Source organism: Rhinolophus sinicus, chromosome 16, assembly GCF_057876585.1.
Source record: "Rhinolophus sinicus isolate RSI-liver-muscle chromosome 16, RSI-T2T, whole genome shotgun sequence".
In the NCBI taxonomy this organism is placed as follows: domain Eukaryota; kingdom Metazoa; phylum Chordata; class Mammalia; order Chiroptera; family Rhinolophidae; genus Rhinolophus; species Rhinolophus sinicus.
Genome location: NC_142516.1, coordinates 18,470,621 through 18,599,670, shown reverse-complemented (window position 1 = coordinate 18,599,670; position 129,050 = coordinate 18,470,621). Strand labels below are relative to the sequence as shown.

Genomic DNA, 129,050 nt, shown 5'->3' with positions numbered 1-129,050 from the left:
TGATTTGGTTACCCTAAGTACAGTTCATACAAAGAAGGGAGACTAAATGTTCAACTCCTTTGTAACATTGTCTGAAAACAGACCAAATTAGAAAGCTCCAACTGCTGCCTACCCTTGCCTCCTCTTTCCCAAGCCAAATCAAAATTATATGACATCATTTGTGTTACTAGACTGAACTATACTTAGCTGAACCTTCATGGAGAGAAGAATCCAAAAGGCATTATGTGGACTTTTTCCCTGAAAATAATATTTCTCAAATGTATACTACATCGCAGAAGGACTTCTGTGGGATACTTTAAAAATTTACAGCTTTTTTCACTTCTCTTTCACCTATTCTCAGACCTGTCCACCCAAGCAAACCCGATTTGCAGTGGTCGGTAGTGGGGCTCAGGATGGGGCAGGGTTTGGCTTTCATTTGCTCATTTTGTTGAAGACTCAGAGAAGAGAAGATCTATTTTATAACCAATTCAACAACTTTACTTCATAAAGCAATTCCCAGAAACTGGCACAATCTTTTAAGTCCTGAGTACAAAGCTACCTTTTGAAACATGACATATTTTGAGTGAGAAGATATTTGCCATATGAACACTGGCCTTTGCTGCTATTTTCAAAGGGAGGTAAAACATTTGTAGGCTGAAATTTATTTCATCTTCATCATACCAATCCCTCAAATTTGGATAATCACTAACAGAATTTAGGGAAATATAATCTACATACCACATTACAGTTTTCAAGGTGCTTTATACCCACTATTTTGGTTGGTTCTCTAACCAAATGTACAGATAAATGTGGATTGTCTCCATTTTATAGATTAGGAAACTGAGGCTCACAATGCAGGGCTGATGATAGTTCATTTGAGGCCTTTGAGTGAGAAGAAAGGCACTATTTCTATCAACTGCTGAAAAATATTTCAGTGAATGTACAAATTTGTGGTGATTAAAATATGAGCAGTATCCCGAGAGGTGGTCCACTGTCCTCAGTCAGTGAAGGGTGTGGGTTTAGAACCTGGGTCCTTACTCTTCTCTCCCCTGTATTCTGATGCTTCTCTGAGTCCCTCTCTTTAATGCACAGTTGACATTCTTAATCAGAAAGGAAGGATGAGGCCTTGCAGAAAAGAATTGACTGAGGGGGAGGAGCCCTCAGGAACCCTTTGCTTCAGCCTCCCAATCTTCTGAGAGAGCAGGAGACAGGTAAATGTTGCTAACTGGTGATTTTCCCACCCTCTGGACCAAAGGAATCAGGAGAATTAAGGCCTAATAGCCAGGACGCCCCAGACAGAATCACATGGAAATCCGTCGGTTTTACACACTTAAGCAGACAATAGGACAAGACTTAGCCTGTTGGAATATTGTCCTAGGAGCCTTATATTCCTGAGAAACTTGTCTCTGATTTCTTTTGTTTTTTTTTCTACTTTCTTTGTGAACCTTACTAGGGATAGGCCACTTCGTTTGGGTCACATGGTTTTCTGAGCACGCTTCACGATGACACTGGGCCCAGTTTGACCTGTGTCTAGAAGTGAGTCAATGAAAACATTCAGATCCCATGTCCACACCCTTCTTGCAGAGCCAGCCATCTTTTGTTTTGGTATTGGTCCTGATATCTGGGGTAACAGACTTTGTTCTTCATTGTTTTTTGGATTACACAAATCTCCCTGAGGTGGGAGGGAGTCAGGCTTTCATTCATGGTAGCAGTGACCCTTAAAAATCAGTTTATTCAAATGTGCCTAAAGGAATTGTTTGCTAAATTAAAGACAGAAATACCTCTGGCCTTTAGATAGAAACGATTAGAGGCCCTTTGGAGTCCAGAGGAATCTGGAAAAGAAGTTCTAAATTTTCTCTTTTCATTTACCAGAAGGTACCAGGGTGTGGAATTAATTTGCTCTCCTGTTTATACATTTATTTAACAAATATAGGGTACCTATTATATGTTAGAGAATCAACCCCTAGATTATCTTGTTAGAGAAAAGAGAAGTTCTGGAGAGACAGTGAGAGTTATTTCCAGGAATATATGTACCGTGTTTCCCCGAAAATAAGACCTAGCCGGACAATCAAGCTCTAATGCGTCTTTTGGAGCAAAAATTAATATAAGACCCAGTCTTATTTTAATATAAGTCTGGGTCTTATATAAGACCGGGTATAATATAGTATAATATAATATAACATGATATATAATATAATAATATAATATAATACCATGTCTTATATTAATTTTTGCTCCAAAAACGCATTAGAGCTGATTGTCCGGCTAGGTCTTATTTTCGGGAAAACATGGTAGCTAGAAATTTTCCTGGATCAATCGGTAAAGTTATTTGGGACCAGTAGATGGCGATATTACATTATGAAAATGGCATCCTTCAAAGACTGGAGGTCTGGTTATTTCTGAAGCCAATGTCTACACAGCCAGAGACTTTTTCTGTGAGTAAATGGAGAAAAATCCACACTTCACCATTTACATATGTGACCCAATTTAAATGCTCAAGGGGACTAGTAGCTCCTGGAAGGATGGGGCTGTGTCTATTGTTGTCATGGTTACAGCCCCGGATTATAGCCCTAGCATGTAGTAAGCACTCCATCCATTCTTGACGAATGAATTAGTCTTTCAACAGTTTAGACTGTCATTAGAGGAACCATTCAAGAGTGTGGAAAATTCTGGAACATGCTCAGAGGCCTAGGATTTAGGGAAGTTGGGAGCTACTGATGACCCTGAAGATCGTCAGTTGGGCAAAGACTTAGGAAAGCCGCAGTTGGGAAGGCAGAAACACCAAAAGCAATCTGAGGCTCTGGTACTGCTTTGTGTCCTAAATTTATCTCGATTAGATTTCACCTGTTTAAAAATACAGGGAGTGTGTAAACCAACAAATTCAGGTGTGTTTTTTCTTTCTCTTGAGTCTATATTACTTCTAAGGATGGCTCTGTCTTGGAAGAGATCTCCAAAAATAATTTCCTCTACTTTTCTCTGCCTCTCATTCATTGGTACATTTGTTCATTCAATCACTTATTTGTTAATAATTCATTCCTTACACAAATGTTAATTGAGCGCCTATTATGTGCAAAGCACGGACTAGGCTGGGTGATTATCTCTGACCTTTTTCTCTCATGGCCCCTTTAAGTTGAATTAATCACAAAATCATATTAGTTGTCATATCCAAATCCGTGCTCCTCTCTGTTCCTCCTGCCCCTACCCAGGTCCAGGCCTCCATCTTCTTTCCTCAGGGTTACGGCACCAACCCTGTTCTTTACAGCCACCATCCATTCTCCCAGCTTTCATATGCAAATATGATCCTGACACTCCTTTCCTCTAAAAACTCTCCCTTGCCCTCAGGGTCAAACCCAACCTCTTTTGCTTGTTTTACAAGGCTTGCAAGGAAGGGCTGTGACTTGGCTGGGCCATGCTTGTCTCTGCAGCCCGGATTCCCCCATTCCCACCTTGTTCTATGTGATCCAGCAATGATTTTTTTCTTTTGTTTCTTCTAATGAGCCCTGACCTCTCTTACCTTCAGATCTTCTTCCCTGTACTTTTCCTTCAACCTGTAAAATTATTTTCTTCTCCCCTCTGCCTAGTTATTATATTTTCTACTTATTTTTCAGGTGTCAGCTTACATGTTTCCTATTTGGGGAAGCTTTTTCTGACCACTGTCAGGGTGAGGCTCCCCTCTTTCAATTCTCCTCTTGTAGTCTCTGTGGGGTTCACAGCTTTTTCATTGCCACCCTCTCCTGCCAGACTATAGTTCTGTGAGTGGCATCTGTCTTCACTGCATATCTTTCGCATCTAGTTGTATGCCTGGCACTTTGTAAATGCTGAATGAGCAAATGAATAAAAAGCATATGACATATTTCCTTTCTTTAGGGTACATGTAATGTAGCAGCGTGAGCTGAGTGGAGCAAAGAAGGAAGTATAGTAATGAGAAGAAGGAGGGGGCAATTCGAGTGCTACCATTTGAAACTGAGTTATGTTTTGGCAAGAGGAGACGTTTGTGGAGGTGACCTTTAGGTGGAGAGAAGTGACAGGTCGGAAAAGTTTGGGGGATCCAGGAGTGTATTGTTCCTGCCTGGGAAGAGTGGATGGGAAGCTTGTGACTAGATGTTCAGGGCCTTGAATGCCAGGCTAGAAAGAGTGGACTCTGTTTGCTAGCCATTGACGGCTGTTGAATAGGGGAGTGATAGGACTAAATGAGTGCTCTAGGAAATGTTCATCTAATGGCCGTGAAACTTGAATTAGAGAGAGACCAGCAAGATCAGTTAGGAGGCGATCATAAAAGTCAAGATGAGAGGTGATCAAGGCCTGGATTATATAGGTGGCAATAAGAATGGAGACAAAGGGACATTGTACAGAGGAAAGATTAACAACTTGGAAACTGGAAAGAGGGAGAGGGAGGAGTCAAAGAATTTTCAGCTTGATTCAGTGAGGTTCTGTCATTATCAGAAATTGTGAAGTCAAAAGGAAGAACCAATTTAAAGAAAGATCAATGTTTGATGTAGTTGGAATCCCTCAACATGAAACCTTTACAACGGAGTTATTGCTATATATGCTTTTCACTTACGGAAACTCAATCAACGTGCAGGGCCAAAAAATGAGGCACAAGTGGGAGGAGTGACAGAGAGACTATAATGCAACTGGTGGGGGCTGTTCTACTTCTGCCACTCAGTGAAATTATGTCCTAGAGGGAGTGTGAGATGGGGAAGGCAAATTTACTGTTCCCCTTTCGATTTACAATACCATGTGCATTTTATGGGTGACTAATGGCTATTTGAGGGTAATTTTTGGCTATTCACAATCTATGTCTTAGATGCTGATTTTAGATCTGCATTCCCTAGCAAGATTTTGCCTTTTTATGTGTGCCAAACACTAGGCTGGGTGGTAGGCAGCTACAAAGAAGACATATCTCAGTCACTGCACTAGAGTTGCCCACAGTCTAGATGGGGAGAAAGATAGGGAAGCAGACAATTAGAGCTACAGACTATGTGAGCAGTCAGAGGAGGGTGCTGAACGGAAGGAGCTTGTTGGTTAGTGAATCAAAGCAGAGGTAGTCCTGGGCCCTGCGATTGGAGAGAGATCTAGAAGTTATCATCAGAACAGGTAAGAGTAGCAATAAGAGTGGATGAGATCTCAGAGGGGGAAAATATTTAGGAAGGAAGGGATGAAAGGGCACAACTAAGTAACATTTTCTAGGCGTAAGAGTCGTAAAATAGAGGAATTATTAGGGAAGTGGGAGGAAAATGAAAGCAAGGTGGGTGAGTACTGAGGAGAGGCACATATTTTCATAATTAGGAAGTCAATGGTGACCTCTGAATGAACAGTTTCAGTAGAGTGATGGGCAAAAAAAGGAGTCCAAGAGTGATTGGTATGAACCTGGAAGCAAAGGGAGCACATGCCACTTCTCTCAGTTGCAGCTCCAGTAAAACCAACCTAGATATATCCCCTAGTTTCTGATGAAACGTCCCTGGAGAGTGTTTGGGATCTCTGGATGCCATGACCTCTGTTTTTGTATGGTCTGTCCACTGGAAGGGCACGTTGTCATCACATTATACTAATCCAGAAATTGGCTTTGCTCTACATAAGCCTTATATTCAAGCTTGAGTGCAATCCAGCTGAGCCACAGATCTCAGCTGTGGTTGTTGCATTTTATACTAAACACATCTATATTATTTTCTTCCATAAGTAGAATCCATATTCCCACATGACTGCAAAAGCTAACTTGCTAATAGCTTCCCTGGAGTTTGCTTCTTGCAATTATCTCATCAGAATTTAGACAAAGCAATATATAGCAATTTATTCCAGGATGCAGGGAGTTCTAGGTGTTTTGTAGTCAAATGTTCCTTGTCTAGTTATATTGTTCTTTTAAAGAGATTTAAATAATAAGAAAAAACTCTTTTATATGTACCTACATAGTTACCATTTTTGGTGTTCTCCTCATTCCTTTGTATAGATCAAGACTTGCATATGGTATCATTTTCTTTCTGCCTGAAAGACTTAAACACTTCGTGTAGTGCTGGTTTGTTGAGGACGAATTCATCAACAACAAATGAATGATGAATTTACTCAGCTTTTGTAAGTCTAAGAAAGTATCTTTGGCTTTATTTTTGAAAGCTATTTTTGCTGGGTAAAGAATTCTAGGTTGGCAGTTTTTTCTCTCAGTATTTTAAAGATGTTGCTTTACTGTCTTTGGGTACATATTTCTGATGAGAAGTCCAATGTCTTTCTTATCTTTGTTCCCATGGCTGCTTTTAAGACTTCTTTTTTCTGGCCACTTTTAAGATTTTCTCTTTATCACTGATTTTAAGCAATTTGATTGTGATGTGCTTTGATACAGGTTTCTTCATGTTTCTTCCGCTTGGGGTTCATTGAGCTTCTCGGATTTATGGGTTTATAATTTCCATCAAATTTGAGAAATTTTCACCCATTATGTCTTCAAATACATTTTCTGTCCTCTATTTCCTTTAGGGATTCCAATTATATATCTGTTAGGCTGCTGAAAGTTGTCCTGCAGCTCGGTTGTCTTTCTTTCTTTCTTGGGGGATGGGGGTGGGTCCTTTTTCTCTTTGTGTTTCATTTTGGATAGTTTCTATTGCTGTGTCTTCAAGTTCACTAATCTTTTTCTCTTTCCTGTAGTGTATAATCTGCTGTTAACCCCTATCTGTCTGTCTGTCTGTCTATCTATCTATCTATCTATCTATCTATCTATCTATCTATCTATCTATCTATCTATCTCAGACGTTATATTTTTCACCTTTAGATGTTCAATTTGTCCTTTTTATATATCTTCCATGTCTCTACTTAACATCCTCTTAAAATGCTTCTTGAACATACAGAATACAATTGTAATAACTATTTTAATGTGTTGTCTACTAATTCTGTTGTCTGTGTCATTTCTGGATTGGTTTCTATTGATTTTTCTCCTCATTATAGCTCACATTTTCCTGCTTCTTTACATGCCTGGTAACTTTTTATTGGATACCAAACATTGTGAATTTTACCTTGTGGGTGTTGGATATTTTTGTATGCCTATAAATATTTTTGAGCTTGTTCTAGGATGCAGTTAATTTACTTATAAATGTTTTGGTCCTTTTGGGTCTTGCTTTTAAGCTTTTATGGATGGAACCAGAGCATGATTTAGCCTAGGGCTAATTATTCCCCACAACTGAGGCAAAACCCTTCTGAGTCCCTACCCAATGCCCCATGAGTTAGGTCTTTCTACTCTGGCTTAAGAGAATAAGAATTATTCCTCATCATGTGGGAGCTTCAAAGATTGTTCCCTCTAATCCTTTTGGGTGGTTCTTTCCCCAGCCTCAGGGTTCTTTCCTTACACCCTTGAGCTTACCAGCACTCATCTGAAGATTTGAGGGAAACCCCTCTGCAGTTCCCTGAGCTCTCTCTTTATGCAGCTTTTCCCTCTCTGATACTCTGTCCTGTGAACTCTAGCTGCCTTGGCTTCCTGAACTTTTCAACTGAGGGAGTTGACCTGGGTACCCTCTCCTGTCCAGACAGCTCTCCAGGCAATAAGCTGGGGGCAGTCGTAGTGCTCTCCTTGCTGATTTTCTGTTTCTCAGGAATCATTGTCCTTTGTTGCTTGGTGTCCCACATCTTTTCATATATTGTCCAGTCTTTTCATTATTTCAGGTGAGAGGGAAAATCCAGTTTCTGGAGGGAATTCAGTCCTAAGACGTTACTTCATCTTGGCAGGAGGCAGAAGTTTCTGTTATTCTTTAAGTTTGGAAAATGTTTTGTGGGCCTCTGGAGCCTTTGGCCAAGCCAATCCAAGTTGCTTGTTATCAGGTGCTTACTGAAGAGGCTAAAAGGGTTTCCAACATAAGTACAAGGACACTGAACCATTCTAGGAGGGACAGGGGACTCTGCTTTTCTATTTTGGCTCTTGTCAAGTCTTTGGCTTTTATCTTTGAACTCAACTTACTCTTTCATATTCCTTTGGCAGTGAAGGTTTTCATCTCTTCTACTTTGAAATAATACCTCTCAGCTCACTTGAAATCTTAAAATTTTTACTTGGTTCTCTTAGGTCACCAAAGGCTTCTACATCTGAGGCAAATGAAAGTTTCTCAGTGGTATTTACAGCAACCAGCATCTGCTTCTGTGGAGAACCACTACCCCAAGACACTGTGTTCTAACTTGAACATGAATTGCAGACGTACTTTTAAAAGGCAAATCCTGCATTTCAAGGGTGAATAAAATACCGCTTAACAAAGCATTCCAGCTGGTTAAATTTAGGACAAAAAAGAAAAAAAAAAACTGACCCAAGAATCCCAATATTCTCTGGCTTTGAGCCCAGGGTATTTTTCCTTTTAGAGTGAATTTGGTACATTTTCATTCATGTGGAGCTGTTGCCTCCCAGCATTTTATTCTGGGATGGAAGGTCAACAGTGATTGCCTTGTTGCTAAATCCAATGGACACTTCTCAGTTGTTAACTTACTTGACCTCTCCAATGGTATTTGACATCGTTGACTATAATCTCCCTCTTAGTACACTCTGACTTTCCTTCTCCCTTTCTAGCCTTTTTTCCTCTGCCTGTCTTTTCTGTTAGTATTCTTGGCTCTCTTGTGAGTCTTCTTCTCACATTAAACATTCTCCTTGGGCTCTCTTATTAATGGCCATGGCTTGACTGGGAATTCCTAAATCTGAATTTGTAGCCTAAGTATTTTTCCTGAACCGCTGTCCAGCATATTCAACAGTTCACTTGACATTTTCACGTGGACAGCACATAGGTAACTCAACCTTAGCAGGCTCATAGTTGAACTCATCAAGTCTCCCCTCAGTTCAGCCCTTCCATTTCTGTAAAGGGCACTTCTAGACATTCAATTTCTCAATCCAGGATTCCTTGCATTTTATCTTCCAATCAATCATCAAGTCCTGTTGATTGTACCTCTTTCCATCCCTACTGCTACTACATTAGTTTGGCCACTATCATCTTTTATCTGAATTACAAGAAAAGCCTTCACCTAACAACACTTTCTGATTCCAACCTTCATGCAACCCTTCCTCCATCCCAATCCATGTTTTCAGACTTTAGCCAGAGTGATCTTTCTAAAACGTAAATTAAAACCTTTTGGCATCTTGCTTAAAATCTTCCGATGACTGCCCTATGCTCTTAGGATTAAGCCTGAGCTCCTTTCAATAATATATGAAGCCCTGTATGATGTTTACCTTCTTGCATATTACTTCCTCCTTCATGCTCTAAGTTCCCTGCCACGTTTCCCATTGTTCAGTTCCTCAAGCGTACAATGCTTTTCTCATATTCTGACCTTTGCATGTTTTGTTCTTTATGCCTCTGTAACCCTTCCTTTACCTCCTTTGCTTGGCTAAATCATCCTTCAGGTCACTTTCTCTGAGAAGTCTTCTCTGACTTCTTTATCATCTCAGTCTGCCCATCTCCCCAGTCTAAGTGAGATGTTAATCTGTTTGTGCAGGTTGCCATGTTTCCTTTGTTGTAACACTCATCCAGTGTCTCACTAGATTGAAAGCTCCATCTTGCTCACTTCTATATCCCCAGTGCTCAGTGGAAGGTTCAGCACAGCACAGGGGCTTAGCTTAGCAGAAATTTGTGGAATTGAGTTTTAATGTGTCAGTAACCACGGAGGGCTCAGTCCTATTAGTTTGCCCCCAGCTATTCTGAGCAGGAGGGTTGATGTGAAAGATGACATTCTATAGTGGTTTTTTGGCTAGATTCTTATTTCTCCACAGTTTATTTATTACTTTAGCAACTTGATTTATTTAACAACTTTGAACCTTAGTCACCTCATCTATAAATACAAATGCTTGAATTTCCTGAAGGCAAATGGTGGGACCAGATTTTTTCTTTCTTTGGTTACTAGTCTTTTATGCATTAGTCATTTATTTTCCTCTCTTGTGCAATGATTATTCATGTTTTTTGGTACATTCATATTTTTCTTACTTGATTTGTAAGATTTCTTTGTATATATTGGCCATATATTTAAAAAGTACTTTAAATTCATTTTTTAAATTTAAAAAAACCTTAACTTTTTATGGCCATAGAAAAGCTTTTAATTTTTTTGACTTTTTTCAATCATTTAAAAATATGAAATCCATTCTTAGCTCACTTGCAGCACAAAAATAGATAGTAGGCCAGATTTGGCTTGTAGGCATATTTTGCCAACCCTTGCACTAATAGGTTCATTAAATTTGAACCACCTTTGCAATCCTGGAATGAATACTACTTGATTGTAAATATACTGCTGGTTTTAATATGCTAATGTTTAGGATTTTAGTGTTTATATTCATAAGTCAGATTGTTCTAGCAGAGATTTCAATCTCGTTATAGCGCAGAAATTTATTTTATTTGGCCTACATAATATTTTAAAATTTCTTACTGAATAGCCAATATTAAAAATTTGGGAGATATTATATTAAAAATTATATGTTTCTAGCTTTTCCTTAAAAACAGGAATGTGTCAAAACTGGGAGAATGTGAGCCCAGTTTGGTCATAATTTTAATAGATCTTCTCAATGTATATTTTCTATTTCATTAATTTCTACTCTTATTTTTATCTTTGACCTTTGGTCTGTAGTTTTCTGTTGCTAACCTTGTCTGATTGTTGTCTTTGCCTAGGCTTGTACCTAGCACTGAAAAGTCTTTCAGTTTTTTTTCTAGTGCTGAAACAGTTTAAATGACATTGGCATTCTGTGTTTCTTGAAGGTCTTATAGAATTGGCCTCTAAAACTATCTGGGTCTTCTATAATTTTGTCAGGGGGAATTTTGATTTCCTTGTCTATTTTATCTATGGTTAGTGAGCTTTTAAAAATTTCAAACTCTTGTATCAATTTTAGTAATTAATGCTTTCTAGAAAATCATCCATTTTCTCCTCAGATTTTCAAATTTATAAATAAGATTGCAATGGTTTCCTCTTATAATAGAAAGAATTACCTTTGTATTGTGGGTATCTTTCTCTTTCCTAAACCTGTTTACTTATAGTTTTCTTTGTTTTGCCAGAGTTCTGTTTTATTTATTTATTTATTTATTTATTTATTTATTTATTTATTTAAAGAACAAGGCTTTGGTTTTATTGTTGAAGCCTATTGTAAAACAAAATAAATTTAAACGTTAACTATATTATTTCCTTTTTTTAAAAAAAAAACAACACTTTTATTTATTTAAGTGTGTTTTTCCAGGACCCATTAACTCCAAGTCAAGTAGTTGTTTCAATCTAATAGTGGAGGGTGCAGCTCACAGTGGCCCATGTGGGGATCGAAACGGCAACCTTGTTGTTAAGAGCACGGCGCTCTAACCAACTGCACTAACTGGCCGCCCCTGTATTATTTCCTTTTAAGATTTTCATCTTAATTAGCTTTTTCCTCCTCTGTTTGAAATGAATCTTTAAAAACTTTTGAAAATCTTTCTTATATTCTAAATAAAATCGTTTTTCTCCTTGAACTTTCTATTCTAGTCCAGTGATCTGTTTGTCTTCTTTCTGGTACTACATTATTATAATATTATTTACAGTTGGTAGTCCTCGTCCCCTTTATTATTATTTTTCAATAATTATTTGGCTATTGGGCCAGATGATATCTAAAGGAACTACGATTCTTTAATAGCTAGGTGAAAATGCATCCAAATAAATCCATTTAGTCCCTTCCCTCCAAACCCAGGTAGTCCTTATTCTTCTAGATACAGTCAGTCATAAAAAATGCCTACAATCGATCTTTGTATCTGAATGTGGTATATGTATGTAGTGTATTTAAGTGGGTTTTTTTGTGTGTGTCTGTGTGGTGTGTGTTTATGTGCTTGTATCTAGGATGCATGTATAGTGTGTGGGGTTTGTATATATATATGATGTATGTAATATGTTTATGTGTGTGTATGTACTAGTATATGGTATATTTGTGTATGTGGAGCGTTAGTGTTTATACATGGGAAGTGTTATGGTATGTATGTGTGTGTAGTGTGTGCGGTGTGTGTGAGGTGTAAGAGAGCAACTGAGGCCAATGGCCAGGGGATGCTGGAGTGCTCAGGGCATGTCAGAAAGCTGGGCTTGGTCCTCAAACTCCCCTGCCTTCTTGGGGAAAGCAGGGCCATAACCACAACACCTTCTGGATGTCCCCTGTGGACAGTAGAATGGATTAGTAGGACCAGTCTCTCCTATAATGGTACTGCCCAGGCTCCCACTCACTCTGTCCTCCTTCACTTGAGAAAAGAGTGACCTGCTCCTTTAAGAGAAGGAAGTTTCCAGTGCTCTACTAAGTCAGGGGCCTTATGGTTGGTGGTAAAGGTGGTGGAAGTGGTGCCACTACAGGAGTCGGATCAGGATCAGAGTGGCATTGGGGTCTCCCAACTAAATATGTTAGCTGCTGAATAGGGCAGGAGCTGGGAGGGAACTTACAAGGCAGTGGCACTTTTGTCCTGAGTGGGGTGAAGTGGGACTTTTTGTCCTGAGTGAGCTGAAGTGTGGTCCTCAGTCTTTTTACCCCAGACCACATCCAGATAGCTCAACTCTGCCCAGCTCTCCTGCTGGGCCCCACCCTCGTGAGGGTGCATTTGGCAGGTTGCTCTCAGCTTCCTGAGTCCAAGGTGATTTTCCTTAGTATGGGAAATTTTCTCTAGTATCCCCTAGAGAGCAGAGCAAGGCCTCTGGCAGAGCTGTGAAGGGGCCACTATCCTCTTGGGCACATCACTCTCCCCTTCCCTGTGGACCTCCTAATTCCTCCTGGGAGAGAACATCCCTCTCAGGGGGCATCCTCAGGCCGTGCCTACCCATGCTCCCATCTTGCTCCTGCAGGTCTTACAGCACCCCCAGCCTCAGTGTCCTGTCTGTACCCTGTGGCTGGAGGCTGAGATGACCCATTTTCCCTGGATAGATGGAATGGCAGGGCCAGGATACCTCCCTCGCCAGAAAGGATGCCTGGACTCAAACTTCCCCGGCTAGGAAGATGATCAGGCACACTCAAGTCCAGGATGCAGGTAAGTCCATCTGCCGCCAGGTTGGGGCCAGGGAGGTAAGCTTGTTCCCTGCTAAGGGCAGTGCTCATGGTGTGGGGGCTGGGGGAAAACAGAGCAGGGCCTCCCAAAGTGTCAGGATTCAAACAATCCACCTACCTTTTATGTGACTCATTTGCACTTGACCAGTAGTTTGCTGACTTCAGGGCACCTTCTCTAGTTTCAGCTCCCTGCTGGTGGCCCGCTGGCCCTGTGGGATCTAGTTTTCTTACCTGCCTCAAGAAGGCAGGTCTGCTACTTCCACTTGCTGTTGGCAATGGGGCAGGTCTGGACGCCAAGGAGGAACAGAAGGAGGATAGCCTTTGGGACAGACAGGCCTGTGTTCAGATTTCAGCTCTCCCAACCTTAGCTAAGTTACCTACTCTGCCTGCCTGAGGTTCAGATTTATCCCTGGTAAATTGGGGCTAATGCTTTCTAGGGTTACTGTGAATATTTAATGAGATGATGTGTGTAAATTTCCCAGCTCAGCCCCTTTCACTTGGTACTCAATACATATAACTTTTCTCCCCACTGTCTCTAGTGCATCCCCCAACTCTGTCTTGAGTGGATCACTGAGTCACAAATATCCATTTGGCAACTTCAGACATTTCCCATTTTTAGACTTACATAAGACCAGCAACTTTCCCTCCCACAGCGGCACCAGTCAGAGATTTGCAGAGCAGATGTCTTGGTGTGAATCTGCTCCCAGGAGGCGTCCCATGAAGGTTTGCCGACAAAGCAGCTCAGGGGCTGACCTTCCTTCCACTCCTCCTCGCACCAGACTCTGGAGACTGAAAGCATCTGCCTCCTCTGCATAGTGTACTTTTCAGTCCCCTCATATGCTGGGGGCCTGTCCTGCCCCATGGCACCAGGCTGCAAATGGGGGTCTGTGAGGCTGGCTGGAGCACACTGCTGTGGTCTGGACTTATGCCAGCTTCTCTCATCCAAGAGGGGGCCCACGAGGGAGATAGAGAGGGCAGGGTTTGGGAAGGGGCTGCAGCCTGGTGGGTGGGTGCGTCCGTGTGGAGAACACTTTTCCAAAGCCCCTGGGCCAGGAGGGTGCTCCTTTGCTTTTGCTCCGGTCCGGTGATTACAGGTCTGAGCTTCAAAGCATGTTACAAACCGGGCTAATTGCTAGCCTGGGAGAACTGGAGGAGCAGGCCAAGCGCGCCTGAATGGGCAGCCCAGGGACTGCGGGCCTGTCGTTGGGATGGCACTTCCAGCCTGGAGCGGTCCTGGAGCCAGGAGACCTGGTGTGGCCGCCGGGTCCTGCGCGCTCTTGGGGAGGACTGCGGTCCTAGCCGCGGTGGCTGCCCTCGCAGTTGGGGCGCCAGCGCCATTCCGCCTCTGGCCGGCGTCTGCTCTGTCAGGTGGAAACCTTCCCATTCAAACCAGCGCGGGCCAATCAGGGCCCGGCGCGCCCGCCTGTTCAAACGCGCGATTCAGCCGGGCCTCCGGCTCCCGCCTGGGAGACCGGTGCGGGGCGGGTGAACCTGCTGCCTCGGTTACTGTGGAGCAACACAGACGCTTCGGGTTACAGGCTCACCCTCCCGGCCCGGAGCGGGCGGCCATGGAGCACTCCCTGCACCGCGTCTCCCTCGGGAGCCGGCGTGCCCACCCGGGCTTGTCCTTCTACCTCACCACCTTTGGTAAGTGCCCTCTGCGGCCCGCTGCCAGGACTGCTGCACCCTGCTCTCAGCGCCCAGAAAGGGCGCCCCCATGGTGATAGATGAGGCTGGGAGCAGATGAGCCTTCTGTTTGGGGGCACCTTCTCTGGCCCCTTCCTCCTGTGGTTGCCCAGGTGGGGCTCAGGACACAGGCTCAGACCGTGCAAGCTGCTGGGCACCACCTGCTCCCTGGCCACTGGTGCCAAGTGCAGTTGGTTCTGCCTCACTGGGCTGGAATAATCACGCCCCAGTTAATCTTTCAGACCCGGTTTGTCACCGCTGAGTTTTCCATTAGCAAGCAGCTCAGGGTTAAATCAAGGTCTTGTTGCTATGTCTCAACCTCTCCTCAGTTCTCTTTCCTTTGGTGCAGGGACAGGGCAGGTGCCAGGTTAGCCCAAGTGGCCTTGTTTCCTTGTGGGCTAACCTTGGAAGCAGTGTGACTGCTCCAGTGGACATCTGACCTATAAGAGAGATGGGAGAATTCTCTTCTCCAGGAGTGACCAGGCTCTCAGGAGGGTCACAGGGCTGCTCTGGGGACTTGAAAGGAATGGGCAGTGGGTTCCTGCTCGCAAGCCCCTAGGTAGCAGGACTGAGTTCCCTGAAATAACAGCTGGGTAGCAGCTACCCCAAGGCTCTAGGCAAACCCAGCCTTCCAAGTAGCCATAGTAAAGCTAATAGCCAGGTCCTAGAATACAGCCCTTTACAGTCTCCATTCCTTTTCTCACTGGTTCTGCAAAACCTTGTGGAGAGGGGGTTATGTTTCCTCTGTGAAGACTTGAGATCCAGAGAGACGAAGGCCTCCCAGTGAGCCAGTGACAGGAGTTGGTACCTGAGCTCAAGCCTCTGAGACGACCTGTCTGGCACATTTGTTTTGAACTTGTATACAATTTTCTTTATAAAGGTTGGGGAAGTTACTGCAACATAACTGGACTTTGCCCAGATTTCAAAGACAGAGCACGTGGGGAGTTAGGCCCTTGCTAGGGTCCGGGTCCCTATTCTCAGGCTACCTCTGTTGACACACTTGGCTCTTCACAACCTGCCTTTTCCTCTAGTGGCACAGGAAGTGATGGGAAAGCAGTGGCTTGGCTCCCAGAAGTGGCTGTGGTCTGGCATCCTGGAATTTACTGGTCCAGTTGGTGGAGGATAATAATGAGAGTAATTGACTAGCCACCACTATTGAGATCTTACCGTGTGTCGTGCCTTGTGCCACGTGCTTACCTACATTATCTCATTTAATCCTTCCAACCCTCAGAGGCAATTCCTGTGAACCCCCCCAGGATTTGGGACTGTACTAGACAAAGGAGGTGTCTGGGATGAGTTGGTGGGGCTGGAGGGGTCAGAATGAGTGTCGGGAGCTGGAGACCCTGCTACCTTAGCTGTTTCCTGATTCAAATGTAAAACTGTTTCACTGTTTTCTCCTCTTTATTCTCATGGTGAGATGTATTCATTGTTGAAAACTTAGTGACAAGAAGAAAGTAAGAATCACCTGTAATCTGAAATCTGATTCCCCAGAAAAGACCATTGTTAACATTTTTTGGTTTATATCCTCAGACTTCTCTCTCTGTCTCTCTCTGTCTCTCTCTCTCTCTCTCTCTCTCTCTCTCTCTCTCTCTCTCTCTCTCCTAATTTAAACAAAATTCAGATCATATTGTACGTACAGTTTTGTAACCTGCTTCTTTTCCTTACTGGTACGAGGTGACTATTTCCTTGCACCAGTCCACATTTCTTCTGTTGAATGAATCTCCCTGCCAGATCTGGGAAATTGAGGCGTGTCCAGTGCAGCAGGGAATGGATGCCCTGCCCAGCCATGGCCTCAAGGCTGGGTCGGATGGGTAGCAGGGAAGGTGCCTGCTTGAACCAGTCAGTGCCTGACCTGAGTGTGCAGCGGGCGGCAGGAACCTGGTGGGGTAGAGAGACTCCTGCTCTAACGTCTCCTCCTGCTCTAATGTGTGCAGTCTCCTCTCAGTGTCCCCGAGGACACTGGTGGGCACTGGAAAAGTTCTCGCCTGTTTCCTTCATTAACTGTTTTTTTGACAAATGCCACCCCTCTTCCAGTCTGGTGACTTTTCTTCATACAGGGAGGGATCTTTGCCTGTCTGCTCATGAGTGAAGATTCATATCAGTGGTTACCAGCCTGGCCGATTATCAAAAGCACCTGGGGAGCCTGTTAAAAACAGATTTCTAGGATCTTCTCCCAGAGATCATGTTTTAATAGGTCTGGGGCGGAGCCTGAGAATCTAATTTTAAGAAGCCACGGAAGTATTTCAGCGATTCAGGCAGGTTTGGAAGCTATAGAGTCAGTTTTGGAAGCTATAGATTCAGAGTCAGTTTTGTTAGCCATGGACTTCTCACCAGGAAGGTCTTTGCTAAGTTTTCCTCCATTCCCTGGCCTTTCCCCAGCATGGCAGGTGCCTGGCCTTCAGCATGGGGCTTTGCCCTGGTAGAACCAGATGAAGGTGCTGCCTAGCTGGTAGTTTCCTGAGCACAAACATTTAAAACGTTTTTTTATTTAATTAATATTATTTTTACTTTGTTTCAATTACAGTTGACAATATTATATTAGTTTCAGGTGTACAGTAGAGTGGTTAGACATTTATACAGCTTACGAAGTGATCCCTGATAAGTCTAGTACCCACCTGGCACCACACTTATGTACTGGAATCTTCTTGACTGTATTCCCTATGCTGCAGTTTATTTACATCCTCATGACTGTTTTGTAAGTGCCAATTTGTACTTCTTAATCTGTTCATCTTTTTTACCCAGCCCCGTCTGGCAACCATCAGTTTGTTCTCTGTATCTATGAGTTTGTTCCTGTTTTGATTGTTCATTTATTTTGTGTTTTAGATTCCACATATAAGTGAAATCATATGGTATTTGTCTTTCTCTGTCTGACTCATTTCACTTACCATGATACTTTCTAGGTCCATCTGTGTTTCTGCAAATGGTAAGATTTCATTCTTTTTTATGGCTGAGTAATATTCCATTGTAGATATGTACCACCTCTTCTTTGTCCAATCGTCTATTGATGGACACTTAGCTTGCTTCTGTATCTTGGCTATTGTATATGAAATGTCCTTCTTTGTCTCGTTATAGCTTTTGTTTTAAAGTCTATTTTGTCTGATACAAGTATTGCTGAATACAAACATTTAAAGGGGGGCTAAATTTCCAGGATCTCTGAAACTATAGAGACAAAATTATTTTGACCAGAATCCCTTTCAGGGAGAGTACTACACAGTATGAGTTGTGTTTTATGTGTTATGTGTGTGTGCACACATGAGCACAACCCCTTGCTCCCCAATAAGGGGCATGTTCAAGTAACAGATAGCTGTGGACATTGGATGATACAACCCCACTCTTTTTAGAATTGTTATTCCCAAATGAACCTGCAAGGTGAAAGCCGTGGGGAGCATCTCTGTGTGTAGGCTCTAGAGGAGTGTCTGGGATCTTTGGTTTGCCAGAGGGAAGTCAGGAAGATGAAGGCAGAGTAGACTAAAGAATGACATCCATTTGCTGGGCACTTTCTGTTTTTCTGTGGCAGTACACTGGGATCCTGTCCCACTCTTTTCTGTGCCTCTCATTAGAGGCCACAGAGAGTTTTTAAAAAATCCATTTTGTGTAGTGAGAATGTGGCTTGGGAACAGATGCCAGCCACCTGCTTGGTGTATGGGGCAGTGGGAAGGCAGATCCTGAACTGGATGCCCCTGCCCACTGCCCCTGGCTCACTTGCTGCTGAGTCTGAGACACCCCCTAGGCTTGGCTGGGACACTCATCCAACTGTCTTTCAGGAGCTCATTTACTGGTCAGAGCACTGAGCAATTACTGGCTTTTCTGTACTTTGGAGTCCATCTGCTTGGGAGCGTTCAGAAATTCTCAGTTTCTGGCCTAGTGATAGCCCTTTGTTCACTTTTCTAATTCTGCTGTATATAGTCTTTTTGAAATCCTTTTTATTATGAAATATAACATGTATACAGAAAAGCATCCCCCCAAATAATGTGCAGTTCAGTTATTTATCACAAAGTGTAACTTTCGCTTGGGTCAAAAGTAGAGCATTGCCAGTATTCAGAAGCCTCATATTTGAAGATACATAGCTTTTTTTTTTTCTTTTTATCATTCAGTTCAAAATATTTTCCAGTTTTTTAGTCATTTCTTCTTGTATCCATGGGATATTTAGACGTATATTTCTTAATTTCCAAATATTGGGCATTTCCAGGTACTAGTTTTATTCTTTATCTTACGTTTTGCTCAGAATACATGCTCTGCATCCTGTTGGTCCTTTGATGGCTCAGCACACAGTTTTTATAAATGTTCTGTGTGTACTTGGAAAGATCTGCAGTGGTTGGGTGTAGTGTTCTTTGTATGTATCAGGTTTAGGTCAAGTTTGCTAATTATGCTGTTCAGAAGCACCCCACTTCTGAGTCTATATTCTTGCTGATTTTCCCCCCCCATTTGTTCTGTTATCCAGAGAGGTATGTTAAAATTCTTATTATGATTGTAAATTTGTCTATTTCTCATTATAATTCTGTCAGTTCTTTATATATTTTGAAGCAATATTAAAAGCACACAAATTTAGAATTATTACTTTTTTGGTGAATTGAGACTTTTATTATAATGAAGTCTTCTTTTATTATTATGAAGTCTTTTTTTATTGTTATGAAGTCTTCTATTTTATTTTAGTGGAGATTAATTCTACGTATACTGACGTTAACATAGCTACGTAGCCTTCTTTCGGTTAATAATTGCCTGGCATAACTTTTTCCAACCTATTTCTTTCAATCTTTCTGTTTCTTTCCGTTTTCAGTGTGCTGTGCCTATTACAATTGGTAGGCACAGAGTTGTTCTTTTTGTTTTTAATTCAGGCCTAGGATGATATCTTCCTTCACAAAGATCTTTATTGGCTTCTGCTAGGTGCTTGAGGTCACTAGCAAGCTGGGATAATATTAATTAAATGTTAGAGATTGAGATTGTTTGAAGTTGAGCTACAGTCCCCGAGGAACTGTGTCTGATCACGGTTCACTCTGTTTTTAAGGATCAACCCTTTAGGGTTCTACCCCAAAAGGTAGGGGCTCAGAAGGACCCCACTTCTGGGTAGCCCTAATCTCCATCTCCTGTTCCTCTAGCCCTGAGAGGCAGAGAGAAACTGCTCAGCCTCTCAGCCTTTCAGTCATCTCTCTGGAACTTGAAAACACCCCCAGGAGAAAATTAGCCCAGGAAAACATTAAACTTAATTCCGCAGACCTGCATTCCCCCAGATCCTGCTTTATAATTCCTCTCTATCTTGTTACATCTCCAAGAAGCTGCTTTTAAATATTTTGTCTAGCATTGCTAGATTTCCTCAGTGAGTCTGTCATTCCAGAAATAAAAGTTCCCTACATATGTTTCCTAATTCTTCTGAGTTTTTTTCTTCCTTCCCTCCCTCCCTCATTCAGTGGGGGTGCCTTCTCTTTGCCAGGTGCTACACTGGGAACTAAAACTTAGTTTTGAGAGCTGAAACTTTGCAACCGCCCTCTGAGAACTGTGTTGTTATTATTCTTTCCATGGTGCTGATGAAGAAACTGAAGATGTGGTGATAAAGGATCGTCAGTGGGAGAACCAGGATCCAAAGCAAGTCTGACTGAGTCCCCAAGCCACTCTTTGCTCAGAGTTCTATGCTTCCTCTCTTGTGTTTCCAATAGTAATCTTGTCCTTCTGGAAAACTTTATTTGACAGTGAAAAAAATAACATAGATATAAAACATATTGAAAATACATTATTGATTCCATTGTGTGTGTGTGTGTGTGTGTGTCTTAAAGCTACACACAAGCGCTTAACAGACCTTCATCATTATAAAATAACCTATTTAACTATGGAGAAAAAGTCTATGATATGAAATAGATAAGGATGCTGAGTAACTTAAAATATGGGGGAAAACTCATAATTTGGAGTTAAAATTATATGACTTTATATATGACTTAAAAATCATTACAATAAAATCTGAAGGAAATCATGAAAGGCAGAGTAATAGGAATTTTTATATATTATAGTATTGTACACAAATGTATGTAAAAGAAAACTGCTCTGCAGGTGAAGCATTTTCATGAATGTGCTGGGCTGCCCTTGGGTTAATGAGGGACAATTCCAGATTTTGCAGTTTAGCAGTAAATAGTATGGTTTGCATCTATCAAAAGTCTGTTAAAAAAAAAAAAGAGTCTGTATTAAGAAACCCGAGGTTCTCAAAAACAGGAGGTCTTCTGTTTCCTTAGTCATAAAACTGATTTATCTTAAAATTGCATTTTCTTAACAATTTTAAAATTGCTTCAGAATTGATCAGTTTGATGTCATCCAACTGTGGAGGCAGTATGGCTTTGTATTAGTTACATATTGCTTCATAACAAATTATCCCAAGCTCTGTTGGCTTAAGAAAACACACATTTATCATCTCACTGTTTCTGTGAGCCAGGAATTTGAGAATGACTTAGCTGGGCAGTTTTTGCTCAGGGGCTCTCACAGGGGTTCAGTCAGGATGTTAGCTGCGGTACAGATCTCTGGCTAGAACAATCTATTCCTGGAAGGAAAAGCAGCTTGGGAAACCACAGTAATATCAGGTTTCACAGGAAGGAGAGAGTCAAATGAAAGGGGTTGAATTGTCCCATCATAATTTTTATCCTGCCACGGCAGCCCCCTCCCTGCTCCCTTTTGCTCTTCAGCTCTCTTTCTGCCAGTAGGCGTCATCAAAAGCCAGGGCTGCTTCTCTGCACGCACCTCAAGATTTTCCTTCTTCAAAACAACAGACACTTGAAATTCTCTAGGGCTATAACCCAACAGCCATGTGGCTCCCAGTTCCCCAGCACCCTGCAGCCTACCTACCATTTCTGCCTTTGAGGGCGGAGAGTGAAATCGACAAGCATGCATAACCCTCTCTGAGCCCTAATCAGGCTGCTGTGTTGGTGAGGCGGCTGGGGACCACAGAGGGGGTGGGTGCCTGGCAGCTGGCTAGGCTCCTTCCTTCCCTTCTGCACATGCTGCTTGAAGGACAGCTCGTCCCCACAAATGGAGGGAAAAATCTGTGTTAGTGGCTGGCTGGCTAGACCCCAAACTCCTTTGTACATGTGTCCTGATGTTATCCCCCTTCCTGTGGCTTTCAACACATGACAGTTCTTAAACGGGGATTACTTTTGGGTTTTGAGATGAATTGGGTTTTGAGATGACTTTTGCTTTATGCTAGTCAGGCAAGCCCCCTCGTAGATATATTCTCTGCATACCCCGGGTTGGCAAAGGCTCCCTCTAGGATACATCTTGCTGCCTCCTGAGTTCAGTAATGTGTGTAGCCCCCACCTTCTTGCTTCTTTTTCTGAGGATGTCTCTTCCTTACTGTGTCCTAAGAGGCAGAGTTCATCTTCCTACGGTCCTCTAGTGAGGAAGGCCTGCCAGGTTGAATTTTTTCAGGTGGCTTCTGTACCCTTTTCTCCTCAGTGCCTAGTGAGTCTGCACTCCTCAAGTCCTGTGCCCAGCAGAAATTGGGTTCGTTGTCTTCTTTGCGCTTCCGGAAGCTCACTCTCATCCAGTATTTTTCCTGCCATCTGGGGCCCCATCTGTTTTCCCTTTGCCTCCGGGCTCTGGCTCCCTGGTGCACTCCTGCAGTCTCTGGCCACCCATTACCATCACCCTTTGCAGACAGAGTTGGTGCCCAGTTGCAGTCCCCAAGTGTGCATTGGGGATGTGCCCCCCACCCCCGGGCCCCTGAATACCCTGATGAGGGTGACTTCAGGCCCTTTAGCCTGAACATTCCTGGGTTCTCTCACAGGACACACCCTCAGCCTGGGGAGAAACAGGGGATATTGACAGGGCCAGAAATTTGGGGGGCTTGTGACGAGCTAGATTAGCTGGTACCTAGACCAGCTGAAGGCCCCAGGGATTCAGCTGACTTCCCTTCCGGCGGTTTCTTTCTCTCTACTTGGGGACATATTTTGGAGCCTGCCCTCTCTTTGGCTACCTCTTGGCTTCTCAAGCAAAGCTGTGGTTCCTTGTCCTGTGCCTGATGGCGCTCTCTGCTCCTGAACCGTGGGGCTGCATGGGCAGATGCAATGGTGCACACTAGAAGGCCGTGAGTGTTCTAGAAGACGGGCTTGGTGCACAGGAGACAGTGCTGGACTTGAGGCCGAGCTCTGGTCTTCAGTTCTGGTTCAGCCTATGCTAGTCATTCTGGGCCCCAGGCAAGTCACCTTCCATCACTGGGCATGACTGTTTCAGCCACCAAATGAGGAGGTAGGGCAAGATGGCTTCAGGGGCCTCAGACATCTGCTGGAATGGGCTAAGTGGGGGGGACGGGACAGGCATGGTCGTGGTGGGTATGCTGCTTGGAGGCCGGGAACCTGGGGCCGGGAACCTGGTCTGCTGGGTCCGGTTCCTCTGCTGTAACAGTGTATAGGGCACCCTGGCCCTCCCTAAGGACATGTGCTTGGCAGGGCTGGAGGGGAACTGCATGGAGCTGTGCAGACTAACCTGACTTCTGAGCCAGTCTTCACTTCCACCCTTCGCCTTGCCTGTGTCCCTGTCCTGGCCCCTGGGTTGTGAGCTCCCGGAGGGCAGGCACCAGGCTGTTCAGATCTCGCCTTCCTCACTCAGGGGCCCAGCAGATGTTTGTCAAACGGAATTAGGGACATTTGTGTTGGGAGGTTTCTCCATCCTGATTTCTGGGAAAGGGCCATTGGTAGGTGATAAGTGATGTGTAGCACCGTGGTTCCCACGGCTTTGGAAACCACATGTGTTCCAAGTGGGGCTGGCTTTCTGGTTGATGTGCGGGGTTGCTGCACTGGTAAGTTTCAGAAGAAATGTTTCATGTTAAGCATAGACGTCTTTGTGTTGATGAGATCCAATCATGGCTGCTTGGCCCTGTTTGTCTGTTTCTGTCGTCCCTCTCCTATCTCACACTGGATCAAGCACAGTTTTTGTAGGAGGTTCTCAGCTCTAGGGAGCCCCAAAGTGGTAATTGCTCGGGCCTTGAGCTAATAATACCATGGATTTTCCTGGTATCTTTCATCCAAGGACCTCCTCACCCTCCAGCGTTATCTGATTCCCACACAGCTCAGAGAGTGCGATAACCCCTATTATTAGCTCCACCTCACAGCCTTGGACATTGTGGCTGTGAAAGGGGAGATCAGTCAGATGTGGAACCAGAACAGGTCTCCTGGGCTTCTGAAGTCAGTGTCCTGGGCAGGAGAGCAGCAGGGATTTCTGATGGGTGGAGAACTGGACCAGGGTTTGCTGGAGCCTGGAATGCCTGGGCTTGTAGATTAAACACCTGGAAGTGCGAGGAGCAAGTGCTTGCCAGGTCACATGGTTGGTGGACTGCTGCGAAGCTTCCCTCCTTTCTGTTCTCCAAATCCTGCCTAGCCTTCCTCCAACCAGCAACAAAGCACAAGTCCCAGTTCCATGGGACATGTCCAGAGGTGAACAATTGGGATGATGAGGCGTGTCATACTGTGCCATGAGGGGCAGTGGGAAGGGCTGTAGACTTTGGTCTAGAGGAGAGATCCCAGACTGCAGAATGAGGTCCACTCAACAAAAGTTACTGAGAGGCCACTTTTGACTCAATAAAGATGGAGCGTTGAACAATCAGAGCTATCTCAAAAATGAAAGGGTTCCCACTTCAGGGAGTGAGTTCCCCATCGTTGGAGGTGTTCAAGAAGCAGCAGATGACTGCTCGACATGGTTGTCATGGACGGAGCAGATGCAAGGGCTTTCCAATTGATGTGCAGGGTCGCTGCAGGCTGGGAGGCCCTGCCCTGTCCTCCTTGCCTCCTCAGTGTGTGTGTTTAAGTTCAAGTTCAAGATCAAGTTCAGTGGCTTCTTGAGGTTCCAGGAAGAGTCTGTTGGATTGACAAGATTTTTCAACATCTCATTGAGGAAGAGGAGTCCTCTCTCTCCTCTGTCCTTGCTGGAGGTCCACTGGGTTTCTGTGAGGATGAGCTGATGTTTTGTTTTAGGTTGCCTTGCAAAGTAATGAGCTCCTCATCCCCAGAGGAGTGTAAGCCTAGGCTGGAGCACCACTGCTGGCGGTATAGCAGAAGGGACTTCTGATGTGTTGAGGAGGCAGAACTAGATGGCTTCTGAGCTCCCTTCCAACCCAGAGACCGAATGAACCTTTGAATCCCTTCACATGAACAAAAGAGCATTCCTGTGACTGTTACTCCACGTTTCATCCAGCAAGGGGTCGAGGTGCAGTTGTTTCTGTGGTTGTTTCCTCAGGTCAGCTGAAGCTGTCGATTGATGCCCAGGACCGGGTTCTGCTGCTGCACAGTGAGTATGGCTGTGTGCCAGGCCCAGCAGGGGCAGGGGGGGCCACTCAGCCTCCCACCTGGCGGTGGAGGGGATGTTACATGGGCCAAGGCTTCTTTTCTCATCTTGGTATAGTGTCCTGCCACGTGTCCATTGAGAAAAAAAAGAGTGTATTCACTTGGGACTCTTACTAGGGACCTTTCCCTGGTCCTGTTCTTGATGCGATGGAGTCCACCTATCCATTTATCCATTTGTTCACCCTCCCATTCAGCACACAAATAGTTATTGAGCCTTTGTTATGGTTCCTGCTGCCTGAACTCTTCAATTCAGCCTAGAAGGCCTATCTCTCTAGGCTCCTTGGCTATTGCTGCTAAAGGCACCCTTCACCCCCATTCTGTCCAGTTACGTGCACCTCCCGCCCCTTGCAGGTGTCATGCTTGCTCATGCCTCTGTGCCTTTGCATCCTCTGTTCCTTGTATCTGGAATAGCCTGCCTTCTTTTTGAACTCCTTCTGAAAAATAGCCCTCCCTCCCTCTGATTTGCAAGAACTACGCCTGCCTTCATCATCATTAAGACTCAGGAAGGAAGGCTCCTTCTGCCTCATGTTTTCCCTCCAGGAATCACTCCCTGATCTACCTGCATGTGCTGTTTGTTTCTTCCCCCATGTCCTCACACAGCCCTGACTACATTGTGTTCCCCTGGTTTATCCCGGGTCTTTCTCCTCACCAGAATGGGGGTGCACCTCCTGAGAGCCAGGGAGACCCCCGGGCTCACCAGGACCGGATCCTGCCCTCCGGGCCCACGCCCTCGAGGGGAAGCAGGCACACAGGAACAGTAACTAGGATACCAGGCAGCGTAGACCAGCAGGCGCCTGGGGTCCTCCGGTCCTGGCCTTGGGGGGCCCAAGGTGAAGTTCCCAAGGACCAACAGAACGGGGTTCTTTGCCCGCCAGAGCCCGACTCCAGCTGTGCAAACAGTTTTTGCAGCGCTCATGTTGGCCTCAGTGCTCCATTTGTCCTGCACAGTTTGGTTTGGCTTCAGCCCAGTCTCAGGGCTTCATCCCGTCCAGCCTGTTCCCCTCTCTCCTTTGGCTCCCCAGGCCTTATGCCTCAGACTACAGAGCTCCGTCCAAGCCAAACCCCAGGGCTCTATCAAACTGGACATGAAAGAAAATAGAGAAGAGGCTCAGCTTCTGTCAGGTCTGCTGTCTGATTTCTGCAGCTCTCAGGCAAATGGGCCACGCTTGCTTTCATGGCCAGACCTGCAGCCCACCGCCACCGATCCCTTGCCTTTGTTTATTATTCTTTTCTTTAACAAACTTTGGTTGAGCAGTGACATATTTACCAGGCTCCGTACTAACCACGTTACACACAGTACCTCATTTGATCAGCACAACCACCCTGTGAAGTGGGTATTATTTTCATAAACTCACTTACAAAAATGGCAGATTCAGTCTCAGGGAGGTGAGGCGCTTGCCCTGGCTCACCTGGCCAGTCAGTGGCTGGGATTCATGCTGTGTCTGTCTGCCTCTGGGCCCCAGCTTTGCCTGCTGTGCTCTACTGCCTGTCAGCTGCAGCACAGGTCACTGTGCAGGGCACGTTCTCCGGCCTGGCCCCTCCATTCCCGGGAGGAAGTCTTGTGTGGAGGAAAGAACACTGGCCTGGGAGACAAGAGACGTGGATATAAACCTAGCTCTGTCATCCCCTTGCTTTGTGACTTTGGATAAGTTTCTTCCTGTCTTTGCCCCAGTCCCGCCCCCCCCCCCCCATCATAGCCCCATCTTCCCCATTAGATGAGGGGTTGGACTCAATAAATGTTATGTTTCCTTCCAGCTGTAAGATTCGGGGGATTGAACACACCTTCTAATGCCTCAGTGAGGGTGCTGCTGGGAGATGGTGGGAGTGGAGTAGACCAGAGCGCGTTACTATCCAATGGTGGTTATGCAGATTAAGGGCCTGGTAATAATCTTTCCCACCCACCCACCCCAACATTTTAATTCTCTGTTTAGTCATTGAAGGCAAAGGCCTGATGAGCAAAGAGCCTGGCATCTGTGACTCCTATGTGAAGGTACGAGATGAGCTGGAGGTGGGGGTGGGTATGGGTGGGGTGGGGGGTGGTGAGGGGCCATGTCACCGAACCCCTTCTTGGTGCCACCCACTATGGGGCCCTGTCCTGGCATCTGACTCCAGTGGCCTGGGGCTCCTCATGCTTTCCCAGCATCTGACTGTGGATGCCACCCTGTCCTCTGCAGAAGCTGGTGTGAAGGATACCTGGGAAGCCTTCACTTTGGAGATGTGCTCCGGGCTTGGGTAGCTACATAGCCACGAGCGGTTAGCTAATGCTTACTTTTCTCCACTTCAAGATATCTTTGAGCCCTGAAGATAATCGACTACGCCATCAGAAGACGCAGACCATTCCAGACTGCAGAGACCCAGTCTTCCATGAGCACTTCTTCTTGTAAGAGTCTGGTGCAGCCGGGCCCTGGAGAGGAGAGGGAAGGAGTGTTTATCTGGAAACAGCTCTGTTTGCCAAATCTAGAACTAGATCTAAGCAGAAAAACAGTGACTTCTAAAGGGTGTCTTTGTTTTCTCATTCACTTGTGTCCTTGCATCCCTGGCACCCGGCCCAGCAGTGAGGTCCACAGTGATAAGGCCTCACTTGGCTTGTTCTCATAACTAAAATGCCCAGCCTGAGGCTGGCAGTCCCTGAAGAGTAGGCAATTTCCCACTGTGCCTTGGGCCAAGCAATCTCCTTTAGCAGAAGGAATTTTCCAAGCCGAGAGATGTTTTGCCTCCCCACCCGGTTCCCCCTCCCCCTTTTAAAACTTGCTAACCTCTCTGAGCCCTGGCTTCCTTATTTGTAAATAGGGCTAATAATAGTGCCAACCTGAGAGAGCTGAGATGTAAGGAGACAGAGTAACACCAAATGTCAGCTGCTGTGGTTGTTACTGTTGTTATTATTTCTTTCCTCCCTCCTTGGACTCTGGGGCCAATGGGAAGGCAATGGACATTTTGTATTTTCCTATTAGTGGAAAATTAATACTATTTTGTTGTTTTTCAAACTCTACAAGATAATTTTGCTTATTGTAGAGGAATGGAAAATATAGATATGTAGAAGAAGAAAAGAGAAAACACCCTTAGCTCTATTGCTCACTGATATGCCTTGGTTTATTTCTTTTCAGATCTTTGAATGTGTGTGTGTGTGTGTGTGTGTGTGTGTGTGTGTGTGTGTATAAAAAACGGAATTGTTCTGTAATATTGTATGGTAACCTCCCTTTTGTCCTCAGCAATGTAATGTATACTCTTTCATGTATGTCAATACTTACTACCTCCCACATTATTTGTGCTTGAGTTTTGTGATCAGCTCCTAAAGGTTGGATGTTTAGGTTCTTTCCACCTTTTGCAATTATGTGGCATTCTGTAGGTCTGGCCTGGAGCTCTGCCCTATGAGTGCTCTGACTGTCCGGTTTGCTTTGCAGTCCTGTCCAAGAGGAAGATGAACACAAGCGCCTCCTGGTCTCTGTGTGGAATAGGGCAGGTGATTCCAGGTGAGCGGACGTGCTGAGCTGGCAGAGGGATCTTGCTCTGGGCCTGTGGGTGGCAGCCAGGAAGCCAGCAGGGGCTCAGTTAGTGCTTGTTGGACAAATTAGCAGTAGTGGCAACGCTAAATTTGCCACCTCCTGAGTCCCCACCACTCCCACTGATGCCAAGCATTGTGTTATCAAGGAGTGTTCGCTGTGCCCTTGGTATCAGTAAGACACGTGTTGGGCAGCGTCCATGTGGATTCTGCTTTCAAGGGACTCGAGATACTGAATGGAGACAAATGTTAGTCATAACGCACAGGCGCAATCCCATAGGAGTAGAAGCTTCGTGGAAAGTGGGCCCTTTTCTCTCGTAGTCACCACTGTACCCAGTGCCTAGCGCACAGATGTTTAGTGAATATTGGTTCAATGAATACGGAATGAAATTAGTAATAGGACAGTAAGTGTGGGAGAAGGGAGAGTTCATTGTGGGCTGAGGTGATCAAGGAATCCTTCGTGTAGAAAGGGGATTTTCAACATGGGGCAGAGATTGAGAATAAGACAAGGACAGAGATTGGAAAGGGCATTCCAGGCAGGGGCGTAGCATGAGCTGGGGGCAGGAATATGCCTGGTGGGCTCAGGCTGACATGAGGAGGCCAGTTTAAGAGGCGCAGAAGTTTTGTGTGGGAAAATCCAAACAGGCTGATCTTGCAGGCAGCCCGGAACACTTGGAGGTCAGCTGTGGTCATTAGTCATGGCGTTTTGTACAGAGCAGAGGAGGAGAGCTAGGTAGGTGAGGGTGAGGATTCACTGCTACCCCGCGGGGGTGAGAGCACATGGCTGATGGCCATGCCACCTGTGAGCAGCAGGGGCTCCTTTACCTGGTGCAGCCCAAGAAATCTGGGGAGACCCTGTGGCCAGTAACATGCGTCAAGCCATCATAGACGAAATGGTGACTGAAAAAGGGTCGAGGTGAATGCAAATCAGCTCAACTCACCTTCTTAGGCCCAGAAAATATTTTTGCGTTGAAAGCTTTTTAGTACCCTAATTTTATAGCTAGCATGCTTTTAAAGTTGAGCCTTATTCAACCTTCATAATGAAGCAGAGCATCTACTTTTTAATCATGGAATGGTGCTTATGGTTCTGTATACCTCATTCATTGGGCTGCCATTTCCAGGGTATCAATTTGGCAACATTATTGTAAGTGCTGGGGACACATGGGATCAATCAGAGACCATCCTGCTCTCGAGAGGATCACTGATAGAGACTTGGGGGTGTGGGTGAGGGGGAGGCCATCACACTGATAACAGGAGCAGCCATTTAGCTGGTGTTGACCACAAGCCAGGGGTTAACAGTACAGCCTCTCATTCAATTCTTAAAACAACTCGAAGAGGAGCATGTTTTTGTCTTAAGTTTTCAGAGGAGGAGACTGAAGCTAAGAAGAATAACTTGCCCAAGGTCACACAGCCAGTGAACGGTAGAGCCAGGCAGTTAGACCCCAGGGTCCACTGTGTTGCCTCTTGGATGTGCAGGTAAAAGGACAGAAGAAAGAGCCAGTATCGTGAAGAAAGCTGGGCAGGGCAGGGCAGGGCAGGAATGGGGTGGGAACTGCAAACTTACTGGTGTTGCTGGAGGGTCAAGTGCAAAGTAGGGACTGGCTAGAGAGAAGAGGAAGAAGTTGGCATAAACTCAGTCTGATGATTCTGTAGGTTTTCTTTGGACTGTGGGTTTTCTCCTAAGGGCCAGTGGTTCTCAATCCTGGATGTACCTCAGAATCACCTGGGATGCTGTGAGCAACACAAGTTCCCAGGTGCCACATCTGAATTTTCATGGGCAAGGCCTAGGAATCTGCATTCACACACATTCTCAGGGTGAATATCATGCAGCCAACTTGGTGTTGGGCAATCTGGCAGTAGGGAGATGCTGAAGGGTGTTGAGCAAGGCAATGACAGATGTGTTTTCTAGACCTATCATCCTGGTAGGTGTTTGGAAGGTTGGGGAGGAGCTGGGAGACTTGGTGATCTGTGGAGAGGTGATTTAGGGATAGAGAGGAGGGAAAGAGATCCAGGACACAGTTAGGAGGTTAAATCAGAAGTACTTAGCAGTGATTTGGCTGTGAGAGTAGCGGGAGAAGTCAAAGATGACTCCTGGGTATCGGGTGGTGTCCCCCACAAAGCCAGAGTGTCGGGGAGGGGAAGGGGAACCCGCTTTGGGTACTGTGAGATGGAGGTACCCGGAGCGCAGCCAGGGGAGAGCTGTGAGGAGGGCGACCTGGAGCTCAGGGGAGAGAGAGGCCTGTGCCCACGGTAGGGGTGTGGGAGCCATGACCAGCAAGGTGGTAGGTGAAATCTGGTCAGGTGAGTGCCAAGGACCAAGGCTCAGAATACTGTCTTGAAGGGAAAGCCCTGAAAGAGCCAGAGTGTCAGAGAAACATCTGGCCAGCCCACTGGGTGGAGGCAGGGAGTGCAGCAGGTGCTGGAGGCAGACACCAAACTGGGAGCTGCCGCTCCCTCCACTTCCAGACCAGAGCGAGCTGGAGAGAGCTGCTGCAGAAGAAGCCAGTGGTGCAGTTCAGGGTTTTTCAAAAAGAAAGTGAGGCCAGGGAGAGTGAGTCAGCGCCCCGGGAGGCAGTGTGACAGAGGCAGTGAGTGTCTCCACTTGTTGCCTATTTTGGGAAAGTGAGATTCCTTATTAAACAAAACACAGCCGAACTCGTGGTCACAGTCCCAACCCAAAGCTCAAGAGGGACAGAGCAGGCTCTGACAGGCCTGCTTTCGGAACAGAGGGCCCTGCATAAGTGGCCAGCACCGCGGACACTAGCTCAGCCAGTAGGGGGCGCAGCGTCGATCCATTATCTCTGACAAGCCTCTGAGCTGGCGGAGGCCGACGGAGCAGTTGCAGGAAACTTCTGCCCTGATCAACGCTCTCAAATCAAATTGTGCTTCTCTGAAAGACGGACATTCAACTTATCAACATGAAAGACAATTACGGAAGGAAGGAAACAAACATTTATTGAACTCTTCTCCGTGCCAAGCACTTTACATACATTATCTCAGTTAATTCTCATAACTACCCTGAGAGGTAGGAATTATTATTGTCCCTCTCTTCAGAGAAGAGGGAATGGAGGCTTTATGAAGGCTCGGGTACTTGCCTGGGGTCATATAACAGCTCACATTTATTAAGCACTTAATGTCCACTATGCATGGACATTAAGCATATTCCATGCATTATCTAATTTAATCCTCACAACACCATATAAGGTTGGTATTACTATTGCTGCTCTTTTACAGGTGAGGAAACAGGCACAGAGAGGTTAAGTAACTTGCCCAAGATGACACAGCAGTATGCAGTGAAAACAATGTGCAAATCCAGGCAGTCTGGCACCAAACTTGTGTACTCGTAGTCACATAGTACACTTGACCGTCTCACACAGGTGATAAATGACTTCAGTGCCATATTCTCTCTGTGTCAGTACACGTGTTCTTCAGGCCTCAGGCTACTTCCCATAGCATTTATAATTGTAGTTTTATATAAGTCATCCAGCTGAATATGTGGCAGTTACATTTTGAAACTGATAGGAGATAAAAAGGAAGCCCCTGTTTCATGAATTCTCACGATCCTTCCAGTGATGGCTATAAACTTGTATTAGGGAAACAAGAGGATCGGCAAAAAATTTCTGGGGAAGGGCTGGATGATTTCAACTCATCCTGGTGACCCCAGTGGGAGCCGAGGAGAACAGGGCTCCGAGCAGTAGGTTTTGGCTTAACTGTAACTCTCTGAGAGACCGTGGGTAAGTCCCTTCCCTGCTCTGGGCCTCAGTGTCCCCATCTGTAAAATGTACTGATCTCTAAGGTTCCTTTCAGCTTTCAGGTTCTATGAGTTTCTAAGAAATTATAGACATTTTCAAATATATGGAAAGGGAGCACATATGGAGGGTGTCAAAAAATGTATACACATTTTAAGGAAGGAAAAAACTGTATTAAAATTGTAATAATACATACCGATAACAAAAGATGAATACAAGTCATGTTTGACTTCTGCAATTACAAGAGGTGGTCAAAGTGGTTATCAGCAGCATCCAGATACTTCTGATTGCGGTAAACTACTGCTTGAGCAACGTTGACCAAAGTGTGCACTTGTAGACATTTTTTTGGCACCCCTGGTGTATAATAAATCCTCATGTACTCATAGCCCAGCTTCATCAATTATCGATGTATGGCTAATCTTATTTCATCTTTGCCCCCAACCACTTTCCCCTCCTCCAGTGGATTATTTTAAAGCAAATCCCAGATAACATCTCTATATATAGCTTTAAAAAAACCACAATGCCATTATCATGTTTAAAAATTAACAGTAATTTCTTAATAGTGACTATGGAACTGAGCTATTTTAAAGTTTTGTTTGATGATTATAGTGAAAGCTAAACTGAAGCTTTTAGTGTCAGTCATAGCATTTTCAGAACTTGTGGCCAGAGAACAATCTTAGAATTGTAGTGTTATGTACCAAGTTAAAAAATAATAACACACATATGTGTTTCAAGAACATAATTATTTTATACTACCAATACCTACGTTTATGGATATTCTGCTTGCTGTGTGTCATGCACTGTCTTGGGTGCTCTCAGTGTACTGTCTCCTATAATCTATTTTATAAACAGGACCTCAGTGCCAAGTACAATGCCGTGATGTTAGAAAGTTTGTGACCAGAGATGGCAACTGAACCTAAGGAAAGAAAAAAAAAAATGAATGGAAAAATATGTTCAATTTAAGCCATCAAATTAAAAATAAATTGACATGAAGTTGAGTAACCCTGTAAGAGGAGTGGTTTAAGGCCCCTGACAGAAAGAATTAAAGTGCATTCCCTCAAAATAATACCTTGTCATTTTGCAGTGGGTCTCCTACCTTATGCTCAAAAGTAAACTGAGCCAAGTACTTTTCCCCATGAAGTCTTACCTCTGAGCCTTTCTACTGGCTGTTCCCTCTGCCTGAAATGCTCTTCCTCGCGTTCTCTCTAGCTTAACTTTTTGGGCTTTCTCAAAACGTCTTGGCCCTAAAGTGCCTCTTGCTTCCCCCAGCTTTTAGCATTTGTTGCCTGTCCTGTTCACCTGTCAATCTCGCCTTGTCTACTGACATCGCTTGTATTGCTGTCTTGAACTGCTATTTAAATTCCTGCATGTTTGTCTTGTTTCCTTAATGCTGGGGCTCCTTGCCCAGTGCCTGCCAACTGTGGGCATGATGGATTCATCCATTTGTCAAGCCTTCACTGAGTGCACCAAGCACTGAGCTCAGGGTTTGGCATTCAGAAGTAACCAAGGCCTGGCCCCTGAGACTTTGTGCCTAGGGAAATATCAGGCATTCCCCAGGGGGAGGGCTAGTTCCCAAGGTTATAAGCTGGCCTGTATATTGCGTGTACTCAGGTTGCATGTAAAAGAAGTCTTTCTTCCTCCAAAGATTTTTCAAAGGCAGGCTTAGGAAGTAGCTAATTGAAGAAACAGAGAGAGGGTCCCGCTTATGGACATCAATTGTGACAATTTACTTGGCCTGAATTATCCTAAAATCATTGGAGGCTCCTTAGCAGGAAGTAAGGCTCATGAGAGGTATTAACTGTTGAACATTCTTTAAGTACTGAGGAATGAAAATTCTACTTACTGAGGAGCTGGGAGAGGCTGCCTTTATTACAGCTAAAGCATCATGCCTGGAGACCTAGAAAGTTGCAGCCATAACCGGTGTGGAAAAAAGTGTATAGCAAGGCAGTGTGGGCACCTAGATACCAGCCGGCTTGCTCTCGAATGTGTTGACAAACACAATTAAATCGGCGATGGAGACTTTGGCAAAGTCTTGAGGAGGCTTTTCTGGAATGGCAGCTCAGGTCAGCGTCTGCGCTCCTAATGGTCCCTGCAGCTGCCCCTCCCGTTAGTGCTGACCTGGCCGCTTGCCAGGAGGAGTATCTGTTTTTGGTAGTGGACTGGGGAGGTGGATGTGGAAGGATGGCTTTACTGGGGTGACATCACTGTCCTCTTTGGGTAGATTATTAATATGGCTTTGTATGATGGGAGGAGGAAGGGAAGGGGGAGTAGGTGGAGCCCAGGCTGCAGGAGACAGGGCCTGGAGAGGGAGCCGGGGGAGTAGTGGTGTGAGAATAGCTGGTGGGACCAGGCCATGTACAGAGTGCATCTGCAGGCCAGGGGCACCTATTCTGAGGATCAGGCCCCAGTATTCTGCACCCCCACCCCTCACTAGGTTGGCTTGGCTGCCCACAAAAAGCCATTTTTGTTTTACCGAGTACTGTCAGGTGGTAAGCTGCCGCCCTTCCTGGAGAATGCAAACAATATGTATTTATAGAGACCTTCTAGACCACTGGTCTCTGGGGCAGGCACTTGCTTTCTCTAGACTTGCCTGGACCCCGCCTTGGGCCTGCTGGGTCTGGGGCACAGGAGTTGGACAGGCTCTTCAGGGGGTTCTGTGGCGCACCCCTGGCTAGAGCTGCTGGCTTCGCTCAGGCCCCCGTAGACCAGGTTCTGGGGAGGCACATCTCCAGGGAGTTCATTACCCATCCAGGAGCTCATTGCATCTTTGGCTCTGCTGTTGTGCCTTCCATGGAACGTGCCAGAACTAGGTGGGTCCCTCAGATGTTGAAATCAACAACCATCAGGGTTATGCCCCAGTCTAAATACCCTTGTTGTTTCTTGATTAATAGTAAACCAGTCTTTGAAGGGGTCTCTGAGTTGGGTGCTAGGAGAGAGGAGAACAGAAAATTAAAAAAAAAAAAAAGCTGACTCTAATGTTAGGATAGAGAAAAATGCGGTAGAATAGAAGTATTTTCAAATACATTTATACTGTGTGTTTTTTTTTTTTTTCTGGTTACAAAAGTACTGCTTGTTCCCTGTGAAAATTTGAAAGCACTGAAAAACCCAAAGAAGAAAACAAATCTCCCTCTAATCCCCCCTACCAGATACAACTATTGTTAATATTTTTGTGACTGTCTTTCTCATTAACAACCATTGTGAATATTTTTGTGGGCATCTTTCTCATTAAACTACAGATTTGTAAATTCCCTTTTCTCTCACAGTAGCGAGATTATTTTTTGCGTTTCATTAATGCTCATCTCTGCCATCATTATTGAAAGCTGCCAAGTGTCAATCAGTCCCTGCCTATGGGAGGGTGGGACTCAATGGAGGACAGTCTTCAGGAACTTTGAATTATTCTTAGCCAAGAAGGACCCGACTGGACTCAGCCTGTCGCCCTAGTGTGACATCCTGACAAGGCCTGACCCTGGTTCATGCCTACTTGTCCAGCTGGCCCCTGGTTCAGGTTGGTCTTGGAGACTTTTGTGTTGGTTTGGACCTTGATCTGAAACTGTGCAAGGACTACCCAGGTCCTACTTGGACCCAAGACAAAGCTTCTTGAGCTTCAGGTCCCATAACTTTTCTCCTCGACTGAGCATCACCAGCTCATGTGGGAGCTGAAATTCCCTGGGGGGACCAGCTCTTTGGATCTACCTGGCACCAGAACAGTTGAAAACTGCGGGGTAGCTCTGAGCTTATGTGGTTGTTGGAGGGAGTGCTGCGCCGTGATCTAGGACACCTGGGTTTCCCACGGGACTCTGCTACTAACTAGTCCGGTGACCTGGGGAAGGGGACCAACTCTGAGCCTCAGTGTTTTCCTCTGTGAAATGGAGAAATAGCTCCTCTCCGGCCTAACTGACAAAGTTGGAAAGGTCACATGAGATGAGGCAGGTAAAAACACTGTAAGCTGCAGTGCATCAGGCAAAGCCATATTACACTTGGTGATTGGCCTCCCAATATAGCCCTGTGAAAAGGTGCTGACTCAAGCCTCTGTTGTTCTCCCAGACAGACTGGACTCATCGGCTGCATGAGCTTCGGGGTGAAGTCCCTCCTGACTCCGGACAAGGTGGGTCCTAAGGAAGCTTCTGGCAGGGTCCTCCCACCTCAGCCAGGGCTGCTACAGGCAGAGGAAGTCCTGGGTGGGGCTTTTGTCTGTGAGATGGTGCCTCACTGAGACAGGTGCTCTGTGGCCTGAATAACGGTACTGTATTTGTCACCTATGTGACCAAGGGGTTGGGTCCCCTTCTTGGTTTGATGGCAGAGAGCAGTTGTAAGGTCGCCCCGAGTCCTCCCAGGAAGCTCTGGGTCAGGACCGTGCTGTTACAGACACTGGCAGGTCCCTTGGAGCTCAGAGCACTGCTGGGCCCGCCCGGAGGAGGCGGGCCAGGTGCTCCTTGTGGTCTGCTCCAGGGCTCATCTTCACGTCTCATGTTCCTGGGCTTAGCAGATGCCCAGCAGTGGAGTGAGCGTCCTCTATGGAGCTTTCCTTCGGGCTGGTTGAGGACTCTTTGGGGTCAAGAGAGACCCCTCCCTTTCTATTCACTGCACCCCCAAACTGAAGGCTTTTGAGCAGGGAAGGGATGTGTTCCTTTTGCATATCCCTGGAGATGTCCTGGTGCCTGCTTCGTGGAGTTGCCAGGTGCCCCCTGGAAGTGAAGTCTGGGGTAGGTGGCTGAGGACCTTATATCCTGCATGTGGGTCCCAAGTGTCTTGACTGCAGCCTCTGCTGTATTCCCTCCTGGTAGAAGATGCCCGCGCCACCCCCCCACCCTGGCCTCTCCATCTCCCTTCACTCCCTTCTATCAACATGTATTGGGTTCCTTCTGTATACCAGGCACAATGCTAGGCCCATAAAGGAGCCTGTATACAGCCTAGTGGGAGGCAGGCATGCACGTAGACTGTTCTCCAGGGACAAGAAGCTGTGGGAATTTGGCAGAAGAGATCAGTTCTGCCTGGTGTATCAGGGAAGGCTTCCTGGAGGTGCAGGCACAGCAGCTCCCTTTGGGGTAGGGAGGCTGGAATGTCTGTCTCTGCAGAGATGCTGCTTCTGAGGGAGGCTCTCCAATTGCTGCTTTTTGAGGGGCATCGATGGCTGCCTGACCTGTGCCCTCTGCCTTCTCTGAGCATGTCATGTCTTCTCTTGTGACAGGAGATCAGCGGCTGGTACTACCTTCTGGGGCAGGACCTGGGTCGGACCAAGCACCTGAAGGTGGCCAGGCGGCGATTGCGGCCCCTGAGAGGTGCATGCACACCACTTTCAGCCTTTGCCCAGACACACTGTCCCCTATGGCTTCCGCCCCAGCCCCCTTCCTGTTTAGTAGCATCAACCCCTGTGTTTTGTGGCACCCGTCACCCCATGCTGCAATCAGACCATGGGTGCAGGGACTTCTCATGAGTACCTGCTAGAATGTAGCCTGCAGGCGGCCTCTTGGCCAACACACCCTTATTTATCTGGTTGGACTTTCCTTGAAGAGGGTTATGGGCCTGACCCTATGTGGTTCAGCTTCCCCCACCCCTAGCTCATGGAGGGCTGGGCTTCAGGAGCTTCCTGCATGACCCCTCCCCAGGGTCAGTGGTCTCAGGATCCCTTCCTGCCTCCTTGCTGACCTTGGGGTGCCTGCCTTGGTGGACAGGTCATGTGGGCCCTGCTATGAGTCCTGAGGCTCAGAACTTGGATTTTGCATCCCCTCTGTTCTGTCCTTTCCACATACAGTCCTGGCTCCTGAGTTCTGGCATCCCACATGCTGGAGGCCAGGAGTGACCTGGGCAGCCATAATGGGCCTGGCACCCTGGTCTCATCCTCTGGGTGGTCTGTGGAAAGGACCCTTACATGCCAGCAGAAAGTTTCTGATGCTGCTCTGTCACCTTCCAGACCCACTGCTGAGAATTCCAGGAGGTGAGGACACTGAGAACGGGGAGAAACTCAAGGTAGGTGGGGACAAGCCCAGACGGGACTCATGGGACTGAACACTGCTTCGAGCTCTAACCCGCTGCAGTTAGTCCCCTAGCCCAGCAGACCCATAGCAGGGTAGCGTTTGGTGCCCGAGACTCAGGCTCACTTGGTGCTTAGAAACTTAGCAAGCCATGTAGTTTTAAGGGATTATTTCTTGTGCTTTACTCGGGTTGCTCATGCTTGGGGCAGGGCTAGAGAAAGCCAGGGGTAGGGAAAGCCAGGCCCTGGCCCTGGAAATGGAGGATTCTGGATCTTCCTGTCTTTTAGTCTCTTGAAGCCAAGTCCCCCTTTTCCCACAGGCCCTCTCAGACCCCTGGCTTCCCCTGGCACTGGGGCCAAATTACCCTCCCAAGTTAAGCCCGCTTCATGTCAGGGAGCAGCTGTGCGTCTGAACCTGAGAATGATGGTTCTAACTGTATTAGGGCTTTGAATCTAGCGAGGAACCTTCACATAGGGATTGGAGAATTTCCCAAAATTCATTCCGACTCTTTGTAGGACATGGGAGGTGATTCATGATTTTCTTTAGCAACTAAGACAGGCAGAAACAAACTCCCAGAGATTGAGTAGCCCCTCTGTGCCAGGTGCTGTGGTTATTGAATTTAATCCTCACTGTCATCTCTGAGGTGGTTGTTAGTTTCCCATCCCACGTAAGGTTCAGAGATGTTAGGTCGCTTTTTGTGGTCACACAGCCAGCAAGGATGTGGAGGCAGGATGTGAAGCAAGGTCTGGCTGGCTGCTAAGGGCACAGTGTCACTCTGCTTCCTACGTGTGGCCTAGTTGGGAGGCTATGACAATGATATTTTATTTAATTTTTTATCTATATTTGTATTATAATCTACAACATTCATTTACTCCATTCATTCACTCATTCATTCACTAATTTGATATTTACTGACTGTCTACACAGGCCAGGTCCTGTGCTGGGTGCTGGGATATAGCCATAAACAAGTCAAAGGTCCCTGCCCTAAAGGAGGGTACAATCTAGAGCCGTGCTGTCCAGTATGCTAGCCATTGGCCACCTGTGGCTACTGAGCACTTGAAATGTGGCGAGTATGACCGATGTCCTACCATTTACTTAATTTTAATTCATTTAAATTTATCTTGTATGTGTGTCTAGTTGTTACTGAATTGCATAGCACACAGTATTCGAGTAACTTGCCAGTTGCTGTTTTCTGTGGCTTCATAAGGAGTTTAAAATTGTCTTCTAGCTTTAGAGGGGAGGCTGCAAAGACCTTTCTTCCTCTCTCTGTGCTTTCGGAGCACAGAGGATGGTGAGCAGGGAGCCTAGCTGGTGATTGGCGGGAAGTACAGGGACGGCAGCACCACAGGTTTCTAGGTGGCCTGGGAAGTCCTGCCTCTGCACACAGGCCCTCAGCCCAGGGGCACTGTTGTGAGGCGCATTTGATTTTCCGGGGTTTTCTGGAGCACTCAGCCAAGTGGGGTGATTGTCAGAGGCTTGGTTGGGGTAAGAGGAGAGCCCCCAGAGGTCACCTGTTCAACTCCCCCGTCCTGTGGACGGGGAGATAGAAGCCCAGAGCCAAAGCTGGACTGGACCAAGGGACACTCTCTGACATCAAGAATGTGGGTGGGGGGTTTCCCCAGGGACTCTGAGGTGGGTGAAAGGGGGTCCAGGCTCACCAGGTACTTGTCTCCAAAGCAGGGGACAAGAATGGGGTCTGGTCTCAGCTCCACCCTACCCTGCTCTGTGACCGTAACAGGTCTTGGCGCCCGCTTCTTCTTGGGTACAGTGAGGGGGCTGGATCATCCCTTCCTGATTTGCCTTTATGGGCTAGGTGTCATCAGATCCTAAAGCAGCCCGCTGACTGACACGAGTGAGGAAACTGACTTTTAAGCTGCTGAGCAGCAGGCTGGTCCTCAGAATCCCAATGTTTCGTGTTCCTTGCCCTGATGTGGGATGTCTCGGTGCAACCCCCCAAGGCATCCTTGGTTTCTTCAGTCTGGGTTGGGCCCCTGGGTTTGCTGTGGGGACCCTGGGATTTGCAGGGGGAGGCGGCATTGTTATAGAGTGGCCGTGTTTTCTGCCTGGGTTCTCTTCTGGCCAGGGGTGTTTGTGAGAACATTGGAATGACAAAGTGGCCCATGGCGGAGAATGCAGCCAGAACAAAGGCGTCCTCTCCCCGCCGGGTCCGGGGAATACTAACTAGTTGACAGGAATTTTAATATAAAACTCTCCCTCTTCCTTGTCATTCTGAGGTTTCAGGAAGCCTTCGGGCTTATCGTGCAGAGGCACACAGCACAGACAGGGCTTGGGGAGGTGAGAGGTGATTTCCTGCCATTCTTCTGCGGGGCGGGCTTCCCAGGGCGGTCATGCCAGGCTGACGGGGCGCAGTGCGGGCTCTCACTGCTGGGGGGGAGAGCTGGGTTTTCATGGGGCGGCAGATGAGGCAGGACCTGCAGCCATGAATCGCTTCAATGGGCTCTGCAAGGTGTGCTCGGAGCGCCGCTATCGCCAGGTGGGTGCTTGGCCCCCATGGGGTGTCGTTGGGGGTCTGGGTTAGGGGCTCACCCTAACGGACTTCTCTCCCCACAGGCCTTCCTTTCCCTCTCCTGCTCCTTGCAGGTTCATTTTGATCCAGGGGGAGGATCGAGGCAGGAGCTAGACTAGAGGTCCAGCCTTTACCTGTCACCCCTCTCCAGGGGCAGACGAGGCCCAGCTTTGCGTTATCCTAACCTCTGGCTGGGTGGTGTCCTGGTGTGATTATTGATTTTTCTGTTATTTTTATTTTGGGGGAATGCATGTGAAAAAAGCATCCCAAGGCTGAGAATGGAAATGACTAGGTTGCTAAGCAGCTGGGTTTTGTGTTTTTTGCTAACTTTGTATTTTTGCTCACTTTCCCTACTTCCGATGGGACAGCAGGGCCTGTTCTGCATTGTGTGTGTGTGTGAGTGTTTCTGCCTGTGTTGGAGTGTGCTTGTATGTGAGATAGGGTGTCTGTGTGTGTATGTACGCACATGGAACTTTCTGGGAGCATGATCGCACACGAATATGCACACATTCTCCCTAGTGATGCCTCGCTGCAGATGCAGAGTCCTCTGGCTCTGGAGCCCAACTTCACTGAGAAAGTCTGGCCTTTCAGCTTCTCGTCTTAGGATGTGGAGCATAGTGGGAGTGAGCCGTTAGCCTCTGAGCCTCTTCTGGAACTGTGATAGACATTTTCTTCTCATCAAAAAGGCATAGAGTCAGGGAGGATGAAGGCAAGGTATGTCCAGATTTGGGGAATGTCCCAGCTGGAAGGGAACTCAGGAATAGTTCTGCTTTTATAAATATAGAAAAGACTCTGTGTGTTTTAATGATCAGACTGGAATCTGGGTCCTGCCTCCTTTGGACGGGCAGCCTTCGATCCCACGGAGATGCCCAGAGGGGCCTCCTGTACTGTGGCCCCACAGCCATGGGACCCACATGTTCTCCCTTTCGTCCTGCTCAGCTCTCAGCTCCTGCCCTGGATGGCCCCACCCTGCCCTCCTGCCCTCCTTGAGCTGAGCAGAACAGTCCAGCATCCAGGTGGTAGAGTTGCGAGGCCGAGATGGCGCTGAGTGGGACGTGGATGTGTCCTTGGTCACTTGGGACGACAGGCCAGAAGACGGGGGGCCTCGCTGCAGTCAGAGAGGGACCAGGCCTGGGGCTCTGGGACTCAAGTTCAAGACAGGTCCTACGCTAATAACAGTGCAGGGTTGAGAGCACCAGCGTTTTGTCAGACCCGGGCTCACATCCAGCACTGTCCTTCAGCTGTGGCTCCTGAGAGTTTACCACCTCGCTTTACCACCCTGAGACTCAGTCTCCTTGTCAGTGGAATGGGGATGACAATGTCCAGTGACAATGCTGGGAGAGTAAATGGAATGTTGTGTGTACAGTGCCTGGTGCAGCACCTGGGATGTACCTCTAGGAGGTGTTCAATAAATGGTGGCAGTTGCAGGTGGAAGTCTAAGCATGACAGAGAACCAGAAACCAGGTAGGAGGGCAGAAGTGAGGTGCTGACATGGGTGAGAGCCGGGAGCAGTGGCAGTTCCTTCCCTGGACAGGAAAGAGCAAGAACCACCCCCGGGAAGGATGGCCTCTGCCAGGAGCCACCAAGGTCCCAGAGTCAGGGCAGGGCTGCTCCCTTCACCTCCTGACGCTGAGTCCCAAGGTCAGAGAGCTGGAGGCTGCCACTTAGTTACTTCAGGCCTCAGCTTCTTTCTCTGTAAAATGGGCGTACTAAACTAGTACCCGCGCAGGGCTGCCGTGATGACCAGGTTCTTTGGACACTGTCTTCTCAACATGCTCACAATGCTCACAATGGCCGGAGCATAATTCTGCTTCCTTCACGCCATCCCACCCCCTCACACTGAGCCAGGAGAGGGCCTTGCTTCCTGACCCCTTCTCCTCCTCCTGCCCTTCCCTTCTCCCAGCTGATCTGGACGGTTGGCTGGGCTAGTTCTTCTTAGCTGGTGCCCAGGAAGGCAGAGGGAGAGACAGTCCACAGTCCCACCTGGATGAGGGGCCCAGGGAGTGGGTGCGGGAGGTGGTTTTGCTGAAGCACATGCCTTCTCTCTAGAGTCAACTCTGGGGCCAGCCCCAAAACTCTTAGCACTGAATCCACGGGTGCTAGAATCTGTTTCCAGAGCCGGCCCCCCGCCAGAGGAGCTATGGCCCTTGTGGGGTAGGACTGCGGAGGTGCTGGTAAGACTGGAATTCCAGCCTCTGCTCGGATGGGTTGCTAGGCATGCCGCTAAAATCCCTGCTAGTCTTACGGAGTGGTGTGGCTACTGGTCCTCAGCTTCTCTCAGCCTCAGCCTGGACTTTCTGCACTCACTCCAGAGTTTGTTTTTCTTTCTTTCCATTTTTTTCTCTTCCTGTCTTAGCTGCGTGTTTTCCCAGAATTCTTATGGGAACGGGTATTTTCCTGCCCCCTCCCCCATCCCCTTGTCTGTCAGATTTCCTGTTTTACAAACTCGCTTTGAATCCAGGCCCAGGGCTGGTGGGAAGCAGAGCCTCAGGGGCCTCCTGGCAGCTTCCAAGGACCTTGGTCACCCTGTGCCCCCATCCCTCCCCAGCCTTACGCCTGGCCTTTGGAACAGCTGGCAGGTGAATGCCAGGCAGCCAGCCTTAAAGAGAGAACCCCTGCAGGAAGGGGAAAGAATCTCCTGACCAGGCCAGCAGCTCTTGACCTTTTCCAGGCTTGCTGAGCTGGCTTCTTTCTCAGCCTGCCTGAGACTCCCTGCCTGTGCCTCACCAGGGCCCACTTCACACCCACTTCCAGGGAGTCTCTCGGGACTTCACTGAACCCCTTTTCTGACTTTTGCTCCGTTAGGTCTGTTGCTCTCATATACCTGCTTCTAGCAGCCTGGAATTGCTCTTGGGATGGGCAGGGCTGGGCCTTCTGCACCCCACCCAAAGCCTGATTGGGGGGTGCACAGAGGGGGAGTGTAGCAAGCCTGAAATGAACTGCGCCAGCAGATAGCACTGCACTTCCACAGCGTCCTGCTGCCTGTGGGATGCTGCAGGCTGTCCTCATTAACTTAGCACTTGCTGAGTTCCTGCTGTGCACGAAACCAGGCACAAGGGCCCGTTTCCAACACTGTCCTCATGTTTTGCTCTAACGCTTGTCATGTCCTGCTTTGCTTTGGAGAGATCTGTACACCCAGAGCCAGAGACCAAGGCCTCATGCTTTGGTACCTCAGCAGACCCTGGCATGCAACAGGAGCTCGATAATTGCCCACTGCTTTGTAAAGGGCATCCAGATGGCGGAGCCCTTTTAGGGGACTTCCGAAAGTAGGCGTTGCGGAGCTGCCATACACATGGGCCTCAGGCACAGTGAGGTCAGTGGTGAGCTCAGGGTCAGCAGGGAGGCCTGACTGTGTCCTCACCTGCCCTCTCACCTGGGAGCCCTCACTGGGTGCCTTGAGGTTCTGGTGATGGGCTGCCCTGAGAACCCCAGCACTTGCCCCCTGACGCTTGGCTTGAGGTTGTGAGTGTATGTGTCCCTGTCTTCCCGCCCCTGTTTTCTGGGAAGGCAGCAACAGGGTCAGCTTCATCTCTGAGCCGTCAGCACAGGACCAGCCCTGGGCCGATGCTCTGGGAGCCCCTGGGGTAAAGGAGGAAGGGGCAGAGCAGGCAGTGGATCACAGGCCAAGCGGAGATGTGCGGGCCCAGTGGGCCCTTCGGTAAAGGGCTGTCTGGGACCAGGGCTGAGGAAGGCGAGTGCCATCCTTCCAAGTCTGTCTGTCTCAGCTTCCCGCATCGGCCTGGCTTTGCCTCCTGCTTGGCCCACAACCCAGTGCTCACAAAGCCCGGGCTTAGGTAGGGACAGCGCGGGGCTAGCAAGCCTCCTTTTTGGCTCTATTGCCCTTGGAAATGAGGGTGGATCTGGGGTGGGGCCTGTGGGCTTCCCGACCTTGGAGCGGCTTCTGGGAGTAACTGGGTGGGGCTGTGTCCTAGATCACCATCCCGAGGGGCAAGGACGGCTTTGGCTTCACCATCTGCTGTGACTCTCCAGTCCGAGTGCAGGCCGTGGATTCTGGTAAGTGAGTGTCTTGGATGAGGCCCGCCCCGCTCACCCGACATGCACCTGGGCTTTGTGAACAAGACCTTGGGACTAAAAGGGGAGCCCCGAACTGGAGCAAAGTGTCTCCTCGTTTTTCAAAATGAAAATAATAATATTTTTAAACGACCACAGATAAAACTGAGGTTTATGAAAATATACCCACTCTTTTTTTGTTTGTTTTTATCAAAATGAAAACAGATTTTTATATTTTGTTTCCCAAGCATTTCAAACAGGAACTAAACCTATATTTTCAATAATGACTGCATGGGAAAATGAACCATTTCTGAACTCTGTTTGGAATCGGTATTTTGTCCTATTCCAAGCCTGATTAACACTTAAAAATAGGCATTCTTTCCCTATTTTTCAAAAAGAAAAGACTCCTTCTAGTCACAGAGTATCGTAAGCGGAGAAGCCAGGACTCGGTGATTTGGGTGGCCCCCGGTGCCAGTATGAGGTTGGCACTCAGGGAATGGTGCTGAAGGCAACAAGGAAGGGTTCTGAGTGGGTTGAGAGGCCCTGGGGAGGGAGGGGGCCTGACTGGGAGCGAGGACAGCAGAGAGGTGTGAGCAGGCCAGGAAGAGATGAGGGTGAAGGGGTTCCTTTAAGGCCCATGAGAGCCACCAAGGTCAGCCCCTCACTTCACAGATGAAGAAACAGAGGGGCTGTCCTTGTCTGAGGTCACTGGGGAAGCAGAGGACCCCAGGTTGTTTGAAGGGGTCGTGGGCTTCAGGAGCCCTTGAGCGGCTTTTCTTTTTCCCCCCCACAGGGGGCCCGGCAGAGCGGGCAGGGCTGCAGCAGCTGGACACGGTGCTACAGCTGAACGAGAGGCCTGTGGAGCACTGGAAATGCGTAGAGCTGGCCCACGAGATCCGGTGAGAGGGGCTGGGTGTGGCCCGGGGCCTCCGACTGATGGCGCATCTTGCCCCCCAACTCTGGGCACGCGGCCTTCCCCTCCCCTTCTTTGCCCAGCTGTCAGCAATTCACTTTGCTCCTCAGGGAATCAGTTTCTTGGCCAGAAAATGGAAGGTTCAGGCTCAGAGCAATTTTGGATCCCCAGCAAGTAGTAGGAAGAAGCTCCCAAACAGACCTTGTGGTTTCCGATGCAGTGCCAGGGGGTAGCTTTCTACTTGAGCTAATTATTTCTGGTACCTGGAGCTAAGCCCACAGTTTTTAAAGACTGTGTCAATGTTGCAATTGTTTCAATTGCGCAGTTACAAAAAGTATTCTTTAAAATGTTTGGATCCTCCCAATTTTGACCTGTTGGGGTAGAACCCTCATGGCCCATTGTGGGTTTGCTTCTAGAATGACTGGAGGAGGGGTTGCGGGTAAGAGGTTTGCTTGCTCCTCCTTGCTTGCACTTTGCCCATGACAGGTGTCACTAGCTGCGTTTGGTACTCTTTCTTGTTTGACCCGGGCTTGGCTCAGCATCCTTCTCAGCCTCTGCCAGTCAATTAAGAGTTGACCTAAGGGACCCCTGTGCTGTCTCTGCTTTACATGGCCTCTTACCTCCCTTCCTGCCCTGACATTAGGGGCTTCTCCCCCTCCCACACTCCTCCTCTCTGCCCCTGCGGGTCCCTACCCTGGCTGACATTGGTCTCTCCCAGACTCAACTTCTCTATGTGACCCCCCACTCCCACCCCCAACTTCCAGGAGCTGCCCCAGCGAGATCATCTTGCTTGTGTGGCGCATGGTCCCTCAGATCAAGCCCGGGCCAGACGGTGGGGTCCTGCGGCGGGCCTCCTGCAAGTCGACCCATGACCTCCAGTCGCCCCCCAATAAGCGGGAGAAGAACTGCACCCATGGGGCCCAGGCACGTCCTGAGCAGCGCCACAGCTGCCACCTGGTATGTGACAGCTCTGATGGGCTGCTGCTCGGCGGCTGGGAGCGCTACACCGAGGTGGCCAAGCGCGGGGGCCAGCACACCCTGCCTGCATTGTCCCGTGCCACTGCCCCCACCGACCCCAACTACATCATTCTGGCCCCGCTGAACCCAGGGAGCCAGGTATGGACAGCTGGTTTGGGGAAGATGAAGGGCATGGGTCCCTGTGTAAGGCCAGGAGAAGACTCAAAATTGTGTCAGGAGGACCCTGCAAGCGGCTAGGAGTGTTGGGCTAGGAGGCAGGGTGTGTGTTAGCTTCTGGGTGGAGAGAGCAGGGAGGTTTCTGTGGCCTCAGGGCACAGGTCCAGGACCCGGGGGTGTCACCGGGTGGAAGATTGCACCTTGAAAGAAGGAAAAGCTTTGTGCCAGTCTGCACTTTCCCACAGCCGAACGGGCTGCTGCGTGTGGCAGGTGGGAGCCCCCTGTCATAAGAAGTGTGAAAGCAAAGCAGACGCTGCTTGATGGCATGGTGGGGTGATGGAGTGCACGCTCCAAAGCATTAGTCCCAGGAGATAGTCCACGAAAAATGTGTTCTGAGGTCAAGTAGATTTGAGAAATATCCCCTCCTCTCCCGCTTCTGGAGAGTCCCAATGTAAATGAGCTCTGAGGGCATCCTGCAGTGAAGAGGGTGGTTTAACCTTGTTGCACTCAGCATTTCCCAGAGTCCCCTGTCCCCTTTGTGGCAGGGTTGTTAGCGTCCCACAGTGCCAGTGTTCCGTGGAATGCACTTTGGAACAAACTACCGTCAACGAAGTTGGGAACTTGGCCAAGGGCTTAGACTTGATGACAGCTAACGTCTTGTTCAACTCTAATATTCTGGAGGATTCTGGGTTCTGTTCCCTCCACGCCCCCTCTCAGCTTAGTAGCAGGACAGCTGTTTTTCCCGTGTGCCCTGAGATGCTGCCTTCCCACCCCCAGGCTGGCTGTCCTGCCCCATTCCTGGGGCTGAGCTGGTTCTCCTGTGTTTCCCTTGCAGCTGCTGCGGCCCGTGTACCAGGAGGATCCCATCCCTGAAGGTGAGTCTGTCCTCTGCTGCTGTGCCCTCCACGCCCCAGAGAGACTGTGAGGTCAGCTGGGAGGCCAGGCCCTGCCTCCTCCAAGGTTGGTGGCCTTCTCTACACAGGCAAGGTCCTCCCACATGTTGACACAGACAGTTTCCTCTTGGTCTATTTTCTCCCTCACCAAACCAGTGTTTTTCTCCTTGGAGCCTGCCTAAGGGGGAAGAGCGGGGCTCTTACCAGAGCAGTCTAAGAGATGGTGTTCGGGACTCAGGCATTCAACTAACATTTATCCAATTTTACCAAACAACCAATATGTGTTAGCTGCTGTAGGCAACGTGATCGGGCCTGTACAGAAGGGAGGCATGGAATTTGAAGCTGGAAGGTCTCAAGTTGGAGTTCTAGCTGTGTGACTTTGATCAGCTCACGGCCCCTCACTGAGCCTCAGTTTCTTCATCTATAAAATGGGACTGACAATTCCCACCTCAGCGGGTTGTGGGAAGATGAAAGGAGATAGTGGCTGTGAGAAGTAGTGTATACTGAGGGTAGTTGTCTTTGAAGTGCACAGATGTCTGTGCTGTTTGAATGATTCTTCTCCTTTGGCCTTCAAATCCTGGCCCTATTTTTGAAGGGCCAGGGAAAGAGGCTGGGCTCAAAACCAATTCCTTCTCTCAGGAAGCCTGAGATATCAGTCTTGATGCTGGAGCCAGCGGGGCATCCCTTTAGGACCCCTATGTGCCTACTGGAGACCTCTGACCTGAGTATCTGGAAAGTTGAGACCAGCCTTGCCATGTGGTCTGTAATGCCTGCCGTGGGTATGCCTGAGCCCTTCCTCTAGTGCCTGCAGAATGTCCTTGACCTCCTTCCTTGGGAGAGGCCTTCTCCCAGGCTGGTCCCCTCTCTCAGTGCTGTGAAGATCATGCTTCTTAGAGCAGGTATTTGGAAGAATGCCTGTGCCTTTTTGGGGAAAAGGGCTCCCGTCAGGCTCAGTGCCGCCGACAGAGCATCTTTATTCTCTCCAGGTTGGGTTGTTTGGGTGCTTGGGCCTCTTCTGTTGAAAACGAATCTGTGTCCCTGTTGGAGAGGAGTCTGATAGTGAAACCCTGAGTTTTTGAAAAGCTTTTAGTTGGCACATTAGGTTAGAGTGGAAATGCCTCTGCTAAATGGTGACTTCATTACAGGCAGGGCCTGGGCTGGCTCATTTCTGTGTGTCCAGTGCTGGATGTGTGGCAGGCAGCAGGTACTCAGTAGAATTTCTGTTCCTCAGATGACTGAAGGAGAATGACCGCGGTTGCCTCTCAGGGTTTGCAGACTGGTCATGGTGTAGGGAGCTGCAGAGGTGTGTCACCTGTGCTGGGCCGGTGGTGGGGAATTGGTTCCCTCTCAGCCTGAGAGATGCCTCTGAGTTTCCCTGCTGTCCTCCCCACCTGTGTCCACATTGCGATTCCCTTCTGAGAATACAGAACTTAGTGACCTAAGAAGGGCCCCGTCATCTAAGCGAGGGGAGAGGGACGAGGACGGCAGTGATGACGATGTTGATAATGACAGTACCTTTCTGAATGCATTGTGTGAAGGACTTGACCTTCCTTCATAACAATAATCCTTCTGGTAGCCAAGGACATCTTTGCTCTTTATCAGGGATCAAGCCTTCATAGCTCCCAGTCCTGGGGTTCAGAGGAAGGGGTGGAATTCAGGGCACAAAACTTCCCTGAAAAACACTCAGGGTTCTCCAGAGGCTGAGGCTGGCACCAGGGTGCCCACTTCTGCCCCCTCCTCTGACTGGGCTGCCTGGCCTTCTTTCAGGAGGGTGGGTTGGGCTATCCTGAGTTGAATGGGGTCTGATGCCCTTCCAGGGCCTGGGGCGCCTGCCTGCCTGTGGTTAGCATGTTCCCCGAGGCTGCTGGTGTCCTCGGCATTGTCTTGTCTCCTGTGATGGCGGCCTGGCTTCAGATTCACCATTGCTGGAGCAGGATGGCTGCTAGGGCTCACCTCGAAAGCTGGAGCAAAGCCAAGTAATTACTGTGTTTGGTCAGTGAAGCAGGTGTTAGAACAAAAAGGGTGATATGGGGGTTTGAAGCAAAGGGGGTAAAAGGTAGCAGGTGGGAAGTCGAGGGATTTGCCTTTACAGAGCTCAGTAGCTGGGTTCTACTTGGACTGTTTTAAAGAAAGATACTTCACACAAATCAGTTTTGGAGAGCCACGTGCACGCATTACCCAGGAGTGTGTGGAGATGGGGCACGAGGGCATGACATCCACATAGGTTAGGCTGATCCCGTCTTACACCATTTACTGGCCAAATAACTTTGGGCAAGTCACCCAACTACTCCAGACCTCAGTGGTCTTGTCTATCAAATGAGGCTGAGCAGACCTTTCCCACCTGAAGGCAGAGGTGTGTTTCAAGAGGCTTATTCGTGACTATCCAGGCCCAAGGTGAAGATTCTGTGACAGCTCTGTGCAGCTGGGCTAGGGAAGGGGACAAATGGATTCTTTTTAAAGTCTGAACCTGGGGGGCGCAGGGTCCAGAGTTTGGCATCCGCAAATGGTAACTTTCTCTAGTTTTCTCTCAGTCCCCACATGGCAGTCCTGTGGTGTTGCCTGGGCTTGCCGATGTGGAATTAGAGGGGCTGGTTCCAGGCTAAGCCTGTGACCCCAGTCACCGTGTGGGTTGGGGCCTAGCATCCTTGTCCTAAGGCCAGCCCTGATGGTCAGATCATTTGTCACTTGGGGTTTGCAATAATCCCTCAAGACTGACACTCCAGTACCTTCCCCAAGTCACTCAGCTCTCTGGTGTGTGCCCCCCACACCAGCCCTGGGACAGGCAAGGCAGCAATCTGTATCATCTCCTCTCTGCAGCGGAGAACACTGGCTCCGAGCTGGGAGGAGCCTGTTCAGGGTTGCACAGCCAGTCCCTGGGGGAACTATAGCTCAAGTTCAGGCGAATTACCCAGCTCATATCCTGAGAGACCGAGGATGGGGATGGGTCCTTTCAGCAAACGGGCCAGGGCCTGGCAGCAAAGACCACCCCCCCACTGCCCCAGGACCAGATCAGATGAGGAGTTGTGTAATTACATCCATGCATCTCTCCACCTTCCCCCCACCCCACCCCCGTCCTGGTCTCAGGCTCTTTCTACCCTTCTCGATGCACCTTCCTGAAGAGGCAGGAAGTGGTTTAAATGATTATGGTTTGAGTATTGCCCCAAGAGATACACTGGGATGGGTGGTCACTTATGGGGGGGGGGGGGTCGACTTGTTTTTCTCACCCCGCTCAGTGAGAAGGGACACAAGGTAGGCGGAGGAAGCAAGTGTGAAACCTTCTGAGCTGAGTTTTTCCTCTGAGGCTGTGGACTTGGCGTTGGTGGGGAGCTTCCCCGAGACCTAGCTGGGGTCAAGCCACCTGTTCAGCCCCTGGCAGCCAGGATAAAGGGGTGGCAGGAGGAAGCCTGGGCCCCAGGACGTGGGCTGGCCATGCAGGGCCAGGACTGGGGGTGGCAGGAGGAAGCCTGGGCCCCAGGACGTGGGCTGGCCATGCAGGGCCAGGACTGGGGGTGGCAGGAGGAAGCCTGGGCCCCAGGACGTGGGCTGGCCATGCAGGGCCAGGACTGGGGGTGGCAGGAGGAAGCCTGGGCCCCAGGACGTGGGCTGGCCTTGCAGATCAGGGAGGGCAGGTCAGCTGCCCACCTGGCAGCAGGAGCTCTCAGAGGGGACAGGTGTGTGGAGCATGAGTGCTCCAGAATTTACCTGCTCACACCCAAGAATCCCTGACTTTGTAGCTACCCTCTGTTTTGCTCCTCTGCCCATCAGACTGTGTTGGCAGACCTGTAGGCCACCCTGTTCAGTGTGAGGGTGTGTGTCCAGCAGTATCTTCTTAAAGAGGAATCCCCTGCAGCCTTCTGCTCTCTTTCCTGGAGCGGCTCCCACCCGCCTCTTCCTCTCCTTTTTCTGATTAGAATAATTTGTGGGTTGGTGGCCAAGGCGGGAGGACCTCTTAGCTATGATCAAACCTAGGACTCCCTGAGGCACCTGATGAACTTGCTTTTGCAAGTGGAGGAATTACACCAAGAAGCACCACCTGTTAGCAGCTGACTTGCATTGTGCATGTAGAGGTTGCAGGCCCTGTTCTAAGGGTTTTATTTAGAGCATCAGTTCATCCTCACAGCAACCCGGTGAGCTTGGTACTGTTATTGAGGAAATCAAGGCTCTGGGCAGGGAAGTGAGTTGCCGAAGTCACCAAGCTAATAAGCAGAGCAGTGCCATTTGGGCATAGGCATCTGGCTTCTGCCACCGGGCAGTCGCTGCTCTGCTCCAATCGATTGTTCTAGGTGAGCCCCATGAGGTCAGAGCTTCTGATTTTTCAAATGTGAGAGATTTCCTGAGTTTTAAAAGTATGAGGCCAGATGGATGGGTCTGATTTGGTTCCTGGGTCACCAGATGGGGACGGCAGCCTGCATCACAGTTGGTGGTTCCCAGCTCCATCCAAGCCCTGGGGTTGCTTGTTTACGTGTCAGTATCTCTCATAGATTGGGAGGGAATTCCTTGAGGTCTGAGAGCCTGCTGCAGCCTCCCAGGGTTCTCTGCACCTTGCACAAAGCGTGGCACATAGCAGATGCTCACAGTAAATGGCTGTCGACCGAGTCTGTTCCCTGTTTGTGTAGAGGGGATGCCTTTGCAGGGGTGATGGAAATGCCTCATGCTTCCCCCCCCACCCCCCATCTCTGTTCCACAGAATCAGGGAATACCAGTAAAGGGAAGTCCTACACAGGCCTGGGGAAGAAGTCCCGGCTGATGAAGACTGTGCAGACCATGAAGGGCCACGGGAACTACCAGAACTGCCCGGCCATGAGGCCACACCCCCCACACTCGAGCTATGGCACCTATGTCACCCTGGCCCCCAAGGTCCTGGTGTTCCCTGTGTTTGTTCAGGTGAGCTGGTGGCTGGCTTCACGGGAGGTAAGAAAGAAGAGGGTCCTTGCCCCCAGGTCTCAGGGATGGTGCCTCGTTCCAGGATTGGGGGCCTCCTTTATGGAAAGACAAATAGCTTCAGGTGCTCAGGATTCGGGGGGTTATACTGAGGGAGCACAGGTCTCCAGGAGGGGAAACAGGGGAGTGGGGACAGGAAAGCCCAGCAACAAGGGGGTCCCCTCCCCGCCCCCCTGAACCTCCGCTTTTTCTGTGGACAGGGCAGGCACACTAGAGCTGCTGTGTTGTTACAGGAACTCTGAGTTGAAGCTCCTGCTCTCTGGCGCATCCAGTGGTTTGTCATTTGGAAATGATCAAGGGAGAGCCTGGAGATCTGGCATCTCCTCTGGCCTCCTGGGTCTTGGCAAACATGTCTGGCCAGTCGTAGCTAGTGGCCTGAGATTCACTTAGATCTCCCTTCTCCTGCTTTTCCCTCTTGTCCCTCTCTGCCTCCCCATTTCCAAACCTTCATTTATTCCATCACCCGGATATAACCGGTGTGAGTATTTACGTGCCTTTGCGTGTGTGCTTATACACAGTAAAAAGAAAAACATGTCTTATTATACATTTTATATCCTGTCGCTTTTTTTGAAAATGGAAATTGCAGCACGAACATTTCCCACATTACCAAATACTCTTTGAGCCTGTGTTTTGTAGTGATTGCACACTATTCTGTTATATGGATGTACCATATTTACTTAACCAGTTCTCTGTTCAGACACTTCTGCTATGTCTACTTCTTTTGCTATTATTGTAAATAATTCTGTGATGAAAATCCTTGTGCATGAATTGCCTCTCTGCTTATTTTCCTTGGAAGAGATTCCTAGAAGTGAAATGACTGAGTCATGGGTCATAAACATTTTAAAGGCTCTTTATACATGCTGACAAATTGCTTTCCATAAAGACTTGATTAGTTCATCCCCTCATCAGCAACGTAGAGGTGACGTGGTCCCAAGGGCTTCATTTCTGACCATTATTTCCTTCTCTGCTATTCCTGGCATCCCATTCTAGACCTGTCACTGTCTAGTGGGTCTTAGAACTCTCAGTTTTTAGGACCCAGTGCCCCTCTGGCCGGTGACACACCTCCCCCGGACAACTCCCTCAGTAGGGCCTGCCCTTTGCCTTTCTCTTGGTCTCTTTCTTGGGATGTAACCACAAAGGTCTTGGCCATCACGGGGGTTATTTTTTGCTTTCATTTTTAAATTTTTACAAAAAAATTAAAATTTTGAGAAAGTGATAAAAACTTTAAAATTGTAAAATATATAAACCCCAAACGGCATCACACTTAAATGTACAATTTAACAAAAAATTATAAAGTGGATATCCACTAAGGTAAAGAAATAGACCATGGCCACCACCCATGCCAGAGACTGCGTATGTCTCTTCTTGATTGGAAGGCCCTTCTCCCCAGCAGACATGCCCACTAGCCTGACTTTACGATACTCATTTCCTTGCTATTCTTTAGTTTTACCATCTATGTGTGCTTTCCTCACCATGTTTGGTTTGGCCTCTTTTTGAATGTTACTGAATGAAACCATACCGCATATATTCTTTTGGGCCCTACTTCCTTCGCTTCACATTATGTGTAAGATCCACCCAGGTTGCTGTGTGTAGTTGACATTTAGTTCATTATCTTTTCTCCAGAACCTTGCTTGATGTCAGGTGCCTGGAAGCCATGTTATAAGTGTGCATTCATGAGGATAAGCGTTGCTGGGTAGTCCAGAGCTTAGGGAGCTTTCTCTGGGCTGGGCAGGAGGTGGGGGCTCCTCAGTAGGTATGGGGCAGGTGATGGGGTAGGGGAAGGGGTCTGGGTGAGAACTGGTTCCTGGGAATTGATAGCTGAGGAGTGTGTATGAATGTAGAGCAGGGACTGGCCTGGCTTTGAAGGGAATCAAGTGACTGAATCCAGCATATTTTGATATCCTGAGACCTCTCTGGGGATATCCTGAGAGCCTGGACCTAACAGCAGGGAGCAGCTCGTGAGGACAGATGGGGGAGTGTGGGCCCGGGAAGCCCCAAGAGCCCAGTAGAGTGGGAGAGCCGAGGGGAGGAGGAGTGCTACGTGTGGTTGAACTTCCTGCCAGAGTGCAGCTCTCACGGTGAGGGCTGGTGGTGAAGGTGGCAGCAACAGTTCCGCCCAGGACAAAAGCATCTGTCTTTCTGTTTCCATCTGTGTCTGAGGTGGTGTGTGGGTTCTTGGGGTGTGGGGAGGACTGGCAGTCTTTTCTGTGTCTGGCTTTGCCAAGCCATCTCCCCCCACCCACAACCATCTCCACGAGGCCTCTTTGAACGGCCCACTTTTTTTTTTCAGCCTTTAGATCTCTGTAACCCTGCCCGGACCCTCCTGTTGTCAGAGGAGCTGCTGTTGTACGAGGGGCGGAACAAGGCTGCCGAGGTAAGGCTTACACACCGTTCCCTGGTGGCGGGTCCTCCCGGGCTTCCTCGGCCATCCTTCAGGCCCCTAACTTTTCTCTCTCCCTGATGGTCTTAGAATTGTATAAGCTCGGGGTAGAAAAAAAACCCCGAAAAGCCTTCCATCCCCCTTCATGCCCTCCTTACCAAATGGTGACCCCGCTTTTTCTTGTACATTTTCAGTGATGAGGAACTCACCCCCTCTCAAAGCTGTTGTGTCCATCTTAGATAGTTAGAAACTTTTCCCAGCCACTCAAGAGGTCCGTTGTTTATCCCAACTTCCTCTAAGGAGCGGAGAGATGGCTGTTCACTCCAGCTGTGGTGAATGCCTTTGTAGGTGAGAATTTTAGAGGAGCATCACTTAGCAGGTTTTCTGGGTCTGCATTAACTCACGTCCTGATTCCTCTTCTACGGGGTAAGTCTGTTATTTCTCCTGGGCTTTAGCTCTGCCACCAGAGGCCTGGGTGTGGAGATCATGCCCCTCTTCTGGGGAACTGGCCCTTGCTGATGTCTGACGGGGGAATTGCACTTACCCACACAATCCCCACAGCTGACCACGCTCCAGCGCAGTCCCGTGAGCTTACATCTACGGGAGCACAGAAGTTGGAGCGCTGGGATCGTCAAGCCTACCTAGGGGCCTTGCAGAGAGGGGAAGGGGCTTGCTGCAGATCAGGTCCTGGCTGAACACGGGCAGTGTGTCTTGGCTGTATTGAGGGTCAGCTTGAGGTAGTGTGGAAAGATCAGGAAACGCGAAGGCAGGAAGCATGTAGCCAGCTCCTGCTCAGCTGTTGGCTCACTTGTGACTTCTCCCTTCTTCCTCAGTCTTCTCATCGGAACGGTGGGTGTGTTGTATATTTGAGGCAGCTGAAATCGGCTGATCTCTAAGGGCCCGTTCAGCCTCAGCATTCTGGGACATTATGTGTAATTGTGGTTAAAGCAGGAGGCTGCTTTTGTTTTGTTTTATGAACAAGCAGACCAGAACTCATATAGTATTCCCAGAGAGCGTCGTCTCTTTCAAGGGAGCCTGCGTGCTGATTTCTACCACATGGGCCTTGCTCACTGCAGCTCTGGACCTTCTCTTGGGAAACTTTCCTAAGAACCTTGGCATATCTTCTGAATTGCTTCCATGGGAGTAAAACTTCATCTGCTGAGGGGGATTTGAGTTTTAGGAACAAGAAGTCACTGGGAGCTGTGCTTAGTGAGTAAGGGTGTGGTGAACCTAAGGTGGCCAAAGGTCAGAAAGCGAGGTGGGGCTACACATTCAGAAGATTCTGAAGAGGGCACTGAGAAATGACAGCCACCCTGAAATCCATACATATGTCTAAATTTGCTCTTTTGTTTGTCTGCTCACCATTGAGTCTGCAAACCCTGATCACGTGCTGTGTTACCCTCTCTGTGCCTGCATTTTACATACTAGATCTCAGCTCTTGCAGCATCCCCAGGACAGGCACAGTTGTCCCCACTCTATAGATGAGGAAACTGAGGCTCCAGGGAGATTTACTGGGACCTGAAGTTCTCAAGGCTTGTAAGGGACGGAGCCAGGATTAGTACTCATATCGCTGGCTCTGGCTCAGCCGGGCTTTCCGTGGTCCCATGCTGCCTCTGGCCAGTTTGTTTGCAAACAAACTAGCAACTGCAAGCTGAAGCCATAGCCTGATTGCAGTCTGTCCCCAAACTCTTTGCCTTGTGGAGCTTGGAGCCTTAGAACAAAGAGACCCTCTTTTGAAGATTGAAAGAAGTGATTTGTAGACAAGCAACATAAATATATTTCTTTTTCTTGAAGTATGCTAGGAAGTGTGTTTATCTTAGTACCCTGTCATGTCATGCAGGCCAAGAATATAAACCAGTCCAAGAGAGGCTTGGATAAATTTGTAGAATTGCAGTGTTGCTTAGTCCTCAGGAGCTGTCTGTTCTGAGTGCAACCCTGGAACTTCCAGCTGATGGTTTTCCAGCCAGCTCTTGAGTCTGCAGTGACAGCCCCCTCCAGGCATTGGTTTTGTTACCGGAGAGTGCTAACTTGTAGAAAGTTCTCTCTTACATTCAACAGGAATCTTTATTTCTGGAATGTTCGCCCTTGGTCCTTGGTCCCGTCTCTGCTCTGAGCACGCTCCGGTTTGTTAATGTCTGTGAGCTGATCCAGACCCACACCAGGAACTGCCCTCATTACACACCCTCCCAGAAATCACAGGCTTCATTAATGTGCCCTGAGATCAAATCCGAGTAACAGAGGAGCCTCATTTCTATATTCAAACACTAGTTACTGGGCATCACAACGTAGCCAGGCCCTGTGTGAGAGTTTCCAGGACTACTGTGGGCCCAAGACAGACACACCCTCACTCCACACACTGACTCATTGAGTTTACCATTAACTAAGGCCTCAATGTCTTTTTTGCAAACCCTGCCCTTAGGCCAGATTCCTGGAGGAAGCTTGGTTAGGGCTACTTGGGAGAAGTGACCCTCCAAGTTGCAAGGATTCCCTAACCACGCTATCCCTCAACCCTTGACTCTGGCCAAACAGATGTGTCCTTGGAGCAAGTGTGGGGAAGACACCTAGTGGGCAGCAGGTAATTGGGCCATGGAGATGGGCCGCTGTGGCTCCTGCTGGAGCAAGGTCAGCAGGATGCTGGTGAGATGGGAGAGGGGCCCACCTGCTCTCCCCTGGCACGCTTGGCCCCTGGCCTTTCTTCCAGCTGTGTGCCAGCTCTGCCCTTTCCCTGACCTGACCTTTGGGGAAATTCTTCGTTCATGCCTTAATCACTTCCTGTCTAGACCACATTTCCAGTTCTGGGAACTGGGGCCAGAGCAGCAGCCTAGGGCTTTTCTCACCTTGCAGTTGGGCACTTGTCCTCCATCCGTCCTCTCTGGGCCTGGGATGTGTTTTGATGTTTTTTAGGCTCCCGATAGACTGTCTCGTCCAACCGTTCCCCTGCCAGCTTCCCTGTGGGTGCACAGGTGACCCTTGAGTGGGTCGGGGAGCTTGAGGGTTTGCCTGTGTTTGGCTGCTTTCGAGCCTTGTCCTTTCCACGGCTTGGACTTCAAAGACCTCTCCTTAGACAACTAACCCCTCAAATCCTCTGAACTCTTGGATCATTTTTTTCTCTCCCTTAACTTCATTTATTTTTTGATCTCCTTTGCTCTTCTTTTTTTGGTCCCTGCTCGGATTCTTTCACATTCAGGGACAGGACAACTGTAGACATTGCTGTTTCCCTGTATAATGAGCACTGTAGGGTCAGCTAGGCCTCGGCAATGGTCCCTGGCTGTGTAGCCTTGGACAAGTCACTTAACCTCTCTGAGTTGCAGGGTCCTCATCTATAAATGAGGGAGGGCAATGCTGAGGACCCACTGACCAGAAAGTAAGTGCTCAGCCAGTGAAGACTTCTGTTGGGCTCAGTTGGGACAGGGCTGTGGTGGGAAGGGGTTTGGATAGAGTCATCGCCGGGATCCCTTCCAGTCCGGGGTCCCTTCCAGAGCCCTCCTGTTTGGTCCCTGAGAGGAGCCAGAGCCCCTGAGAGAGAGCCTCCCGCTCAAGGGTGCCTCTTATTATCTCTGTGGCCCAGATTCCCTCACACCTCTGTGTTTGTGTTACTCACAAGAAGCCAAGGGTCCTTTGAAAACTATTTGTATATTAAATTACGAAAGTAACAGATTCTCATTGCAAAATAATGCAAATTAAGCGGAAATGTTTGAAGTAAAATCCATTGCCTAGAGTGAAGAGCGTGGTATGTTAGACATTTAAAAAATGTTAACATATAGATAGATTTATAGTTTTGTTTCACAAAATTGGCTTATACTTATAGGTATTTTTGCACATTGCACTATTGTGACTATGATGGACAGATTTCGGCTTCTGCACACATAGCTCTACTTTATTCTTTTAGTAGTCGCATCAAACTCTACCATGTGAAGATGGCATAATTTATTTTCTCCATCCTCTCTTGACGGGCGTTTATTCCATTTTTTTTCTCTTGCCCGTCTCTTGTTTATTTTACTATATTCTTTTTTCTGTGTCATTCCCAGCCCCCCACTCTCATTAGTTTATGTATTTTTATTACAAAAATGTTGTTGAGAACATCCTTATAGGTTCATATTTATATAGCCTTGTAAATATTTCTGTAGGATAGTCTCAGAGGTGGTGTTGTTAGGTCACCTTTATCAGTCAGATAGCTAAATGTCAACATGCTGGCTTTTTAAACTTCAACAACAATCCAACACACACTCACTGTGGCCCTTGCTAGTGTGTGCCAAGCCCTCCTGGCTGGTGCTTCTTACTTCAGAAGAGACGAAGTGTCAGATTTTGACACCTCAAAGGGAAGTTCACCTAATTAATCATATTTGGTTTTCTTCGGAGAGTCTAAAATTGGATTTTATTGCCCTGGACTACAGGCCACTGCAGGATTTACAAAGTAAAGAACAGTGTAATCTTTAGTGGCGTTAGAGGATCAAGTGAATTTTTGTAGCACAAAAATATGCTAAGCATGCCTGTTGGTTTACCTATAATGCCTAAAAATAGCTTTCTCACTTATTTTTGGAGCAGCTAGTGCATAAAAGAGATAAAAGTTATGTACATGTCTGTATTGGAGCGTAAGTAACTGGCTTTTTCTCAAACTGATGGCGCAGTACTGTGGTTAAAATTACCCGCAAGGAATTTGGTAACCTCACATTGCAGGGTGCCTCAATTCATAGCCTGCACAGAGCTTGTGAAAGGAGCCTGTGACGGAACCAGGCAGGGTCTCTCCGCCTGTTTGCACAGAGGAGAAAACTCAGGGGACTTAACCAAGTTTTCATGGCTATTTAGTAGGATAGGAGCCTCATGACTTCTGATTCCAAGCCCAGTGCTCTTTCAGCCAGATGTTTAGAGGAGAATGCAAGCAGATGTGGAACATTCTGCAGCTCATGGGTGGCTCCAAGCCAAGGGTGTGGGGCTGGAGATTCCAGGGGCTTTTGGCCAGAGAGGTGAGCCTGTGGGGTGTCAGGCTGTGGAGAGGCTTTCAGGGGCCATCTGCCACAGAGAGTGAGGGTCATTTTCTGTTCTGTTTATTTTTTCCTGCTGTGCCTAGTGGAGCTGTAGAAAACCGTAGGGCACAGGGGCGGTCTCGACTGCAGGTCAGGTCTCTGTCCTTGGCTGAGGCCACACGAAGTCTGCTCCTGGTTCTGCCTGAGACGATGAGGACTCCTTACCTGGGCCTCTAAGGGAGGTTGTGGCCCTTGGCCTCTGGGACAGCTAAAGAGCCAGTTCTGTGTGCTCTCGCCTGACGCAGGTGACGCTGTTTGCCTATTCGGACCTGCTGCTCTTCACCAAGGAGGACGAGCCGGGCCGCTGCAACGTCCTGAGGAATCCCCTCTACCTCCAGAGTGTGAAGCTGCAGGAAGGTAAGTGGGTGCTGAGATGCCTTGGGCCTCCTCCTCACTTGCGCTGAGTCCACTGCTCTGGGCAGCCTGGAGGCTCAGTTTGGGTCCAGCCCCTGGGGTGCTGAGCTGCCAGCTGTCCATGAGGCATCTGAGCATGTGTGGCCAGGTCCTGCCCCTGGGCCGGTGGGGTCTCAGACACTGATGTTCCATTCTAGGCTGGCAAGCATCCCTGTACACTCTGAGTTTTGCTGGGAGGTTTCTGTTCCGGGATGTTCAGGGAGGCTGTGGAGTGGAGTGGGAAGAGCTTTGGATTTAGACCTGTGCTCAGATTTTGGCCCTGTCCCTCCGTGCCTGTGTGACTTTGGGTAAGGTGCTCAACCTCTCTGAGCCTGTTTCCTCATGTAAATGTGGGATACCAACAGTATCTCAGAAAGTTGTTGTGAAGATTAAATTAGGTCATATACGCCAAGTGCCTGACCCACACCAGGTGCCCAATAAATGCTAGTTGCCACCACGCTCACCACATATATCCGGGACAAGAGACCACTGCTCCTTCTCCACTCAGCCGCGTTGCTTTGACCAGAGCCGGAGGAAGCTGGAGCACGTGTGGCTGGGGGCTGCTGAGCAGGAACACGTGGGAGCGTGGAGTGAACCTCTACCCCAAACTTTCCATCGTGCCCTCCTCCACTTGGGGACGGGAAGCCAGCTGGGAGTATCTGCTGAGCGGTTTGGTTTGGCGCCTGAGGTCTCTGCTGAAGGGGCTCCATTTCCTCTCCCAGATTATGAAAACAACAACAGACCTGTTTGAGCACGGGTGACAGGGGCAGGGAGGAAAATATGACCCAGCGAAAGAATTCTGTTTTGACGGGTTTTGCTCCAGGAAAACTTCCTGCCTGTTTGCAAACCCAACGTGTGTGCTTGGCCCTTGCTGGCCTTCCTCCTTAGACACCAGGCAGTGTGAGAACCTCCACTCTCACTGCCCCACAGGAAGTCACTTACAACTCCTTCCCTGCCTTTGGCTTTCTCCTGCCCGCTGACCAGGGCTGCCACTGAGGGGAAAAAGCAAGTCACCTCATTCGAGGCCAGCCCCTCCCCGGGTCAGTGGTGAGGAGCAGCCCTCTGTGCAAGTTCAGCTCAGACCCTGGCATTGCAGGAAGCTGCCATGGGAGGGGGGCAGATGAGAGCTGCTGCCCTTGGTGTCCTGCTGCTGTGCCCTTTCCTTTCTTCCTCACACCAGCTTCCTCTACATGCCCACTACGTGTCACTCCCACCCACTGCACGCATGCACACGTATGCCCTCACACTGTATAGTCCCTTCCTCTGTGCCTCTGCTCATCTCCAGCTCAGACAATCTGGTACCCAGTCAGCTGTGAGGGGGACACTGGCGGCTGTGCTTGGTAACAGGTTGGTAGATTATAGAACCAAACCCTTACTGGTGGGCAGTGCTCAGCCTCCTGCTGAAGGCAGGGAGGGAGAAGAAAGGGAGCTCAGAATGGCTGTGCTTTGGGGTGGGGTTGGCATGGGAGCCACCAGGGCAGTGGAGGAGCTGAGGGTAGCAGCTGGGAGTTTGGGGTCTGGGCTCAGTTTTGCTGCTAACTTGCTATGTGACTTCAGCTGGCTCTTTCCCTTTTCTGAACGTCAATTTCTCTGCCTGTGAAACAAGGGTTGGGCCAGTCTTTTGTGTTCCCTCCCAGTCCTGATGTCCCCAGGCAGACCCTGAGGTGGCTGTGAGAAGCTGGGCAGTGCCCATACGTATGTCCTCCCTCCCCTCCTGGAGCCCCCAGACCCAAGGTTTGAAATTAGAAGCAGGGTGAGCTCCATCCTCCACTGGGTGGTGGATGGTCATGGTAGGTGCTGTGGGGCCTTGAGGTGTTGAGCCCATGTGAGTGACAGCCTTGCAGGCATGGCTTCCTCAGGCTGGAGACCACATCCTCTCCCTGCAGCTGGCAGGCTCAAGGTAGTCAAGGCCAGCACTCAGGAGAGATGACCATGCCATTAGAGCCCTGTGGGTTGGCATGAGAGAGGTGTGTGTATGTGTGTGTGCGTGTGTATGTGTAAGTCTGTCCTGGCTTGCTGGGCAGGTGATTTCATGCACACAAATTGCTTTGCCCTTCTCCAGAGTGCTGGGGAGCAAATACAGTGAACATGGCTCTCCAGGGAGCCCATGAGCTGCAGAGAGCAAAGGAAATGGCTCTGTGACACTGAGCACTCAAGGTGCACATTCCACCACTTAGATTCTTTCCAGGCATCGGCGGAGCCCTCGCCTCCTGTCCCTCCTGCTCCCCTGAGATGCTGGGCTTGTGGGGCGGCGGGGGTGGGGTGGGGGTGGGGGTGGGGGGTGGGGTGGTGTTCGGAGGAGTCCAGTGACTTCTGCAGTTGGATTTGAAGCCGCAGAGCCCAGTGTCCTGAGTCCAGGCGCCCAATTTCCTGCCTGATTCCCTTGTGCCCTCAGAGACCCGCTGTGGCAGCAAAGGCCTGAGTGAGGCTTTTAAGAGATTCATTTCGGGCTCAGCTGCAGCTTCTGTTGGCCGAATGGTCTCTTGCTAACGTGGCTCACACTCCTAGGTTTCTTTGGGGCAAAGATGATGGTAAACAAGGAACACGCCCAGCCTTTCCTGCGGGCTGGGCCTGGTGAGGGTTGTTCCCTGGCCGGGGAGAATCTGCCCCACCCAGGGACCACGGAGTCCCTCGGGCGACTTGTCTAAAGGGTGCTTAGCTCCTCTGGAGAAGCATACTCCTAGGGTCTAGCATGGGGCCCAGAACATCGTGGGGACCAAGGAATGTTTGTTGGGTGAATGACTGAATGACTGAAAGGAGAACAGAAGCACTGCTTCAGCTCAGGGGCGGAAGTATACTCTTCCCGCTGGGCTTCTGCTGGTGGCCCCTTAAACCTTGCCTGCCCTCCTCCTGCCTAGCTTCGCTTCCCCAAAGCTTCAGCGGGGCTGCCTTGCTGTGTAATGGGAACAGGCGGAGAGCTGGCGCTAACAATTGGGACATCTCCGGTCAGCCGGGGCCCATTGTGGTCTCTTCCTGCCTCTGCCGCCCACTGGCTTTGCTGCTCTTTGTGTTTCTGCCTCCCAGGCGGCCAGTATCCTGCCCACAGTGTGTCTTCCTGGCCTGCTCTGGTCTGTCAGGATGGCCTGGAAATGTCTAGCTGATTTTTGGGCTCTCCATCTACCCTGGGGAGTCAGGGGGCCCAGTCTTGGAAACTCAGCTGTTTAGGTCGCAGCCGCTGGAATGCTTGGTGTTAAATTTGGGTGACATTTTCCAAGCACATCCTCAGAGCCTACCTCAGGGCCGGCTGCCAGGGCGAGAGCAGTGGGAGGAACACGTTTTCATTTCTGGAGCACATGGCCTGGCACAATGACAGAGACGTAAGCTGGTGGTGGGGGCAGAAGTGTGACATAATGGTCAGAACACAGGCTTTGGAGGCAGGCAGTCCTGGGTTCAAACCTCAGCTCTGCTGCTTTCTCACTGTCTGCCTTGTATATAGTTGTTTCCCTCCCTGGGCCTCAGTTTCTGCATCTGGAAAATGGAGACAACCCTCTTGGCTTGTCTCACAGGGTAGAGAGGGCTTGGTGAATGGCTGAGTTTGGGATCTCAGGCCAGGCTTGCAAGGGCTCTGAGAAAATGACAGAGGGGTCAGACCTGGGCAGGAAAGCCCTCTCTGGGCCCTACCCAGCCTGTGACCGGGGGTCCCCCTGCACGACCCACACGTTCTTTGGTGGGAAGCAAGGCCCACCCAGGAGCCAAATGGTTCCTTCTTATATTTTAAAATGGCCAAAGCATTTGGAGTGTTGGATGGAAACCCAAATGTGTGCTGCCTCCCTGTCCCTTTTCCTTGACACTCACCCCTTTTCCACACCCTGGAGAGTCCAGAGCTTGATTTAATGTTCCACAAGGTTTTCTGGTGGGGCTGAGGTCTCTCTCTGGGGTCAGCTCCCTTGCAGCCTGCTTTCCCACAGCTGTGGCTCCCCACCCCCCGCCAGCACCCCCGGAGGCTTGTCGGCCTTTCACGAGCCTCTGAGCCATGCTGAGCCCCATCCCGTCGTTCCCTCCAAGTGCTGCCAGCACAGAGCCGTGATGTGGAGGGGACTTCCGTGAAGGTTTGGGGTAATGCAGGAGGGCAGTGGCGGGCAGTGTTACAGCACAGATAATTTAAGGCAGTTGTCAGCCATCCCTCACCCTCGGGAACATGTTCCGGGCTGCATTTCCCCAACCTCGGCCTCCTGTCTTGGCTTTTCCCTACCTCTGAGGGCCTTCTCTTCTATCACTGCCAGCTTCTAAACTCCAAATTTCTATTTTCTTACATAGATCTTTTTGTATCTCCCTTGGCACTAAGGTCTTCTTCTGGAAAGTCAAGGAAAGTCCCAGTGTATTTTCTTAAAAGAAACCACCTCCGTTTGTTTCCATCCTCAGCAACATAAGGAACTGGCAGAAGCTTTGAAATGACAGGTTCCTTAAACATGACAGATTTCTTAGGCAGGGCTCCCTCCCTCCCTACCCACCTCTAGGTGGGGACAAGTAGGATTCATTCTAAGTCCAAAATGAACCCCATTTACTTAATGCGCTTTTTAAAATCTGGCTCTGCTTGGCACCCCTGGCCATAGGCATGATTTTGCCCAGGGAACTGCCCACATGCCTTCTCTGAGGGGGCCTGGCCTTCACTCACACGAGGGCCCTCGCTCTGCTTTTCTTAGGAATAGGCTGGACCCACGGTCTCTGTTTGTATCTAGCCACCTTTACTTCACAGCACAGCTTACAACTTCTTTGATGATTGATTTGATCCAGGTATGTATGGAGAGAGCTACTTTGAGCCCAGCACTGGGCCTGCATCCTTGAGGAGGCAGACACATTTGAGAGGAGGGTGTATCGGGGTCCGGAGTGTGGGCTCTGGAGCCAGGCTTCCTGGGTATATGTCTTGGTTCTTCTTCCCTTTTTACCTGGGGCTTGTTCCTCAAGCTCTTTGTGCCTCAGTTCTCTCACTGGACTCATAGGTGATAACCAGCCCTGCCTCACAGGGGGTGTAGTGAGGGTTGAGCTCTTACAGGTAAAGCATCTGGTACAGTGGTGGGCACTCAAGTTCTATGGCACTTTGTGTTTGCTGTGCTGTATGGTTGCTTCCCTGCAACATGACAGCCTGCCTGCTGAGGTCTGTTGCTTGAAATACAGGAAGTTATTCATACTAACCATCCCCGATCTGTACCCAGATGAGTGTCCACGGGAGAGTGCTGCCAGGTCGTGGGCAGACCGCAGCAGTCAGGGCAGGTATCCCGGAGGAGGGGCGAGGCTTCTTCGCCACACCTGCTATCCCTTGAGCACAACTTGTGCTTCTCCATCTCCATGCCTTTGCCCATGCTGTTCCCACCTCCTGGTGTGCCCTGTACCTGGCAGTTTCAGGCCCAGAGGGGACTCCTGGCTGCCTCTCATGGGGTGAGATCTCAGCATTCCTTGAGTCCGGCTGACCTGCAGGCAAAGGCCTTATAGCTGTGCCTCAGCTTGGTTAGTTAGTAAGTGGCATTTCCTCCAGGGAGTTCCCTGTCCCCTGTGCCTGCTTCTTTCTTTGTCTTTTTCCAGGAAGTACCACATACACAGCCCTCTGTATGTGACAGCGCTCTATGCACCAGCAAACTGCTGAGACTGTAGCCAGTTCTAATGCAAATCTTACTTTTTTCCCCAAAGGTTCATCAGAAGACCTGAAATTCTGTGTGCTGTATCTAGCGGAGGTGAGTCCTTCCCTCTGAATTTGAGGAGATCTGTGACTTGGTGTTTGAGGGGAGGTTTTAGGCAGGGTTCTAGTCCAGGGTTCTGATGCTTCCCCCACCCCACCTTGTGCAGGGGTCCTAGGCAGGTCCTGCAGGTCCTCCCTGCCCCTGTAGCTCTCACCTCTATGTAGAAGAGCAGCAGGCACGAGAGTGCTTAGAGGGGACAGAGGACACTGATCTCCCACTTAGGACTTCCTGGTCTCTTCATAGTGAAGGTGTGGTCTGACAGCTGTGCATCTCCGTATTTAGTTATCTGGGAGCCCTTCCTCTGGAGAGTACCCTGATTCCTATTCCTGCTTCTTTCTTCCTCTTTTTCCAGGAAGTGCCACCCATGACCCCTCCTAAGGGTCTTGTCAGTGTTTGAAACAGCCTGAAGGTGATTGTATTAGGTTGGTGCAAATGTAATTGCGGTTTAAAAGGTTAAACATAATAGCGAAAACCACAATTACTTTTGCACCAATCTAATACCTTTACCTAGGCCAGACAGTACAGACTAAAAAACACATCAAATGCCTGTGTTTTGGGCTGGAGTGATACCCGCTCAGTGTGATTGGTGTTCTTGGGTATCTCAGTCTGATCAGAAGCTCGGATGGGCTGTGCTCTGCCTTTGTTGAGCAAAATTGGGCAAATAGCTTATTGCTTGATATGGTTTGGGAGATAAAACATCATTAAACCAGAGGTTTAATCAAAGAGGTTCTCTGTGATGAAAAAGTTGAGAGCTGTTGAGCCATCGAATTCTTTTAGCTTTTTGGGGAATTTTCTAGTGTGTTTCCTTGAAAATAAGACCTAGCTGGACAATCAGCTCTAATGTGTCTTTTGGAGCAAAAATTAATATAAGACCCGATTTTATTTTACTATAATATAAGACTGGGTATAATATAATGTAATGTAATGTAATATAAATATAATATAATATAATATAACATAACATAACATAACATAACATATAATATAATATAATATAATATAATATAATACTGGGTCTTATATTCATTTTGGCTCCAAAAGACACATTAGAGCTGATTGTCCTGCTAGGTCTTATTTTCTGGGCAACACGGTAGAACGTTTGCCTCTCCGTCCCTACCCCTCTGGATTCCGATTCTCTCTGGCAGGGCCTGACATAAAGCTTCAGGTTCTTTAATGCCAAGAGAGCTTCCTGCCAGGTTGGACTTGTTTTTCCCAGAGAGAAGCACTTCTGCTTATTGGTTTCCTGGGCGTTGTGACCTCCTAGCCCTCCAAAGATTGATGAAGGGATATTGATCTGGGGCCTTTTATTTCAGTAAAGTACCAGGTGATCTGACGCCCCAGGGGCTGGGGAATTGAAGCTCACAGGCAGCCAGAAGCCTCCCTTTTCTCTTAATGGGCAACTGTTTATGAGAGGCTTGTCTGTAATGAAGGAAGACAAGAGGCGTGGGGACAGGCTTGCCAAGGTGGTCTGGGATCCCACAGAGAACCCCGCACTCGTATCTTAGAACTTGCAACAAGTGGTTCCTCTTCATTGCCTGACAGACAGGTGGCACCCAGAGAAGAAACCAGGGCAAGAGAGTCAGGATTTGGAGAGGGTCTTCCACTGCACTGAGAACGTCCCAATGGCTTGGGTGGCAGCTGCTCTGACTATGTCCCAGCAGTAGGTCCTGGGTGGAGTTGCCCTAAGCAGTCCTTAGCTCTGGGGTCTCTGTTGCTCTGGACAGGTTTCCCTGCAAATCCATGGGACAGATGCAGCCTACTCCTGGCTTCAAAGCGCCAGGGGCATTGGGTCATAGGGCACGTTGGCCAGGGACCATTCTCTAACCTAGAATCTGATCCCAGCTCCCGTAAGTTCAGCCTACGCTTTGGGGTTAAGAAAACCTAGATTTGAATCTTGGCTCTGCCAAGTCCTAACTGAGTGATCTGGGCAAGTCATATACTCATCTCTGAAACAAGGCCGATGAGGCCTACCTTGCAGGGTGGTTGTAATGATTAAATGAGATTCAATAAGATACTGTGTCCACTGCACTTAGCTCAGAGCCTGGCACACAGTGAGTGCTCAATAAATGGTAGCTGTTGTTATGGGCAGCTTCATAACACGGGGAGAGCTTTTCATATGCATTTCCTCTCCATTAGAGACATCATCAATGAGTTATCGATCTTTTAAAAAGAAAGCTAAGAGGAATATCTCACTTTCTTTGTAATGTACATATGCAGTAACAGAAATGTGGCAAGATTGTAGCCTCTGGAGGAGACAGAAGACAGACGTTTAATGTCTCCTCTCCTGAGACCTCCTGGGGCTGCCCACTTAACCTTTCTGAGCCTTAGTTTTCTCATCTGAAAAATGATATCTGAAAAATGGTAGCGTCTGTGCCTTTCCTTCCTTTCTATGTCATAGGGTCATTGAGAGAATTCAATTAAAAGAGAGAACGTTTGTCAAAGCAAGTGAACAAATGTAAATTGTAGAAGAAGAGGTTTTAGTTTGTACAAATATAATATTAATTCAGGAACAAGGAGGTGAGGCAAGATGGGGTTTTAAAGAGGCCAAGAAGAGCTGGGTTGGATTTGGGGATGCTCATGTTTGAATGCAGAGGTCTGGGCCCACCTGGAGAGGTCTGTGCATGGCTAACTACCCTGCAGCCAAGAGGCCCTGCCTCTCAGTGAGTTACATGAGAATGCCTTCAGGGTAGCTTACAGCCTTGCCCCTGGAGCCTGGTATTGAGGGCAGGGTGTGCATCAGTGTTACATCTGATGAGTTGGATCACACAGTGGATTAAGAGTGAGGATTCACATGCTGGGGCAACCCGGAGGGCACTGGGGCCCTGCTTTAGACAGATTTAGGCAGATGGGAATTCAGCCGCCCTGGAGGGAGCTGGCTCCATGTTGTCTCTTGGCCGGTCTCCAAAGCTCTGGGCAGTACCTAGAGAAGGGCCTTGGGAGCAGGGGCTTCCCAGTAACGGGTGCCTATCTAAGATAGCCAGCCCCGGGCCAGGCCTGGGTTTAGGTCTTTGAGCATAAAAGCCTGTCTTGAGATCATGGTTGGGAAAGTGCTTTTTAAAACTGATAATTAGATAAAAGGAATTATTATTATGGCAGAATTGAGAACTGAAAGAGAGGAGGATTTGGGGCTAAGGGAGGTTAAGGGATTTGTTGAAACCCAAACAGCTTGGTAGAGACTCCAGCGAGGGCCAGCTTTGTGGAGTGATGGCCTTTTCCAAGCTGGAAGGGACGATAGTCCCTACCTCACCCCTCCCCTTGCAGGGGGAGCACGATAAGACAGGGAGCAGAGGACACGTTGGTCATCTCTTACCGAACCCGACTTCTCCCTGGGGAATCTTGGGGTCTTTTACTGAATGTGTCCTGCCCTGCAGTGAGCTGGGGGTTCTGGGAAGTGGAGGGAACCTGTTGTTAAGTGGTAGGATTGCGTCCTTCATCCACCCGGTTCCCAGAAGCCCAGGGGCAAGGCTTTCTTCACTCTCTCCTCTAAGGCTATTAGGGAGATCAGCTTCTTAACAACTTTGGGCAGGAAAGGAATGGCTGCACCCAGGAAGCACTTAGCATGGGAGATGGCCCTGCCCTGGAGGGGGGCGTCCCTGAAGCTTGGGTTGGATAGCAGGGTAGAAAATGTGCCCAATGCTATGAAATGATGCCGGTTACCACCAAGCTCAGAGCCTTCGCATTTGCTGTTCTTTCTGCCTGGAACAATTTCTCCCAAGCACTTTCCTTGCTGGCCCCTTGTTGTTCAAGCCTTCGCTGGAGTGCTGCCCATTCAGAGAGGCCTTCTCTGACCGCCAGGTTCAAGTAGGACCGCTCCCTTTGTGGGCTTCTCATCTTTCTACTGATGTTGTTTAATTGTGTATTGGTTTACTATCTGCCCTCAACCTGAGGGCAGGAACCCTGTCTCTCTTATTTCCCCCTTTCCCTCCAGGGCCTAGTACAGTCCCTGACACAGAGCAGATGCTCAATGACTATGTATTAAACGAATGAACTCCTGAGTAATAACAGCAGTGGCTGATTGTTGAGGCCTCAGATGGCCCTCGTTCTTGCCTCCTGAAGCTCTGAGAGATGGGCGATAGCATTATCATTCCCATTTTAGAGACTTTCCTGAGGTCGTCAGCCAGGAAACGGCAAAGCTGGGATTCAGACTAGGCTTGTCCAAGTGCAACATGAGGAAGGAGTGCATACAAACCCTGTCTTCTCTGGTCCAAGCCATGCAACTCCTGCTCAGCTCCCTGCTGAGTTCATCTAATCACAGCCCTGTGAGGTTATAATCAAATTCCAGCAGAGGCAGAAGGAGCGCCTACTCCCCTGATCAGAGTGTCCTGTAGTGGTTGATAACATTGGGCAGGCTTTACTGCCCCTCTCCGCCCCCAGCACATTCTGACTGTTTGGGGCCAACTCCCTGGGTCCCGGCAGCTCCCTGGGGCTAAGGCCAAGCTGACCTGGCTTTGACCTCATCCCGGAAGTCCCTCCAGGGAGCCAGAGCTTACCCAGGCATTGCTTGCCAAGCACCTTGCTACGTCCAGATTAAAAAGGCCTTCCAAGAAGGAGTTTCTAGTCTCGTTGGGGAGACAAGACTGCAGCACTTAACAAGATTAAATAGAAAAGCAATACTTAAATGACAGCAGTGCAGACTGTTGTTGTACTCAATGGAGCTGAACAGTCGTTGATCAGCCCCAGCTCATGTGCCAGGCAGTAGTGGGGCTTTGACAGACCACAGGACTGCCCACCACAGACTTTCTAAAAGGTTCTGTCGGTACGTCCATCCCATCACCCATCTAACTTTGGCCTGGTGATCAGATGCCTGTGTCCTGGGTGGGGGCTGGGGGCCCTGGCTCCAGAGAGCATTGAGGGGCGGAGACCTTGGCCCTCTGTGTTCCCCACGTGCTCTCCCAGCTGCTGCCTTGCGCTGCCTGTCCCCGGGGGTGACCTCACCATTTCTGTTCTGTGGTCTCCACAGGCCTCCACTGTGCTGGGAACCACCGCCTTCCTCCCTTCCCCCGAGCTGTGGGCACAAGGCTCTCCAGCTGGCCCCCTGAACCAGCTTCTTTGCTCCTCTAGCTGCCTCAATGTCACCAGGGATTAATGTGCATTTGTGGCTTTTAGCGGGCACTCCCTTCCGTGCTGCAGCCTCATCCTCTGGAGCTCAGGGATGGGTTTGGGCCCGGGAGCCCCCTGAACCAGGGAGCAGCGCTGACCATCCCTTTCTCTGTTTTCCCTGACGTCAGAAGGCAGAGTGCTTATTCACTTTGGAGGCGCACTCACAGGAGCAGAAGAAGAGAGTGTGCTGGTGTCTGTCAGAGAACATCGCAAAGCAGCAACAGCTGGCGGCCTCCCCTCCACAGAGCAAGGTAAGGGCCTTGCCAGTGGCTACAGCTCTGGCTGCATGGCTTCCCCTGGGCCAGCCTGGACCCTCGAGCCTCCGAATTGAGTTTGGGACCAGCCTGAGCTCAGGACTTGGATCTGGACAATGAACTCCTGGCAAGGAGGCCTGTGCCCGAATGTCCCTCCCCCTTGGCATTTCACTGGGTCTGTTCAGTGGGGTTCGCATTGCTTGGGTAGAGCGACAGAGCCAAATTGAGCATGACCCATCAATTCTTGGCTCTTTTCTTTGATTTGCCTATGGCAGGGGCTAATTTGGGCTGGCTTCCCTGCTGCTGCCAGGCATGTGGTCCCCCTCTGCCATTGGGGGGATCGTGCCAGGGGCAGCACACTTGTGTTTAATACTGGCCCAAGGCAGGCATAATTGGGAGGGGATGTTTGCGGCAGAAGCTGTTTTAACTTGAAGCAGGTCACAGCCCACTGGAGCCAAGTGGAGTTTGCTGGGGACTGGGGGCTGGCCTGCCGGAGGGTCAGGGAAAATTAGAAGGTCCCAGCTGAGGCTGATCTGGGATAGGCCCCTCAGCTGGGCCCGTGCCGTGGGGGGGAGGGGATGGGAGCTGGACCACAGCCTTCCCCTTTGTCACCCAGGTGCCAGCCACAAGGCACAGTTGTATTTCCCCATTTGTGAGTCACTCAGGTCCCTTCTCTTGCTAAAAGTATTTTGGGATTCGGTCTGGTTGGCTGCAAAAGGAGCCAAGGTGTTTGGTCTGCCAGATTGGGGGAAGGACGATCCATGAAAGTGAGTGGCAGCCTGTACACTCGTTGGCCTTGTTGCTTCTTCCTGATGCATTCAGGCCCAGCGTGCCATGGGCAGCGTGCATATGGTGGGGGCAGTGGGGTCAGGCCCGCTGAGGGCAGGAGGTGGGGAGCAGGTGGCTGGGCAGTGGTGGATGGCAGCTCCCCAGCTATTCCCTAAGGGAGTAAGCATCTGAGAATTGTATAATTTCAGATTTGACAGTTATCTTGTTGCACTAGCCAGGGGCAAGAATAACATTGATGAGGGAGCACAGTGGGAATGTTGAGTCTCACTCTGCTGCTGACTGGCCGTGTGACCTTAGGCAAGTCGCTCTACAAACGTGGAGCTTTGGTGTCCTTATCTGGGGGCAACAGTTCCTCCCCTAAAGGGTTCTTGTGACAAATCAAGGGGATGGTGCATATACAGTTCATAGCACAGTGCTTGGTATACAGTAAGCACTCAGTAGCTGTGGGCAGCGCACTGCCCCTACCGCCATCAAGGCTGCTTGTTGCTACACTGGCTGTTCCCACTGTCAGGTTCTCCCACCAAACAGAGACCTGTGGAGGCTGGAGGCTGTCATGTGCTCTCGATCCCAAGTTGGTTACAGTCTGAAACCAGGCCACTCCCTCTTCACTGGATGTCGCATGGCCAAACGCGTGCCCCTAGCATTCTTGTGGCTTGGGCTTAGCTCCTTCTGGTCTGGAGGAAAGAGTTCCTTCTGTCTCAGCTTCAAGGTGTGTGGGCTTGGAGTGTGTTGGCAACAGCCTTCTCAGTACCTTGGGGAGTCTCTCTGTCATCGGTCAACTAAAGGTCGGCTGGGTTTCTGAGACAGGCTCTGATCCCTGCGGGGCTGTGGGCTTGGCTGACGGACCCTGGAAGGGCTCCAGGGTGTGGGGCCTGGCTTCAGGGCCACACCAAGATATATGGACATCCTGGGGAGGCAACAGATGGATGCCTCTGCAAATTAAAACCCTTTAAACGTGTGTTTAATGGAGAAGCTGTGTGCCGGGCATGAGAAGTGAAGGGCAGGCTGACCACTGGGACAGTCTCAGAAGTGCCTCCTCGCCTGAGACCTGGGCCCTGTCCCAGCCACGCACACCCCACATGTCCCCCCCTCCTTAGAAGGCCATTATACAATCATCTTTTATTAGGCAGACCCCTTGGGGGGTCTCACTGCCCAACTTTCCCCACCCCCACCATATGCACTTACAGAGTCTTAGCAGCTGATCCCTTTACTCACTTCCAGAAGTTTGGTAAATATGATTTTTCTCCAGCCCCACAGAGCTGCAGGAATGCTTTAGAAATCTTAGTGACTCAGCCCAGGTGGCTGTCCAGCTGGCCACAGGACATCTATATGTACTCAGCTCTGGCAGGTCCTGGCAGCCTCTGGAGTGACCTGAACCTCTTGCTAAGCAAGGGCTGGACCCCAGCCTTTCCACTAGGGTTGCTGTCCCCCAGGGGAGAAGAAGAGGGCAGGCCAAGCAGAACGCAGACACCAGCTTTTTGCTTTTCAGGCAGAAAGAGTCCTGCTTGATCAACTTGTCCTGACTGGTTAGCATGCCTTTTTCAAATGCCTTTTCTTTGTTCTTTCTGTGAGTGTTCTGCCTTCTGCTGCACAATGGAAACCGCTGCCCAAGTCACTCCCTCCTCCCTCAAATGTCTCTCTGGGGAAAGAGGGCTTTGCAAGGCAACTCCCCAAATCCCCATGCTGCCCCTTCTCAACCCTGTTCCTTTCAACAGTGTTTGCTGACACCTGGAGTGGGGATTCTTCAAACATCTCAAGGAACGCAACGTGCTTTCCAAATTTGCAAAACATACTAAATGTGATAGGCCCTGAACATGAAATGATTGTTGGGAAAGATGGAGGGAATTGGAGGAAGATGGATTCAAAGAACAATAGAGAGACAAGTGTGCCGCCACCTGCTGTGTGACCTTTCCGCCGTGGCCTCAGTGGTCCCATCTGCATATTGGTCTGGTGCCTCTTTCCAGCTCTTCAAGCTTTGCCATTATCCTGAAAGCTGAGGGCCTGGGGTCATCCAGTCTCCATGTGGGAACTATACCTTGAAGATGTCGTGTAACTTGAGTGCCTGTGGAATCTGTTGCCAGGCGACGTTCCTCTCTTCGGCGTAGGAAGGGGGAGGCACAGGCTTTCTGTGCTGTCTCTGAGGTGCCTGTGGCCTGGGGGTTGCAGGGTGGGTCCCGGCTGCGAGGGTGGACACAGGGAGGCAGGCAGCAGGCAGACTAAATCCATTGCCTGTTCGCTCACTAGTAGCTGACCACAGGAGGTAGGGGGCCACTCTGGGCTGGCCTGCATGCTTTCCCTTTCTGAACAAATAAATGGCCTGCTCCCTCTGCTCTCTCCCAGTCTCCTTCTCCTGCTCACCACGCCCTTCCTCCTCATTATCTGCCCCTTCTCTTGCTTCATTATCTATCCCCAGAGGGAATCTACTTTTCTTCTTCTGCCTGGGATAACTTTCACTAAACTCCCTGCACGGGAGCGCGGCGATGTGTCTCGTATAGACTAACTCACAGGTGGTCCTACCTGTGGCCACTGAGGTTCTCAGCCAGTAGGGACAGACAGACACATATTACTTTGATTATTCCATCAAACATACATCATCAATGCCTCCTCTGGGTTTGCAGAGATGAATGAGACCTTGTCCTGGTCCTCATGGAATTCTCCTCTAATTAGACAGATGTGACAAAGGCACCAGAGTGGCAATCCAGACATTAAAGGCTGTACCTGACGGGTCCTAAGAGTAGTCCAGGGGGTCTTGGCTGCACATTTGTCACCCTCTCAGTGAACCTCTACTGAGCCCCAGCACCTGCACAGCACTGGGCTGGGCACTGGGAAGCCTCTGAGGACAGTAGGCTTGTGACCGAGCCATCAGGGACGAGAAGAGGGTGCAGTGTAGCCTGTGCTACCCCGTTCTCAGGGACGCCCTGGGCGCCATGATGGCAACGCATGGACGCATCCCTTGCACTCTTTCCTTGGGAGACCACAGTCCAGCGGTGGAGACAGAGATACCAACAGAGCATTCAAAAATCACATAGCAAGTGATATGGGAGATGTAAACTCTTACCACGCTGTGACCTCAGGTGAGGCACCGAGCTGCTCGGAGGCTCAGTTTTTTTCATCAGTAAAGTACATGGATGAACAGGGTTCTCGTGAGGGATTAAACTCATGTTATGTGCTTAGGAAAGTGGCACACAAGAAGAATTCTGTGAATTATTAAAGTTATGTCTATATAGGAAGATTCCTCTAGTGGCTTTGTTTATTGAAGCTGAATGCTGCTGCCCTGGGCACATGTGACGACTGTTCCATGTCACTTGCTGGTATCACCTGCTGTATTCCAGGGCCCAGGCAGGGACACTGAGGCCTCCTGGGTCTACTCTGGCTGTAAGACTTCTCCCAGATGTGACGCTGAGGTGCGTTCTACCTTGTCATCTCCACTGGGCAGCTAGAGATGGGGCCCTGGAGATGCCAGGGTCTGTCTGAGCAACTTAGAAAGGAGCAGGGGCAGGTCCTGGAGTCAGGCAGCCCTGCCCTGAGTAGACAGTGAGCTAATTCCAGTTCTGTCTGGTTCCACAGAAACTCCACCCTTACGGCTCTCTCCAGCAGGAGATGGGGCCGGCCAACTCAACCAATGCTACCCAGGATAGAAGCTTTACCTCATCAGGACAGACTCTGATTGGCTGAGCAAACCCAAGGGCGGGACTCTGCTTCTGGCAACTTAACCCTTTCTTGGGCATCCCCTACCACACAGTAACCTCACCTCAACTGGACCCCAAACAGAGGACCAAGATGGTGGGCCTAAGGTCATCTGAAGGGAGTGGCCCCCCGGTGTGTGTGGACTGGTACCAGAAGGACCACAGGTGTGAGAGGCCCTGTGGGCCATTCAGACTGGCATCAGGAAGTCCCAAACGGAGAAGACTCAGAAACTTATTCCCTGTGAGGAAGAAGGAGGTGAAGTAGCATCTGAGCTTCCAGTGGCTCCAGCGCCTGCCTTGGAGGCAGCAGGAGAGGTTGGGAGAGGTCAGCCTGGTGGAGAATAATGCCATGACCCTCCGCTGCCGGAAGACATCTTCACCCATTCACTCATCTGCACTCCTTCATTCCTTCACTCAGTGGATGTTTGGGGAGCATCTACTTTGTGCCAGGCTCTGTGCTAGGAGCTGGGGATACTATGGAGAATGAGACGGATATGCTCTCTGCTCTTACCATTCTTATCTTTCAGTCGTAGTAGGAGAGCAAGCAGTAAATAAATCAACATACACATAGACACACACATGCACTCACGTGATTACACCTGTGATAACCGATGAAGGAGAAGAACAGAGTCCTTTAAGAATATTATTTAGATTGCTGTGTGTGGGGGGATGGGATGGGGTAGGGGAGATTGTAACTTTTAAGCTGGGACCTGCAGGCCAGAAAGGAGTTAGCCTGTCAAGGACTTTGGAAAGAGAGCTCCAGGTGGAAGTACCTGAGATGGGGAGAAACTTGGCGTGCTGGAGGAATGGCCGTCAGGCCAGTGTGGCTGGAGCTCAGTGAGCAGGCAGATAAGGCTGGCAGGGTCAGATCACACTGGACTGTGGTGGTTAATATTTTACTGATTTCATTCTAGATACAGTGGGAAGCCACTGAAGGCTTCTGAGAGAGGGAGTCACAGAGTTTCAGGTACATTTCTAGATCAGAGTCAGGAAGGCCCAAGTGGGTATGAGATCAGTTAGAGGACCCTTTAGTTTTCCAGGTGGGGGTGATGGTGGCCTGTCCGGGATGGTGTCTCGGGAGGTGAGCATGTGAATATCCAGTCCTTGGGATGTGAGGGGGCTCTGGGAGGAGAAGAGAGAGTCAATTCCCTGCCCCTTCACCACATCCCAGCCCCCAGCCCTGTGTGCTTATCCTGCGCTCTGTCTTGGTCTCGGTGGATGCAATGAGGACTGGGGCCTTCCTCCCAGAGCCCGCTCCTGGCCAGGCCTGGATAGGGACCAGTGCCGAGTTGTGGGAATGGCCCTGGGAGTTGGGAGCAGTGGGTGCTTCCCTTAGCCAAGGTGGGAAAGGTCACAGGCGCAGCCTCAGCAGGGGTGGCCTGTGCTGTTCATCCACCCTGTGCTGCGTGGTCTGACCGGAAGCTGGGACAGACTCTCTGGAAACTGACTCGGTTTGCTTCCTTCAGAGCTAAGGTCAGGGACCCGGCTCGTTGTGGCTAAGCACTCCATGGGAGACTGTCCTGCCACAAGGCTAAAGAAAGACCTCCCGAGGGGACAGTGATTAGAGCTCAGCCTACTCCTTGCCCTCTGTACCCCCCGCTGGAGCCCAGGGTTGAGCAGCACTCACACCCGTCCCTAACTGCAGAGACCTACAGGCAGGGAGCCCAAGGCCACAGGTGCGAGTGGAGTGGTACAGCTCAGCACAAAGCGGATGTGTAGAGCCAGGGTCACTTGCAGGGGAAGAGGGGTTAAGAAAGGCCGGAGGGTGGCTCAGGCCAGAGAAGCCCCAGACCCTGGATACTCCCAAGGGTCTGTAGAGAGAGGTCTTGTGCTCTGGTGAGTTTGCTCTCCTGCTGTGACCACTTGAATCCCAAGAAGGGTGGCCCAGAAGAGAATTCATCCCTTACCTCCCACTTACCCTCCTCCCAGCCTAGGAAAGATCAAGCATGTGGCGTCAGCAGTCTAACGGGATAGGATGTATCTGCCCATGACCAGGCCAGTGCCCCCGCCCAGCAGGGGAATAGACTCCCCTGAAGTGGGACAAGTGATACAATGTCTGTTAGCCAGGACTCAGCTGCAGGGTTAATTCTGAGAGGCTGGGTCTGCACAGACAGCAAGCTGCACGTTGATTTCATTTGACTCCCTTACAAATGACATTAAGGGGAATGTGGGGCACTGGAGAACCGCCTGTCTGGGAAGGCAGCAGCTTGTCTCTCTGGGACTCGGTGACCTACCTGTCCACCAGACAGGTGCAGAGGACAGGTGGTTTAGCCACCAGGAAATGGAGAATCGGAACGAGCATTCAGCCCTGGGGACAGGGCTTTCTTCCCGGCTTGTCTCAGTAAGCTGCTGAGTTGGGTGGACACTCACTCACTCAGGGTCCTCGTCCTGACTGGCTGTGGGGGAAGCGGACCTCAGCTCCTGAAGGGTTCCGTCTTCCCAGTGACTGCTGAGCCAGAGCGCCATTGCTACTCTCTCTCCAATCGATGACACAATTAATTTGGCTCCATGGGCTTGAGAAGATGAAATATGACCGGTGGCCACTGCTGCTCTTCAGCACCCTCGTCCATCTCAGCCATCCAGGATGACGGACAAGCGATCAAAATTGCATTTGCGAGTTATAATCACGGGAAACACAGCCGAGCCCCTCCCTCCGCATAAATCACCCTAAGAAGCACACACAATGGTCTCTTTCCTGATGGGTCAATTGTCTTGGTTTGGTGTCTCAAGGCCTAGGAGTTGGGAGGATGGGAGCACAACCATTTATTGTTGAAAAGGCCATCGGTGTGATTTGAATACAAAGTGATCCTTTTAGTTCCTCTCACACCCCCATCCCGTTTTTTTCATGTTTTCTTGTGTCTCAGCCTCTGGGTCTTTTGAAACTGTTGGTCTTTCCTGTCTGTAGTCCTGCCCAGGTCTCTTGGCCCTTTGGGAGTTGGGACCTGCTGGAAATAATGATGACATTTATTTACGTATGTCTAGGTTTTTCAGTCTTTATTTTTAATTCTGCCACCCAAGTCCTCATTTCTCACACATGTTGCCAAGCAGGTTCTGTAAAGTGAAGGTACAGGCCATTTCACGGTGTGGGAGGAGTCCCCCCAGTGAGAGTATGGGCTTTGACGATGGCAACGGGGGTCCCTCTAGGGGAGACATTATCTCCTCTAGGCCTCCTAGCAGCCTCGGTTTGCAGATGAAAGGGACTAGGACTAGGACTCAGACTTACAAGGTCACACACCTGGTAAGAGGCCCAGCTAGTTCTCAAGCCACGGCCTTTGAACCTAATCCATTGCTCTTTCCAATGCAAAAGTTTGCCTTTCAGGGTGGAAGTGATCAGTCCCCTCCTCCAGGAAGAGGCGGAAACAAGCGTTCCCCCACTTAGAAGTTGTGGCTCTTTAAGATCTAGAGAGGACCCTTTAGGGCAAATACATGAGATAGCATATTCTCCACATAGTAGAGAATGAACTTGCATAGTTCATATTCCTGAGGGGTGGCCCAGGCTGAAAAGCCAATAGCTTCACACAAGATTTGAAAAGTCTGATATGAAAGACAAGGTGGCGTTCCTTAAGACAGGCTCTTGTGGGGCACGGGGACAGTCAGGGGACCCTTTTCCCCTTTTGAGTCTGTCATTCAAGAGGACCAGCAGACACAGCCTTGGGGTACCTGGCAGCAATAAGACTTTGGCCAAAGGCAGCAATGGATGGCTTCAGGCTCAGGCCGGGGTGCGCTGAGCATGAGTCTGGAAGGAGGCCTTGATCTGAGCCCCCTCACGGGTGGGAAGAGCCTGCTCCAGGTTCTGGACCCAGATTTTGCTAATTGACTGGTTTAGAATCTCAACGCTAAGTAACTGGGAATCAGCTGGACTGGATTTCAGATATTCCCCCCACGGAAGCAGACTTTTCCCTAAAATGCTCAGCTCTTTTCCAGTCTCTCCTTCCCTTCTTCCCCCCCTAGCTACAGCTCTGGCTGTGGATAGACTGCCTTCTTTAGCATCTGCCCTTGGACTCAGCCAGCTTGCTATTCTCTTTTTAGCTCTTAACAAAGGCAGTGCAACCTTACCATCTATCCTGCCTTGATCTTATCTTTCTGCAAGCTTTTCTCTGGCTAAGGCCACCATCCTCCAAATTGTTCCTAGATCCTTGGGTCAAGGGTAGAAAAATAAGACAGTAATTTGGTGAGCCTGGCACAGTGCCAAGATTTGGATCTACGTTGTCTCTTCACTTCTCACTATAGCCTCACGGGGTCCATTATCCCCTTACACCTTTCCTCTCATTATACTCAATTGATTAAAAAAAAAAAGATGCTGCGTCTCAGAGAAGTTAAGAAACTTGCCCAAGGTCACACAGCTAGTGGGCACCTGAGATTGGAAGCTGGGTGGCCCGGTTCCAGAGCACCTGCTTTCTATCGCTCTGTTCTACTGCTTTCCAGCAATCTCAGACCATCCACGTTGGGAGGGGTCGGGGAGGCTGGGCAGTCACAGTCCTGTGTCAAGACCATTGTGGGAGGCCATTGTGTTCAGAATCAAGCCCAGCTCTCAGCTTGGCTCTCCCGCACTCCTGCTTTGCACTAGATTATTCCCCTCCTCCAAACTCCCCACGCACGTTCATGCTTGGGCTGTTTCTTCTGTGTCATGGTGCCTGCCCTCCTCTGCTGGCCCTGCTGGGTACAATCCTCAACCTTCAAGGCTTGGTCCCTCCCGGAGACACCATTCTCAGGCGTGCACCGGAAGTCATGGCTCCCTCCTCTGCGTCCCTGTAGCATTTGTTCATCCTCAGTACAGTGTAGTGGGCAGTCGTGTCTCACCCGTAAGACTGAGTTCCTTGGGAGCCAGTGGAGGTTATTTCTTATCTATTTCTGACTTTGTTCCCACCTGGTCCTTAGTAAGTACTCAGTAGATGTTGTAGAATTTAATTGGGTCACGTGGTTCAAATCTCTCATGTTCTAGAATCTAGATGAGGAAACTGAGGCTCAAAAGGGAAATTGACCTGGCCAGGGTCATGGGACAAGTTAGTGGCAGAGACAGGACTAGAACTCAGGTCTACCGACTCTCTTGGCTCAGAGCATTTTCTGTTGCACTTCAGCTTTGTGAGACCAGTGGCTGGGTCCCCACTTGGTTTATTAAGCAGTCTGGCCAAGTTCACTTCAGGGTCCTGGATTCCACCATATTCCATGCTGACTCCTGTGCATCCTTGAAGGGAAAGGAGACCCGATCAGAACTGCTTCTGTGGTTCTCTTCCCCTCTCACTGAGCCCCTTGCCCTCAGAGAAAACCAGAGTAGGGCTCTGAAGACCTTGGTTCAAATCCTGGTTTTGCTGGTAACTCATTGTGTGACTTTGGGCAAATTACTTCCCCTCTCTTCAACATACGCCCCAAAATCAGGAATATAGTGTATATTTTATGAGCAATTAGAAATTTGATAGAACAGTAGAATCTTCGAATGAGGATCTGAAAATTTCCCTCCTCCCCCACTGAAATCGATTACTAAGCTGATTTCCAAGAGAGAGGCAAGAACTTGCCTGAGGGCACATGGTTGGTGCTAGAGCTGGAAGTAGGACTCCAGCCCCGTACCTTCTAGGCCGGTGCTACTCTTCAGTGACTTTTGAAGAGTTTGCCAGGTTGGGAATGGGGAGGGATACGGATTGTCGTAGAGATGCTCTCGTCATCTCACTCAGCTGTGTTGTCATTAGGAAAAGTTCAGTCACCACTTTGGGCTGTAATGGAAATATGAGAAACGGCCTGGCTAAAGGCTTGGGGAGAGGTTGTCACGTTGGCTGGCTTGTCTGTAAATTCCGGCGTGTTCTTGCTGGAGCAGAATGAATGGGGCCGCTGTGTTTCATCTGGAGCTCTGAGCATAGTGGGGCTGGTGGAGACGCTCCCTGTGGTCTGCTCTAAAAATAGCAGTGGGAACAGAACTGAGGGGAAGGGGAGGGGGCTCTTTCAGGGGCTGGGTGGGACGCCTCATCCCCTTCCTCTTCCTGCCAGGCCCTATGTGAGGAAGTGCCATAGATTCAGAGAATTTGGATCTGGGAGGGTCCTGGAGCCATCATTTCTCACACCCCATCCTCATGCAGAAGGGGAGGCTCTGGAGGCCGGGAGAAGAGAAAGGACTGGCCTGCAGCCACGGAGCCCAAGGAGGAGGTCCCAGATGGCAGGCTGTCTTCCTCCTGCTGTTTCAGCAGGGTGACTGCAGGCTCTGTAGGCTTTTCTCTCACTACTGCCACTGGGCGAGTACAGGGCCTGGGAATTCCTGGGGCCGGATGTACTCCGGCTTCCTGAGAGTCGCCCAGCAGGCGAGGAGTCCCCAGCTCGTCTGCCCTGAGACCTGACCTCGGCCAGCTGGCCTTCTAGCACCACACCTTCCCTATGCTGGTGTCCTCACCCTTGCTGACTTGTCCTTCTGTCGCCCACTGGGCTGTCTGCAGGGAGGGAGGACAAGGGCCAGCATAGAACTGGCCTACAGGACAGAGGGTCCAGTGGCCTGGGACCTTTTTCTGCCCTGCCCCAGGCACAAACAGAAGCAGCTAAGGTAGAGGCAAGGGCCTGGGCTTAGACGAAGGCAGGCCAGGGTTCAAATCCCAGCTGTGTCTCTCACTAGCTGTGGGATTACTGGCTGGTCACCTAGCATCTGTCAAATGAGACGAAGATACCCATCTCATTGGGTTCTTGTGAGGGTTAAAGGGACGGTTTGTGCAAAGTGCCTGGCATGTAGAAAGTACTTAGTAAAGGTAGCTGTCATCACTAGATCAAGCATGAACGTGCTTGACTCTCTGCACCCCCTTCCTTGGGGCCTCCACCCATGGGGCATGGCAGGTGTTCGTTCGTTTGTTTTTAATGCAGTTGACTGTTTTGTTGTGTTGTTGCAAAACTTATTCATGTTTATGATGAACAAAACATTTAATACAGATAAAGCAGGAGAAGGAAATGAGGTTCACTCTCAATCCCAACACACAGAGATAACCACTGTTAACATTTTGGGGTGTATTCGGTCAGGCATTGGTTTATATACACATATGTCTTACTTGCATATTAGGGTTACTGGTACACACAATTTCCCAACCCACTTGTTTTCATTTAACAATGTCATGTCCCCATGTTTCCAGGTCACTAGATATCCTCCTACAGCATCGTTTTTAGTGTCAGCACATTATTTCATCGTGTAGATGAAATAGGCTTTATTTAAATAATCTCCAGAAGTTCAACATTTAGGTTGTTTCCAAGTTTTCCTTGTTATGAATGCCTGATATTAAACAATCCTTATAGGTATGTCTTGGTATCTCCAGCCCTTTGGGAACATGGTTGACCCTCCACAAATATTTGTTGAACGAATGAATATTTTGTTAGAAGAAATTCCCGGTGGTAGATGTTCTGCGTCAAAGATGATATATTTATAAAAGAGGTTCTTGATACCTATTGCCAAACGACGCTCCAAAACGGTTGTACCATATAATCGGTACTTTAGATTGACCGTTGCATCTGGCTTTGCCCAGAACTTTCTGTGCTTAGCATGGAAAGTCCTGCTTCCTGGGAAATCCCTTAGTCCCGAGCAAACTGAGACAGTCTGGGTAAGCGAATGCCCGTTTCCCCACATCCTCACCAACACTGTGCATTGTTACATTTTTTAGTATGTCCATTTCTCTGATTACTAGAGATGTTGAATATTTATTTATATGCCTTTCAGTCACTTATGTCGCCTCTTTTATGAGTAGCCTGTTCAATTCTTTTGCTCATTTTTTATTGGGTTGTTTATAGTTTGATTATTAATTCACAGGAGCTCTTTATATGAAAAGGATATTTGTGTTAGCCTTTTATTTATTATTTTTTAAACTACAGATGTTTCTGATTTATAGATAGTCATATCTGTAAGTAGCTTTATTGAGATGTTATTCACATATAATACAATTAATCCATTTAAAGTGTTACAATTCAATGGTTTTTTAGTATCTTTACAGACGCATGCAACCATCACCACAATCAATTTTACAATATTTTCATTATCTCCAAAAGAAACCATATCCTTTAGTTGTCATCCATTAATTCCCCCATTTCCTCCATCCATAAGCAACCACTAATCCACTTTCTATCTGTATAGATGTACCTAGTCTGGACATACCATATTAACTAATATTTGATCTTTTGTGACGGACTTCTTCCATTTTTTTTTCTGGACTTCTTTCACTTAACATAATGTTTTCAAGGTTCATCCACATTGTAGCATGGATCATTCCTTTTTATGGTTCTACCACATTTGTATAGATCTATCACATTTTATTTATATATTCATCTGTTGATGAACATTTGAGTTGTTTCTACCTTTTGGCTATTATGAACGATGCTGCCATAAATGTTTGTGTGAAAGTTTTAATGTGGACATAGGTTTTCATTTCTCTTGGATATAAATGTATATATACACCTAAGAGTGGAATTGCTGGGTCAAATGATAACGCTGTTTAACTTTTTGAGGAACTGCTAGACTGTTTTCCAAAGTGGCCGCACAAATTTACATTCCCATCATCAGTATATGAGGGTTCCAATTTCTCCACGTCCTCTCTAACACTTGTTATTTTCCCATTTCTTAAATTATAGCCATCCTAGTGGGTGTGAAGTAGTGTCTCTTGTGGCTGTGAATTGCATTTTCTGATGACGAATATCATATCTATAAATTTTTAAAATATTTTTTTCCTTTGGTGTTGTGATAGTCACCCCAGGATTATATAATATTCACTGCCCTTCCCTTGAACTTCATGGTTTTATTTTTCAACTTTTAACATTTTAGTCTATCTGGTATTTACTTTGGCATATAATATGAGGCAGAATGCCTTTCATTTTTCCCAGTTATTTGCTCCAATGCTTTTACATTATATTAGCCTCAGTACCCTCTCATTATTCTTCTTAAAAAAATTATTTTCTATTCTCACATATTCTTTTTTAAATTTAGCTTTTATTTATTAAATTTATTGGGGTGACTTTGGTTAGTAAAATTATATAGGTTTCAAGTGTACATTTCTATAATACATCACCATATATTTGACTGCCTTTTCCCTCTTCTACCACCCCCACCTGACCCTCTGGTAACCACTAAACTGTTCTCTGTGTCTATGAGCTTTTGTTTGTCTGTCTTATTCCGTTGTTGCTTTCAGTTTTATATCCCACGTATGAGTGAGGTCATATGGCTCATGACTTTTTCCATCTGACTTATTTCATTTAGCATGATAATCTCAAGATCCATCCATGTTGTTGCAAGTAGCAGTATATGTTATCTTTTCTTATGGCTGAGTAGTATTCCGTTGTGTATATGTACCACATCTTCTTTATCCAATTATCTATTGAAGGACACTTTGGTTGTTTCCATGTCTTGGCCACTGTAAATAATGCTACAGTGAACGTAAGGGTACATATATCTTTATAGATACATGTTTTCAGATTTTTTGGGTTGATACCGAGAAAATAAATTTCATTTATTCTTTTAAATGAAATTTAGTATAATTTTATTCAGTCCCCACCTTCTCCCTGTCCCTTCCCCAAAATCTCATTGGATTTTGATTGTACTTATATTACTAATATTCATCAAAAAGGGGAGTATTGAAGTTTATACAACATTGTTTTTCCATCCAGGAATAAGATTATGTCTCTTCATTTATGCAAATCTTTTAAGATTTCCCAAGTAAAGTTTCAAAAAAAAAATTTTTAAATATAGATCTTGAACATTTTTTGTTGAATTTGAGGAAACTGAAATTTGTTATTTTATTACAAATGGAAATGTTTACTTATTTAACATTATATATGTTCTTTGATAATACACTTGTACAAAACTTGTACAAAAAAATCTGAAACATTACTGAACTGAATAAAAAAAATAAAGAAAATCCGAGGTGGCTGGTTGTCTCAGTGGTTAGAGGGCAGTGCCCATAACACCAAGGTCTCTGGTTCGATTCCCACATGGGCCAGTGAGCTGCGCCCTCCACAGCTAGATTGAAAACAACGACTTGACATGGAGCTGATGGGTCCTGGAAAAGCACATTGTTCCCCAATATTCCCTGATAAAAATTAAAAAAAAAAAAAAAAAGGGAAAAGAAAATCCCCCACTCCCTAAGTCCTTTCCCCATAGATAGCCACTGTTACCTGTAAGTTCGATGCGTCCCTGCACATATGTAGATACTATGTTTTATTTTACTAAATAGTATCATAGTTTTTGTAATTCATTTTTTAAAACTTAATATATTATGTAAATCTTTCACATAAGTACCTAAAGTTCTACTTTCTTTTGTAACCAGTGGACCATGTTTACTTAACTGCCCTGGTGATGGTGCACTGTCAGGTCGTTTCCAGTGTTTACATATTATGAGGAATGCTGCAATAAACGTCCTAAGAATGTCCTGTATATTCCATTTTGCTGCATTTTTTCTGTAGGACAGAATGTGACACACACTACCAAAGTGCTCTACAAATGTTTTCCTTCCGTTTAAACATGTCATCTGCCCAACACTCTTCTTATCCCCATTTTACAGATGAGAAAAGAGTGGAACAGAAGGGTTAAGTAGATGAACAATTTACGTTCCTATTTACAGTGAATGAGAGTGCCTGTTTCCCTACCTAATATTAGATGTTACATGAGAAATGAAAATTATATTTCATTTTAATTTGCAATTATTGGATTATTAGTGAGGTTGAGCTGTTTACATTTATTAGTCATTTATATTTCTTCTTTGACTCATCAGTTCATATCAATTGCGCAGTTTTCAGCTGGGGCTTTTGTCTTATTTGTAAGAGCCCTTTATATGGTTAGAATATTAACCATTTGCTTATTATGTAGGTCACAAAAATATTTTCCAGTTTGCTATTTATCTTTTAACTTTATTTATAGTATCTTTTATCATTGAGAAATTAACATTTTTTTGTTTGTAATCATTTTTTTGGCAGGGAGAGGGCTATACTTTCAAAGGCCTGTCCCATTCCAAGATTATATAGAATATCCTTCTATATTTTATTCGAGTACTTTTATCCTTTTACTTTTTACATGCACATTTTCAATGTATCTGCAATTAATTTAGTGCCTGGTGTCAGATGGAACTCACATGAATTTTCTTCCCTGAACAGTTAACCAGTTTTTCCAAACCTATGTTTTAAATCGTCCTTCCTTTTCTCACTTACAGACCATGCAGAGGTGGGTGGGTGTTTGAATGCCCTTGTCTCCCTCATTAATCTGTCTAATCCTACATCAGGTTGAGACTTGATTGCTAGAGCTTCATAATATGTTTTAGTAGTAGTAAACCCCCAAGGCCAATCCCCATTATTTTGCAAAATTTCCTCTGAAGTTACACACCCTAATTCTAGTCTGCCAGTGTTTTGTCCTTACCTTTTTCACACACATATTTCAATATCAGAAATGACACCAGATCTAGAATAGTTTGTCCTCACCTCCTATTACCCATAATGAGCACGTTGGCCGGCCCACACTTCTCCTTGCTTTCCTCCAGGCCTCCCTGGTATTGTTAAATCATCTAGCATTTTAGTTTCTGATTGTTACCGTTTTAAAACATTAGTTCTCTTGTGTTGTAAGAATCATTTATTGCACTTAACTTCTCAATTATATTATCAGGAGTTAAGTGTATAAATGTTTCTGGCTTCATTGCTTGTGAGTCTTTTGTTACACCATACCATCTCACTCTCAACTTCTTGATTTTGATTCATTTTTGTCTGGAGAGCTTTCTTGAGTAAATGTTCCCCAAAGGGTCTGTGGGTGGCATACTTTCTTAGTCTTGGTAAGTCTGACAACATTTGCCCTTTTCTTGAGTAGAGAATTCTAGCTAACTGTCTTTCTCCCCCAGGAACCCGGGAGCTGCGCTCTGTCGTCCCAGCATCCAGTGTTGTAACAAATGCAATACTCACTCGATGCTCTAAAATTTCTTTCTTTCTTTCTTTTTTTTTTTTTTTTAATTTATTGGGGTGACAATTGTTAGTAAAATTACATAGATTTCAGGTGTACAATTCTGTATTACATCATCTATAAATCCCATTGTGCGTTCACCACCCAGAGTCAGTTCTCCTTCCATCACCATATATTTGATCTAAAATTTCTTGATGGAAATGAGCAGCATTTCTCTTTCTGATCTTTGGAACTGAGAAATTTCACCAGATTATTTCTAGTTGTTTGTTCTCTTTTGATAATTTTTTTTCCTGATACTAACTTTCTGAAGACTCAAGTCTTCCCTTAGTTCGGAGAGACACTTTCTATTACTTTTTGGAGTTGTTTATTTTCTATGTGTTCAATTCCTTAGTAATAATGGCACCTAATACTTATCGAATGTGCTTTATCCTTCTGCTATAAATGTGTAATCTGCCCAACACTAATGTTACTATTTTATAGATGACAAAACAAAGGAGCAGCGAGGTTAAGAAACCAAGGAACAGGACTAGGCGTCCGGCTCCAGAGCCCACATTCTTAGCTATTACACTATACTCCCTGCTTGTCAAACTAACCCTCAGATCCAACCCCAACCCTGATCACGATACCCTTCAGTAAAAATCTGAGTGTTGACAGTGGGAGAAAACGTGGGGATACTAAAATGATGGAGGTGAAACCGATGGGGAGACTAAGGACCAGAGAGGGGATGGGATCCTCAGATATTCCCCAGTGAATTTAGAGTTGGGAATCTGCCCCTCCTCCCTTCCCCTCTGTTCAGCCACCCGCTCCAGCCTCTGTCCCTGGGACTCCTGCGTGTCTCCTTGTGGATCTCCCTGTCTTGTCCTTTTTGTCACCTCTCTAAACAGCAGCCAAGATGACTCTTTCTAAGGAGCAAACCTGGTCACCTTCTTACTGAGGAATGTTTGTTGCATGACTGCAGGAGCGAACCAATAATTTCAGAGTGTCTGTTGTACGTCAGACACTGTGCTAAGTACTGGTGATAGGCTATGCATTAGTCAGGATTCTTCCAGTTGCAAGTGACAAGAACCCAACTCAAATTAGCTTCAGCCAGGAAATGGAATTTATGGGATTATGGAGGGTAGCCTTCAGGCATAGCTGGGTTCAGGGCCTTGAGCAATGTCACCAAGAATTGGCCTCACCCCCTCCATCTCTTGGTTCTGCCTACTTGTGTGTTGGCTCACTCCCTTAGTGGTGGCAGCATAGCTGCCAGAAGTAGCAAGGTTATGGCCTCCGATTTGGTGGCCTGGGCTTAGGCCCAACAGTCTAAGCAGGGGGTGGACTTGGGGGAGTGTGTGAATGACCTGTGTCTAGCAGCCAAGGTCACAGGGCTGGCCTCCACATATCTGAGTCAGTTGCTCTTTGCTGAACACTTCCCAGGAACTCGGGTAGTCAAGACACTGCCTGTCCTTGGAGCTGGCACAAGCACGGTGGGTCGAGGATTGCTCCCAAAAGCCTGGAGTCTCAGGCCAGTCTGTGGCTGGTTGGGCTGGAGCCAGGAAGGGAGATGGTCACGGCTGCTGGCCGTTCTGTGGCTGAGGCTGCTGAGGTGACTGTGACGTGTGTCCCGGGCTGGAGGCAGAATCCAGCCAGTGACCGCTGTCAGGGCCAGCTTCCCAGGGGGACATTGTCTCCTGGCTCTCGCTGCATGTGGGCTTCTTGCTATGGCTGGGAGATGCAGTCCCCATGTGCAGGTTGGGATTGTCCTTGCTGCCTAAAGTTGCCGAGGAAGAGGGAGCTGGCAAGGGGAGTGACATTTTGGGAACATGAGTCGGGGTCAGAGCATCCGGAGCGCAGGCATTGGAGCTGTACTGCCTGTTTGCCATTACCTTTGCTATGTAACCTTCCTGTACCTTAGTTTCCCCATCTGTAAGGTGGGGATAATACCAGTAGCCTGTTGCTAAATAACTATTCGTGATTGTCAGCTATCCATACATGCCAGGCACCCTGTTAGGCCCTCATCAGTTAGACCCTTGACAAATTATCACATTTAACTTTACTCTTTACATCAACCCTCTCAAGGTAAATTTTGTCCTTTTACAGATGATAGCAACAACGACAGCCCAACAACAATGCTTTTATTTATTGAGCACGTATCCTTTAGTCCCCACAGGGCCCAGTGAGGCAGGTGGTAATTGAAGGGACGGAGTCGGACTTGGATCACCCGACACCCCGTGTGGTCTCATTTTGGAGCTATAACTCTGAGGCTAGGAAGGGGAAGGGACACACCCCGGGTTCTGCAGATACAAGCTGGAATTCCTTGTGAGTTTGAACCTGAGGATACCAGCTCTGTCCCACCCCACCTCACCCCTTGCAGCATGTTCCCCAAGACCAAGGCAAGTACCACCAGGAAGACCCAGCTGCATGCCCTTAGCAGGCAGTGAGAGAATGTGTCCCCTGCCGTGGTGTTAGGGTCATAGAGGCCAGACTTGGCAGGACAGTCCCTGTTGGTAGTATCAATGCCAGGGTCAGCCACGCCCATCTTCCAAGGCAGATCCAGGAGCAGGCTGCTTCCTGTCGGTCTGCGTCTGTCGTTCTGATCACAGGCTTCAGCACATCATAGGGATCCAGTGGGGATTAACATAACTAATAAATGTTTCTTGGCCGACTCTTCGGTGGGGAGAGCCTTTCAGCATGGAGTCCGCAGACCTCCAAACCAAGGCTGTAAGACCCATTGAGTAAAAACCCAGAACTTCCTAAGTGGGTTAGCGGATTGGCAGATGCAGAGCTTGGGCTGAGTGGGCGAATACAGTAATTTTACAGGGCAGCGCAGGGTCATCACCCTCTTCTGTAGCAGGTTGAGGCAGGGGCAGAGCTCTGCGGAAGGAGGGGCTGGTATGTCCCAGCTCAGGCTTCCATGACCACGGCCACCCAAGTGCAGGCCTGGCCCTTTCATTGTCCAGGTGTAAGGAAAGCCTGAGCAGCTGCGGGTAGGGGCTGGGTAGTCGTAATCTGTCATACGCTCTGGAATTCCTAGGACCACACCTCTCCCTGGCTTGTGCCCAGTTTCTGCCATAGCAGCATCCTCCTCCTTCCCACCCTGGAACAAAATCCCAGTGGACTTTGGATCAGAAGCCAGAATGAGGAAGTTCATTCGAGTCCTTGGCAGGTACCCTCCGTTTTTTGAGGAGGGCATTGCCAAGGCTCGGCCTCCCCCAGGTGAAGTGTGCAGGGGAAAGGTGGGTGGGTTTTCGTCTGTACAGGGCTCACGACAAGATCTTGGAAACACAGATCTTAATGAAGCGGAGGCAGTAAGGCAGATGGTGGAAACCCTGCTGTGGTGCGGGATACCGGAGAGCTGTCTGTCCAGGGTGTCTGGGTTGCATCCTGCTGTTGCCACATCTCCCTAGGGCCCGTCTGGAGCCTGGGGGTGCTTTCCCCGCCAAACAGGAGGCGTACACACATTGGCTCCCGCTGACCCTCCGTGGGCCCAGCCCTAGAAACTGCTGTCAGCGTGTCTGGACAGTGGGAAGTTTGTCTGTGTAATTGGGCGGTCCAGCCAGCCAGCTTCTCAGTATAGCTGAGGAACTCGTCTGTTCTGTGGGCCGCCCTGTGCAGTACTGCAGGGCACAGTGGAAAGTGGCTTGGGCGTGGTCTGTACCAACGCACTTGCTGATGTATGACCTTAAGTAGCTTTCCTAATTTTTCTATGCTCTGTGTACCCATCTATAAAATGGGGTATTAGACATCAGATCTGATAGGGTTATACAGATTTAATGAGTTAACAGCCAGGAAGTGCTTTGAACGGTGCTGACACTCAGTAAGTGTCAAATCAGTGTTTGGGAAATAAAATGTGTGGATCAGTAAATAGGGCCCAGGCCCTGAGTGCCCAGGGGCCAATCCCTGTGGCCCATGGGCCACCTAGATCTTGCTGCTCCCTAGATCCCCATTCCTCCGATACTGAACAGCGCCGTCATTTATGTAGTTCTGAGAAACACTGGGATGTGATGGAAGGAGCACGGCACTGCTCCCAGCCCTGCCACTCAGTCGCCCTGTTTCCTTGGTAAAGTCACTGTCTGTCTTTGGGCCTCAGTTTCACTGGCTATAAATGGGGGAATAGGAGTGTAAACTCTCCAGAGCCCGCTCCGGTCACTGCCCCAGTCTGCCCCAGGCTGTGTACCGGAGGGCCCACCTGCTCCTCTCATTTGTGTCTGGAACTATGGGGAGGCAGAGGGCAGTGGCTGCCTGGGCTCCCCGGGGCTACATGCCCTCCTAGCCAGGCCTGGAGGTGCCTGCGCCTCGGGGCACTGATTACTGTGCCCTTGTGGTCCAGGGCATTGGTGAGTGCATTCTAGACGTGTTCTGGACCCAGTGCCCTGGGCTGTCAGAGCTGCTCTGCCCATCGTGGCACAATGTCTAATCATGGACTCAGTAGTCTGACTGGGGCAGACTTCTGTCTCCCTCACTGGACTGTCAGCCTTGAGGGCAGGGCCCAGTCCTCAGGGCCGCGCATCAGGGCCTGGCACACAGAGCCTGGCAACACTGTTTGTTGAATGAAAGAAGGTAAAGACGGAGCTGCAACTCAAGGGCTCCTCTCATGTCAAGGAATCCTGTATTCAGGAGCTCAACCCTAAGAAATCTTATCCCAAGTACCAGAAATTCCTTCCTGGGAACCAGTCACCCCCACTGGACTTGGTCAGCCCTGTTGGAATAGGCTATCTCCTGACACTCACTTCCTTAGTTTCCCAGGACAGAGTGGGGGCCCTGCTTCCCAGGAGCCTGCAGGATGACAGCCTTCCATTCTGGAAGCTTCCTGCAAGGACTGCCTTGGCTCTGCCCCCAGGGACAAGACAAAGCCTTGATTGGAGTTTGTAAGTGCCTTACTTGATAAGGGCTGTTCCAGTGATAAAGGATTTTTTTCTTATGCTAGCATGCATGTATGCACTTGTATGTGTGAGAGAGATGGGAATACAGAGTCAGACAGACAGGGGCTGGGAGATAGGCAGAGACAGACATTCAGAGACATTGAGACTAATATGCGGGGGGTGGGGGGGGGCAGAGGGACAGCGTTTCAGCCCAGGGTGGCCAAGGTGGGGTAGAGCGGGAAAGGAGCATGGGGCTCCCCTGCCTCATGTTTTCTGTGCCAACATCCATCCCAGGGTGACTGCCACTCCAGTAGCAAGCATATTCAAGTAGGAGCTGGCTATGGGATGGGCACCCCCAGCCTGGGCCCCAGGCACAGCCCAGGGTGTGTTTGTTGACCTCAGGCAACCAACTGCAACAGCCATAGCCAGAGCACTGGACAGCTTTGTCCTGGCAAAGCAGCGTGCTGCAGTGGTGGGGCTGCACAGTGGCCAGGACTGGGCACCCTGGAGCAGGACCCACTGCTTCAATCCTGGCTCCACAGCCAACTAGCTGTGTGACTGTGGGCAACTTCCTCTGCCATTCCATACCTCAGGTTCTGCATCTATAAATAGGGTAATAATAGTCCCTGCCTGCCAAGGTGCTGATGGGGATTAAAGGAAATAATGAAGGCCAAGCTCTCAGAATAGTGCCCGGCACCGGATATTGAATCCTCTATTAATCCCACAGGTGGGCAGGTCAAAGGTTGTCAGCCCCAATTTGCAGATAAGGAAGCTAAGGGTTAGAGGTGGGCAGGGACTTGCTCCGTCATACCCAGCCAATAAGTGCTGCAGCTGGAACTGGAATTGGGGACCCTCGTCTCCCAGCCCTGTGCTCTTTCCCTCCTGCCATGGTCTCTTGTTGGGGAATGTCTCTTTCACTGTAGCACTTACTCTTGGGCTGTTGTAATGTGTCATCAGATTGGGGGCAGGAAGCCCCAAGCTCCCTGTCTTATCTCTGATTCCCCAGAGTTTGGTACACAAAAGTGCTAAAGAAAACCGTGTGTCCGGCTGCACTGGATGGCGCTGCTGCTGGGAGGTGGCTGAAGCAGCCACTCCCCCACCCTGGGGGTGGTGGCATTCTCAGAGTCAGCCTGTGTTGGCTGCAGGACCCTGGGTTGAATTGCAGCCACCCACTGGGATGAGAGCAGCGTGGGGGTGGGGGTGTGACAGGGAAGCATCGGTGATTGGCTCTGTCCTGCTGGGAGCGGTGGCCAGTGGCTTTGCACTCACTGCCCCCGCAGGAAGAGCCCTCAGGATGTGAGTGGGGTGCAGCCAGCTCAGGATTCCAGTGCCAGGGGGTGCGGCTGTGAGCAATGGATGCCTCTCCCTCCAGAGCAGCACTTCTGGGGCTAGCCTGCGCCCTGGGGACGGGCAGCAGGGGAGCCAGGGCCCACGAGTGTGAGCGTGTAACCCAGGAGCTGGTGGGCACCCTCAAAGGCTGAAGGACGGGCTGGCTGAGGACTCTTCCTTGAGACATCCCGGACTCTTGCTTGGTGAAAGTGGCTTAGGAAATCACAGAGTTTTCTGTTTGATGGAAGAAAGAAATCCAGCCTCTCTCCAGAGTGGCATCCGCCAGCTGGACAGGGTGTGTGTTTGGGAAGGGCGCTGGAGGAGGAGGAGGGAAAGCAGGAGGGCAAGGAGGAAGAGGAGGGGGGACGGGTGATGCAAGGGTTTTGAAAACGCTACCTAGACGTGGGAGGTGGAACCTGGTCATTCGGTTCTGCTTTTCCCAGCAGGTATCGCTCCCCTAGGGAACTTGGGTAAGTCCATAAATAGCTCTGCTGACACAAAGGAGCTCTGTCTGGAAGGCAGCCGCTTGACACGGCCGCCAGGAGCTGCCACCGACACGGCTGCCTGCCCGCCCGCCCGCCTGCCCGCCTGCGGGAGGAGCTGGGCAGAGACCCGGGCGGGCGGGCTGGCAGGAGCGGCAGCCCTGAGTCGCCTGGGTCTCTGCAGGAGTGTGCTGGGTAGGTGCCTCGGTGACAGGGTGTGTCTGTGGTGGGCTGGGGGTCTCTCGTCCAGGCTACCCCATGCCCCTGCTTCTATTGTTTCTTCCCCAGGGCAGCCATTGATGAGCATGTTGCAACCAAACCGTGTGTTCTGCTCTGAGATAGAGCTGTGTGTGTGTGTGTGTGTGTGTGTGTGTGTGTGTGTGTGTGTGTGTGTTTCAGGGGGTGGGAGCCCTGCAAGGAAGGGGCATGCTTCCAGGCTGCTCTCCACTTCTAGGATGGTCAGCGGCTTTTCTTTCTGGGAGAAAGGAATGTTTGGTGACCAGAAGTCAGGACACTGCCTGGGGAGGGAGCGCTCAGCGAGCCGTGCTGGCGCTCATGTCAGGGATGCTGACCGCACAGCAGATACCAGGGATGGCTGCTCTTGCCTCCTAGCTCCATGTCGGAGAACGACGTGGTCCCGGGGAATTGCCTCTGAGTCCCTGAGACTTCTGCTAAAATGTCCACTAGAAGCACAGCAGGGCCACTGTGTCTCCTGAGCCCCTTGGGAAAGGCCCTGCACCTGCTCCTTGGCTCCAGCTGAGACCCATAACGACGAGGTAGTGGCTCGGGACCCGCTCACCCCACAGAGCCAGCTCCTGGGAGTGGGCAGAGGCCAATTCTTTTCTTAGCGTAGAGGCCCCACGTCTCTACTCTTGTCCTGAAGTGTCCAGGAAGAGCCACTGTGCCCTGGGACCTAAGGGCTGTGGAAGAGCTTGGCTTGGGGGTGGGGAGCCTGTCCAAGTTCACCCAGCAGGTCTATGGCCAGGAACAAGATGGAGGACTTCTGCCTCCTGGAACAGGATCTGTGGGTGCCATGACCCCAACCTGAGCTGTGTAATTCAGCTGTGAACCTGGCACTCCTGGCTTGAGATGCCTAGCTCAGTACAGGGCCACCAGCCCCGTCACTGAAAAGTTTCCACAGCCTCAGGCTTTATGGCTGGGGCCATACGGTTCCCCTCTCAAGATGGCTGGAGTGGGTATATCTCCTGGAAGGGAGGAGCTGCGTGCCTGCCCCACCAATGCCTGTGGGATCCCAGCCAGGGCACTGCCACCATAGTCAGAGTTTCCACCCGGGCCCCTGGAGTCCTCCATGCCCAGCCAAAGGACACCTCCCCTCTTCCTAGCCCGAGCACGTGGCATGGCTTAGCCCAGGGCGGACCTCTCAGGGAGCCAAGTTCCACAGCAGGGCTCACTCCAGGCCCTGCCTGGCATCTGAAGCAGCAGAGGGATGGTGACGATGGAGGCAGCTGAGGCAAGTGACCACCTGGGGAAGTCTCCAGGACTCTGAACCAGAAATCCTGGAGGGGCTTCTGATTATATGTACTTGGTAGCAATGAAACCACTACCTTCAGCTTCCTTTCCTGTACGTGTGTTCCTGCTGCCTGGAAAGCCCATCTCCTCTTCAGGTCTTAATCCCACCCAAACTCCCACGACTAGAGCAACTAGTTCAGTTAGAATCGGTTTATTGGCGGTGGTACCCACAGCAGTTGCTTCATGTCCTATTTATGTGAGATCTACAGGCCTTATTCTTCCCGTGGTCCCAAGGGCCCAGCCTGGGGCCCAGCGCATGGCAAGAAAGGCCGAGGATGGCTTTTCCTTGAGGATCAGCACTGAGGCCCAAGTCAGCTTTCTGCTCATCTCCTAGCTCTGCGTGGAAGAGAGTGAGCACGGTCAACTTCACGGCCTAGCGAGGAGTCCCTTCGGAAGCCCTACTTTCTGCGTGTCTGGGTTGCTTCCATAGGGCCAAGGGGTTGGAGGGTAGAACTGACAGGAGGTGAGGAAGGGAGAATCTTGCCTTCGCCCTGGATGAGGCCACAGGGAGAGCCCACTCGGGTCATGCTGGGCTGCAGTGGTGCAGGGGCAGCCCTGGTTGGTTTGAATGCAGTGCTCACGGTCCTTTGCAGACCACAGGCTTGGAACTCAGCTTGGGCACCCTTTGGATTATGCCAACCAGAGAGGAGGATCTCAGCCCGAGTCTCCCTGGCGACCCCAGCAGAGGCACAGCTGAGGAAGGCAGTGTTCATACACAGCTGGGTTCCTGGGGGTCCTAAGAGCGCTTTTCCATTTGGTGTCCAAGGCCCTGGGGATAGCTGAGCCCCTTTGTCTCTGGACAGGTAGGGGACTGAGGCAGGGGAGAAAGGACTTGATTGAGGTCACCTGTGACTCAACAGCACAGTGAAGTTTCCACATCCTCAGGCTTTGTGGCTGGGGCTATCTCGTTCCCCTCTCAAGATGGCTGGCGTGGGTATATCTCCTGGAAGGGAGGAGCTGTGGGGACAGTGGGGACAAGACCCAGGGCTCAGCTCCCCAGCCCAGGTCTCTCTGTCACACCAACTAGATTACTCAGAGCACCTGGCTTTCATCTTGGTGCTCCCTTTCTTTCGGACTCCCCAGGGACATGCTCCTTCCTAGGACGTCTGGGCTTATGGGCTAGAGCCCGGCTCTCCTCTGGAAAAGCAGTGTGTGCAGTGGAGAAAGCCCTTGCTTGGCCAGTGGGCTGGAGACGGAGGCATATTCTAGTCCTTGCTCACTGGAGGAGCTCAAGCAAATATGCTTTTCCCCCCTCTGGCTCAGTTTCCCCTTTGGAGCAACCAGGGACTGGACCGGGTATTGCCAAGCCCCTTTCAGCCATTGGATTTTTCAGTGTTCTGCAGACCCTCTCCCTTTCCTGGTCATTGGTCACTGCTAGGGTCTGGCTCAGCAGGGAAGCAGCCCCCAACCTGTTACACAGGCGCTTCTGGTCAGAAGCCTTCTCATGCAGGCTGGAGCCCAGGCTGAGGCTGGGAGGTTTGTTGTTGTTTGTGGATCCAGGCCGTTTCCAAGATGTCATTGCTCAGGGAGAGCCATCATTCCTCCCAGGGATAAACAAGGCTGCTTATGGTTCAGCCCGCTCAGCCCAGAGAGGCTGGAGCCACTCACAGTGGGCAAGCCAGGCCCAGCCCCAGGGACCTTCCCCTGCACAACCAGCTGCACCCAAGCATTGAGATTGGGGTGGGGGTGGGACAGGATTAGGGAGAAGGATGTTGGGGACACGAACCACTTGTGAGATCCAAGCTTCCAGGCACAGCCGAGAGGGGAAAGGGTCCCAGGATACCCTTTTCCGTTGGCAATGGGCCCTGGTTATCACTCCAGATATGCGGGTAGCTGCCAGCTGTGCCTCTGCTCCAGATGCTCTGGGTTCTTCCCTCTCCCTGCCTGCCATGGGCCAGCCTGTTTGCACCTGACACCGTGGCTCAGGCTGCTGCCAGAGAACTGTCAGCGGCTCCCAACTTAGAAGGGTGTGTGTGTGTGTGTGTGTGTGTGTGTGTGTGTGTGTGTGTGTGTACTTGGAACCGGGCACGCTTTCCCCCCACAGAGCCAGGGCCCTCTGTGGTATCCTCCTTACCTCTTGGTGGGGTTAGCCTCAGGCTAAGGGCAGAACTCAGACACTTGGGTGAGAGGCAGAGAAGAGCTGGGCAGAGCCTCTGGGAGCCAAATGGCTGGCTGCAACGTTGAGAAAAGACTGGAGGTAGCTAGGGGGACAGACCGTGGGATGGAAGGTGGCGTTCTTCTGCCACTCCTCAAGTCGAGGGTTGGAACTGATGTCCATCCAGGATGTGGAAACCTTCACTGCTCAGACTTCAGTTAATGAAGTTCCCAGTTGATCCAAAGAGCTGCTCTGCACTTGTCCTCTGCCTGTCTCTCTCCTTCCCCCGCTTCCTGCCATATGTGTTTAATACCTACTGTGTACCATGCATTGCCAGGTATTGGAAGTGTAGACATAAAAGGCCAATCTTTAATCTAGTGCCCAGATAGGCATGTAATGATGGTAACCAGACAGCTTTCTTTGATGGGGAGGCTTGGGGAGGGGGGTCGGAACCTTGAGGAAGCCTCCATCCCAGGCTTGGGAGCCTCAGTGAAGCTTCCTACAGGAGGTGAGGCTGACTCTGGCTGCATAGACACTTGTCCATTGAAAGAACAGTTCTCTTTCCCGGTCTGTCCACCCCTCTGAGGTGCACACATGGTTCTTGCCCAGCCATAGAAATCGCCTGTGTGTGTATCCAGCCACATGTACCTTCTTATCCCTGGGAGGCCATGTGGTGTGTTGCCTAGGTGCGTAGGCTCAGGGTGTGAGGACAGGCTCTCCCACTGTACAGCTGCGTGCCCTTGGGCAAGACACTGAACATTTCCGAGCCTCCGCTTCCTCAGGCACCGGCCGAACCTCATGGGGGTGAATGAGATGACGCGGGTAGCAGAGAGGCTGGAAATGCGTCATGCTGGCGGCGGGAGTGCAGTAGCACCTTACCTCACGGGGGTGTTATTGAGTGAGACGGAGGCTTGGCGTGGGGTCTGGCACACAGTGGGCATTCAGTGCACAGGAGCTTGTGCCGCAGCTTGTTGCAAAGGGGGTCAGTTGGAATGTGCCGTCAGAGACGTGTACCAAGGAAAGGGGCTCATGGAGGACGGAGCCATAGCCTCAGCCCGCGGAGCAGGGGAGACACTGGGATGAGGGCTTTTGTCTGTTTTTAAAGTAAAGTTTTAAGTTGAAGTATAATGTAGGTACTGAAAGATTAGAATTACATTAGACCCTGAGTTTTCACAAAGTGGACATACCCTTCAGGTCAAGAAATAGAACAATATAGTACCCTGGGAACCCCTACCTTTGTGTCCCCTTTTGGTCACTATGCCGCAAAGATAACCCCTTTCCTGACTTCTCTCATTGATTAGTGTTGCCTGTTTTTGAACTTTGTACACATGGACTCATCGAGGATGTATTCTTTTATGCTGACTTCTTTCAATCAGCATTTCAATGGTGAGATTCGTCCGTGTTATATGAAGTTTTTATTTTATTCATTCTCATTGCTGCATGGTATTTCATTGTGTGGCTGTACCACAATTTATCTGTTCTACTGTTGATGGATATTTGGGTTGTTGCCAGTTGGAGGTTACAATGAGTAGTGCTACTATGAATATTCTTGCACATTTCTTTTGATGCACTATATATACTTTCCTGTTGGGCAAATACCTAAGGTTTGCAATCTCTGAGTCATAACATTGAATATAATTAGCTTTAATAGAGACCATCATGTAATTTCCCAAAATGTGACCTCAGTATGGCCTCCTGGAGCAATGTCTGAGAGTGCTTGCTGCTCCTGTTCTTTACCAATGTTATTGGCGTTAGATATGGTGATATCTAATTGTGGTTTCATTTGCATTTCCTTGATGACTAATGAGGTCCTTTGCATATGCTGATTGGCCATTTGGATAAGCTCTTTGTGGTGTGTCTGTTCAAGTCTTTCTCCTAGTTTTCTACTGGATTGTCTGATCTTTTTCTTATTGACTTGTGGAACCTTCAAAATATTATGGATAGTGTTCATTGTTGGATATACATACTGTGTACATCCCCTCCCACTCTGTGGCTTGCATTCTCATACTTGTCAGGGTATCTTTGGAAGAAATTCTTAATTTAATGCAGTCCAACTCGTCAATCTTTTTCTTTATGGAGGATGCTTTTAGAATCCTGTTTCTTTGTCTATTACAAGGTTACGGATATATTCTCCTATGTTATGGTCTAGAAGTTTAATTGTTTTATTTTTCATATTTAGACCTAAAATCCACTTGAAATAGATTCTTATGCACGGTGTAATGTAGAGGTCAAGACTTCTTTTCCCTGAGTGGATATCCAATTGATTTAAAAGGCTATTCTTTGTCACTGTAGGGCAGTATCACCTTTGTCAACACTCAAGGGGCAATACATGTGTCAGTGAGCTGTTCTGATGAGTAGGAGTCTGCCAAGTAGACAGGGGAGGGCAGGGGGTGCCAGGCAGGAAGTACAGTGAGTACAGGTTTAGAGGTACCTGAGGGTAGAGTGTGTTTGGTGAAATACAAATATGGATGACCCTTGAACAACATGAGGGTTAGGGACGCCGACCCCTCTGCACAGTCGAAAATCCATGTATGACTTTTGACTCCCCCAAAAGTTAACTACTAATAGCTTACTGTGGACTGGAAACCTTACCAAAACATAAAGTCGGTAACACGTGTTTTGTATGTTATTTATATTATATACTGTATTCTCACAATAAAGTAAGGTGGGGAAAAGAGTATGTTGTTAAGAAAATCATAAGGAAGAGAAAATACATTTAGACTATTTATTGAACACAAGTCACATGGACGTGGACCTGCACAGCCCATGGTGTTCAAGGGGCACCTGTAGTTCAGATTCGTTGGGGCAAGGAGAGGAGGAACGGGCTGGCAGAGAGGTCTATCAGCAGAGGCAGAACTAGCAGGTAGTGATCTGGGACCATCCCAGAGGCACGGAGGGGTCGTAAGCTGGAGAGGAGCACAGTCAGGTCTGTGTGGGGGACATGGGAGAAAGTCCCATGACAGCAGGAGGATGGGAGGATGAGTTTGGAGCAGACTATAAACCCAGCCAAACCAGCCTCTGCCCCCGCGCTCTGCAGAGACAGAGCGAGTCTGCTTCGAGGGGACAGCGGTGGAGGCAGCAGCGTGCCTGGGGCCTTGGAGGGTGACCTTCCGTTACAGGACTGGAGCTAAGTCCAGTGGCCAGATGTTCACTCCATTGTCCCCAATAGAAGAGCCTGCCCTCCCGCGCCAGTGCCCCCAGCACTGCGTGCCCTGCAGGAGGAGATATTTAGGAACTGGGACAGACAGGCAAGGCCAAGGGATTTCTGGAAAGGGGGTGCTTTCTGCTTTTCCTGCCCTTGATGCATCCACAAGGAGACCTGGCCACACCTTGGGCCCTGCAGGCTGGCTGAGATTCAGAGCTGCACAGACCCGCTCTGGAAGAGTGAAGCCCAGAGAGGGGCATAACTTGGCTCAGTCCATATGGTGAGCTAGACTGCCCCAACCTGGGGGAAGCCGAGTACTTCCAGGGCCTTTGGGATGGGCCTCGGTTTCCTCCCCTGACACGTGCAGAGATAATAGTGCCCCCGGCTCCGGCTGTTGTAGGGTCAGGGTGGGTCACCCTCTCCCAGTGGGACACGGGGGAGGAGGCTGATTGATGATGATGACGATGAGGCTGATAATTATGACTGCAGGAATTGTGACTGTTCATTGAACACCTACTATGTGCCGGCACCTCTGTGTGCTGTGCTAGGCAGGCAGGACAGTAAGTACAGTGTTGTTTCCCCACCACACTGTGATGTAGGTACTTGCTACTTGTATCGCTCTTTTACAAATGAGGACATGGAGCCTTGAAGAGATTAAGCAGCCTGGCCAAGGTGCCCGGAGCTGGGAGGTGGCAGAGCCAGGATGTGAACCCAGATTTTTCTGTCTCCACACCCCAGTTTTTCACCAGCAACAGGCTTCCCTCCACCAACCGAACTCTGAAAGCACTCCCTGTTCTTTCAGCTGTTGCTTGGAGTTTAGCTGTAGATTTTGGGTTGGTGCCTGGTGCCCACTGTGACGGAGAGCCAGGCAGTGGAGAAGAAGGGCACAGTGAGCTGAGCTCGGGGTGTACCAGGCCCTGCCTCCCTCCCCTGGCCGCCCTAAGAAGGAGGCATCAATGACTCGGCCACATATTAGGATTCAGCCCCAGGCCTGCCTGACTCCAAATCCTGGGCTCATGATCACAGAGCTATTTGTGGCCTTACCTGGGGTCCTCCAAGCTGGGCAGAGCTTTTTTGTTTGACCAACCTAGTGTAGACATCACAGAAAAACCACACACTTCCGGCTCTGCCCATGAAGTGGTCCCCGGGAGGGAAGCAGGTTGGGAGGGTCACAAGGTGTATGGTGGCCCTCCCCCCAGCAGGTGAGTCGGGCACCCTTCCCCTCGTTCTCCCCTGATTTGGGGTAAGAGTAGGGAGCCTGCATGGGGAACTGCTCGCCACGCCTGCGCAGTGCCTGGCCCAGGGAGGGGCCTGGTGAAGTCTATTGATGGAAGGGAGGGAGGGAGTGAGGAAAGGTAGGGAAGGGGGCGGGCAAGGAGATCACAGTAGAAAGAGCAGGGTTTTGGAGCTGGGCACATCATGGTTTCAATTCTGATTCTCTACTTCCATGCTTTTTGATCTTGCACGGGGGGGTTGGAGGGGGGGGCGCAAAGTCCGAATCCCTGAGCATATCCATGCTTCTGCTCCATGGAACCACCTGTACTTCCTTGAATGGTCTATGCTGCCTCTGGCTTCGGCCTGGATAGCCTCTCCCATCCCTTTCCCCTCCAATTACCTCCTCCAAGAGCCATCCCAGTCTTTCCTGCTGCCTTTGTGCTTCCATATCTTCCCGGGGTGGTAGTGGGTGGGTGGATATTGCCTTGACCCCTGACCTGGTCCTCTCCCACAGGCCTAGTGCTTTCAGGGAAGGGAATGTGTCTTGCTACTGTTTGGCTCCCTGCACAGGCTCTGGCTCATGGCTGGAGCTCGGTAGGTATTTGCTGAGTAACTCTGGGGGTGGGGGAGAGTAAGCCAGAGACTCAGTCCTGGGGAGCTGAGGCAGGGCCTGCCCAGGGCCACGAGAAAGGGCAGGCCAGGCATTGGCAGGAGAGCAGAGAGCCCTCTCGCCAGGCCATCCCAGGGAACATTTAGCTGGGCTCCAAGGGGTGGGCAGGAAATAGGCTTGAGGAGCTAGAGATAATAGGGAAATTCTTTCTCAGGCAGAGAAAGAGGGTGCCAGGTGAGGAGGGGAGAGGTGGAGCTCACAGGTGAACTGGTTCCCGAGCAGAGAGCCCAAGGGTGGGGCAGGAGAGGCCCAAAGGGCCAGGTGCTCTCCTGACGGAAGCATCAGTCACCACAGGGACAGGAAGAGGCGGGAAAGCCCCTGCTTTCACCTCTCTTGCCTTTTGGATGAGAAGAGAGCGGGGCTGTGGGGTAAGACTGAAGCAGTGGTGTCTGAGTCTCCAGAGGAGGAGCGGCTTGGCAAGGTGGTGACAGAGCATAGGACTGGAAACCCAGACACTGGGAGCTGCCTCCTCCTGCCCAGTGAGAGGCTGGGCATCCGGGGGGTTGGTGGGGCATCCCGGCAGCTCCAAAGGCCAGGCCTGGGAGTATGTCCTTCTGGTTTAGCCAGGTGGCAGTGCCAAGAGTATGGAAGGCTTCTAAGAGGGGTTTCTTCTCTTCTCACACCTCAGGGGTTCCTCTTCCCTGCGTATTGGCTTTGTCCTGAGAGTTTCTGAACTGCGTGAGCTACTTCTCCTCTGAGCCTCAGTATTGCTTCCCATAGAATGGGTGCGCTCTCTCCTGAGCCCCTGTGGGACCCGTGAGTTGTCGTGAGATCCTTCAGAGACAGAGAATTTTCAGTCTGCAGTCCAATCATCCTTCCTCTCCTTCCTACTGCAGTTGGTCCTCTGTTTCTAGGGAACATGAATGGGTAGCTGACTCCAGCGGGCTTGCCAGCTCCCCATCCTGGGTCAAGCGCTGCTGAGGTCATGCCTCTTCTCATGGGCTTCCCGTTACAGAGGGAGCAGTGTGCGTTGGAACTGGTCCCGCACTAGGTTCTGTTCTGGATTCTGTCCCAATTCTGAGATGTGACCTTGGGCATGTCACCTCCCTTCTCTGGGTCTTACCTCATCTGTTAACTGGGGCTGCTCCCCAGAATTGTCAGAAAAAAGTCAAGATGCCTGGGCCCTGCTTTTAGGGAATCTTACCTAGTGGGTCTGGAATGGAGCCCAGATAGAAGTATTTTTTAAATGCTCCACAGGTGTTTTTACAATGTTTCTCTCTGTTGAGAACCAGTAGTCTGTATCAGTGCTTTTCAAACTTCAATGTGCAAATTAATCACCTGGTATCTTGGTGAGATGCAGATTCTGATCCAGGAGGTGTGGACTGAGGCCTAATATTCTCTATTTCATGTGAGCTCCTGGTACAACTGCTGCTGGGTCACCGGCCACACTTAGAGAAGGAGGAGTCTAGACGGTCCTGTGAAGTTCATTGGATTCCCCATGCATCCATCCATCCATCCACCCACCCACCCACCCACCCACCCACCCACCCACCCATTCATTTATCGTCAAACACTTAAGATGGGGAGTGGTGAGAGGTGAGGCTAGAGGGAGAAGAGAGCCCAGAATCTCCCAGGGCTACAGAACTCGGACTTTATCTGGAGGGCACTGGGGACTCACATCAAGTTTTAAGCAGAGGAATGACAGGGTCAGATCCGCCCTTAGAAGTCTCCCCTGGCTTGGTGTAGAGAATGACCAGAGGGGTTCGGACCGCTGCTGGGAGGTTGGCATCAATCCTGGTGGGAGATGACGGTGGTCTGGAGGGAGGTGGCGGTAGTGGAGATGGAGAGGTTGGAACGATTATTATTATTGTTTATAGTTATTAATCTTTATTTTTTTTTAGAGCAGTTTTAGGAATTAAGAGAAAAGTACAGAGAGATCCTATAAACTCCATATCCCCACGCATGCATGACCCCCACCCCCAGTGGAATAATTCTTAAGATTTTACAAGGGACAGTTGGGAGGATTTGATGATTGGCTGGGGCGGTGATAGTGAAGGAAAAGGAAGGTTGGGCACTTAGTGGTGGCATCATTGATACAGAGACTCCGAGGGGAGAAAGGGACTCTGGGGAAGACCATGCATTGAATTGAATGTGGGGCACGTTGGGTTGGGGGCACCGAAGGGACATCCAAGGGGAGGTCTCGGTCTCTATGCCTGGGCTCCAGCTACACAGGTGTCCTCTCTGTTCCACCAGGTGCTGGACTTCCTGGCTCGGGGCCTTGGCATTCGTCTTTCCCTCCTTAGTGCGCCCCTCGCGGCCCAGTGAGCAGATCTGGGCTGTGTCATTCCTCAGGGTGGCCTTTTGCACACGCCCCTTTCTTCTCCCTCACAGCACCTTATAGGTTTCCCTCATGTGATGCCCATAGTTTGTATTCATTACATGCGTCTGTGGGCAATGCCTTGGTTCACTTGGTTCATGTCAGCCCTTCCTCCCCAGCCTGTGAGCGCCGCCAGGACAGGGATGGTGTCTTTCTCCTTCCCCTGTGTGTGCACAGAGCCTGGAACAGTGTTTGGGAGCAGCACTGTCCCACGGGTGCTGGGCGAACACTTGTCGATGGGACTGGCCTCAGGGGGCAGGTCTGGGCTGGCAGTGAGGACTGAACTTCGGCAGCGGCCAGATGGTGCAGCCGGTGGTTGTAGCCTGGGGAAAGGACGGGTGACTGAGAAAGTATGCAGGACGGACATGAGAGGGGGCCAGGGATGGGTTCCAATAAAAAGGCCCTGACGGCGTGGAGAAGGGGTCATCGGATCTGGCGGAAGAAATCCTGGGAGGGCGATAGAAAGCTGAGCTGTACTGCGATGGTTTGGCTGCCACTTCTGAGTGCCTCGTGTGACAGCCTGGTGTCCATCAGCCCGGCCACTCCTCCCATAGCACTGTGAGGAGCTATGTTACTCCCCCGATGTGGCTAAGGAAACTGAGGCCCAGAGGGATTACACCCGGGGCCCCCAGCCAGTAGGTGTGAAGTCAGGTCAGTATCCAGAGCTGGCAGCCTGGAGCAGGGTGGTGGCTCCAGTCTCTGGGTGTCAGGAACCCAGGCCAGAGCAGCGGGACCGGGCCTAGGATGGGGAATTAAGTGTTAGCGGAGCAGCTGGATTCCTGGAAGCCAGCATCGAGCCAGGGGCTGAGAAGCCAGACTCAGAGCATGCCAGACTTGAAGGAGCAACCCATCTCAAAAGTCACGCCTGGAGGTCAGATGCTGGGCTGGAATCTAACAGCCTCTTCCTTTCTCCAAGGACTTGCCAGTTCACAGAACACTTTCTTTCTGGGACAGGGGTCAGGAGGCCTCCTTGCCCCATTTTATGGCAGAGAAAACCAGAAGCAAATGATGGGGCGTGGATTATAGCCCAGGTCTTTTGGCTTTATGTCCGTGCTCTTTCTGTAAAATCCTAACTGTGTAAGGGCCACCCTGAAATGGAGGCAAACCCCGGTTCACACCCCCCTCACCCCTCTGGCCCTCTCCTGCACCAAGCACAGGAAGTGGATTTTGAGGGCACACGCGGAGTTCAGCATGTGTGGCGGATGTCGTGAGTCATCTGAGTGACATCTGCAGGTTGACTCTGGGGTCAGCAGACCTGGTTCCACATTTAGTAGCTGTGTGACATTGGGCAAGTCACTTCCACCCTCACTGCCCTCCCCAATCCCTATAGCAGGTGGGGGTCTGGAGCCGAGGAGACAGAGCTGGTGTGAGTAAGCGCTCTGATGTCACACCTGCCACCCTTCCCCAGTGTGTTCTGAGCCCTGGATTGGATTGGGGAGAGGATTTGATTAGTTCCTAAACAGCAGCTCCATTTAGACGGCCGGGTTCATTTCCTGTGTGCTTGTAGCAGGCGAGGCATGGACAGAATTAACCCTGGTCCAGCCAAGCCAAAGAAGTGATGGATGCGAGAGAGAGACTTCCCATAGGAAGGAGGCAGCCACACCCATGATTCTGGACCCAAGGCCCTGGGCAAACTGGCTGGTCTCTCTGGGGTGCCTTGGCTGGATTCTTGTCACCCCAATCAGCTGCCTGTCCCCAGCTACCTGAACTTCCTCCATCAGAACACTCACCATACTTGTTAAGACCAGTTGTCTAACCTCTATTTTTTTCTGCTTAACTGAGGGCAAGGATTGTGTCTGACTTGCCCTCTGCTACCTCCCCTCCCCCCAGGGACTCACTCAGTGCCTGGAGAATGAATGAACACGAGCGTGTATGCATGCATGTATGAATGCATGTGTCCCAGCCCCCCCCCCCCCCCCCCCCGCTCACAATGCCCAGAGCGTTTCATGTAGCACCACTCTGCAAGTGTCAGTCCCTTGCTCACAGGACAATCCCACGCCTGGCATGTATTCTGTGACATGCTCTCATCTTTATCTTTTCCCCTGTTCTGAATCTCTGTTGCCACCCCTCTGACCAGATTTCTGAGGGTTTCCTGTATTTGCTTCAGAGGCCGTCTCCCCCTAAGCACCCCACCCCGGCTTTCCCAGGAACATGAGCCTGACCAAACCTGCCTGAGCAGCCCGCCCAGGAGCACAGGACAGAACCAACGAGTCCTGGCCCTTGTTTGCTGGTATCTGCTTGTGTGGGATAGGCCCGGGGTTGGCAGTGCTCAGCCTGCTCCCCTTCCCTCTAGACCCTTGGGGGCCCCAAACACTTGTGTATAAGGGTCCAAGGAAGCAGGGAGAGAGCCTCAGCCAGGAGACCTGACTTCTAATACTGAATCACCCTCCAATTTCTTAGGTAATTCCCTTAGCCTCTGGGACCTCAGTTTCCCCATCTTTAAAATAAGACTAGACGGATAATAGCCACCATTTCATCAAATGCTTCTTCTGGGTCAGGCCCTGTGGAGACTCACTCCTATGTGATATCATGGCTCTGGGTCTCCGAGAAGCTGGGAGGCTTGGCCAGAGTTGCACAGCTGGAAAGTGACATCGCAGGGATCAAAACCCAAGTCTCACTCAGGCATCTGAGCACCAAACTGCTGGGCCCTTCAGTCCTTGGTGGTTTCTCAGCTGCCCTTGGCAGGGGCCCTCTGGGGACAGTGGCACTTCCCCTCCTGGCTTTGTTTGGTTTGGCCTCCGTTGAGGGCAAGATTGGCAGAGGCAGGCTGACTTGCATTTCTGGTTTTGGGTCTGTTGCTGCACTTTCCCGAGGGGTGGGCGGGCTCAGACGGGTAGCAGTCACAGCCTGGACAGGCCTGGGCCCCACCCCTACCCCCCAAGAAAGGGGAAATGAGGCCTGCTCTCCTCTCAGGGCCACTCTGTGCCAGGCCCCGAGGGCACCAGTTGCTGCCTCCTTCATGGTCCTTCCAGGTGGGGGTGAGCGAAGGTGGGCACCAGGGAGCTGGCTTGGGGCAGTTTGTTTTTCTTGAAGGAGAATGCTCCCTGGTGGGAGGGGCAGTGGGAGGGGAGCTGGGCTGCTCTGGGGACTGAGATTAGAAGTCAGCTGGGGAAGAAGGAGTGAGAGGCCGGAGGCTCTAACCCCAGCCTGGCCCTGATCAGGGCCTTTGGGCAGGTCCCTAGGTTACTGTCCAGTCTGGGCTCGCAGTCTTCCTGTCAGGTCAGTGCAGGGTCCCTCTGGCCACCTGGGAGCAGCCCGATGGGGTGACATACAGCCCTTAGTTTCCAGATGACATTTCTGGACTGGGGGGCCTGGCGTCACAGTCACCAGCTCTGATTCTCGGTGTCTGACTGGGTTTGCTTCCAGGGGTCCATGGGATAGAGGTGCTGCTGTTGGAGTCTGTGGTCTCAGTATTTCCCTTAATGCTATTCTTTAAATCACCATGACTACCGTCACCAGATCCTGTTGAGAGCTTTACACTTTATGGTATGTTCTCCTGCTTGTCACTTGGGCATATTGGTTGTCCCATTGACTAGGTGGGGACGTTGCAGCCCAGAGAGTTTAGTGACTGACTACCTGACCCCACTGAGAGCTTCTAGGTTGGCCCCTGCCCCTTTCTCCCCCTCTGTGTGCAGGGATTTGGGATCACTGATGTTTCAGGGTGTGAGACTGTGAGGTCCTGGGGTCCTCGGGTAGCATCATCTCCCAGCTGCAGGCAGGAGTTCCAGGGCAGGGAGTCCATGGGGTGAGTGGGCACCTGTGTGTGGCTGTGCCTGGGAACCAGACCCTGGCATCATCCTAGAGTCCTCTGAGGGTTCCCTCCTTTGTTTAGCCACCTTCTCTGCTGGGGTGGGGGAAGGCTTTCACTTTCGTGCTCCCAGGCAGTGGCTCTCACTCACACTGTGCTTCCACATCCACTCCGGCGCTCCCAGATGCCAGCGTGACCCCTGACACGTGTGTGCAGCACCCTGCAGCTGCCCCACGTGGTGGCCGGCCACTTCCTCCCAGATGGGAGGTCTGGCTGGGGCTTTACCATCACAGACTCTCGAGGGCTGAAAGGATTTCTCAGGTTCCAGCAGATCCTTTCAGTCTCTGGGTGGCTGTGCAGTAGTGGCTAAGTCACTGCTCTTTGGCTCAGCTTTCTCATCTGTCAAATGGGTGTTAAGGGTCTCTACAACAAGTGCTCTTACCCTGTGTTCTGGGGGTATGTACCCCTGAAATTCTTGGGGTGTGTGTGTGTATTCTCATGGATTTGTAAGGTCCTGGCTATGTGTGGCATCTTTTTTTTTTTCATTAGTTCTGGTTGGTTATGGCCTCTTCATGGATGAAACCAGGGCTCTAAACAGTTCTCGCAACAGCTTTCTAAGTCCTTGACTCTAATGAGGGGCTCAGCCCAGGCCTGAGACTTGCTTCCCCCATGTGGCTGTGGCACTGTGGTCGTTCTTAACCTTCTCTGAGCCCCAGTCTTCATGTGCGATCGCTGCTTTTCAAACTTCATCAAAGACACTCTTTTTCCTCTTGCAAATGAAACGTGTAGAGACCCAGCAAAAACTCATGGTTCTGAGAGTTGTGTGCAAGGCAGAAAAATGCTTTCTTTTTCATGCGTGGAACTCCTGAGATTCCTCCCACCGCAGTCACTGGGTGGGTGATCCCTCAGGGAGGTTGCATGTGTCTGTGACATCTATTTAGTCCAGGGGTGGGCAATATTGAAGTTCTGGTTTCATTCCAGTTTACTAGTTTCAGAAAGATACTTAAACATCCAGAGCAAGTTCTTATTTGAATGACTCATTAGAATTGAAAACAAACAAACAAACAAAAAAACCAAAAACAAGCTTTGGTTCAGGTAGAAGATGCCCTTTTGCTAGGTGCACGATTCTCCTGCTTAGTGATTGCTCTGGCTCGGGGTTTGGTTTGGTTCTGGTCCGTGAGGACAGACTGCCTGGTTTCTCCTTGACTCACAGGGTGACCTACAGAGGGACCATGACACTTGCCTTGGAGGGTCATTAGGGAGATTATATAAGAGGAGTTTCATCTGCCATGGTGTGGGCACATAATAGAAGCCAAATAATGGTGTTACCTCTCCCTCTCCCCTAAATGACCAACCTTTTGATAGGACAGAAGTTTCAAGCAAGGAGATAAGGCTGGGACCTCTTATACAGCAAAGCCAAAGGGGCTTTCAGGTTTCCATGTGGTGCTTCGGTTTTCAGACTGTGGGGTGCAGGGTGCAGGATGTGGGGTTCTGGCCACTGCCTGATTTTGCTTCAGCCTCTGGGATGTTGGCTGGTACACAGTACCTAGCATCTCATAACCTCCTCTTCTGAAACTTTTTTGTTTTCTCTTTGTTTTCCAGATGTTTGAGTCAGAGGCGGATGAGAAGAAGGAGATGCCCTTGGGGGAAGGGAAGGGGCCAGGTGCCGAGGACCCCCCACACAGCAAGGACCCCTCTCCTGGCCAGGAGCCCCCTCCAGGACAAGACCTTTCACCCATCAAGGACTCCTTTTCTGGCCAGGAGCCTTCTCCCGGCCAAGGATCCCTGTCCAGCAAAGACTCACCTTCCTGCAAGGAACCCCTTCCAGGCCAGGAACCCTCCCCAAGCAAGGATTCCCCACCATGCCTGGAGCCCTCTGTACCCTCAGCCCTCCCTCCCTGCCAGGACCTTCCTGCCAGGCAAGAAGCCCCTCCCAGCCAAGACCTCCCTGCCATCCAGGAACCCTGTGCCCAGGACCTTCCACCACGTCAAGACCTGCCCCCCAACGAGGCCCCCCTGCCAGCCGAGGCCCTTTCGGAGGAGACCACAAGCTCTGGGGACGCACCAGTACCCCCTGGGGATGCACCAGTACCCCCCGGGGACGCACCAGTACCCCCTGGGGACGCGCCCGTGGCCTCCAGGCCGGCCTTTGTGATCCCTGAAGTCCGGCTAGATCGGACCTTCAGCCAGAAGGCAGGGGCGGAGGGGGGCAGTTCCTGCGACGAGGAGGACGCGGAAGAGGCCGAGGACGGGGACGAGGGCGATGCAGGGGAGGAAGACGAGGACGAGGACACGAGTGATGACAACTATGGTGAACGCAGCGAGGTCAAGCGCAGCAGCATGATTGAGACAGGCCAGGGTGCTGAGGGCGGCCTCTCGCTACGTGTACAGAACTCGCTGCGGCGCCGGACGCACAGTGAGGGCAGCCTGCTGCAGGAGGTCCGCGGGCCCTGCTTCGCCTCCGACACCACCTTGCATTGCTCAGACGGAGAGGGCACCTCGTCCTCCTGGGCCATGCCTTCGCCCCGCACCCTCAAGAAGGAACTGGGCCGCAACGGCGGCTCCATGCACCACCTTTCCCTCTTTTTCACAGGACACAGGAAGGTACGAAGGCCAGGGGTGGAGGGGGAGTGGCTACATGAGACAGTGGGATGGGAGTGGGTCCCGGAGCTGTAGGGAAAGAGCAGTCATTTTGTCCCACCCCTGCTCTTTTCTAAGCCTTCTAATGAGCTTTTCCAATGAGCCTTCTACCCATTTAACAGAGGACAAAACTGAGGCCCAAAGGGACCAAGAAGACAGACCCTGGATTTAAACACCTGATTTTATGACTCCAGATGCTGTGTTCTTATAGCTAAATAGCTAAGTTGTACTGGGGTTCCCACAGGAATTAGAGTACGTGTGGCCAATCCAGGACATTGTGTATTTGGATCTAGAAGATCTGATAGTAGCTAGAGAAATAGTCACAATTTAGACTTGGTCCAGGCCTAGCTAGACTAGAAATCCATCAGCCAGCAACAGTGACAACACTTATTTACTCTGTGCTGGCATTATTCGAAGCAATTTACATTAAGTCACAACAGCTCTATGAAGTAGATAGTATTTTTGTTCCCTACAGATGAGGAAACTGAGGCACTGAGAGGTTGTGTCACTTGCACCCAGGTTGCATGGTTTATAAATGTCGGAACCAGAATTAGACTATGGCTCCAGGGCTAAAGCACTTAACCATCATGCTGTTTGCCTCCTGCAAATATTTATAAATAGAGGGAAAAAGTGTTTATTGACTTCTTGCTGTGTGCTCGGCTCTGTGCTGTGTGCCCCAGCAGGGGCCCCAGAAATGTGTGAGGCTGATCTCAGCCTGGGAGGAATGAGGTATCAGTGTGGGCCAGGAAGGTGGCCTAACAGTGAAGGGCTTGCACCATGCCCTTTGAAGCCCACTAGCCAGCTTGAGTCTGGGTTCAGACCTTTACTGTGTGACCTTGGGTGAGTCTCTCAGCTCCTCTGAGCCTTAGTGTCCCAGGGCAGTTGAAGATGAACTGGAAGAGTCTGGGGCCTCATGTCCTTGGTGCAGGCGCTATGGCAAGTGGGGTTGAGGTGCTAACCGCCAGGCCAGTGCAAGGTGTTGTTATGACAACTGTTGTGAGGCTAGGCGGGTGGGGGGTGGTCAGTGTCCACGGAGGGCAGCTGACCCTCAGAGCCCTGGGAGTTCAGGGAGGGGAAACCCCAGGGCCTAGAGCCATCAGGGAAGGATTCTGGAGAAAGATGCCCCTCAGCTTGACTTCAAAGTTTAAGCAGGTTTGGAATAAACAGAGAAGATGAGGCAGGCATTCTGTGAAAGAGGACATGACCCGGACAAAACTGTCCATAGAAGCCAGTTTGACTAGAGCAGGGCATTCCTAAAGTGCCGGGATGGCAGACGCGTGGCACTCCTGCTGCCGTTCCTGCCGTCAAACCCATGGCAGACGTGACTGATGGATTCCAGCACACTTCCCGGCTGGTTGGCACATGGCCTCAGAAACCTTAGCTTTGCAGCCACTAGCTTTGAACACCTATGGAAAAGTAGTGGGGCTGGAAGGGCAGGCAGAGGCCCTGAGAAAACTTTCGCCCAGGAATTGGAATCAAATCTCAGAGGAACTGGGACTAGATCTCATCTGAAACATGTGTGGTTCTCAAACTTTGATGTGCTCCGACATCACCAGGAGGAGGTTAATAGTATATAGGTTTCTAAGTCCCCAACCCCAGACTTCTGGTGTGCCCCCCGCCCCCTGGATCGTGATGTTCCTCATAGTTTGAGTATCACCGTCTTAGACCATTTCTTGATGCAGCTGCTACAGGAGAGCATCTGTCCTACCGAGGTGAGGCCTCATGCTAACTGCTCATCTCTGGACGGTGGCTGAGATCCAGGGGCCCACCCCCTGCCTTAGGCCTCCCAACCCTCATCCCCCACCAGACCTTTCCAACTTCTCTCCCCAACCCCCTTGCTCCAATTTAAATATTTTTATGTAGATAAATTCACACACATTTTGCTTCCCCAAATCAGTTGACCTCAGCTCCTATTTCCTGTGCAGGTTCCCAAAATCAGTTGATCTCAGCTCCTATTTGGGGACAGATACTTCCACCAGGGAGTCTAGCAGGCATGAACCAGCTCTCTCCAGTGTCAGCTTCCTTTTTTGGGTGCCCAGGGTTCCCACTGTCTTTTGGCCTGGCTCTTCCTTTCTTGGGCTTGAGTGACTGAGCTGGCAGGACTGCAGAGGCTGCCCCCAGCCCTCTGGTGGCTACCAGCCCTCGAGTCCTTCACCATCATTCATATCCTGCTCCCTCCAGGCAACTGGCAGCTGGGCAAGTCCCTCCAGGCAGCTGGCTGCAGTAAGAAGCGTACCCTTGTCAAGGGGAAGTAAGGTCCAGGCTGGACAAGCACCCTGGTCTCAGCCCCTCCCTCATCAGCAGTGGGCCCTGGGCAAGTCCCTGCCCCTCTTTGAGCCTCAGTTTCCTCACTAGTGAAATGGGTAGGATAATAACAACCCCTGTGTACGGGTGCTGGGAAGATTAAATAGCCCAATGAGGGTAAAGTGTTTAGGGCAGTACCTGGCACTCAGCACCTGCTGGGTGCTCCATAAATGGGAGTCATGTTGACGAGAAGGAGAGGGGTGGGGAGGAGGAGGACGATAGCAGAGCAAGAGGAGTAACAGTGACCCCAACAGTCACCAAGTGCCTCCAGCTCCCTGTTCTAGCCTTCACAACACTGCTGCAAGGTGGGCCCAGCTGTACCAGTCTTACAGCGGGGAGCCTGAGGCTGAGGGTGGACAGGCCACACAGCGAGTGCAGTTGGACAGTGGCCTCACCCTTGTCCAGTCCTCTCTGGCTCTCCCCCAGGCCCTGTGCACCTCATGCTGGTGAGGAGCAGGGGCTCGGGGCTGGCAGCTGGGGAGGCAGTGGTTCCCCCATGACTTCCATCTTCCTGGCGTAGGCCTGGTTTTGCTGGGAGGATCAGCGGATGCTGCCAGGCCCTGCCAGGCAGTGCCAAGCAAGGGGTGAAGAGGAGAGGGGCGCAGTCTTCAGGCTGTGGAGTCAGACAGACCGTCTCAGCTCTGCCTCCTCCCTCCTGGTCCTGAGACCTTGGCCAAGTTAAATCTTTCTCTGAGCTTCAGTTTTCTCTTATAAAATGGGAAGGATTCAGTCTGCACAGAGTTCTCCAGGGATTTCAGAAGGTTTCAGTACGTAGTAAGCTCTGTGCACATGGCACTGGTCCTGTGATGAGACCCAGGAGGGCCAGACAGAGCTGGTGTAGCCTTGGGGTGGTCATTGTCCTGCTGTGTGGCTAAGCTGAGGCTGCCTGGAACGCAAGTTGCCTGTGACAGTGTGAAAGTCCCTACGGTGCCCCTCCCCCTAGCTATCATCCCCCCCCTTTATGCACTGAGCGGTTTCTACTGTGAGCATAAGTATCCGAACCAGACAGACCTGAGAGATGGTCTGCTGGGCCAAGTGCGGCTGCCTGAGGTCTAGAAAGAAGACCCTCCAAAGTTAACCTTAGCGTCAAGCCTTGGGTCTGGCTCCCTGTGCTAAGTTGAGTTGTCTCACAGTGCCCTCTGCTGCCAGACCCCTGCCTTGCCAGCTGCTCGCTGGAGGCCATGCAGGGCAGATCCAGAGGCCTCCATCAGCTCTTTTCCTGGGAGCCAGAGAAACCCCAGAGTATCTGTGTTTGGGCCCAGGATGCTACCATTGAATTCCACTGCAGCCTGGCCTGGCTCAGGCGAGTCAGCAGTCATTCTTTGCCAGTGAGGAGACAGAGGCTGGGGCCCCTCGTTGGCCATGCTTCCTTCTCCCCTCCTGCAGGGGACTGGCTTGGGCAGAGGCTATCAGCAAGGGCACCAACCCTCCCAGACTCAGCTTCCCGCCTAGGCCGGAGGTCAGATGAGAGGGCCCCTAAGTTGCCTTCCATCTCCAAGGCATGATAATACCTTCCAGCCTCCTATTTAAGAAAAGCCTAAAGAAAAATTATTTCCTATGTCTAAATACATAACTGTAGAGTTTAGAGCCAGTGTTTCCACAAGGTTCCGTGGGGCCTGCCAGGCTGGGATGATCAGAGAAGTAGGGTCAGGACCAATAGGGGAACAGGTGAGGCCAGGCTCAAGGAGAGCCCGCAGTCATGGGTGAGCTCTGGAACCGAACTGGAAACTCTACTACTTGCCAGCTTGCAGAGTCCAGGCAAGTAAATGAACTGCTCTGGGCCTCAGTCTCCTCAGCTGTAAACTGGGGGAAATAACAGCAAATAGCTCTTAGAATTGTTGCGAAGAATAAATTAGGTAGTTATGACACTTGTGCTCAGGGCCTGGCACATAGTGAGTGCTCAAGAAATAACAGCAATAAGCACGGTGCCTAACAGTTATTGAGCACATCCTCGGACAGGCACTAGGTTTACGCTGAGTACTTGCCGTGTGCTCAGTAACCTCATCCCAGCCCTATGAGTGGGTCTAATTATCACCCTCGTTTTACAAAGAAAGAAAGCAAGGCGCAGAGAGGGAATGTAAATTGGCTAAAGTCTGTTAACCAATGAATGACTGAGCTGGGATTCAAGTCTAGGCAGTTTAGAATCTGTGCTCTTAACCACTACTGTGATGATAGTTCTAATTACAATTACAGTTATAATTATTATTCCAAGAGGCAGTGAGCTCCCAGTCCCTGGAGGTGGCAGGGTAGGGCTGGGCAGACCCAAGGGATTCCTGCCTGGAGTGGGGGCGTGGGGGTGGGGGGCTGCCTGGTCTGGGCTTGTCTCCATTTGCTTTTCAGCAGGGAGGGTCGCATAGTGTAGCGAGGCAGTAGCAGATGGGAAAGAGAGTTCCTCTGTGTGCTGGGCTCTGGGCAGGTCTTGCTGCAGCTCCTGGAGAGAGGAGCCTTGGGAGCCACTCGGGGGCTGGAAGTCAGAACCCCGACTTTGGATCTCAGTTTCTTTTCTTTCTGGCCCACAGCCCACCCCGCCTTGGTGCCTGGGCTTTCCCCCCAGAGCCAGAGCTGTCCAGCCCCTCTAGCAGGCTGATTGGCATGGGCTGGTCCCTGCGAAGATGACCCCCTCCCAGCAGTGGAAGGAAGAGCCCATTTCCCAGCAGTGCAGAGGCTGGGGATGGCGGGTGGGAGTGGTCCACAGGCCCATTGTGTGCTCCCGATAAAGTGCGGAAGCTGAGGTTAGAATGGGAGGAAGCCCAGCACGGGGCCCTTTCCCACGGGTGGGGGCTGCGGGCACTGCCTCCCCAGGCCAGTGCGACCGCAGCCTGCATGTGCAATGGGGTGACCGCAGTGACACTCACTGGGCAGTGAACACTGGCGTCCCCTGGTTGCGGAGGGCGCCCTGTGTGCCAGGGTTGGGCCATGGGGGCCCAGACATTTTCCTGGTGAATCTTCCAACAGTTGGGTGTATGGTTATCGTCACATGCATCTATTGCATGTGCTGCTCCTTCCATGGGGGCTGCCTTTGTGATTCTCCTACATCCCTCTAGCTCAAATAGCTAAAGAAGCTGAAGCTGAGAGGCCGGGAAACTTCTCCAAAGTCAGTGGAAGCAGGATCTATGCCCAAGCCTGGCTGCAAACCGAGCTCGGGAATCACACAGCACAGATGGGCGTGTGCCTGTGTGTGCACGTACACACATGTGTTTACAACCTTGGTGGAGCAGCATTCTCAGGAAGGAGGCGGCATTTCCCCTGAATCTTTCATTGAAAACATTCAAAATGTGCCCTGTCCTTGCATTTGAGTAGCAGCATCCTCTGGCGGAGAAACGCACAGCTTGAATTCAGACAGACCTGCATTCTAGCTGTCAAATGCTGGATATCCTTGGGCAAATGACTTACTTTCTCTGAGCCTCTGTTTACTTTATGGACTTACTCTGAATATACTGAGATAGTATCTGGATAATGCCCATTCCGAGGTCTGGAGCATTATAAGCTCTGTAAATGGTGCTATGCTTCATCCATCCATCCATTGGTCCATCCATCCATTCATCTCTCCATCCATCCATCCATCCATCCATCCATCCATCCATCCATCCATCCATCCATCCGTGGGTGCTCCACTGAGGCTAGTAGCTCCCCCTTCTGGCTATACCTGGATTACTTTTCTTTCCAGAATTAAGAAAACAGTATTTTAAGGCTTAGTCCTTCTTCATTATGTTACAAATGAGGAAACTGAGGCTCAGGGGCTCATGAGGAGTCAGAGCTGAGATCCATACCTGGTGGCCTTCTGTCTTCTCTTGGGACATAGTGTCCAAGCTCATCCATCTCTGAGCTCTAGCTCCTCTGCTGTCTCAGATGTTTTCTGGGCTTCTGCTCTGGGGTGGCGAGGTTGGGGCCCTGGGTTTCCCTTGGAGGAGGACGGACAGGCACAGGCAGGACAAGGGAGGCAGGGTGACCCCAGTAGAGATGGTGGGAGTCTGGAGTGGTCTGGAGGAGAGGAAGAGAGGCGGACTGGGGGGAGGTGGACACTAGAGAGAAGAGGAGAGGGCATTCCAGGAAGGGGGCACAGCAGACGCAAAGGCAAGGAGATGGGGGTGGCGGTGGGGGAATCTGTGGGCTGCAATGCAGCTCTGGCAGATAAAGTTACAGGCTTTGAATGAAGCAGGGAGAGTCTCAAGATGCATCTTTCCCAGTCTGCTTTCCTTCTCACTTGATTCATTAATTCGTTCGATACATATATTGAGCTCCCGTGTCCCAGGCCCAATGAGGGTGACCCAGACAGAGGTCTTGCTCTTGGGCACTCACAGTAGAGGAGACAGATTTGGAAAAAGTCATTTCAGGGGTAGTGGGGACCTCAAAAGGGGTAAAGGGGACACCACCTTGGTCTAGGCGTCAGGGAGGGCCTCCCAGGTGAGGAGGCATTTAAGTGGCTTTCCCGAGATCTGGTTCTTTCCTGAGGCTGGGTCTTAGGAGGAAAGGGAAGTAGGAGAATCACAAAGGCACTCTCCATGAAAGGGGTAGCACATGCAAAGGCCTGAGGTAAGGGGACAGGATAGGTGAAGACATTTTGTTTGGTTGCAGAGCAGGGTTGAGGAGGTTACTGGAGCAGGAGTCGGGCTAGGGAGTAACTGAAGGAGTTGTAACTAATGTTAAAGTAGAACTTTCTGCCCAGAACCTAATAAGGTAGACCCTGTACATCATGTTGTGGAGTTCAGACCTTACCCTGAGGGCACTAGGGAGCCATGGAAAGTTTTAAAGCAGAAGAGGTGTTCTTAGGCCTGTGTAATAATTTACTTTGCACACTGCTGACCGATCCCAGGGTTCTTTCAAACCTCAGAATCCTGAGTTAGCTAGTCATGATGCCGATTTTGAAATTAAGAAATAGAGGTTCAGAGAGGGACAGCAGTTGGCCAAGTCACACAGCAGAACCCCAACTGAAGCCTTGCTCTCTGGCCTGCCCTACTGCCTTGCCTTTAGGGCTGCGTCTCTGGCTTCTCCTCAGCAAGCCAGGTCCTCGGTGCACTAGGAGGAGACCCCTTGGGCTGGAGGCTCTGCCAAGCCAGCTGCGCTCCATAGACAGGCTGTTTCCAGTACTGGGGTCGCCTTCCCTCACCTGTTCTGTGAGAAGTGGGAGCTTTGGGGGCGGGAAGCTGGTTGGCAGGAGCTGTTGTGTCCCTGAGCCTCTTTGCTAAGGCAGCAGCCCCTGATACCCAGACTGCAACGTGTCTGTCTTTTCTCTGCAGATGAGCGGGGTCGACACGGTTGGGGATGATGATGAAGGCTCCCGGAAGAGAAAGAGCAAAAATCTGTATGTTGGAAAGACCCATGGCTCTCACCCTTGCAATCAGCGAGGCTCTCTTCACCCCTCTTCTTTCTCTGCCCTTGGGCTTGTCTCTCTTCCAGGGGTACAGGTGGGGAGAAGGGGCCGCACGTAGTCCTGTTCCCGACAGACACCAGTGGACAGCAGGATCTTGAGACTCAGCAGTGGCTTCAGGGTCGGGTCGCCACTGTCTCAGCATCCACGCATGAGGCTTGGTGCTGATTCAGTACCTAGAAGCCACAGGGATCCAAGCAGAAGAAACCAGCCAGGTTGCCCTGGCCCGGGCCAAGCCTCTGAGCCAAATAGTGGCTGAGTGACCTCAACAAGTTCTTTGTTCCCTCAACAGACAGTTCATAGGGTTCCCCTTTCTCCTCTTGAGCTCTTAAATCTAACAGTCTTGGGCATTGCCAGGAGGGGGCGCTGCTGGCCCACAGTGTGTATCTCATACTCCCCTAGCCATTCTGGCCACATTCAGAGCCCTTATGCTTTCGTTTTGGAGGTTTGTTAGAGGTGCCAGTTAGGAGGTGTGGGGAATCCTCGGGCCTCCTTGTACTCCTCGGCTAGAGGCCTTGGAGATGGCAGAGAGGGACAAGGAGGGAGCAGCAGGGCATATGGAACCCTCTCCCCTGCAGGTCCTGTCATGCCCACCAATCTGCACAAACTGGGCCTGGGGGAGGACAACAGGGAGCCTTCTCAGATGCCTCCTGCATCCTTCTTCCCTGGCCTCGACCTTATGCGGGGTCCACTGCCCTAGCAACTCTGCCTCCCCTGCCCTCTCCAGTTTCTCGCGGCCATTGCAGGCTTCTCTCTGCAGCCAGGAGCAATCATACTTTCTAGGAAAGGTGAAACACACAAACAAAAATAGTCCTTTGTACCAGCCATCTGGTCCAGGCCAGAGCTGCTGTGGGTGGTGCTCTCAGGGATGGAGCAGTGAAGGACAGGGGAGGGCCGGTCTCTCCCAGCCCCCCAGGGCTCTCTGAGGGCCCTGAGTCTCACCAGAGGGCTGCCAGTCCCTGGACTCCTTGGTCCTATCTCACTGGCTTAGAACCTGCTAGACAGAGCTGGGTCCCCGTAGCTGGACAGCTGCCCCAGACCCTAGGGAGCATGTAAGCCTCTATTCCTAAGCTTGAGCATTTTTGCCCCAGGCATTGTACTAAAGCTTTATGTGCCTTTTCTCCTTGCCTTGAAACAACCCAGCAGATGGTAGATAATTTTATAATCCCTGTTTAACAGAAGACAAAACTTGACGCTCAGCGAGGTTAAGTAACTCCACAGTTGGTAACTGCTGGAGCTGGGATTTGAACTGAGGTAGTCTGGCTCCAGAGTCTCACTTAACCTTTACGAGGTACCACTTCCTTCAGTCACACAGGGTGTCCCATAGGTCATAGTGCCATTTGAAGCTTGAATAACTTCAGAAATATAAGTGCTACAAACTTACAAAACACATTTGAGAGTTGAATTATTTAAATTTCTTTTACACTTACTTAGCTGTGTGATTTTGATCATACATTCTCAACTTTTGGTTTCAGTCAGCATTTTTCATCTTCAATCAGAAGGATGGAGACCAAAATTATTTTCTATTATTCAAAAATCATAAAACTAAATGTGTCTTAAACCTTAAACAATTAAACTTTCAAAAGGTGTTCTTGAAAGTTGATAGGATTTGTACTTCTGAATTTATTCAAGCTTAAAGTTGTACTAAAACTTTTGGAGCGTGCTGCGTGTTCATGGATGGAAGTACCCAAAGCCAGTGACTAAGGCTGAGGGGCCAGCTGAGGAGATCTTCTCTGAGGTACCCAGGGTAGGGGGTCTAGGCTTAAGAGAGGATGTGAGCAGGAGCATGGGACATTTAACCCCTTTCCTGCCAGCAGCTTTGCCCAGTGCTGAAATGTGCCACCTTGGGGGTGTGTGGCAACACTAAAAATAGTTCTTGGCTAAAAATAGCCAGTCCTGCCACCCTGGTGCACAGAGCCTTCCCTCCTTCCCTTCTTCCCCTCCCAGCAAATTGCTGACTTGTTTTCTCCTCCCCCCCTCCCCCCCATGCTGCCATGGCAACAGGGGAGGCCAGTCACAAATAACTGGATCTGGCTTCCTGCCTGGGCCGGCCCCAGAGGCCGCCCCTTGCAGACACATGCCCCTTTCACAGGCTCCCTCTCAGGGTTGGCCAGAAGGGAGACTTTTTTTTCTGCTCCCTGTCCTGGTCCCTCCCATTTCCTGACTCCTCCTGTCTGAGTCCCAGCCCAGCGTATGCCTGGTGTCCAGTAGTCCGGCTGGGAGCCCGGTGAGCACTAGGCTGCAGCCTGCACTGTTGCTGCCTCCCTGCCTGCCGCCCGGAACTCCGGGGTGGGGGGCAGGAGCCTCGGGGTGCTCCCTGCAGACTTTCCTTGGCCCCAAGGTTGGGGGGGCTCTACAGAGATGCTCCGAGGCATGTACCTCACACGCAACGGGAATCTACAAAGGCGGCACACGATGAAGGAGTAGGTGCCCTCGCCTCAGCCCACGGCTTCCCCACCCTGAATGTGCAGGGGCCGAGTGGGCCAGGGTGACCGACCCCCTTCTCTGCTTCTGCCCCCAGAGCCAAGGACATGAAGAACAAGCTGGGCATCTTCAGGCGGCGGAACGAGTCCCCCGGGGCTCAGCCAGCAAGCAAGGCAGACAAAGTGACGAAGTCATTCAAGTAGGTGCTGCTGGGCATCCCTGGGACCCCTCAGGCACTCGCTGGTCCCCTGGGTAGCAAGGCTGGTGGTGGGGTTCAGGCGGAAGGGGTGTTGCTGGCTTGATCCTGCTCTGGGTTGGATGGAGGCTCTCCTAGAGAGAGCCTGGTACCTGCCAGCAGCAGCCCTCCGGGGGACAGCTGCAATGGGAAGGGCCGCCAGGCAGGGGCGGAGGCGGGGGCTGGAAGTGATGCCACCCTAAGAAGGGGGTGGGCCCCTTCCTGGGCTCCCCATTTGGGCTCAGCTGCTGCCTGGACCAAGGGCAGCTAACAGAGGCTCCCCAGACCTGCCATCCCACGTCCCCAGGGCCTGACGGGGCCCTCGCTGTGCCCTGACTGCGCCTTCCCTCTCCCCTCAGGCCCACCTCAGAGGAAGCCCTCAAGTGGGGAGAGTCCTTGGAGAAGCTGCTGCTTCACAAATGTAAGTTTGTTCCCTGTGTTCTCTCTCTCCCCTCTGTCCCGTCTTCCTCTCCCAGACCAGAGTGCAACTGGTCCTGGAAAGGTTGCGTTTCCCTCTTTGCTGGGTTTAGTTAAGTGCCTTTGGGAGAGGCTGAGCCCAGGCTGAGGCCCTTGGTCTGGCCTTGGAGCCGGCTTCGGCCAGCCCCTCCCTGTCCATGGGAGCTGGCATTGCCTGCTAGAGGCCGTTGGGACCTGTGTGCTAATACCCATGTTCCCAGAATAATACTAATAAACATTTCCATGTACTGAGGGCTTACACTGGGCTGAATGTGCCCACTGTCTCATGGGCAGGATCCCCTGTGATCTTCGCAGGGCTCCAGGACACAGGGTGAGGAGACTGAGGCACAACTGGGGAGAGACCTGCCCAAAGCCCACAAAGAGGCAATGGCAGGGGTGAGACCGCATCCCAGGGCTCCTGGCATCTGTACCCTAAAGGCCCCAGACTAAGCTAGGGTCCTGAGGGCATGAGGGGCTGGTTCTGCTCTCACCCAGAGTCTGGGCTTCTCCTTACAGATGGGTTAGCAGTGTTCCAGGCCTTCCTTCGCACTGAATTTAGTGAGGAGAACCTGGAATTTTGGCTGGCATGCGAGGACTTCAAGAAGGTTAAGTCCCAGTCCAAGATGGCAGCCAAGGCCAAGAAGATATTCGCCGAGTACATCGCAATCCAGGCGTGCAAGGAGGTAGGGCCTCAGGCCGGGCCCTCAGGCCCTCGTCCTCGTGCGCAGTGGCCTCTCCGTGACTGGGGTTGCCTGGCAGCCTCAGGGAGGAGCTCAGGAAGGGGGGACGCCAGAGTGAGTCTTAGGGACTGTGTGCCCAGCGTGGAAAGGAAGCAAGCTGGGGCCTCAGGAAGAACTGAATTCCGTTGATAACAAAAATGGCCTGTTGAGGTGCTAAGCCTTTTATGAATGGGCTCTCGTGTTTAACCCCCACGACCATCTGTAAAATGGGTTTTAGTATTATCTTCATTTTAAAAATGAGGGACCGCCTTGGAGAGCCTAATCAGAGTACCTAACATCTATTGAGTGCTTACTGTTTGCCGTCACTATGTGCAGAGTAGCAAGGATGAGCTATTGCTTTAATCCCTATCTGTTTATTGTGGAGGATTCTGCTTTGTTTGCACAACTCTTGGAAGAATCTACTATTATTCCTGATCTGTCTATAAGACAACTGAGGCTCAGAGCACTTAAGTGACTTGCTGAAAGCCACACACGTAGGTGTGGCACTGCTGGGATTTGCACGTGGGCAGCTTGACTCTAAAGTTGGTGTTTTCAGGCCCTGGAGTAAGTGACCGAGCCAGGACTTGAATCTACTGACCTGAGGGCCTCCACTCTGAACCTTACAATGTGGAGCAGAAGGGCTTGGAGGTGAAACGCTGGCGAGGTCCCACCCCCGGCCCTGGCCCTCAGGTCAGCCCCCTGCAGACAGCCCTGACCATGCCGCCTCTACCCCTGCAGGTAAACCTGGACTCATACACACGGGAGCACACCAAGGACAACCTGCAGAGCGTCACGCGCGGCTGCTTTGATCTGGCACAAAAGCGCATCTTTGGGCTCATGGAAAAGGACTCGTACCCACGCTTCCTCCGCTCTGACCTCTACCTAGACCTCATTAACCAGAAGAAAATGAGTCCCCCACTTTAGAGGCCTCAGGGTAGAGCTCAGCATTCACACCAGGCGGGCTGGGCCCCCTCCCATGTCTCCCTCTCCCCTGCGACACAGTGGGCAACCAAGCCCCCGGAGGCCGTATCTCCGGGCAGACAGATGGACATTTGGATGAGAGGCCTGGACCAAGAGAGGCCCAGGCCACTGGAGAGAAGGACTGGCCTCGTTGGGTCTCCACTGCCCTGGTACGAGGGGGCCCACGGGCTCCGGCAGGTCAGGGGCCCTGGCTGAGCCGATCAGAGCTGCTGCTCCCTGCTGTGGAGACCGTGCATTGACCAAGTTCCTTAAAGAACTGGCTGATGGGGCAGGGGCGAGGCCCAGGCTCCAGGGCTCTCCAGGGGCGCCGCTGGGGCTCAGGGCTCAGATCCCTGCCTTGAGTTTTATTTATTTAAACAGTAGTAGGATGCTTGGCACGTCATCCTATAATAGGAAACCTTTGCCTCATCAGTTTTCCTAATTTACAAGTGCAATATTTTAACCAACGCCTTGTGAAAAGCCACCTTGCAGAGGAGGTGGCCATCATTTTCCAGTTTCAGGGGTTTTGCTGGTTCCAGGCACCAGTGATGGGTAACTGGGCCTTGTGGACTGCTTAGGCCTAGAGGGGCAGGTGCTGTAGCCTGGCCTCCCACAGAAACCCAGCACCCCTGAGTGAGGTGTCCCTCAGGGGCTCCGGGAAAGCATGAGACCCTCAGACCACACAGCAGCCAAGTTCTGAAGCAAATAAAAGGCCTGTGTTATTTCTTGTTCTTGACCCTTTCTGTGTGTTCCTGGTTTGGAGGTTTCCCAAGGGTTGGTAGTTGGGCTGTTAGTCCAGCTTCTCCTCTCTAGCCATCACCTGCCTCCCATCCTGTAGCCATAGACATGATAATACCGGCGAAAGCTGCTCCCTGACAGCCGCTGCCTCTGTGCCAGCCGCTTTACCATGCTTGTTCCATTTGTCACCTCGTGTTCTCAGCAAGCCTGGGAGGTGGGGGTTATCCCCATTTTACAGATGAGGAGAAGGAAGCACAGGCAGGTAAGGTACCTTGTCCGAGGTCACAGCCGGCAAGTGGCAGAGGCAGGGTTCAGCCTAAGCCTGACTGGCTGCAAAACTCTGGATCTCTGTCTTCTACCAGCTACAGGATGGAGTCCTAACTTGGCCACCAACTGGCTGTGTGACCTTCATTTCCTTTACTTCCTTTACTTCTCTGCCCTGCCACACCTTGAGATTCTAGTGGCCCTTTCAGGTGGCACAGGGATGGATGGTGGCGGTGCATGGGTCCAGAATCTCTGGCAGGGCAGTGGCTGCAGAGGGGCAGGCTCACAGAGGCCTTTAGGACAGAAGGAAGAGCTGGGGAAGTGAGGGGTAGGGTTCACAGAGTCTGTCAGTGGCTCTGGGGAAGGTTTCTCCCTCTGTGTCTAATAGGAGAAGCAAATTTAGGAAAGGCCTGGGTCAGAGCCGCCGTTCAGGGGAGGCCCTGGAGCATTCTCCTGGACGGGTGGAAGCCCGGAACCCAGGCCAAGCTGATGCCAAAACTGCCAGGCTCTGGGGCCAGGGCATGGCCTGGGGTGGGGGCTGGCCCCGATGGGCTGACTTAGGTAAAGCCGGGCTGAGTTTGTGCAGAGGGGATGGACCCCATCTCCTAGGATCTTGGTCCCTGCTTGGGGGTCCTGGGTACAGGTCCGCCACTGAGGACTTGAAGATATGAAGGACATGGGGCCGTGCAGCCCTCTCCTCCCTGCTTTCTCTATAAGGAGAACATCAGAAGTGGTGGTTCCTGGAGGCCTAACTGGGGCCAGGCATACAGTCGGTGCTCAATACATGTTACAGCCTCTTTTGCCTAGCACCAGAGTGTGAGCTCCTCCAGGAATGGACTGGGTGTTCTTCCAGGCACCGGACCTGGCCCATGAGCCCTGTTTGTGTAAACAGTGAAGGGGATCCCCCCCACACGCCCCATAATGCTACCGGCGCCTCGATGAGGCTGGAAGGGGAGGGAACAGAGATGTGCTCCTGGTGGGAGCAAGGGCATCTTCTGCTTGGAGGAGACTCGGCCCACAAGGAGACTCACCTTCCCCTTTCTTTATTCCTGGGATTTAGCCCCCCTCCAGGCCCTCCAGCCTCCCATCCCCAAGTTGCCATAGAAACCAAAGTCCAGGAGAACAAAGTCAGGCAGATGGAATTCCCATTTTGGAAGGCCCCATTGCCTGGTTTCCATTACTCACACCCTGGTCCCTTGGCCTCAGAGGGGCTTTGGCTACTCTGGAGAACAGCCTGGAAAGGCGCCTGGATCTTCCTGCATTGGGCCTACCTGCGCTCCTGGCGGCCTTGGGCACAGCCCCTCCTCTCCCCCTGAACCTGGGGACCTTATTAGGCCTCAGTCCCCTCACCTGTGCAGCGTTGTTTGGGCTGTTTTTCTTTCATAGGTGAGGGGAAGGAACAGGCTTCATGGTCTCTGTCTGGCAATGCCAGACCTGTCAGTGGGGGTCTGAGAGCTGTGGGGTCAGTGTGCCCAGCTCCCTCCCCATCCCACAGGTGTGTAGACAGAGGTGGAGGGAGGGAAGCAGCACAGTGTGAGGAGAGAGGCCCAGAGCCTGGCGTCGGTCTCTAAGATTCAGCTCCTGGCTCCCCACTGACTACTGGCTGCAAATCTTTGAATAAATCACATGACCTCTCTTTGCCTCAGTTTTCTCATCTATAAATTGTACATATTGGCACCTACCCCAGAGTAGTGGTGACTAATCAAGGTCAGGCCTGAGGCAAATTTGGCCCAGTGCCTGGCCCGGGGATATGATCCTGCGACATCATTGTTCCGTCACAGGGAGGTGGCAGAGCTCGTTCTCCAGTTGCCCAAGCCCGGGCTCTACCCTTGTCAGAGTGGACAGGGAGCCTTTAGTCTCAGACCCCACATTCTTGTCCTTCCAGGAACAGTTTTGCTGGAGGACAAAGCAAGCCTGTTCCAGGGAGTAAGTCAGAACAGCCTGTCCCTGTGCCACTGCCCCGTCTTGGCCTGGCTGGGTACACTTGGGGTCAGCTGGCAAATAGGGTGTGAAGGGTGGAAAGGGGAGAGGGCACAACAGTGCCGCTTGGTTGGATGCCAGTGGGAAGGGATTCAGCATTGGCCTGCCTGTGCCAACCTCAGCTGACTCCTAAGGCGCAGCCTCTTGGCGTGGCTGGGGGCAGATATGGCCTCCTAGACTCTTCCTTTGGTCCAAACTGCGGCCTGGTGCCTGGGTCCCTTCTTGGGTTTCCTCTTGCACCTCTCCTGTAACAGGGAGCTCGTTATCTCCCTGAGGCACCTCGGGAAGCCCTGGGAAGCTCCAGGGAATTCTAAAGTTCTTTCCCTGTGAAGCCAGAGTCCTGGGGTGGGGATGGGGCAATGGAGGCAGGTCAGCCCGTTCTCAGCCCCGTTCTCAGCCCCATTCTCAGACTTCACGTCTCCCTCCACCCCTCCCCCTCAGCAGACTCCTTCCAGCTCCCTGCCCCCACCTCCCTGCCTTGCTCCTGGGTCCCTATGCTTACTGTCCCCTCTCTGGGTCCCTCCCACTGACGTTCTACCCTAGCAAGCCTCTCTGATTCCCCTCTCTTCCCCAAGCTTGCCTCAGGCCCCTGCTGCTCCCTCAGTGCTGAGGCCTCGAGCAACAGCCACTGGGCTTCAGAGGCGCTGCTCCTGTGCTCTTGTTTTGCTTACGGTCGGCAACATCTGGGAAACATCTGGCTTTGTCCTCTCCCTGGCCGGCTGGAGGGAGGGAAGGGGGTATCCTGGGGATTGGAGGAGACAGTGGGGGGTTGAAGACGTGTGAGGCTGATTCCCGCCTGCTCAGTGAGGGAATAGCCGGGGTGGGGGAGGACCTGCCAGGTTGCAGAGACAAGATAATAGCGAGGGCCACACACACCAAGGGTGTTCCACGCCTTGTCTGTCCCCACAACAGGCCTGGAGAAGTTCTGAGTATTGTGTTCATTTGGCAAATAACGAAGTTAAGGATCAGAGAAAGTGAACACGTATGCCACAGCTAAGCAGGGACTGGGGCCCTGGTCCCTAATTTCCAGGCAGCCTCGCCTTCAGCCAGTCTGAGGGTGAGGGATTTAGTGGCTTCGATTAGGGGCTGTCACCCCAGGTTGTCCTTGGCTTGAGCGCAGAGCTTTTCTAAGGCCAAGGAATGGTGGGAGCGGAAGTGTGTGGAGGTATCTGGTCCTGAGTTGAATCTCGGTTCTAGGTAGAGCTGTGTGATAAGTTGCTTTACCTCTCTGAGCTTGGTCATCTCATCTATAAAATGGGAAGAGTCATCCACCTCATGGGACTCATGTGGACTCAGTGAGATAATGAATATGTGTAAACCCCCAGCACAGGGCCAGCCACAGAGGATGGGGGCAGAGGAGGGCGGCCTGGGCTGTGACTGAGTGATCCATGAGGTGAGGTCAGGTCAGGCCAAACCCCAACCAGCTGCGCAGGAGGAAGCTGCCCCCGCATTTGCCTCATGGCCAGTTTCTGAAAAGAGATGGTCGGTGACTCAATGACAGGGACAGGCCCCAAGAGGGTTGTGTTGGGTCCCAGGCCCCATGTGGACTCAGCAGCGTCCTACCTGCTGTTTCAGGGGCAACAGAACAGCACCTACACTGTCAGGCAGTTGGCCTGCTCCCATCTGTCCCAAACCCCTGTGACCTTGGGTGAGGCCCCTCCCCCTTCCTGCTGGTTTCTTCTGGAAAACAAGGAGAATTAAGCTTTTCCTCCTGTCTGAGGACCTTCTGAAGGGGCAGATGGTGCTTTGTGTGGTGTGAAGGGCTGGGATTCGGGCCAAGTGTGTTTCTGTGGAGTGTGTGTGTGTGTGTGTGTGTACATATGAGTTGTGAGG

At 50.4% G+C, this 129,050-nt stretch overlaps 1 protein-coding gene across 13 annotated transcripts; it reads left to right on the top strand.

Moving 5' to 3' along the window:
* The first annotated feature begins 12,820 nt into the window (after positions 1-12,820).
* On the top strand, positions 12,821-124,971 carry RGS3 (regulator of G protein signaling 3). 13 transcript variants are annotated; one of them, XM_074330858.2, is made up of 23 exons: positions 12,821-12,923; positions 24,830-24,880; positions 26,868-26,926; positions 27,222-27,316; positions 28,338-28,406; positions 36,229-36,289; positions 37,373-37,463; positions 38,096-38,151; positions 44,616-44,697; positions 45,488-45,593; positions 46,372-46,723; positions 47,577-47,616; positions 52,322-52,518; positions 54,866-54,949; positions 60,225-60,336; positions 65,998-66,041; positions 71,276-71,398; positions 110,732-111,733; positions 119,311-119,375; positions 121,963-122,064; positions 122,460-122,521; positions 123,073-123,239; positions 124,014-124,971. In XM_074330858.2, exons 1-23 carry the CDS (start codon positions 12,821-12,823, stop codon positions 124,197-124,199), a joined length of 3,309 nt encoding a protein of 1,102 aa, XP_074186959.2. In that variant the 3' UTR covers positions 124,200-124,971. The 13 variants fall into 13 exon arrangements, with proteins under 13 accessions (XP_074186959.2, XP_074186961.2, XP_074186958.2 ...); XM_074330857.2 differs by lacking the exon at positions 12,821-12,923 and adding an exon at positions 14,251-14,587; XM_074330860.2 differs by lacking the exons at positions 12,821-12,923; positions 110,732-111,733; positions 119,311-119,375; ... (2 more) ...; positions 123,073-123,239; positions 124,014-124,971 and adding exons at positions 13,572-14,587; positions 75,758-78,847.
* The last annotated feature ends 4,079 nt before the right edge of the window (positions 124,972-129,050 follow it).

Coding starts and splice junctions, on each gene's coding strand:
- RGS3 (XM_074330858.2), top strand. CDS start 12,821: ATGGAATGGCAGGGCCAGGATACCTCCCTCGCCAGAAAGGATGCCTGG. Junction 26,927..27,221: donor TCTGTGACTCCTATGTGAAG/GTACGAGATGAG, acceptor CTCCACTTCAAG/ATATCTTTGAGCCCTGAAGA. Junction 47,617..52,321: donor GGAGGATCCCATCCCTGAAG/GTGAGTCTGTCC, acceptor TCTGTTCCACAG/AATCAGGGAATACCAGTAAA.